At 34.4% G+C, this 144,179-nt stretch overlaps 9 protein-coding genes, 2 long non-coding RNA genes and 1 pseudogene across 12 annotated transcripts in view; 2 read left to right on the top strand and 10 right to left on the bottom strand.

Annotated features, from left to right (window-relative positions):
* Positions 1-6, top strand: part of LOC116127113 (pentatricopeptide repeat-containing protein At1g63400-like) — a 576-nt gene extending 570 nt beyond the window's left edge. Inside the window, exon 2 of the mRNA XM_031412781.1 lies at positions 1-6. This exon is cut by the window's left edge and continues 129 nt beyond it. Coding sequence (XP_031268641.1) covers positions 1-6 — 6 coding nt within the window.
* A 21,915-nt stretch (positions 7-21,921) lies between these two features.
* On the bottom strand, positions 21,922-39,510 carry LOC116127111 (putative pentatricopeptide repeat-containing protein At3g16710, mitochondrial). Its single transcript, XM_031412780.1, has 2 exons — positions 39,206-39,510; positions 21,922-22,252 (listed from the first exon to the last, which is right to left on the bottom strand). The coding sequence occupies exons 1-2, from the start codon at positions 39,508-39,510 to the stop codon at positions 21,922-21,924; spliced, it is 636 nt and encodes a 211-aa protein (XP_031268640.1).
* A 36,167-nt stretch (positions 39,511-75,677) lies between these two features.
* Positions 75,678-79,217, bottom strand: LOC116127164 (annotated as a pseudogene).
* A 1,231-nt stretch (positions 79,218-80,448) lies between these two features.
* LOC116127158 (putative MO25-like protein At5g47540) lies at positions 80,449-86,429 on the bottom strand. Of its 2 annotated transcripts, XM_031412814.1 has the most exons (12): positions 85,917-86,168; positions 85,058-85,219; positions 84,710-84,828; positions 84,543-84,617; positions 83,966-84,059; positions 83,768-83,827; positions 83,264-83,332; positions 82,728-82,826; positions 82,560-82,604; positions 82,401-82,455; positions 80,818-80,865; positions 80,449-80,733 (listed from the first exon to the last, which is right to left on the bottom strand). In XM_031412814.1, exons 1-12 carry the CDS (start codon positions 86,034-86,036, stop codon positions 80,660-80,662), a joined length of 1,020 nt encoding a protein of 339 aa, XP_031268674.1. In that variant the 5' UTR covers positions 86,037-86,168; the 3' UTR covers positions 80,449-80,659. The 2 variants fall into 2 exon arrangements, with proteins under 2 accessions (XP_031268674.1, XP_031268675.1); XM_031412815.1 differs by lacking the exons at positions 80,449-80,733; positions 80,818-80,865 and adding an exon at positions 81,886-82,268 and having other exon boundaries at positions 82,353-82,455; positions 85,917-86,429.
* Positions 86,430-89,794: 3,365 nt separating this feature from the next.
* On the bottom strand, positions 89,795-90,157 carry LOC116127110 (cysteine proteinase inhibitor 1-like). Its single transcript, XM_031412779.1, has one exon. The coding sequence runs from the start codon at positions 90,155-90,157 to the stop codon at positions 89,795-89,797; it is 363 nt and encodes a 120-aa protein (XP_031268639.1).
* Positions 90,158-94,341: 4,184 nt separating this feature from the next.
* LOC116127161 (cysteine proteinase inhibitor 5-like) lies at positions 94,342-94,839 on the bottom strand. Its single transcript, XM_031412819.1, has one exon. The coding sequence runs from the start codon at positions 94,802-94,804 to the stop codon at positions 94,451-94,453; it is 354 nt and encodes a 117-aa protein (XP_031268679.1). The 5' UTR covers positions 94,805-94,839; the 3' UTR covers positions 94,342-94,450.
* Positions 94,840-96,541: 1,702 nt separating this feature from the next.
* LOC116127109 (disease resistance RPP13-like protein 4) lies at positions 96,542-99,136 on the bottom strand. Its single transcript, XM_031412778.1, has one exon. It carries the CDS (start codon positions 99,134-99,136, stop codon positions 96,542-96,544), a length of 2,595 nt encoding a protein of 864 aa, XP_031268638.1.
* A 5,611-nt stretch (positions 99,137-104,747) lies between these two features.
* On the bottom strand, positions 104,748-109,027 carry LOC116127108 (probable LRR receptor-like serine/threonine-protein kinase At1g53430). The gene is made up of 11 exons (XM_031412777.1): positions 108,959-109,027; positions 108,732-108,745; positions 108,102-108,151; positions 106,998-107,365; positions 106,741-106,918; positions 106,497-106,634; positions 106,276-106,379; positions 105,922-106,138; positions 105,309-105,552; positions 105,017-105,164; positions 104,748-104,932 (listed from the first exon to the last, which is right to left on the bottom strand). The coding sequence occupies exons 1-11, from the start codon at positions 109,025-109,027 to the stop codon at positions 104,759-104,761; spliced, it is 1,704 nt and encodes a 567-aa protein (XP_031268637.1). The 3' UTR covers positions 104,748-104,758.
* A 2,504-nt stretch (positions 109,028-111,531) lies between these two features.
* LOC116127075 lies at positions 111,532-112,204 on the bottom strand. Its single transcript, XR_004127572.1, has 3 exons — positions 112,090-112,204; positions 111,842-111,916; positions 111,532-111,568 (listed from the first exon to the last, which is right to left on the bottom strand). It is a non-coding gene; the product is annotated as an uncharacterized LOC116127075 (long non-coding RNA).
* A 3,913-nt stretch (positions 112,205-116,117) lies between these two features.
* On the bottom strand, positions 116,118-117,282 carry LOC116127107 (probable LRR receptor-like protein kinase At1g51890). The gene is made up of 4 exons (XM_031412776.1): positions 117,219-117,282; positions 116,680-116,833; positions 116,495-116,566; positions 116,118-116,193 (listed from the first exon to the last, which is right to left on the bottom strand). Exons 1-4 carry the CDS (start codon positions 117,280-117,282, stop codon positions 116,118-116,120), a joined length of 366 nt encoding a protein of 121 aa, XP_031268636.1.
* Positions 117,283-121,590: 4,308 nt separating this feature from the next.
* On the bottom strand, positions 121,591-131,486 carry LOC116127074. The gene is made up of 3 exons (XR_004127571.1): positions 131,359-131,486; positions 121,771-121,842; positions 121,591-121,674 (listed from the first exon to the last, which is right to left on the bottom strand). It is a non-coding gene; the product is annotated as an uncharacterized LOC116127074 (long non-coding RNA).
* Positions 131,487-134,737: 3,251 nt separating this feature from the next.
* LOC116127106 (proteasome subunit alpha type-1-B-like) lies at positions 134,738-135,118 on the top strand. Its single transcript, XM_031412775.1, has one exon. The coding sequence runs from the start codon at positions 134,738-134,740 to the stop codon at positions 135,116-135,118; it is 381 nt and encodes a 126-aa protein (XP_031268635.1).
* Positions 135,119-144,179: the final 9,061 nt, after the last annotated feature.

Genomic DNA, 144,179 nt, shown 5'->3' with positions numbered 1-144,179 from the left:
GGTTAATGGAATTGATGATTCAAAGAGGTTTGTAGCCTAATGTGATGACTTTTAATTCAATGATAGATGGGCTTTGCAAGGAGGGGAAGATGGAGGAAGCTAATAGTTTTTTGGAATTAATGAGTCAAAGAGGTTTGTAGCCTAATGTGGTGACTTTTAATACAATGATAAATGGGCTTTGTAAGGAGTGGAAGATGGAGGAAGCTAATGGGATGATGGAATTTAATATTCAAAGAGGATTGCAGCCTAATGTGTTGACTTTTAATTCAATGATAAATGGGTTTTGCAAGGAGGGGGAGATGGAGGAAGCTAATGGGATGATGGAATTGATGATTCAAAGATGGTTTGCAGCCTGATATGGTGACGTTTAATACAATGATAAATGGGCTTTGCAAGGAGGGGAAGATTGGGGAAGCTATGGGTTGTTTGAATTGATGAGTCAGAGAGGTTTGTGGCTTGATGTGGTGATACTTACTACAATGATAGAGGGCTTTGCAAGGAGGGGAAGACGGAGAAGGCTAATACATACTTGAAATTGATGATCCAAAGGGGTTGCAGCCTAATGTTTTGACTTTTACTACAATGATAAGTAGGTGTTTCAAGGAGGGGAAGATGGAGGAAGCTAATGGGTTGTTGGAATTGATGAGTCAAGAGGTTTGGAACCTAATGTGGTGGTTTTACTACAATATAAATGGGCTTTGCAAGGAGGGCAGATGGAGGAACTAATGGGTTGTTGGAATTGATGAGTCAAAGATGTTGCAGCCTATGATCTGATCTTCTAGTCTTGACCTTTACAGGGCCCATAGGCTGATTTGGTATCTTTATATGTTGCATCCTTCATCATATGTCTTGACTATACCCCTTTAATTATTTTTTGTTTTATTTTTTGCTTATTTCATTTGTTGTTGCTCACCTGAATCTCACCTTAATTGTTTTAACTTTTCTTTTTGCAATGAGTTCTGGATATCTGAAAGTATATACCATGAGCAAAGATGGCACTTGATACTTTTGCAAATATCTGCCACTTGGTGTCTGACCGTGAAGGAAAATTTTAAGATAGCCATTGAGGAAATAGACTTTTTTTTTTTTTCCCTTTTTTTAAATGCTATTTTACCAAAGTTCTCTCAAAGCATGAAGCTAGAAGTCTAACATCCAATGATTTTTTGCCTTTATGGACGTTGTCCAACTTTTTGTCTACTCAAATACTATTGTATCATTTTTTCTTCCAGTGCATGGCTTGACAGTTAGATATATCTGTGACATACTCTGTTTACTTAAGTTCTTTAATGGTAAATGTATACTTCCGTAGTATGATTTTCCTTTCCCAAACGAAGTTGTATTTCAGTTTTTCATTATCAAGATGTAAATTTGCACATATCATGTATTTTAGGATTCGTTCCTCACTTTGTTGATAAGGTAGTATAGGAATCTCATCGCGTCTTGTTTTATATAAGGAGAATTCTTCTCTTGTATACTTTCAGTATCTTGGATATGTGATAATTTTTATATATTTTAGAGCTACTATCGTTTTAATCCTTTTCCATTTTTCAAAGTCGATTGCTGATTTTGTACCAAGCATTCAGAGCCTTTAAGATTTCTGATGCCATAAAATTATAGTTCTGCAACGAAGATATCTGAAGCAGTATGGTAGGATAATTTGATAATGACATGCCAAAGATCTCAAAGCATTGAAATTTTCTTGATCCAACCAAAGGTAAATGTGTTTTGATCAGTTATACATTGACCAAGGGTTATCAAGAACTCCATCAATCAAAGAAAGCAACTTAGAACTAATTACTAATTATTGTTCCAAGAGTTGATTTCTAAAGATTTATCTCAATTTCACTAAAGCTTTGCTTTATGATTCCGGTGTGAACATCTAAGCATGGTGTTTTAGTTGATGAAGGCAGAGGCTAGAGATATATATTGAAGAGAAGAACATTTTAGGCGAAGTGAGCACTGATACAATTTGGAAAATCTTTTAGAGAACCAGGCTGCAAATTTTTGGTTGAAATTGGCATGTCTAGTGTGGAAGAAGCATCTGAGCAGGTGTTTTTAGTGATGAAAGAGCGGTTGCCGTGAAGAGACTAGGAGATATATTTTGAGGAGAAGAAACATTTTAGGCTGAAGTGAGTACAATTTGGAAACTCTTTTACATGAACCAGTCTGTTGTGGTGGAAGATAGAAACATGAGATTGGCAATGGATTCAATAGTCAGGGCACTTTTAGAATCATAAGCTAAACTAAAATCAATTGTGTGGAAAATTGTACCTGCAATATTTGAGCTATAAATTTATTTTCTGTTTTTGGTTTGTTTTTGTTGAAGGATTCCCAGGATACAGTTTGATCATATAAGATTAATCATAGTTACTTTTTGCTTTGTTAATCACAATTAAGAGTTCCTAAACCTTATGGATTTGCTTTTAAGCTTTACATGAACATCCTTCGCTCGAACACGTTTACTTAGTTCAATGATTCAAGTTTATAAACTAGTTCAACACTCAGTTGCCAATATGCAGGTATGTCAATTTAAGGAGCTACATATTTCATGCAAATTCCATGAACAATTTGATGCTTGGCCTACAACATTAAAAAAAAACACAAAATAGTTTTTGTTGTTCTTCATCATATCATAATCATATGATCTATCCAAAGCTGCAGAAATAGCTATCCATGTCAAGTACAATACCCCCTCTAAATTATTTCAGAAAAAATGTAATCCCCAAAGTTAAAAACAACAAAATCCACCCAAAAGTAGAAAGTTGAAAGTACAAACGTATCATAAATAATTTCTCTTGTTTCGAAATCTGATGGCGTTTACTTTAACCATCAAATCCATAAGTCTCCACAAATAACTATCCATGGATAGCAAAAACTCTCACACTTATCTCAAAATACATAGTGGGTTTTATACTGTAGAAAGAAGCAAACTAGTTATATCACAATCATATGATCTTATGATCGGTAAATACATAAACACTCTACAGTTATCCAAAAATCAATAAATCCCTTAAAGTTCAAAACTAACACTAAATGAACCTAGAGCACAAATATTTACCCACCACCGGAGCCATTGATTTTCTTAAAACAATTTGATCAAGCCTCGATTGAGACATGAGCAAACATAAAGAAATGGCAAAGTGGTCTCATTACATTAAAGAGAGAAATGAGAGAAGGACTGAAAGGCCCAATTTTATTAATTTTGCTTCTTTTGACAGACCACCGTTGCCTGGATAATTACATGTGTACCCTACAGGTTTCACATAAATACATTTCATCCCGTTCTCATTTTCCGTGAGATTGTATTATTTAAACCACAAAAGACTTAGCCAGTTTGAACACTAGATAATCCGCAAACGACGCTACTCAAATGAGTTCAAACCCTTTCTTCGTTGCGGTTCTTCTTCTTCTTAAACCAAAATCTCATCTTGTTCACAAATACATGTAAAGTGACTACAACTATATCACCAGATTCAGTACATAACGTTGAAAGAGTAGCAGGCTTGATAACTTCATTCAAAAGGATTGTAAACAAGGTAATATCACTCTTGATGAAGCACCTATTTCTTTTGTTTAATGTTCATTGCAACCCAAACCACCGATTTCATCATTCAACTGATTGTTTGGAGCTCTTGCTAAGAAAAGTTTTATGAAGACTTTATTTTGCTTTACAAAAGAGCGGATTCAATGGGGTTGATTCCAGATCTTTTTACATTAAATGTTTTGTTAATGTCTTTTTCTAGCGTGGGTTGAGTTTGTGTGGTTTTGTTCTTTTCGGGGGATTTGAATCGAGGTTTTATCCCAGATTTTGTGACTTTGACTTCTTTGATTAAAGGTTTGTGTTTGGAGAATAGGGGCACGAGGCTAGAGTTGTTCGAATTATGAGACAGAAGGTTTGCACGTAATTTGTGACTTTTAATACATGATAAATGGGCTTTGCAAGAAGGGAAGACGAAGGAAGCTAATGGATTGTTGGAATTGATGAATCAAGGGTTTGCAGCCTAATTTGGTACTTTAATACAATGATAAATGGGCGGTGCAAGGTGGGGAAGACGGAGGCAGCTAATGGGTTTTTGGAATTGATGGGTAAACATGTTTGCAGCCTTATGTGGTGACATTTACTACAATGATAAGTGGGCTTTGCCAAGAGGGAAGTTGGAGGAACTAATGGGTTGATGGAATTGATGAGCCAAAGAGGTTTGCAGCTTGATGTGGTGACATTTAATTCAATGATTAGGGGCTTTGCAAAGAGGGAGATGGAGGAAGCTAATGGGTTGATGGAATTGATGAGTCAAGGTTTGCAGCCTGAGTGTGTGACTTTTAATTCAATGATTAATGGGCTTTGCAAAGAGGGGAAGATGGAGGAATCAATGGTTTGAGATTGATGAGTCAATGAGGTTGCAGCCTGATGTGGTGACGTTTAATTCAATGATAAATTGGCTTTGCAAAGGGGAGATGGAGGAAGCTAATGGGTTGATGGAATTGATGAGTCAAAGAGGTTTGCAGCCTAATGTGTGACTTTTAATACAATTATAATGGGCTTTGCAAGATAGGGAAGATGGAGGAAGCTAATGGGTTGTTTGAATTGATGATTCAAGAGGTTTGCGCCTGATATGGTGACTTTTATTCAATGATAGATGGGCTTCGCAAGAAGGAAATGGAGGAAGCTAATGGGTTGATGGAATTGATGAGTGAAGAGGTTTGCAGCCTGATGTGGTGACGTTTAATTCAATGATTTGGCTTTGCAAAGAGGGAGATGAGGAAGCTAAGGGTTGATGGAATTGATGAGTCAAGAGGTTTGCAGCCTGATGTGGTGACTTTTAATACAATGATAAATGGCTTTGCAAGATGGGAAGATGGAGGAAGCTAATGGTTTTTTGAATTGATGAATCAAAGGGTTTGCAGCCTAATATGGTGACGTTCACTATAATGATAAGTGGGCTTTGCGAGGTGGGGAAGATGGAGGAAGCTAATTGGTTGTTGGAATTGATGAGTCAAAGGGGTTTATCAAGAATATACATCAATCAAAAGAAAAATGAAACACGAAACTCATACTAATTACATTCCAGAGTTGATTTCTAAGGATTTGATCTCAATTTTACTGAAGCTTTGCTTATACAATTTCCGTGTGCAGCATCTAAGCAGGGTGTTTTAGTTGCTGAAATGACTGTCGTTGTGAAGAGACTAGAGATATATATTGAGAGAAGAAGCATTTTAGGCTGAAGTGAGTACAATTTGCAAACTCTTTCACATGAACCAGGTTGCAAAATTGTTGTTGAAATTTGCATGTCTAGTGTGAAGAAGATAGAAACATGAGACCAGCATGATTCAAAAGCCAATGCTCTTTTAGAATGACTGAAACTGAAGTCAACTGTGTGGAAAATTAATAGTTGCAATATTTGAGGTATAAATTTGTTTTCTGTTTTTGGTATGTTTTTGTTTTAAGGATTTCTAAGATGAACATTTTGTTATATAAGGATTAACTCATGGGATTGGCAAATGTCTCATAGGAAGAGTGTATGTTTATGCATATTTGTAACACCTGCTCTCTACTACTATCATATAATGCATACTATGCAAATTATAGATATACATAGCGTATGGAATAGTGGGTTCAAACTTTTCTTTACTCATAAAATATAATTCGTTACATATACAAAATATCATAACTGGTGGACAGTAGTGCCAATACTCTCTGCTTCTCGACGTCCATCCGACCGCTGCTCCTAATTCCTGCAAAACAAGGAAGAACAGTGGGGTGAGCACAACAATGCTCAGTAAGTAAATCCTCTACTATGTGTCCCCACCTCACTCTTTAGTTCTTTCCTTACTCTACCGTTCTTCTATTTCTAATTCTCACTGTTTTTTCTCTTTCTTGCTAATACTTTTATTCTCCTTTAACTATATTCTGCTCTTTTTTATTCTTTCTTTCTCTCTATTCTCATTCTCTTTCTTCTTCTCTTATGCTTACTCACCAGAAGGAAAATCATGCTCATCATCACTCACCATGAAGGAAATACTGGTTCTCTCTTATGCTCTCATACTCTCACTACCATGGAAGAAATCAGGTGTTGCATGTATGAGATGTATATGCAATTAATGCAAAAGAACTGCATGTTTCTTTCTTCTACTCTCTATTCTTACTAGCTCAAAACCTCTCATTCCATCTCATTCTTTCTCATTCTTAATTCTCTTTATTATCTCTTTCTCATTTCTCATAATCTTTTCTACTAGCTCTTTCTTTAAATGTCACAGTCCCATCTACTGGAGGCATGGCTGGAACCTCATATTCCACTCTTCGTGACAGTCACGGCCCTATCTTACCGAGGCACGGTCGGGACTTCTCCCGCTCTACGTGACTTCTACTGATTCTCTTTTTGTCTCTCTTTCTCATGCTCTTTGCTATACACTCTCTGGTGTATGTCACGGCCTCACCTTACCGGAGCACGGCTGGGGACTCATCCACTCTTCGTGACTCTACTCATTTTCTCTTTCTATTCTTTCTATTTCTCTGTTTTCTCATTCTTACTCATTTGAATGTCACGGCCTCATCTGACCGAGGCACGGCTGGGCGCTACCACTGTACGTGACTTTTACTCATTTCTTTACCGTCGGACTCGGTTATGCATGGATTCGGAACCCTTGACCATGTGAGTGTATATTCTTTCTCTCTATCTCTCGAATGTCACGACCCTTCTTACCGGGGCACTGTTGGGGATCACAAAGCACCCACTCTCGTGATGGTCACGGCCCTATCTTACGGAGGCACAGCTGGGGATCACAAAGCACCCACTCTCGTGATTTTACTCATTACTCACGGGTTCCCCATCGCACAACCTACTATATCTCTTCTTTGTTTTTCTCTTTACTTTTAGAGTGTTCATTCACAAAGTTCCCTACTCTTTCTCAAGCTATACTCTTAGAGTATTTTATTCACAAAGTTCTCCACTCTATCTCAAGCTATTACTCATAATGTAGCTCATACTCAACATTCTCTACTCTTTCTCAAGCTACTTCTCAATGCCAATTAATGCATATGAATGGTTCATGCTCATAATGCACTTTGAAATGCCAATGCAATATTGCATCAAAACAGTCATTTGTGCGCAGATCACACTCAAGAAGGCATAACTTGAGTTATACACCTAATATTGCTACAATTTTGGTCCCGTTTTAAAGCTTAGAGACGGGATACAACTTTGATGTTTTGGTCTAACCCAGTTCAATCCGTAGAATGCCCAAAAATCACTCAGAAGGTTACAGCTGTGACAGGGCATTTTCTCACTTAGGCATTTCCTCAAACAACTCATGTGCATACCAAGCTCTACTTATCTATAACTCTACTCTTCTCTTTAACCATCCAAAATGGGAGAAAACTCCCTCATGTAGTCATAATTCCTGCCAAGGAAAACACTCCCAAAAAATATTCATACAAACTCCTCCAACTTCAACTCAATTTCAATCTCTCTTCACACATCAAACCTCTCATAATTAAAGTATATCCAACAACACTAGAATAAATTCTCATCTCACTCAATTTCTCAGCAAGCATACATACTCATGCATATTAAAATCTCTACTAAATCTCTACTCAAAATTTTCTCAATCTCACTTGGTTGGTTTTACTTACCTTGTGCTTGGTAGTCTCTCCTAAGCTCTCTACTCTTTTTGGATTCTAATCTTCTCTTAACCCTAATACAAACTTCATAAGAACTCAACCTTTACACAAATAAATCATAGATAAAGAGCTTGAATCCTTACCTTTTGATGCCTTGAATCAAAACCCTATGAAATCTACTCAAAAGCCCTCAATTCCTTGGAGAGTGAATGAAAATTTGAGAGAAAAAAGGAGGAGGAGTGTGGGGGGTGGAATGAACAAAATAAGGGTTTCAAACCCTTAATACTTAATTTATAACACACCTTTCCCATTTTGCCCTTGCACTTTCGCTAAAATTCCATCTATGTGCCTTAGTCAATTACCATAATGCCCTCATTTTTATTGCATTCTCCATGAAATTCTATCTCTTTTCACTCCCCACAATTTCAACTAATTTTGAGTGAAAAGACCATTTTACCCCTAATGCAATTTTAAGGGATTTTCCTTCACATTTTTCTCAAATAACTTCAAAGTCAATTAAGGGCCAACCAACCAATATCAACAATATACAAGCTCAATTGAGAATAAATCAATAAACATTCCAGCAATGCAACAATAATTTAACTACGTACCTCAAGTGGGGCGTTACAAATATATTTGTGTAAGGTTTAGAAAAATGATTTTGTGTTTTCTATTATTTTGTGAAGGACAATATACCTTCCTAAATGAAGAAGAAGGTGTTTAAGGGTTGTTTTGTATTTGCATAAAATAGTTTGTGTTAGTAATCAGAACCATCAAAGTCAGCTAAATTTGGGGATGAATTTCTTAATGTAAGAAAGTTTAATGAATTGTTAGCGGTAGTAAACATTATATCCAAGTACATAAAAAATTATTAAGAAGAAACTGAAAAGATCACAATGATGACTAATGGATTTGATACAACACAATTTAGATTATGAAATGATGACTAATGGATTTGATATAACATTATGGCAAGATTCTTTCTCTTATTTTTCAGTCTTAATAATGAATAACACTGGCAAAGTTGAATTATCAAACATTTCAGATTGACACATGCTCAAATACAAAACCAGATTCAGCTTAATTTGTCTATAAGTTACAATAAAGATCAAATGTTAGAGAGATTAGTATCTTCAGAAAACTCATCTAAAAGTTGGAGACGATTCAAGTATTATCTCTAAATAATGTAAGCTAAATATAATACCCATAGTTTTAAAAATAACAAAATCCACCCTAGAAATTTGAAAGTACAAACATATTGTAAGAGTAATTTCTCTTGTTTCTGAAACTGATGACGTTTATTTAAGGATCCATAACCACCATCAAATCATATGATTAAAATCCAAAAGACTCCACAACTAAAAAATCCGTCAAATTATCTCAAAAACCAATAAAACCCTTAAAAGTTAAAAAATAACACAAACCACCCCAAAAAGTACAAATATTTCACATTTCATTCACCTAACACCAAGGCGACGGAATTCAGTTAAATAACTGGTTCAACACACACAAGTGGGTTTATGCAGTAGAAAGAAGCAAACTAGTTATATCACAATCATATGATCTTAATTCAAAAGGTAAATAAATAAATAAATACTCTGCAGTTATCCAAAAATCAATAAAACCCCTAAAGTTTAAAAACTACCATAAAATACACCCATAATACAAATGTTTTAGAGGTCCATTCTAAACATTTCACCCATCACCAGAGCCATTGAGTTTACTTAAACAACTAGATCAAGTCACACACAAGTGGGTTTATGTTAATGCAGCAGAAGAAACTTGAAAAGAAAAGAGAAGAAAAATGTACCTTTAAGCTATTAGAGGAAGGATCCATTCAGACTTTACTAATCCTTGAAATTTCATATCACTAATAAACGAATACTTAAAGAAAATCATTAAAATGTTACCAAATACAACAATACTTATATGCAAATTATACTTGAATTGGAGCCTATTGTATACATATTCTTGCAAATTACGTAATAATTAGTTTACAATCAAGCGTCCTTTTATAGCGTGGGTTGAGTTTGTGTGGTTTTGTTCTTTTCGGGAGGATTTTGAATCGAGGTTTTATCCCAGATTTGTGACTTGACTTCTTTGATTAAAGGTTTGTGTTGGAGAATAGGGGCACGGAGGCTAATGAGTTGTTCGAATAATGAGCAGAGAGGTTTGCAGCGTAATTTGTGACTTTTAATACATTGATAAATGGGCTTTGCAGGAAGGGAAGACGAAGGAAGCTAATGGATGTTGGAATTGATGAATCAAAGAGGTTTGCAGCCTAATTTGGTGACTTTTAATACAATGATAAATGGGCGGTGCAAGGTGGGGAAGACGGAGGCAGCTAATGGGTTTTTGGAATTGATGGGTAAAACATGTTTGCAGCCTTGTGGTGACATTTACTACAATGATAAGTGGGCTTTGCCAAGAGGGGAAGTGGAGGAAGCTAATGGGTTGATTGAATTGAGAGCCAAAGAGGTTTGCAGCTTGATGTGGTGACATTTAATTCAATGATTAAGGGGCTTTGCAAAGAGGGGAAGAGGAGGAAGCTAATGGGTTGATGGAATTGATGAGTCAAAGAGGTTTGCAGCCTGATGTGGTGACGTTTAATTCAATGATTAATGGGCTTTGCAAAGAGGGGAAGATGGAGGAAGCTAATGGGTTGGGAATTGATGAGTCATGAGGTTTGCAGCCTGAGTGGTGACGTTTAATTCAATGATAAATTGGTTTGCAAGGGGAAGATGGAGGAAGTAATGGTTGATGGAATTGATGAGTCAAAGAGGTTGCAGCCTAATGTGGTGACTTTTAATACAATTATAATGGGCTTTGCAAGATAGGAAGATGGAGGAAGCTAATGGGTGTGTGAATTGATGATTCAGAGGTTTGCAGCCTGATATGGTGACTTTTAATTCAATGATAGAGGGCTTCGCAAGGAGAGGAGATGGAGGAAGTAATGGGTTGATGGAATTGATGAGTGAAAGAGGTTTGCAGCCTGATGTGGTGACGTTTAATTCAATGATTAATGGGCTTTGCAAAGAGGGAAGATGGAGGAAGCTAATGGGTTGATGGAATTGATGAGTCAAAGAGGTTTGCAGTCGATGTGGTGACTTTTAATACAATGATAAATGGGCTTTGCAAGATGGGGAGATGGAGGAAGCTAATGGGTTTTTTGAATGATGATCAAAGAGGTTTGCAGCCTAATATGGTGACGTTCACTATAATGTAAGTGGGCTTTGCGAGGTGGGAAGATGGAGGAAGCTAATTGGTTGTTGGAATGATGAGTCAAAGGGGTTTATCAAGAATATACATCAATCAAAAGAAAAATGAAACACTAGAACTCATACTAATTACTATTCCAAGAGTTGATTCTAAGGATTTGATCTCAATTTTACTGAAGCTTTGTTATACAATTTCCAGTGTGCAGCACAAGCAGGGTGTTTTAGTTGCTGAAATGACTGTCGTTGTGAAGAGACTAGGAGATATATATGAGGAGAGGAAGCATTTTAGGCTGAAGGAGTACAATTTGCAAACTCTTTCACATGAACCGGTTGCAAAATTGTTGTTGAAATTTGCATGTCTAGTGTGGAAGAAGATAGAAACATGAGACAGCAATGGATTCAAAAGCCAATGCTTTTAGAATGAGAAGCTGAAACTGAAGTCAAGTGTGGAAAATTAAGTTGCAATATTTGAGGTATAAATTTGTTTTCTGTTTTTGGTATGTTTTTGTTTTAAGGATTTCTAAGATGAACATTTTGATATATGAAGGATAACTCATGGGATTGGCAAATGTCTCATAGGAAGAGTGTAATGTTTATGCAATATGTAACACCTGCTCTCTACTACTATCTAATAATGTCATACTATGCAAATTATAGATATACATAGCGTATGGAAGATGTGGGTTCAAACTTTTCTTTACTCATAAAATATAATTCGTTACATATACAAAATATCATAACGGTGGACAGTAGTGCCAATACTCTCTGCTTCTCGACGTCCATCCGACCGCTGCTCCTAATTCCTGCAAAACAAGGAAGAACAGTGGGGTAGCACAACAATGCTCAGTAAGTAAATCCTCTACTATGTGTCCCACAACTCACTCTTTAGTTCTTTCTTACTCTACCGTTCTTCTATTTCTAATTCTCACTGTTTTCTCTTTCTTGCTAATACTTTTATTCTCCTTTAACTATATTCTGCTCTTTTTATTCTTTCTTTCTCTCTATCTCATTCTCTTTCTTCTTCTCTATGCTTACTCACCATGAAGGAAAATCATGCATCATACTCACCATGAAGGAAATCATGGTTCTCTCTTATGCTCATCAACTCTACTAACCATGGAAGAAATCATGGTGTATGCATGTATGAGATGTATATGCAATTAATGCAAAAGAACTGCATGTTTCTTTCTCTACTCTCTATTCTTACTAGCTCAAAACCTCTCATTCCATCTCATTCTTTCTCATTCTTAATTCTCTTATTATCTCTTTCTCATTTCTCAAATCTTTTCTACTAGCTCTTTCTTAAATGTCACAGTCCCATCTTACTGGAGGCATGGCTGGAACCTCATATTCCACTCTTCGTGACAGTCACGGCCCTATCTTACCGGAGGCACGGTCGGGACTTCTCCCGCTCTACGTGACTTCTACTGATTCTCTTTTTGTCTCTCTTTCTCATGCTCTTTGCTATACACTCTCTGGTGTATGTCACGGCCTCACTTACCGGAGGCACGGCTGGGGACTCATCCCACTCTTCGGACTCTACTCATTTTCTCTTTCTATTCTTCTATTTCTCTGTTTTCTCATTCTTACTCATTGAATGTCACGGCCTCATCTGACCGGAGGCACGGCTGGGCGCTACCACTGTACGTGACTTTTACTCATTTCTTTACCGATCGGACTCGGTTATGCATGGATTCGGAACCTTGACCATGTGAGTGTATATTCTTTCTCTCTATCTCTCGAATGTCACGACCCTTCTCGGGGGCACTGTTGGGGATCACAAAGCACCCACTCTCGTGATGGTACGGCCCTATCTTACGGAGGCACAGCTGGGGATCACAAAGCACCCACTCTCGTGATTTTACATTACTCAGGGTTCCCCATCGCACAACCTACTATATTCTCTTCTTTTGTTTTTTTCTTTTTAGAGTAGTTCATTCACAAAGTCCCTACTCTTTCTCAAGCTATACTCTTAGAGTATTTTATTCACAAAGTTCTCCACTCTATCTCAAGCTATTACTCATAATGTAGCTCATACTCAACATTCTCTACTCTTTCTCAAGCTACTTCTCAATGCCAATTAATGCATATGAATGGTTCATGCTCATTATGCACTATGAAATGCCAATGCAATATTGCATCAAAACAGTCATTTTGCGCAGATCACACTCAAGAAGGCATAACTTGAGTTATACACCTAATATTGCTACAATTTTGGTCTCGTTTTAAAGCTTAGAGACAGGATAACAACTTTGATGTTTTGGTCTAAACCAGTTCAATCCGTAGAATGCCCAAAAATCACTAGAAGGTTACAGCTGTGACAGGGCAGTTTCTCACTTAGGCATTTCCTCAAACAACTCATGTGCATACCAAAGCTCTACATCTATAACTCTATCTTCTCTTTAACATCCAAATGGGAGGAAAACTCCCTCATGTAGTCATAATTCCTGCCAAGGAAAACACTCCCAAAATATTCATACAAAACTCCTCCAACTTCAACTCAATTTCAATCTCTCTTCAACATCAACACTTCTCATAATTAAAGTTATCCAACAACACTAGAATAAATTCTCATCTAACTCAATTTCTCAGCAAGCATAACATACTCATGCATATATAAATATCTACTAAATCTCTACTCAAAAGATTTCTCAAATCTCAACTTGGTTGGTTTTTACTTACCTTGTGCTTGAGTAGTCTCTCCTAAGCTCTCTACTCTTGTTGGATTCTATACTTCTCTTAACCCTAATCATAAACTTCATAAGAACTCAACCTTTACACAATAAATCATAGATAAAGAGCTTGAATCCTTACCTTTTGATGCCTTGATACAAAACCCTATGAAAATCTACTCAAAAGCCCTCAATTCCTTGGAGAAGTGAATGAAAATTTGAGAGAAAAAAGGAGGAGGAGTGTGGGGGGTGGAATGAACGAAAATAAGGGTTTCAAACCCTTAATACTTTAATTTATAACACACTTCCCATTTTGCCCTTGCACTTTCGCTAAAATTCCATCTATGTGCCTTAGTCAATTACCATAATGCCCTCATTTTTATGCATTCTCCATGAAATCTATCTCTTTTCACTCCCCACAATTTCAACTAATTTTGAGTGAAAAGCCATTTTACCCCTAATGCAAGTTTAAGGGATTTTCTTCACATTTTTCTCAAAAAAAATTAAAAAATCCCCAAAGTTTTAAAAACAACAAAATCCACCCTAGAAAAGTAGAAAGTTGAAAGTACAAACGTATCATAAGAGTAATTTCTCTTGTTTCGAAATCTGATGGCGTTTACTTTAACCATCAAATCCATAAGTCTCCACAAATAACTATCCATGGATAGCTAAAAAACTCTCACACTTATCTCAAAATACATAAGTGGGTTTATACTGTAGAAAGAAGCAAACTAGTTATATCACAATCATATGATCTTATGGATCGGTAAATACATAAACACTCTACAGTTATCCAAAAATCAATAAATCCCTTAAAGTTCAAAACTAACACTAAATGAACCTAGAGCACAAATATTTTACCCACCACCGGAGCCATTGATTTTACTTAAAACAATTTGATCAAGCCATCGATTGAGACATGAGCAAATAACATAAAGAAATGGCAAAGTGGTCTCATTACATTAAAGAGAGAAATGAGAGAAGGACTGAAAGGCTCCAATTTTATTAAAATTTTGCTTCTTTTGACAGACCACCGTTGCCTGGATAATTACATGTGTACCCTACAGGTTTCACATAAATACATTTCATCCCGTTCTCATTTTCCGTGAGATTGTATTATTTAAACCACAAAAGACTTAGCCAGTTTGAACACTAGATAATCCGCAAACGACGCTACTCAAATGACGTTCAAACCCTTTCTTCGTTGCTGTTCTTCTTCTTCTTAAACCAAAATCTCATCTTTGTTCACAAATACATGTAAAGTGACTACAACTATATCACCAGATTCAGTACATAACGTTGAAGAGGTAGCAAGGCTTGATAACTTCATTCAAAAGGATTGTAAACAAGGTAATATCACTCTTGATGAAGCACGCTATTTCTTTTGTTTAATGATTCATATGCAACCCAAACCACCGATTTCATCATTCAACTGATTGTTTGGAGCTCTTGCTAAGAAGAAGTTTTATGAAGACGTTATTTTGCTTTACAAAAGAGCGGATTCAATGGGGTTGATTCCAGATCTTTTTACATTAAATGTTTTGATTAATGTCCTTTTATAGCGTGGGTTGAGTTTGTGTGGTTTTGTTCTTTTCGGGAGGATTTTGAATCGAGGTTTTATCCCAGATTTGTGACTTGACTTCTTTGATTAAAGGTTTGTGTTGGAGAATAGGGGCACGGAGGCTAATGAGTTGTTCGAATAATGAGCAGAGAGGTTTGCAGCGTAATTTGTGACTTTTAATACATTGATAAATGGGCTTTGCAGGAAGGGAAGACGAAGGAAGCTAATGGATGTTGGAATTGATGAATCAAAGAGGTTTGCAGCCTAATTTGGTGACTTTTAATACAATGATAAATGGGCGGTGCAAGGTGGGGAAGACGGAGGCAGCTAATGGGTTTTTGGAATTGATGGGTAAAACATGTTTGCAGCCTTGTGGTGACATTTACTACAATGATAAGTGGGCTTTGCCAAGAGGGGAAGTGGAGGAAGCTAATGGGTTGATTGAATTGAGAGCCAAAGAGGTTTGCAGCTTGATGTGGTGACATTTAATTCAATGATTAAGGGCTTTGCAAAGAGGGGAAGAGGAGGAAGCTAATGGGTTGATGGAATTGATGAGTCAAAGAGTTTGCAGCCTGATGTGGTGACGTTTAATTCAATGATTAATGGGCTTTGCAAAGAGGGGAAGATGGAGGAAGCTAATGGGTTGGGAATTGATGAGTCATGAGGTTTGCAGCCTGAGTGGTGACGTTTAATTCAATGATAAATTGGTTTGCAAGGGGAAGATGGAGGAAGCTAATGGTTGATGGAATTGATGAGTCAAAGAGGTTTGCAGCCTAATGTGGTGACTTTTAATACAATTATAATGGGCTTTGCAAGATAGGAAGATGGAGGAAGCTAATGGGTTGTGAATTGATGATTCAGAGGTTTGCAGCCTGAATGGTGACTTTTAATTCAATGATAGAGGGCTTCGCAAGGAGAGGAGATGGAGGAAGCTAATGGGTTGATGGAATTGATGAGTGAAAGAGGTTTGCAGCCTGATGTGGTGACGTTTAATTCAATGATTAATGGGCTTTGCAAAGAGGGAAGATGGAGGAAGCTAATGGGTTGATGGAATTGATGAGTCAAAGAGGTTTGCAGCGATGTGGTGACTTTTAATACAATGATAAAGGGCTTTGCAAGATGGGGAGATGGAGGAAGCTAATGGGTTTTTTGAATGATGATCAAAGAGGTTTGCAGCCTAATATGGTGACGTTCACTATAATGTAAGTGGGCTTTGCGAGGTGGGAAGATGGAGGAAGCTAATTGGTTGTTGGAATTGATGAGTCAAAGGGGTTTATCAAGAATATACATCAATCAAAGAAAAATGAAACACTAGAACTCATACTAATTACTATTCCAAGAGTTGATTCTAAGGATTTGATCTCAATTTTACTGAAGCTTTGTTATACAATTTCCAGTGTGCAGCATCAAGCAGGGTGTTTTAGTTGCTGAAATGACTGTCGTTGTGAAGAGACTAGGAGATATATATTGAGGAGAGGAAGCATTTTAGGCTGAAGGAGTACAATTTGCAAACTCTTTCACATGAACCGGTTGCAAAATTGTTGTTGAAATTTGCATGTCTAGTGTGGAAGAAGATAGAAACATGAGACAGCAATGGATTCAAAAGCCAATGCTTTTTAGATGAGAAGCTGAAACTGAAGTCAATGTGTGGAAAATTATAGTTGCAATATTTGAGGTATAAATTTGTTTTCTGTTTTTGGTATGTTTTTGTTTTAAGGATTTCTAAGATGAACATTTTGATTATATGAAGGATAACTCATGGGATTGGCAAATGTCTCATAGGAAGAGTGTAATGTTTATGCAATATTGTAACACCTGCTCTCTACTACTATCTAATAATGTCATACTATGCAAATTATAGATATACATAGCGTATGGAAGATGTGGGTTCAAACTTTTCTTTACTCATAAAATATAATTCGTTACATATACAAAATATCATAACGGTGGACAGTAGTGCCAATACTCTCTGCTTCTCGACGTCCATCCGACCGCTGCTCCTAATTCCTGCAAAACAAGGAAGAACAGTGGGGTAGCACAACAATGCTCAGTAAGTAAATCCTCTACTATGTGTCCCACAACTCACTCTTTAGTTCTTTCTTACTCTACCGTTCTTCTATTTCTAATTCTCACTGTTTTCTCTTTCTTGCTAATACTTTTATTCTCCTTTAACTATATTCTGCTCTTTTTATTCTTTCTTTCTCTCTATCTCATTCTCTTTCTTCTTCTCTATGCTTACTCACCATGAAGGAAAATCATGCATCATACTCACCATGAAGGAAATCATGGTTCTCTCTTATGCTCATCAACTCTACTAACCATGGAAGAAATCATGGTGTATGCATGTATGAGATGTATATGCAATTAATGCAAAAGAACTGCATGTTTCTTTCTCTACTCTCTATTCTTACTAGCTCAAAACCTCTCATTCCATCTCATTCTTTCTCATTCTTAATTCTCTTATTATCTCTTTCTCATTTCTCAAATCTTTTCTACTAGCTCTTTCTTAAATGTCACAGTCCCATCTTACTGGAGGCATGGCTGGAACCTCATATTCCACTCTTCGTGACAGTCACGGCCCTATCTTACCGGAGGCACGGTCGGGACTTCTCCCGCTCTACGTGACTTCTACTGATTCTCTTTTTGTCTCTCTTTCTCATGCTCTTTGCTATACACTCTCTGGTGTATGTCACGGCCTCACCTTACCGGAGGCACGGCTGGGGACTCATCCCACTCTTCGGACTCTACTCATTTTCTCTTTCTATTCTTCTATTTCTCTGTTTTCTCATTCTTACTCATTGAATGTCACGGCCTCATCTGACCGGAGGCACGGCTGGGCGCTACCACTGTACGTGACTTTTACTCATTTCTTTACCGATCGGACTCGGTTATGCATGGATTCGGAACCTTGACCATGTGAGTGTATATTCTTTCTCTCTATCTCTCGAATGTCACGACCCTTCTCGGGGGCACTGTTGGGGATCACAAAGCACCCACTCTCGTGATGGTACGGCCCTATCTTACGGAGGCACAGCTGGGGATCACAAAGCACCCACTCTCGTGATTTTACATTACTCAGGGTTCCCCATCGCACAACCTACTATATTCTCTTCTTTTGTTTTTTTCTTTTTAGAGTAGTTCATTCACAAAGTCCCTACTCTTTCTCAAGCTATACTCTTAGAGTATTTTATTCACAAAGTTCTCCACTCTATCTCAAGCTATTACTCATAATGTAGCTCATACTCAACATTCTCTACTCTTTCTCAAGCTACTTCTCAATGCCAATTAATGCATATGAATGGTTCATGCTCATTATGCACTATGAAATGCCAATGCAATATTGCATCAAAACAGTCATTTTGCGCAGATCACACTCAAGAAGGCATAACTTGAGTTATACACCTAATATTGCTACAATTTTGGTCTCGTTTTAAAGCTTAGAGACAGGATAACAACTTTGATGTTTTGGTCTAAACCAGTTCAATCCGTAGAATGCCCAAAAATCACTAGAAGGTTACAGCTGTGACAGGGCAGTTTCTCACTTAGGCATTTCCTCAAACAACTCATGTGCATACCAAAGCTCTACATCTATAACTCTATCTTCTCTTTAACATCCAAATGGGAGGAAAACTCCCTCATGTAGTCATAATTCCTGCCAAGGAAAACACTCCCAAAATATTCATACAAAACTCCTCCAACTTCAACTCAATTTCAATCTCTCTTCAACATCAACACTTCTCATAATTAAAGTTATCCAACAACACTAGAATAAATTCTCATCTAACTCAATTTCTCAGCAAGCATAAATACTCATGCATATATAAATATCTACTAAATCTCTACTCAAAAGATTTCTCAAATCTCAACTTGGTTGGTTTTTACTTACCTTGTGCTTGAGTAGTCTCTCCTAAGCTCTCTACTCTTGTTGGATTCTATACTTCTCTTAACCCTAATCATAAACTTCATAAGAACTCAACCTTTACACAATAAATCATAGATAAAGAGCTTGAATCCTTACCTTTTGATGCCTTGATACAAAACCCTATGAAAATCTACTCAAAAGCCCTCAAATTCCTTGGAGAAGTGAATGAAAATTTGAGAGAAAAAAGGAGGAGGAGTGTGGGGGGTGGAATGAACGAAAATAAGGGTTTCAAACCCTTAATACTTTAATTTATAACACACTTCCCATTTTGCCCTTGCACTTTCGCTAAAATTCCATCTATGTGCCTTAGTCAATTACCATAATGCCCTCATTTTTATTGCATTCTCCATGAAATCTATCTCTTTTCACTCCCCACAATTTAACTAATTTTGAGTGAAAAGCCATTTACCCCTAATGAAGTTTAAGGGATTTTCTTCACATTTTTCTCAAAATAACTTAAAATTAATTAAGGGCCAACCCAACCAATCAAAATACAAGCTCAATTGAGAATAAATCAATAAAATTCCAGCAATGCAACAATAATTTAACTACGTACCTCAAGTGGGGCGTTACAAATATATTGTGTAAGGTTTAGAAAAATGATTTTGTGTTTCTATTATTTTGTGAAGGACAATATACCTTCCTAAATGAAGAAGAAGGTGTTTAAGGGTTGTTTTGTATTTGCATAAAATAGTTTGTGGTTAGTAATCAGAACCATCAAAGTCAGCTATTTGGGGATGAATTTCTTAATGTAAGAAAGTTTAATGAATTGTTAGCGGTAGTAAACATTATATCCAAGTACAAAAATTATTAAGAAGAAACTGAAAAGATCACAATGTGATAATGGATTGATACAAACAATTTAGATTATGAAATGATGACTAATGTGAATTTGATAACATTATGGCAAGATTCTTCTCTTATTTTTCAGTTAATAATGAATAACAGGCAAAGTTGAATTATCAAACATTTCAGATTGACACATGCTCAAATACAAAACCAGATTCAGCTAATTTGTCTATAAGTTACAATAAAGATCAAATGTTAGAGATTAGTATCTTCAGAAAACTCATCTAAAATTGGAGACGATTCAAGTATTATCTCTAAATAATGTAAGCTAAATATAATACCATAGTTTTAAAAATAACAAAATCCACCCTAGAAATTGAAAGTACAAACTATTGTAGAGTAATTTCTCTTGTTTCTGAAACTGATGACGTTATTTAAGGATCCATAACCACATCAAATCATATGATAAAATCCAAAAGACTCCACAACTAAAAAATCCGTCAAATTATCTAAAACCAATAAAACCCTTAAAAGTTAAAAATAACACAAACCACCCCAAAAGTACAAATATTTCACATTTCATTCACCTAACACCAGGCGAAGGAATTCAGTTAAATAACTGGTTCAACACACACAAGGGGTTTATGCAGTAGAAGAAGAAACTAGTATTATATCACAATCATATGACTTAATTCAAGGTAAATAATAAATAAAATACTCTGCAGTTATCCAAAATCAATAAAACCCCTAAAGTTTAAAAACTACCATAAAATACACCCCTAATACAAATGTTTAGAGGTCCATTCTAAACTTTCACCCATCACCAGAGCATTGAGTTTACTAAACAACTAGATCAAGTCACAACAAGTGGGTTTATGTTAATGCAGCAGAAGAAACTTGAAAAGAAAAGAGAAGAAAAATGTACCTTTAAGCTATTAGAGGAAGGATCCATTCAGACTTTAATCCTTGAAATTTCATACATAATAACGAATACTTAAAGAAAATCATAAAATGTTACAAATACAACAATACTATATGCAAATTATACTTGAATTGGAGCTATTGTATACATATTCTTGCAAATTACGTAATAATTAGTTTACAATCAAGCAGATCAAATAATATTACTAAAGAATAAGTTATCTCAACTCTATGTAAAGGCTGAGAAACTTGAGAAAAAAAAATATGTATTTCAGTACAATATATTCCTTGAGCTGTTCTCAAATTTCTCGACGACAAAACTTATTTCGCAAAACTGAAACCTCATATCTTTCAACCGCCATATCAACATTGCTTAAAAAACGGAAGGAAAAATAACATAAAACTCCAAGTTCCATTTTTCTTTCCTTGGTAGTCAATTTCTCTGAGATCAAACGTCACTAGTTAGGCTGCAAACCCTTGACTCATCAATTCACCAAACGTTAGATTCCTCACCTTCCCTCCTTGCAAAGCCTATTTATCATTGATTAAACGTCACCACATAGACTGCAAACCTCTTTGACATCAATTCCATCAACCCATAGCTTCCAACATTTTCCCCTCATTGCAAAGCCACTTGTCATAGTATTAAAAGATCACCACGTTAGGCTGCAAACCTCGTTGGCTTTTAATTCCAACAAACCATTAGCTTCTCCATCTTCCCTTCTTGCAAAACCAATTTATCATTGTATAAATGTCACCACATGCTCCAAACCTCTTTGACTCATCAATTCCACAACCCATTAGCTTCCCCCATCTTCCCCTCCTTGCAAACCGATTTATCATTGTATTAAAGTCACCACATTGGTTGCAAGTCCTCTGCATCTCATTAATTCTAACAACTCATTAGCTTCCTCCGTTTCCCCTTCTAGCAAAGCCCATTTATCATTGTTGTAAACGTAACCACATTAGGCTGCAAACCTCTTTGAATCATTAATTCCAAAAACCCATTAGCTTCCTCATCTTCCCGTCCTTGCAAAGCACACTTAACATTGTAGAAAGTAAACCACATTAGGATGGAAACCTCTTTGAATCATCAATTCCAACAACCATTAGCTTCCTCGTCTTCCCCTCCTTGCAAAGCCCATTTATCATGAATTAAAAGTCACCCACATTAGGTTGCAAACCTCTTTGAATCATCCATGCTTCCACTCAACGCCGATCTACGCTGTCTCTATCTTCCCCTCCTTGCAAAACCCACTTATCATTGTATTATACGTCAATAAATTAGGCTGCAAACCTTGATCCAGCATCTCAAAAAACAAGACTTTAGCCCCCTCCAAATTTCTCACAAAACAACAACCATAAATTAGAGTGGTACAAACAACCACATTTGGCTTAATTCCTCCACTCTTCATTTCCAAAAACAATTCTTTCGTCTTATCTACCAACCCATCTTTGCAAAGACCATTGACAATACTACCATAAGAAACGATATCAGGCCTAACCCCAAACACAACCATTTTCTTGAACAACTCCATAGCCTCCAAACTCCTATTCTCCAAACACAAACCTTTAATCAAAGAATTAAAAGTCACAACGTCTGGGTTAAAACCCCACCTCAAAATCCTCCAAAAAATAGCAAAACCATCACAAACTTGACCCACATTACAAAAACAATTAATCAAAATATTCAAAGTAATTAAATCAGGTAGCAACCCCATCGTACTCAGTCGTTTGTACAGGAAAATAACGTCTTTATAAAACTTCTTCCTAGCAAGAGCTCCAAACAACCGATTGAATGATGAAATCAGTGGTTTGGGTTGCATATGAGTCATTAAACAAAAGAAATAGCCTGCTTCACCAAGAGTGATGTTACCTTCTTTGCAATCTTTTTGAAGGAAATTCTGAAGTTGGGTTACTTTAAGTACTAAATCTTGTAGTATAGTTGTAGTCACTTTACCTGCTTTTGCGAATGAAGACGGAGAAGAAGAAAAATGACGAATCAAGCTTTTGAGCATCATTTTAATAGCGTCGTTTGTGGATTATCGATCGAGGGTTCAAACTGGCTTAAGCTTTTGGGTGTTAAGGGTTAAATAATACATCTCACTGGAAAAGAGAGTGGGATAAAACGTATTTATTTGAAACCTGTAGGGTTCTGATGTTGTAATGACTCTCTTTCTAGCTAGTATACTCATAAAATAACAGTAAAACTCATTAAATATATATACGAAAATATATACATATAAACAAGTATAAAAGTATGGACCCATATTTCATTTTCTTTATACACAAAACTTTACATAATATATAAAGTCTCGAAATATTAACTTGATAGTTTTGCCCAACCCTTCCGCTGTGTGATGTTCCAAGTGACCACATTTCACCTGTTACTTGCAAAAACATTGAAAACAATGGGGTGAGCACTAATTGCTCAATAAGTAAACCCGCTATGCTACCCTTTTCTTTCCGTTGCTTAAATTCTGAATTTCTTTCCCTACTTTACATTTCCCCATTCTTCTTTATTCTTTCTCTACTCTTACTCTGTTTTTCTCTCTGTTCTTTCTCTATTCTAATTTCCCACTACTCAAATAATAGGCATGGTATTATGCATATATATAATGCAAATGCACAGATGTATAAAATATGCATTTTCTTTTCTATTCTTCTTTCTTTTCTGTTTCTTTTCTCTGTATTTCTTTCTTTGCTTCCTTTTCTAGTCTTTCTTTTCTTTCTTTCTATTCTTTCTTTTCTTTCTTATTCTTTTCTTTTCTTTCTCATTCTTTTCTTTTCTTATTCTTTTGCCGATCAGACTCGGTTGAGGCATGGATTTGGAACCTTGGCCGTGTGAGTGTATTCTTCTTTCTTGGGTACAGCCCTCATCCACATGCACTCTTACAGACTGTACCAATTCTTCTTTCTTTTTCTTATGCTGCTCACTAAAGGCGGCGTGCATGTGGGGAAAATTCTTCTTGTCACTCACGATTCCCCATCGCAACAACCTTTTCTTCTTTTTATCTTTTTACACTTCTTTAAATAAAATTTAGATTTGAACTTCTTTAATATTCTCATTTCTTTTTATTTACTCTTTAGTGCTTTTTCATGCTCTTATGAATATGTATGCATGTAGATGGTTTCATGCTTATAATTCTTTCTAAATTCACATGTTTAAATGCAATTATGCAATATGGAATGCAAACATGTCATTCTCTACCATCTACAAACTCATCTCATTCTAACACATAATCATACTCATATAAACACTTCTCTTTGACATTTCATCAAACAACTTATGTGCATAAAGCAACTCTATTTTGGCTATACTTCTATCTCTTTTCTAAGCCACCAAAAATTGGGAATAAAACCCTCCATATTTAATGCCAATTCTGCCCAAAATATACACTCCAAAATTTCCACTCCAATTCTTCCAAATTTCATCCAAACATTCATCAAACATCAAATACAGCAACACAACTTCTCATTTCCAATCCAATTCTTCCAAATTTCATCCAAACATTCATCAAACTTCAAATGCACTAACACAACTTCTCATGGATAAGTTATAATCATCATTCAACACCAAATCCATCAACAATTCTACATATAAAACATATATATGCATAAAAGAAATTCTCTGCACAACATAACTTAAATCATACTTAGGGTAGGATTTACTTACCTTATGTGTGAGCAATCCAACACCCTAATAATCTTCTTTGATCCAACTCTCTTTCTCTTAACTCCTATGAATACAAATCATCAAAATTCAACACTTTAAAAATTAAAACTTACTTCTTGGTGCAAGGATCTTACCTAAAGATGCTTGGGATTGAAAATTCACTTAGAAGTACCTAAAATCTATGAATTTCCTTTGAAGAAGAATTGAAGAAATTAAGAGAATATGGAGGTGAAGGTGGCGTGAAAATGGGTGAAGAGTGGCTAGGGTTTCACTCTTCAATCCTTGATATAACATAATATTATATGTAGTTTCCCATTTTGCCCTTGCACATTCTTTAAAATTTCATCTATGTCCCTTAGTCAATTACTATAATGCCCTAATTTTTATTGCATTCTCCATGAAATTCTATCTGTCTTCACTCCCCACAATTTCAACTAATTTTGAGTGAAAAGACCATTTTACCCTTAATGAAATTTTAAGGCATTTTCTTCACAATTTCTCAAAATAACTTTAACAAAAAACAACTTAAGGTATAAGAACATAAATTAAATTATGTACCTCCATGTGGGCGTTACAATGTAATCATATTTTTGCTAAAATTATTCAGAGGGTGTATTGTTTTTAACATGGAGGATAGCTATTTTCTGCAGAATAGTGGATAGATCATATGATTATGATATGTTGCAGACCTGGCTTCAAAGTTTGTTCATGTAGCTATTTGAATTGACATATCTTGGATTACTGGCAGAGAGTGCTCGAACTACTCACGAGCGGCTGGCCTCGCCTTGCCTGACAGCTTCAAATAGATAAATTGTATTAAATGCAATCCAACCTAATTATGGATTAGGTCAAATTCAATATTGAACTCAAATCTGCCTTCACTCAAAAGGCAAAAACATTCATGATTTCAAATGATATAGTATTTTATATATCTATTTATGAATTCATAATCCAAATCCAAATTATGTAAGTACTTTTGCTTAAATGCGTTTAACGAGGTTTTTCATTCTTTTTTGAAGAAATTTTGAAATTAAAAAAGAATATACATGATACAATTAATCAGACAATACTACATTTACAACTCAATCTCACAGACTTTCTCTCACAATCCTAACGTGATAGCTCGTAATTGGTCTGCTTGTAAATGGGTCCCGCTTGCTTGTAGTGGATCTCGCCTACCCAATTATGAGCTGATCAATTACAAACTACTACATCGGGGTTGTGAGAGAAAGTTTGTAAGTATGAGTTGTGAGCTGGTCTTTACTAAATTAATCAACTTTGCTTCTAAAAGAATATCTAGAGTGTGTTTGTTTTATTATTTTGAGTAGTATTTTTGAAAAAATTAAGTTGAGTTATTATTACGAGGATAAGATTTGAATTTGAAAATGTGTTTGGTAAGATTATTTTTTAATCCCCTATATTTGTTAATTTAGTTAAACATCCCATACAATAAAAGTTTTAAAATTAAGAAAAACACACCCACCCACCCATTAAATGCTAGCGGTGGTGGCCGACTCTGTCAGGAATATGTGGGTGAGTGGAGGTGTTTTTGTCAATTTATAATTTTTTATTGTTGGGGGTGTTTAGTTAAATTAACAAACCTAAGAGGTTAAAAAATTCAAATATTTTGAGTTGAATAGAATAGGATTGGATTTTGGGAACAGTGAAACAAACATGCATTTTGAATAGGATATGATAGGAATAAGGAAACAAACTGTAATGCCCCACTTGAGGTACGTTGCTAATTCGCTCTTATTTGAGTCGGTTTTTATGAATAGTGGTTGGTTGGTCTTTGGTGTGTTGATATGTTGAGTAATTGCCTTGAATTGAGTCAAATTAGAAGGTTTTTGCTGTTACAGGGCTCGTCGGGGCGAAGGATAGTCTTCGCCGCGACGAAGAGGTGTTGAAGCCACGAGGAAGCTACTGGACAGTTTCGCCGCGGCGAAGGAAGCTTCTTCGCCGCGGTGACGTGCCGGTTGAAAAGTTTATTGAGTTTTAGATTTTTTTTCCCTTGGGTACTATTTGACCATTTTACCCCTAATTAGTAGGAAAAGTGGGGAGTAAAATGTAAGGAAATTTCATGGAGAATATGTTAGTATGGGGGTGTGTTTGTAAGGAATCAAAGGATATGGATGGAATTTCCAAGAAAGAGCAAGGGCAAAATGGGAAGAATGAGTTTGTTAGGAGATATTTAAGGGGGTTTAGTCTTTGAGAACTTTTCATTTTTCCATTCCACCGCCATATTCATTCTCCAAATTCTCTCAAATTCCTTCAATCTTCAAGGATTTCCAAGAGTTTTGAGTAACTTTAGTAGGGTTTTAATCTAAAGCATCCTAAGGTAAGGATTCTTGCTTTAGATGAGAGTTTTATTATGTTTTGATTAGAGTCTATGTGTTGGTTGTTGTTGGTTAAAGTTGTAGAGAAAAGGCAAGCTCCCTAGGAAAGGAGAAGTGTTGAAGAAGCTATTTCCTCATAAGGTAGTAAATTCACCTAAGTTGAGATTTAAGAACTCTTTTGAGTAGAGTATATAATATATGTGTATTCATTGGTTTGTTGAAATGAGATGAATGAGATTAGTAGTTGAATGAGTAATACATAAATTGAGTTTGAGAAGTGTTTATTTGCTTGATGTTGGGTGAGTTTGATTGAAGTTGGAGGAAGTTTTGAGCAAGCTATGGAAGTGTCTTTCTTTGACAGGAAATTTAGAGTTTATGAGGGAGTTTCCTCCATTTGGATGATATAAAGAAAAGAAAAAAAGTTAGAGTTAGAGTAGAGTTTTATATGCACATGAGTTGTATAATGAAATGCTCAAGAGAAGCAAAGTAAGAGTAGAAAGCCTAATTGTTGCTACATGTCATAGTTTTTCATAAATGCATTAATGAGTATGAGTCATTATGTGCATTAACTATGCTTATTTATGCACTAGAAAAGAGAGTAGAGAAAAAGTAGAGACTTTTGAGTTTAGACTACTAAGAGTAAAGAGAAAGAGAGAATAAGCACTTTAGAGTAAAAGCTAGAGTAGTGTAAACAAAGAGAAAAAGTAGGTGTGCAATGGGGAACCTGTGATACGGGTAGAGTATTCCCGCATGTACCCGCATAGAGAGAGCGGCATGAGTATCAGAGAGAGAAGTGGTGTAGCCCGTAGAGCACATGCAGATGAGGGTATGCCCGAGTTTACCGAGAGTTTTATGCACTCACATGGCCAAAGGTTCCGAATCCATGCATAACCAAGCGATCGGCTAGAATGAGTAGAAGTCAAAGGGAGTGGGAGCGAGTCCCAGCCGTGCCTCCGGTCAGATGGGGCCGTGACTTACTAGAAAGAGAGTAGTAGAAAAGAGTTAGGAAGAGAAAACAGGAGTGTGTATAGAGAAAGAGTCAATAAAAATGGTAGGGAAAGAATTAGAGAGAAGTTTCGAGGATATTTGAGTAGAGGGTTTACTTACTGAGCATTGTTTTGTGCTCATCCCGTTGTTCCCTATGTTTTTGCAGGTTCTAGATGAGGACACAGTCGGATGGACATCGGCACACGAAGAGAAATGGCTACACTGTCCACCCTATTTTGATAGTTTTGCATATGAAACAAATCTTGTATATAGTTGTATAAAGAATACATATGTTTAATAAAAGAAAATTTTTGGGCCCAACTTTTTATGTTATTTTACATGTACTTTTACTATGCATATTTTATTAGAACGGAGTCGTTACACAAACACAACTATATTTATATGTCAAACTAACAATAAGTTTGAGCATACGTAACATGACACCTTGAAAATATATATACATTTTTGCAACGTTTATCCATCCAATCGAAAACGTCAACATTAACACATGTGACATATAGACTCTCAATAATTAGTTGAATGAACGTACATCACACAAAATAGTTTGTTACATTTTTTTTAATATTATTCTATTCTATTCTAAGTAGGATAGGATATAATTTAGTTAAATAAGATATGATTATGATTATATTTGTTAATTTAGCTAAACACCTCTACAATAAAAGTTTATAAATTAACAGAAACACCCCCACTCACCCAACTGATTGTTGGCAACTAGCGCCACTGCCGAACGATGGTCGGAAGTTGCCGGAATGGCGTATGACCAACTGAATTTGGTGGATCTTGCACTGATTTTGTCGTTTTCGATTAAATCTATAGCCAAAGATCTAGCAGTTGACGACGATCATATCTTGGCCATCGTTGACCAATAAGTCTCAGCCGAATTGAAATAAAGATGAAATGATATGTCACCAAATTAACCCCATAAATTGAATTCCTCAAAGATCAATATAATTCTTAAAAGATGGGGGATTGGTGGGCCTTATCTTTGGGCTTATTGAAGCTAATACGTGGGGGTGATTAACGATCGTACAGCAAAGATACACATTCAGCCGTATAGTCTTGACATAATCTACATTGAATGTAGTAGTACCAGTAGTAGATTTGCAATAATGCATGACCCCCCATTGCCCACATTTAAACTTGGAAACCACGTAAAACAACAGAGAACAGGCCCAGTACAAATACAAAGCTATTCGTGCAGACGAGCTGTTTGAGTAAATTAAGTTAATTAAATATATATGTAGTGATGAGTGCCCTCTGGCTCTTAGACTGCAAATATATGGAAGCTTTGATTGATTCTTTGAAGATTAAGTTATCCAGCTTGCTAACAACAAGCCACCAATACAGTTCCCCTAACCAATCAAACAATGCTACACGGCCACACATGTAGCTTGTCAACACTATCGTCAAACCCCCACATAGAGAAAATTTCAACAAAAATGTTGTAGCTTATTTCATGTAAAAAAGTTTGAAAATTGTACTCACTTCAGTCTAAAATGCTTCTTCTCTTCAATATATATCTCCTAGACTATGCATAGCGACTGCCTTTTCATCAACTAAAACACCCTGCTCTTTCATCAACTAAAACACCCTGCTTAGCTGCTTCACACTAGAATCATATAAGCAAAGCTTTAGTGAAATTGAGATCATATCATTATAAATCTACTCTTGGAATAGTGTTTAGTAATTGATTAGAACATAAACCAGTAATGGACTATGAGAAATGGGAAAAAGATTAAAAAGATAGAAGTTCCAAAATTATATAAAAAATTCTAATGTAGTCAAAGATACTGAAAGTATATTTCCTCAAACAAGAAAGAAGAATTCTCCTGATGTACAACAACACTGTAATGAGATTCTGATACTACCTTATAAAACAAAGCGAGGAATGAATCCTTGAAATACATGATACGTGAAAATTTACATTCTTGAAAACTGAAATACATCTATGTATGAGAAAGGAAAATCATAGTTCATATGTCACCAACAACATGAATTTAATTTGGGCGAATACAGATTGTGTGAGCTGGTATGGGTTGAAACTTTTAAGGCTATGATTGCCATGGGTGCTTCAGAGCCTCAGATGCAGAAAGGCATGTCCTAATATTCACTTCAAGCAAATGAGCAATGAAGTCAATGAAGCCTAGGTCCCCCATCAGCAATTAGTGAAATAATGAACTCAACGCCTCTATTCTTAAACAACTCAGAGACTAGCCTTCCTTTCACACTATTATGGATACAAAATTAATAGGAAAAATTGGATTCATTTGTCAACTGCTCCTATAAATAGGATTGACTACAGATTCGAACCATAGCACATGCTTTCATAAAACTATAGGATTCTCCCAATCTAAATCAAGCAGGTTTTACATGAAGAAGTTCTATTTAATACGGTTAGGAGAAGTAGTATACTTAAAAAAATAGAGAAAGAAGAACCAAGTCATGATAATAAAATAGTATTTGAGCAAACACAAGGTTGGACAAGTTCCATAAAAGCAAAAATAACCATTGGATTTTGGAGTTCTAGCTTCATGCTTTTAGAGAACTTTGGTAAACGAGCATTTAAACAAATAAAAAATGTCTATTTACTAAATGGATATCTTAAAATTTTCCTTCACAGTTAAACACCTAGCGGTAGATATTTGAAAAAACGATCAAGTGCTATCTTTCCTTCATGGCATTATACTCTCAGAATATTCAGAACTCGTTGCAAAAATAAGAGTCAAAATAATTAGAGGAGTCAGAATTCAGGTGAGCAATATCAAATTGAAATAAGCAAAAACTTAAAAAATAATATAAACGGTTATATATGTCAAGACTTATGATCGAAGGTTGCAACATATAAAGATACAAAATCAGCCTATGGGTACTTATAAGGTCAAGACTAGAAGATCAGATTATAGGCTGCAAACCTCTTTGACTCATCAATTCCAACAACCCATTAGCTTCCGCCATCTTCCCGTCCTTGTGAAACCCACTTATCATTGTATTAAATGTCCCCACATCAGGCTGCAAACCTCTCTGACTCATCAATTCCAACAACCCATAGGCTTCCTCCATCTTCCCCTTCTTGGAAAGCCCATTTATCATTGTATTAAAAGTCACCAAATTAGGCTGCAAACCTCTTTGATTCATCAATTCGAACAACCTATAAGCTTCCTCCATCTTCCCCTCCCTACAAAGCCCATTTATCATTGTATTAAATGTCACCACATTAGCCTGCAAACCTCTTTGAATCATCAATCCCATCAACCCATTAGCTTCCTCTACCTTCCCTGTCTGACACAACTCGTTAATCAAAGTCACATACATAATCATGTTAGGCATAACCCCAAACATAGCCATTTTCTTGTACAACCTCGTAGCCTCCGAACTCTTATTCTCCAAACACAATCCTTTAATCAAAGAAGTCAAAGGTCACAACATTTGGGTTAAAACCCCACCTCAAAATCCTCCCAAAAATATAAAAACCATCACATACTTTACCCACATTACAAAAACAATTAATTAAAATATTCAAAGCAATCAAATCCGGTAACAACCCAATTGAACCCGCTCTCTTGTACAACAAAATAATGTCTTTATAAAACTTTTTCTTAGCAAGAGCTCCAAACAACTGGTTGAATGAAGAAATCGATGGTTTGGGTTGCATATGAGTCATTAAACAAAAGAAATAACGTGCTTCATCAAGAGTGATAATACCTTCTTTACAATCTTTTTGAAGGAATTTATCAAGCCTCGCTACCCCTTCAACGTTATGTACTGAATCTTTTGGTATAGTTGTAGTCACTTTTCATGAATTTGTCAATAAAGATGAGATTTTGGTTTCATTAACCCTTTCAGAAGAAGAATAACAACGACAAAGAAAGGTTTTGGAGGCCATTTGAGTAGCAGCGTTTGTGGATTATCAAGGGTTCAAACTGCCTTAGTCTTTTGTGGATTTACATTTAAATAATAAAATCTCACTGGAAATGAAAGTTTGCAAGTATTTATCTGAAACCTATCACTCCCTCTCATTGTATCTTTAATCTAATGATACGTGTTCATCTTTACTCTTCATCTTATTTTTAAACCATATTTGCTATATTATATTAAACATTGCCATTTTCTCCCTTTTCTTTAGGAAAATGATAGAGTTATCGAAAGTTATACACCGAATTCATGCACCGAATGACGTGGCAAAATACTGACCATTGATTAATATTAACTTATAATGAATCAACGGTTAAGATTTTGTCACGTCATTCGGTGCGTACCCTTCGGTAACTGTAGCATTACTCATTTTCTTTATGCTATTTGCTCATGTTTTCAACATACAATATTTGTTTTTAGTTTTTAGTTTTCAATTTTTATTATTTATTAATTATATATTTGGTTTCTTCGGTTGTATAAACTGTCTATCAAGAAAAAAGTTAAATAAAATTTATTGATGATTGTATGTACAATCAATTATGAATAAATTTTGTTTTCTTTCGATTGGTTTGCTGTATGTACAATTGAAATTACAAAGTTTTTTTTCTTCTTCTGGTTTACCCCTATATATCTATGACAGTCTGATTCATAAAGTTGTAAACTAGCACCCAAGCTTTGACGTGACATCTTTTGATTAGTCGATTGTTTATACAACCATTATAAGGTAGAGTAATGCTACGCCAATAACTTTTTTCTCACAAACTTTTCTTACAACCCAATTAGGTGGCAACTGAGTTAGCATTGTTACGTCAAAATAACTTTAACTAGACCAAAGAAACGGTTGTTTCTTCATAAGTAACAACTGTTCTTTATGAAGGAATGGTCGTTCCTCATGGAAGGAATAGCCGTTCCTTATGAAGGAACAAACTAAATGAATGGTCATTCATAAATAAGGAACAGTCATTTGTAACTAAATTTACATTTCACACACTTATTTTGCTTTAAGTTTGTAGACATAATATTTAAAATTCTACATATGTCCATTATCAACATGCTTACATAGGTACGGTGCAAACAAGCCTTATTTCTAAATTCTAACACCAAATTTTTAAAACTAAACAAAAGAGTGGGTTATTTGTAACTAAATTTACATTTTACACACTTATTTTGTTTTAAGTTGATACACATAATATTTAAAATTATGCATATTTGTCCATTATCAACATGCTTGCATAGGTACAACGCAGACAACTTGAATGCTGAAACAATGTTTTTTAATCAATTTTCAACAAAGTTTATGATTTTTATTATGTATCCCATCAACTTATCCCCCAACAAGTCAAGCCAAAATCAGAAATTTGCTCAAAAATGGACAAACCATGTAATACCCGGCAACCTAAAATTAGGCCATGTGATATGAATTGTGATCCATGACAAAAGCTGTAAAGAGAGAACTGGCAAATAAATTTATTTGTTGTTGTTTTTTTTTTTTTTTTTGGTGATTGGAGTGTCAGGGCCAGCTTGCGCACATCTCAACTAATCACTTGGGCCCCTGAAGTTGACAATAAGATAAATCCTCTCAGTGGTCACCCCTATTAGCAACACATAAATTACTACCTTATTTGGCCGATAGTTTTGTCTCTCGAGTTCGAGTCTCTAAGGTTGTTAATACTGGTGGCTACTAAAACTCTTATTCGATCGATAATTTTCAAAATACATAAACAATAGTTGAGATATGCACAAATTGTCGAAACGCTCCAATCATTAGAAAAAAAATCAATACTGATATGGATATAAATTCCAAACCCACAAATGCCATGTTCATCCCACGTGAATGGGATTAATTTATAACTTACTAATGACCAATTATTTTCTGAACGATCAAATCAAATAATAATTCCCATTAAGTAAAATTTAATTATCAATTTCTACAGTCTATATATCTATATAATCCTAAAGCTCACCCTCTCTATTGATCGCTATTTGGAATCCACATAGGATGCCACATAGGATCTTAGGAGCTCTATTAATATATGATTGCTATGTAGGAAAATTCATGTTAGTCCCTTCACATTCACCTAAATATTAATAAAAATTAAATAATGGTATCCCAAAAGTCTCAAGAAAACTTTGTTTATATGTAAATTGCTATTTATTAGTATTAATAGCACATATTTGGCATCCAAATGTCTAAATAAAAGATATATAGATTCATGTTAGTCCCTTCACATTCACCTAAATATTAATAACAATTAAATAGTGGCATTCCAAAGGTCTCAAAAAAACTTTGTTCATATGAAATTGTTTTTTATTAGTAATAATAGCACACATTAGTCCCTTCACATTCACCTTGCGCTGGAATCATGCCAAGAAGTTGTTTACTTTTTATGGTTGTGTTTAGTTTTTTTTGTATAATGGTTTGTATGTTCCTAATGGGTTTATTTTTAGTTTCTACTATTGATTTCACATTTGGTCTTTGATGGGTTGTCTTTAATTTTTGTAAAGGCATAGATTTATCAATTTTGAGACCACTGGTGGGGACTTGGTACCCTTATAAGGTCAGTTATAATATAAAAATAGTAGCTTTATTCAACCAGGCATTGTCTTTATGATTTGTTAATTTATGTGTGATTGCTTTATTTGCGGGTACTGGAACCTAGGAAGAGTTTAGTGAAGAAGGATGGATCAATTGGGCTGGAGAAACTATTAGCGACAAGGATCACTGCACAACGTGTAAGGATGAGAAGGTTGTTCAAGAGAAGAAGGAATTGGAATCAGTAGTTGAGAAGGGTATGCAAAATGGATAGAAGATTACATTCCCTAGAGAAACTGATGAAGCTAAAAGTGAATAATTCATTTTAGTTTTTTTCGATTCTGTTTGATCTCAGAGAAAATCGACTACCAAGGAAAGAAAAATGGAACTTGGAGTTTTATGTTATTTTTCCTTCCGTTTTTTAAGCAATGTTGATATGGTGGTTGAAAGATATGTGGTTTTAGTTTTGCGAAATATGTTTTTGTCGTTGAGAAATTTGAGGAATACAGCTCAAGGAATATATATGTACTGAAAATACATATTTTTTTTTTCTCAAGTTTCTCAGCCTCCACATAGAGTTGAGAATTAACTTTTTCAGTAATTAATTATTTGATCTGCCTGATTGTAAACTAATTATTACGTAATTTGCAGGAATATATATACAATAGGCTCCAATTCAGGTATAATTTGCATATAAGTACTGTTGTATTTGGTAACATTTTAATGATTTTCTTTAAGTATTTGTTAATTAGTGATATGAAATTTCAAGGATTAGTAAAGTCTCAATGAATCCTCCTCTTAGCCCCAACACCTCCTCTAACAACTTAAAGGTACATTTTTCTTCTATTTTCTTTTCAAGTTTCTTTTGCTGTATTAACATAAACCCACTTGTGTGTGACTTGATCCAGTTGTTTAAGTAAACTCAGTGGCTTTGGTGATGGGTGAAATGTTTAGAATGGACCTCTAAAACATTTGTACTCTAGGTGTATTTTATGATAGTTTTTAAACTTTAGGGGTTTTATTGATTTTTGGATAACTATAGAGTGTTTATTTATTTACCTTTTGGGTTAAGATCATATGATTGTGATATAACTAGTTTGCTTCTTTCTACTGCATAAACCCACTTGTGTGTGTTGAACCTATTATTTAATTGAATTCCTTCGCCTTGGTGTTAGCTGAATGAAATGTGAAATATTTGTACTTTTTGGGGTGGTTTGTGTTATTTTTTAACTTTTAAGGGTTTTATTGGTTTTTGAGATAATTTGAGGGATTTATTAGTTGTGGAGTCTTTTGGATTTTAATCATATGATTTGATGGTGGTTATGGATCGTTAAATAAACCTCATCAGTTTCAGAAACAAGAGAAATTACTCTTATGATATGTTTGTACTTTCAACTTTCTAGGGTGGATTTTGTTATTTTTAAAACTACGGGGATTATATTTAGCTTAAATTATTTAGAGATAATACTTGAATCTTCTCCAACTTTTAGATGAGTTTTCTGAAGATACTAATCTCTCTAACATTTTATCTTTATTGTAACTTATAGACAAATTAAGTTGAGTCTGGTTTTGTATTTGAGCATATGTCAATCTGAAATGTTTGATAATTCAACTTTGCCAGTGTTATTCATTATTGAGACTGAAAAATAAGAGAAAGAATCTTGCCATAATGTTATATCAAATCTATTAGTCATCATTTCATAATCTAAACTGTGTTGTATCTTGTGATCTTTTCAGTTTCTTCTTAATAATTTTTTATGCACTTGGATATAATATTTACTACCTTTGTAATAATATAATGTTTAAGGGTCTGCTAACAATTTATTAAACTTTTTTACATTAAGAAATTTATCCTCAAATTTAGCTGACTTCGATGGTTCTGATTACTAACATAAACTATTTTATGCAAATACAAAACAACCCTTAAACACCTTCTTCTTCATTTAGGAAGGTCTATTGTCCTCTCACAAACTAATAGAAAACACAAAATCTTTTTTCTAAACCTTATACAAATATATTGCATAAACATTACACTCTTCCTATGATACATTTGCAAATCCCATGAGTTAATCCTTCATATAATCAAAATGTTCATCTTGGAAATCCTTAAAACAAAAACATACCAAAAATAGAAAACAAATTTATACCTCAACTATTACAGCTATCAATTTTCCACACAGTTGACTTCAGTTTCAGCTTCTCATTCTGAAAGAGCCTTGACTTTTGAATCCATTACTGCTCTCATGTTTCTATCTTCTTCCACACAAGACATGCAAATTTCAACAACAATTTTGCAGCCTGGGTCATGTGAAAGAGTTTGCAAATTGTACTCACTTCAACCTAAAATGCTTCATCTCCTCAATATGTATCTCCTAGTCGTCACAACGACCGTCATTTCAGCAACTAAAACACCCTGCTTAGATGCTGCACACTGGAAATTGTATAAGCAAAGCTTTAGTAAAATTGAGATCAAATCCTTAGAAATCAACTCTTGGAACAATAATCAGTAATTAGTTCTAGTGTTGCATTTTTCTTTTGATTGATGGATATTCTTGATAAACCTCTTTGACTCATCAATTCCAACAACCAATTAGCTTCCTCCATCTTTCCCACCTCAGAAAGCCCACTTATCATTATAGTGAACGTCACCACATTAGGCTGCAAACCTCTTTGATTCATCAATTCAAAACACCCATTAGCTTCCTCCATCTTCCCCATCTTGCAAAGCCCATTTATCATTGTATTAAAAGTCACCACATTAGGCTAAAACCCTTTTTGACTCATCAATTCCATCAACCCATTAGCTTCCTCCATCTTCCCCTCTTTGCAAAGCCCATTGATCATTGAATTAAATGTCACCACATCAGGCTGCAAACTTCTTTGACTCATCAATTCCATCAACCCATTAGCTTCCTCCATCTTTGTAATATCCCACTTGAGGTACGTACTTAAGATTTGCTGTATTAGTTAAAAGTTTACTGTTTCAGTTTCAATTGAATTTGTTTGTTGCCATGTTGAGTTGGTTGAATGGTTGCCTTGAATTGATTGAATTTTGGTGAAGTTTGGAAATCCAATCTTCGCTGAGGCGAAGAAGAAGCTTCGCCGCGGTGAAGAGGAGGAGTTGCACCCACGGGTAGGTTCTGCCCTGTTTCGCCGAGGCGACGGAAAGTGCTTTGCTGCGGCGACGAGCCTAATACAAAGTTTCTTGAGTTTTCTAGAGAATTCTTCTTTTGGGGCATAATGACCATTCTACCCCTAATTAGTAGGAAAAGTGTGGAGTAAAATGTAAGGAAATTTAGTAGAGATTTGGTTTCGATGGGGGTGTAGTTGAAAATAATCAAAGGATATAGATGGAATTTCTAAGGAAGAGCAAGGGCAAAATGGGAAATGATGGATATTTTATGAGCTAAAAAGAGTTAAGTGTAGAGAAACCCTTTAGTCCATCCATTCTACCGGCTCTTCCATTTGTCTAATTTCTCTCAATTTCTTCATCCAATCTTCCAAGATTTCTAAGGGATTTAAGGGAGCTTTTGAATAATTTTGAGTAGAGATTACATCTAAAGCATCCTAAGGTAAGGATTCATGCTTTAGATGTGAGTTTTCTTATAGTTGTAGTGAAGTCTTATTTGGTTGTTATTGTTCTTGTTGTTGTTTTGAGTTGTAGAGAAGAGACAAGACAACAAAGGAAAGGAAAAGTGCTAAAGAAGTCACCTTTTCACAAGGTAAGTAAATCCAACCAAGTTGAGTTTTGAATAAGCTTTTGAGTAGAGAATTAGAGATTGAGTAGAGATGTATACTTGTATAAGTATGTTATGTTGTTGAGAATTGAGTTGAGTTGAATATGAGAAGTGCTTTGGATGTGTGATGAGGAATGGAAATTGAGTTGAAGTTGGAAGAGTTGTGTATGATTATTTTGGGAGTATTTTCTTTGGCAGGAACTATGATTGTATGAGGGAGTTTTCCTCCCATTTTAGATGATTAAAGAGTAGAGTAGAGTTATAGATAAGTAGAGCTTGGGTATACACATGAGTTGTTTGAAGAAATGCCTAGGTGAATCTGCCCTGTCACAGCCGTGACTTTCTAAGTAATTTTTGGACATCTTACGGATTTAAATGGGCTGAGACCAAAACATAGAAGTTATAGCCCTGTTTCTAAGCTTTAAAACGAGACCAAAACCGTAGCAATCCGAGGTGTATAACGCAAGTTATGGCCTTTTTAGTGTGGCCTGTGCGGAATGACTGCTTTGAGGAAATCTTGTATTTGGCATTCCATAGGTGCATTAGTGAGTATGAGCTACCCACATGTATTTTTATGCACTTAAGTAGCAGCTTGAGACATAGTGGAGAATTTTGAGTATAAGCTATTTTAAGAGCTAAGAAAAAGAGAGAATAGAGTAGGTTGTGCGATGGGGAACCCGTGAGTTATGGGTAGAGTATTCCCACATGTACGCCGCATTGAGAGAGCGGCATGAGTATGAGATAGAGAAGTGGTGCAGCCCGTGAGAGTGCATGCGGATGAGGGCTATACCTGAGTACCCGAGAGAGAGAGATTATACACTCACATGGCCAAGGGTTCCGAATCCATGCATAACTGAGTCCGATCGGCTAGAATGAGTANTTGATATAAACAAAATGTCAGCAACAAAAATAAACCAAAACAACTAATAAACAAAATATCAGCAACAAAAAATTACGACTGTGGTCGGTTAAGCGATTTCAGATCACTTAAGAGATCTTGACTCTGCCTCGTGCAAGATCGCTTAAGCGATTTCAAATCGCTTAATTGACCAAGAGTAAACTGAAAGAATCTCTTAAGCGACACAAACGATCACTTAAGCGATCTTACATCTATGATTCTGCCTCAAAAAGATCGCTTAAGCGATCTGAAATCACTTAAGCGACCAAGAGTCAACTTAATCAATCGCTTAAGCGATATAAAGGATCGCTTAAACGATCTTAGATCTGGGTAGATGGAGTAAAAGAGGTTAATCGCTTAAGCGATACAAATGATAACTTCAGTGACAGTTCAAGACATACCCTTGCTTCGGCGGCCTGCTCGTTATCGTCGGCCTCCTCCTTGTCGCCTGAATCCTCGGAAGATTCCTCTTGCCCTGAATTCTCGTCGAAATCCTCCTCCTAGCCTGAATTATCACCTGACTCCTTGTCTTTAGAACCGTTTGATGATTCTTCCTCTGTTCTTGTGCCGCCGACGTCTCCTCTCCTTGTCGATCACATTCACTGATCGGATGATCCACCAGAGCAGCCATTGAATTGCTTGTGCCACTGGAATCTAGGATTTGAAGTGGCATTGGGTTGTTGTCATCATTGTGAGTGTCAGCCATGGTTTTGGATTGAATTTGGTGTGAAAATTTGTAGTTTGGATTGGAAATGTGGGCTGTATCATCGAAAATCGCGCAGATTCCGTTTAGGGTTCAAGAAATCGATTTTAGGGCTCAAGAAATCGATAGAAAATTATGACTTATCACCGGAAATCGTGACTATATTCCGTTTAGGGTTCAAGAAATTGAGTTTACGATTGAATATGGTATGAAAATTTACGGGTTGGATCGGAAACGCCTGTCTCCCTTTGGTTCAAGAAATCAATTTTTGCCCTAATGAATTTCGATTAAGTGAGGTGAATAGTTAGTGGGGCTTGTTTTGAGAAATTTCAAATTTTAAAAAATTTTATTATGTCTATTCGGCCCAAATATGTTTTAATCCTTTTATTTTAATCCATTTTACGTGTTTAGTTAGTAGGACTTGGTCGGTTAAGCGATCTCTTCCAAGGAAGAATAAAATTTGCCCAGATAGATGATCGCTTAAGTGATCCTCTAGTATCGCTTAAGCGATTTCTCGCTTTTACTCTTAGTCGCTTAAGCGATTTAAGATCGTTTAAGCGATCTCTTCCGAGGAGAGTAAAATCTGCCCAGATCTATGATCGCTTAAGTGATCCTCTTGTATCGCTTAAGCGATTCCTCGCTTTTACTCTTGGTTGCTTAAGCGATCTCTTCCGAGGCCGAATAAAATCTGCCTAGGTTTATGATCGCTTAAGCGATCCTCTTGTATCGCTTAAGCAATTCCTCGCTTTTACTCTTGGTCGCTTAAGTGATTTTTGATCGCTTAAGCAATCTCTTCCGAGGTAGAATAAAATCTGCCCAGATAGATGATCGCTTAAGCGATCCTGTGGTATCGCTTAAGCGATTCTTCGCTTTTACTCTTGGTCGCTTTAGCGATTTAAGATCGCTTAGGCAATCTCTTCCGAGGTAGAATAAAATCTGCCCAGATCTATGATCGCTTAAGCGATCCTCTGGTATCTCTTATGCAATTCTTCGCTTTCACTCTTGGTGGCTTAAGCGATTTCAGATCGCTTAAGTGATCATTTGAGAAAAAATCTTGGTCGCTTAAGAGATATATGTGGTCGCTCATATATCGCTTAGGCGATCATGACGACAAAAAGAGAAGAATCCTACATTTCTCCTGTATTATGTAATAATCTGTCATTTATAACTCATTTTCCTACCAAATACAAAAAGAATAAGCAGTAAAATGAAGTCATTTATATCAATCTAATCCATCACAGATAAAAATATAAGAGACATCAATGTAATTGAAAGTTTAAACTTAAAATCATTCATAATAGTGCCAAAAATGAATAAATCCTAAGTCACTTTGACAAGTTTTGGAATTCAGTATAATCATTGTCTGAGATCATTCTTTGGTACCATGCCTTGCCAGCAGCCTTGATTGCAGATGCTACAACTTTGAGAAGTTTTCAAATTTGGTATAATCACTATCTGAGATCATTTCATGGTACCATGGCTTACCAGCAGCCTTGATTGCATATGCCTCCTCCTGGCCACCAGCCTTGATTGCAGATGCCTTGCCGACAGCCAACTCTGATAGCCCAAGCCAGTTTGAGGAGTTTCCTCTCATTGTTTGCCAGTAACCTGCAAAATTATTCGGCACACCTATAGCCACGTCAGCTTTTCTAAATAAAACACAAAAAAACAAAAAGTTTTTCAGGGCCAATTTGTTAAATGGAAAGTTGGAATGTCCGGGGAGTAAAATTTTCTCTCTTCACGAACCCAAGGTATAGAGTGCAAGATTGAAAAGTTCACTGAGTCAGATATTTTAGTAAAGCTGTGTATCAGCATGACACCTGTAGCATCAGCACCATAACCCAAGTATCAACATCAACATCACATAAACTACAAAAAATTAAAAGTACAAGTTCCAAACCTTTTCATTGGGTTGTGGTCACTCAAAACAGATCCATTTCCCCATGGAAGCACTCAACAGCCCAGCGCTCCCAAAAAATGGTCATTGTTTCGTCATTCAATCCGTCCATCGGGTTGTTGGTCATGTCGAACTGAATAAATTTCAGGGCATATGCCCCACAATCAGCACTATAATTGGAAGATGACATTAGCATTAGAATCAGCTTATAGAACAATTTTATTATGTAAGTTAGTTTTATACAAAATTTACCTTGACTCATTTGTTGGGATGGGAACGCGCTTAAGTGGCCACTTTCCCGTCAATGCTTCATCACCGAGGTGCTCAAACATCCCGCTCTCGCATAACAGCCGTGGGAACAACACGGACAGTGGCTCCAACTCGGCCTCCAACTGCTTGTCTTGACAAATTATTGGGTTGCAGTTAGACCTGGCAAAACGGGTATGGACCCGCGGGTCGGTCCGTACCCGGGTAAAAAATATAGGGTATGGGTTCAATAAATTAAACCCATTTTTGTTTGACCCGTACCCGTACCCGGTCCAATAAATTACGGGTCATATGGGTGAACCCGTGGGCACCCGCGGGCACCCGTATAAGCCTTCTATTCTGTTTTGAACTGAATGAATCCCTAAAACTAAAAGTCTTTTATTTTTTATCACAGATTCACAGTTCACGCCTGACGCCTCCCTCTCACGCCTGACGCCTCCCTCTCACGGAGTCACAGTCATCACGAATCCATCTCATCTCTGATCTCTCGACTCTCAGTCTCAGATCGCGGCCGCATCGTCACTTCGTCATCAGTCTCTCATCAGTCATCGCCTCATCAGTCTTCTTCGATTAATATTCGTCACTTCGTCACTTCGGTAACGAAATAGAGGCTCAGTCGCTCAGAGAGAGATCAGAAGCGAAGTTCGGCAAAAACAGGTTTCTTCAAAAACAAATCCTTTTCGATTATTTTTTTTTTTATTTTTTTTTTTTGGGAAGTGAATGAATTTTTATTTGAATGAAGAGTTTTTAGGAAGAATTGTTTGAGTTTCTTTCATAGTTGCTTATGTTTGGTTTGGTACAGTTTGATGGACCCTTATGGTTTGGAAAATTGACAAATAGGTCCCTTTGTGAGAGAGGTTTATGGTTAATTTGATGAGATTTAAAGAGGTTTGGGGTGATCTTAGGGGAATTTATGATGATTATCATAGTTTAAGAGAAGTTTTTGATGGTTTTGGAAACCAATGGGATCTTTTTTAAATTCGTACTTTAGTGATAATGAATTTTTTTTTGGAATGAATTTTGCTTGGTTTTCTTTTTTGTGGTTGGTATAGTTTTATGTTTCAGTTTGTGCTTGGTTTTAAATTTTGTTGTTTGGTTACTTAGAAAGTGGAGGAAAGTTATGGAAATGAATTGGAAAGAGTAGAATAGCAATGGATCTTGTTTATGTGTTCTCTTTATGGGTTTGTGATGATTGAAATGAACAGAAAAAAAAAAAAATGACACTAATCGAAAGTGAGCGAAATTCTTGAGCAGATGAACTTTAATTGTAGTTTTGTGATTAAGATGATCATTTATAGGTCCTTGGAGCGCAGACTTGTTTGGTGCTTGGAAAAGTGGAACGTGAAACACCATGAAGTTGTAGATACCAATGTGTTCTGCTGATATTTGAATAGAATGCAAACTCATTCAGCAGAAGGGTTGTGTTAGGCTTAGTTTAGTAGTGTGGGTTTAGTTATCTTTAGTTTCATAAGGTGAAAAATCTGGGATTTCAAGTTCATGTTATCGTAATTAGGTGGACTATTTATAATTTAACTAATCAATCTATAATAACTCACTTGCATAATTGCTACATAGAATCTATTATGAAATAGATCAATTTTATACAAAGAAGAAATATATATTAATCATCAATTAATATACACACACTCAAACATAGTTTGAATAAAACTGAATGACAATGTCGGGAAATTCCTTCGAAATTAATTGTCTTTCTTGCATTAAATTGACACCTTAAAGCTTAAGCTACAAGTTACAATTGATACAGTTTCTGAGCTGACCTGATCTGCTAAAAGTGTTTGACATTGTAGTGCAAGTAGATTTACTGAATAATTTTCGATTGACTTTATATGAAGCCAAAAATGGGGCTGACTTGGTTCAATCCGATAATGTCAAGAAGGAAAAGTTGCAGAAGAAATTTATAATAAAATTGAAGTAGTTTCCATAAAATGGGTTCACTATATGCCAAGTGAGTGCATGCCAGATGGGAAACAATGAAAACTAAATAACAAAACATGTGTTCAGTCGTTGAGCTGATCTTTAATTTTAATACTAGTTATGTACCCATGTTTCTTCATATAATTTAATTATATCAATTCAAAATTATTAATAATTATAGTATCCGATTCGTAACGGTATCAATTTTTATAATCTAGTAGATGGGTATTAGTTTAGGAGAGTAAAACAAGTTAGTAGCCGTATTCGTGTCGTGTCAAATAAGTTTCAATCCAAACAAATAAATTATAATTATGAATAAATTAAAACCCATAATTATATTAAAAAAAAAAAAAAAACAGTATAGAATAAAGTAGCATGCATGCCTGTACAAATAGTATAAAATGACAGAGAGGATATGAATCATAGAATAATACAACTATACAATTAAACAAAGAAGAGACATGTTTATCGGGGATCCCAAAAAACCCGGTTGCAGCCGATCAAACAATTAATTTGTGAATAATTGCAGAACTTCAATTATACATGTCTTTTTCTATCTTGTAAATAAATATTACAAATGTACTATGAGTACTTTCTATATATAAACAGACAGAAACATGTTGGTAGTTTGTAATTTAATAATACTGTTATGTTATGATAAACTGAGGGTTACTGACATCTAAAAAGACCCCTCAACACCCTCATAATACAAATATAATGAGTAGAGATGCATGTGCCACATGATCCTTACTAGATAAGGGTTTCATTTTATATATCAGACTATAAATGTAAGATCTATATAGGATAATAAGATCTACAATGTGTTAATTGGTGAAAAGATCCTGAAATTATGAAACATGTTTATTAATAAACAACAATAACTTCAACTACCATCCCTCCCTGCAAAATCCGGAAATAAGCCATAATTAAACAAAAATGAAAGATAAATGTTTATAAGTACAGTGATTAATGAATATGATATCAGCACTAAATTCTTGATGTTTGTTCTTTATTTTATTGTATATCCTGAGTGTGTGTGAGAGACATATATATATATATTTTGTAGTCTTAAGCATTGACATGGCGGATTCAGAAACTATAGATACAGATATGGTTAACGTGAGAGCAAGTGACGATGTTTCTAGGGTAATTGACCTCCTTCTAGTTCTAGTATTCTACAACTAGTTCTAGAAATAAACGTAAAACATCAGAATTTGGATTATTTGATTGATATGTGTGAGAATAACACTGAAAGGATAGGTGTAAGGCATGCAGTAAATCTTATGCATATGGTAGTGCCACACATGGGACTAAAATATTGAGCGTATATACAGAATTGTCCAAAACGTGCAAGCATGATGTAGGGCAATTATTGATGATCAAAATCATAGATTGCAAAGTAGAAAGATAGTCAAGAGACTTTTCGTGAATATAGGCCTTATCAATATAACATAACTATCCATATTCATATGTGGAGAATCAAGAACTAGGAGGTCTTTCATATGTGTGTAATGAGCTTGTGCATTATTCTAGGAACACGCTAAGGCGGATTGCTTAAAAATATTTTAAAGGATGAAGAAAAAAACTAAGCTTGAATTAGGGAGGCTGACAAGTAGAATTGCTTAACTTCTGATGTTTGGACTTCTAGTACAACTGAGGGATATATTTCTTTGAAAGCTCATATATAGATGAGGATTGGGAGTTACAGAATAAAATATTGAACTTTTGTCATATTCCTCCTCCACACTCAGGGGTTGTTTTGGCAGAAAATACATGAATTTCTTGCAAGAGTGGGGTATTGAAAAGAAAATTTTCTCAATTACTTTGGATAATGCAAGTAGTAATGATAGGATGGAGGAATCTTGAGGAACCAGCTTTGTATGCAGAATGCTTGTTATGTAAAGGTGAATTTTCCATGTGCGATGTTCTGCACATATCTGAATCTTATTGTCAAGAAGGGTTAAGAGCTGCGTGCTGCTTTGAATAAGATTCAAGATAGTGTGAAATATATTAAAGCAACTGAGGCTAGGAGAATCAAGTTTGGAGAACTTGCTGTACAAATGGGAGTGAAAAGCTCAAAGGGTTGAGATTGGATGTTTCCACTAGATGGAATTCGACATTTTTAATGCTTGATACAGCGTTAATATTTCGTCCCGTGTTTGTGGCTTTGTCAACAATAGATCCTAGTTATAATTTGTCCCTCAAAGAAGAATGGGATAGGGGGGAGAGGATATGCAAGTTCTTGGAACCATTTAATGTATTACGACTTATTCTCAGGTTCTAAATATCCTACAGCAAACTTGTACTTGAAAGTGTGTGGGAAATTCAATTGCGTTTAATTGAAGAGAGTACGAGTGAGGATGAAGTTGTTAAGAGCATGGCAAAACAAATGATCCAAAATTTACAAAATATGGGGTCTTATAGTTTTGTGTTGACGATTGCAATATTCTTGACCCACGTCTCAAGTTTCATTTGTGGAGTATGCTTTCAACAAAGTTATGATTCAAATACTGCCGTACTAAAGTTGGAGACTGTTAAGAATAACTTGCCAAAGCTTTTTCAAGCTTACAAGGCTAAATGTTGTAAAGAAGGTCCTGCTCCACCTTCAGTTGTTTCTCCTGCGAGTATCTACTTCTAGTAGGCGGGTAGATCATTCTTCTGTAAGTCACTATACTTTTTAGTTTTTATATTTATGATAATAAAGTGATTGTTATTGTTTAATTTAACTTTTGACACTTAATTGTTTAAATGATGTAGGATTTTGACAGCTATGAGAGTGTTTATTTCCACTAAGAAATCCGAGTTAGATCTTATTTGGAAGAGATGAGGTTTGATCGCGTCAAATATCAGAATTGGATATCCCGATCATTGGAAGATAATCGTGATCGTTATCCGGTACTTAATGGTGGCTCGTGATATCATGGCAATACCAAAACATCGTTGCCTCAGAGTCCGCTTTTAGTATTGGTAGTAAAGTGCTCAACAAATATGGAAGCTCACTCGACCAAAAAATGCAGAATCTTTGATATGCACTCGAACTTGGCTATATGGATATGAGTTTGAAGGTAACATGTTACATAATATTTATTTTATTTACATTTATTAATATTGTAGTTGATCATGTGTTTGTAGATAATGGGTGAAAGTGATTCGGATGATGATCTGATGTGCCATGAATGATCTCGAGACCGTGGATCAAGAGACTCTATCACGCCCACTGTGGAATGAACATTTGCTGTCTTAAGAATTTTTTTGTGAATATTGGATTATGTATTTGTTTATTTTAATTGGTATTTATAGTTATTGACTTATTGGTTTGTTATGTAATTGTGTATTAGTGATTTTGTATTTGTTTGTTTTGGTTGGTATTTGTAGTTTTGTATTATATGTTATTGTTTGTTTATGTGTTATTTGTTTTTTTGGTTCATATTTGTTTATATTCTAATTGAATTGAATTTAGAGTAGTTGATTTAGGGGGGGTAAATGTAAAAAATTAAAACTGCAGGAATTTTGGGGGTGTAATTGTCATAATTGAAAACTGTTAGGGGTTAAACTGTCAAAAATGAAAGCTGGAGAGAGGAAAAACGGTCCACCCGCAGGTCCACCCGTACCGTATATGGGTAGGGCACGGGTCCAAAATATTGGACCCGTATAATCCACTCGTATAAGACCCGTACCCGTTTACCCATACCCGTTACCCGGCCCGTACCCGGCCCACCCACCCGTTTTGCCAGGTCTAGTTGCAGTCAAGGATCTTCAGTAACCTCTCCTCTAAGAGTGCGAAAACTGCTATCCAGTGCATTTCCTTGACCAGGAGATGCAATAGACACTTTTACACTTTGCCCAACTGTGGCCATATTTGGGCCTGTCCCCCATTACATACTAACTCATCCTGTCATCAAACTTAAAACATTAGGGATGTCAATCAAGTTTCTGTGGCTGATCGTTTTCGCTTGGCTCCTTTTGCTATAGATGACCAGTGGCCTTTTCAATAATTGCGATATGTCGATACCAGGTGTTAGCCAAGGCCACATCAGTGATGGCATAATTAGGATACAGTAGATCACCATTGCTAGTTTGTCGCAGCCTCATCAGTGCCAATAACTCATCGATATGCTGTATAAAATAAAAACAACATAATAAGTATACAATACTCATGGAAACATAAGCAAAAATAAGGAAAATTAAGCGAAAATAACTTACCGAGTCGTGAAGCAGCTGCCATCGTCCAAATCTTTTCAAACCAATCCCGAGAATAATCCCCGGTCACACTTTCAAGGGCATCACTTCCCGATTCATTGTAATAGGGATAGAAGGGTTTTTTTCTTTTCCTCCTCTATTGGCTATACAAATCGACAGTGGACTCCATTTTGCTTGCCCACTTCCTCCCGTTCCTCCATTTGTACATCCGGCTTCCTTCGCCTCCCGCCTCAACTTCCTCCATTATAATTACCCCACTTCCTCTAGAAACCTCTTTAACCCCCTCAATTTTGGCTTCTTCCTCAATTTGTTTCTTGTTTTCCTCTTAATTCCACGTGTTGTACGGTGTAAGGTGATTTCACAAACCTGCACTTTCGGCTCTCTCTTTCAGCCCAGGTTGCACTTTAACTGCCTTCAATACTCCACCGACTTCTTCGCACCCTACCAACTTCTCCCTCCACCCTAACAACTTTCTCTGCCACTTATCCACTTTCTCCCCACCCTTTTCAACTACTCTTCCAAATTATCAAACAAAAATTTATGAGGTCAAACCCTCACTCTCCCGACCCCGACGCTGGCAAAGCGGTACTTGTTGTACCAATTTGCGAGGCATACGAACCTCTCTTCCCTCCTCTCCCTCCTCCCTCCCACGATTACGGCTTCATCTCTCCGGCGTTACAACATTCCAAGCAGTGGCCATGCAACTGCCCTCACATGTGTGACCCCTTGTAGGTCCCGTGTGGGCGGTCTATCCCTTCATCCCTTTGATCCTTACTGCTCGGAAAGATGTGACATAGTGCTGTTGCACTACCCCCAGTAGCGGTGAGGAAGAGACGGGCAACCCCTGCAATAAGAAACAAAATCAATCAGATTTAATCGATATTTTAAAGCAAGTGCATGTTCAAGCTTAATCCTTAATCTTACCTGAGCTGACTGAATTTCAATCTCTATTTGCCATAATCCGAATGGGTACACTTTTGGTCGTGCCACCACAACATCCTAGGAAATGTCTATTGCACAACCAAAGCCCTATCCTCCCCTGCCTTAGCCAGGACAGGGATGGCTCATACATCCAAGCACATTGTAAAAAAAACAGTCCATATCATAATTCAAACACAATATTAAAAAAAATATAACAAAAGCTATTAATATTTACCTGCATTGCCCATGGGAAGCCAAACAAATTGTACATCGCGGTCTATTCTTCTTGGTCCATTGGGAGTGCTTTAACGCTAGGTCTTTTGCTTGCAGGGACTCCATGGTTCGCTTAAATGATACCCGTCCCACGGATAAGCATTAAAGAAGTCAAGGTGTTTACAAACTCCACCAATCAATATCAATGGCTTTTGTTGAGTCACTAGCCATTAGGATCGAATGTAAGAAACAATACCAAGCACAGTTTGAACGTCTCTGAATTGTTAAACTCACTATCTTTTAACCTGTCCTTTAATTCTTGTGCCTTAATAGACTTGTTCCCACTAAAACTTGTTAGCCAACCTTTTGGCTCCCGTCTGTCCATTATTCTTTTTCCTCAACCTCACCTGGCAATTCCCCACATCTTAAGCCAGTCACCAACGCATATTCATCATCCGAAACGTAGGCTTTCCATCACCAGAACCACATTTTGTGCTTTTGTTGTTTTATTGAGTGCAGCAACATATAAAAACACTCCCACCCTAGATGTCTTTTTCCATTTTGTGTCCATATCCCAAAAATGATTGAAACAAGTCTCTTTGAATCTCCTTTCACCATTCCTCACTGTCCCTAAAATCCCCGTTATTCTCGTTAAAACATCCCAACTTGACCTCACTGCCACCCTCACAAGGAAGTACGGTACCGTATCGTTTACAACCTCCAATCTGTACTCTCTATAGTTTACGCTCCAGAAAATCTGCACAATCGATATAAACAAAATATTAGCAAAAAAATTAAACCAAATCAAATATAAACAAAATACGCTCTGGAAGAATCGCTTAAGCGATGGGCAGATGATTCTGCCTCATACAAGATCTCTTAAGCGATCTGAAATCGCTTAAGCGATACAAAAGGATCGCTTAAGAGATTATAGATCTGGGCAGATTTGGTTCTGCCTCAGAAGAGATCGCTTAAGCGATTACAGAGATCTTGTATGAGGCAGAATTAACATCTGCCAGATCTAAGATCGCTTAAGCGATCGTTTATATCGCTTAAGCGATTCATCGCTTTTACTCTTAAGCAATCCAAAATAGCTTAAGAGACCAAGAGGAAAAGCCATCAATCGCTTAAGCGACACAAAGGATTGCTTAAGTGATCTTAGGTCTTGGCAAGTACAAATACCTTTTCTTCGGTGGCCTCCTCCTCTTTGGCGGCCTCCTCCTCCTCCTCTGAACTCTCGCTGGACTCCCCTTCCTAGCCTGAATTCTGCCCGGCCTTCTCTTCCTCTTCAGAACAGTTTTGCTCCTGTTCTCTCTCTTGTTGTGCCACCGTCGTCTTCGCTGCTGGAACACTTTCACTGATCGGAGGATCAACCGGAGCAGCCATTGAACTGCTTGCGCGGCCGGACTCTACGATTCGAAGAGGCGTTGGGTTTTCCTCCTCATTGTTAATGTCATCCATAGTTTTAAGAAAGGAAGAAGTTTTAGGATTGAATTTAGGTGTGAAAATTTGCCGGAATGTGGATTGTTATCATCGGAAATTGCACAGATGCATTTAGAGATTGGAGATATCGATTTTTGCCTTAATTGTTTTCGATTAAGCGATTTGAATATTTGGGGCTCTTTTTCAATTTTCAAATTTTAAAAACTTTCATTAATTATATTTTGACCTTATATGTTTTAATCTTTTTATTTTAATCCATTTTACATGTTTAATGGATCCTAACTGTGCCACATCAGCTTCTCTAAATAGATAAAAAAAAAAAAAAATGGTAAACAGTTTCAAGGCCATTTTTTTAAATCCAAACTTGGGATGGCCGGTCAGCTAAATTTTCTCGGGAAATGAGAGTGGGATAAAATGTATTTATTTGAAACCTGTTGGGTTCTCATGTAATTATCCAAACACTGAGGGCTTGTTAAACGAAGCAAAATTATTGAGTCTTTCACTCCCTTTCTCATTCTCTCTATGTAATGGCACGTATTCATTATCCAACTACTAACAAATTAGATTAGTACATATTTGGTTAGTGTAAATAATATTATTCTATTTTTAAACCATATTTGCTATATTATATTACAACATTGCCATTTTCTCTCTTTCCTTTATGTTATTTGCGCATGTTTCAACCAATCAATATACAGTATTTGTTTTTTAGTTATCAATTTTTATTATTTATTAATTGTATATTTGGTTCCTTTGGTTGTATAAACTGCCAATCAAGAAAAAAGTTAAATAAAATTTTATTGATGATTCTATGTACAATCAATTATGAGTAGATTTTTTTTTTTTGATTGGTTGATTGTATGTACAATTGAAATAACAAAGTTTTTCTTATTCTCCTAGTTTACTAGTATATATCTATGACACGGTTTGATTCATAAAGTTGTAAACTAACACCCGAGATTTGACGTGACATCTTTTGATTAGTCAATTGTTTGTACAACCATTACATGGAATCTTTTTCCTTCTTTTAATAGTAATGTTAGGTCCACTACCCATTCTCACAACCTTCTCTCACAACCTTTTACATAAAAGTTCGTAATTAGTCAGCTCGCAAATGGATAGACAGAACCCATAATAAGCAGGTGAGACCTATTTACGAGCTGACAAGTTGCGAGCTATCGGGGATTGTGAGAAGGTTGTGAGATTAGGTTTTATACCTCTTCTTTTAAAGGTTTGCAGGTACATATGCATGATCTACTCTAATTCATAAAGCCATAAATCTAGTTGCTTCTTGAAGTTTTTTCTTTCAATCACTTGGCTGTCAAATTTGTTAGATGTTAATTTTATACCCTTATTTCTAACACCGAATTTTCAAGGTAGAACAAAAAAGTGGGGTTATTTGTAACTAAATCTACATTTTGCACACTTATTTTGTTTTAAGTTTATATGTATAATATTTAAAATTATGCATATTTATCCATTATAAACATGTTTGCATAAGTACCGCGCAAACAACCTTGAATCAATTTTCAATAAAGTTTATGATTTTTATTATATATCCCGTCAACTTATCCCCAACAAGTCAAGCCAAAATTCAAAATTTGCTCAAAAATGGACAAACCATGTAATATCGGACAACCTAAAATCAGGCCATGTGATATGAATTGTGATCCATGACAAATACTGTAAAGGGAGAACTGGCACATAAATTTATTTAATATGTTTTTTGGTGATTGGACTGTCTGGGCTAGCTTACGCGCTCCTCAACTAATCACTCGATGCCCTGAAGTTGACAATCAGATAGATCCCCTCAGTGGTCACCTCTATTAGGAACACATAAATTACTACCTTATTTGGCCGATAGTTTTGTCTCTCGAGTTCGAGTCTCTAAGATTTTTAATATTGGTGGCTACTAAAACTCTTATTCGGTTGATAATTTTCAAAATCTCTAAAAAATAGTTGAGATGTGCACAAATTTTCCGAACACTCCAATCATTTTAAAAAAAAAAAAAAAATCAATATTGATATGGATCTATATTCCGAACCCGCAAATGCAATGTTCATCCCCACATGAAAGGAATAATTTATAATTTACTAGTGACCATCTATTTTCTAGAAGATCACAATCAAATAATAATTCTGATTAAATAAAATTTAATTATCAATTTCTACAGTCTATATATCTATATAATCTTGAAGCCCACCCTCTCTATTGATCGCCATTTGGACTCCACATAGGATGCCACATAAGATCTTAGGAGCTCTGTTAATATACGATCGCTATGTAGAAAAATCATGTTAATCCCTTCACATTCAGCAAAATATTAATAATAATTAAATAGTGACATCCCAAAGGTCTCAAGAAAACTTTATTTATATGTAAAATGTTTTTTATTAGTAATAATAGCACACACTAGTCCCTTCACATTCACCTTGTGTCGGAATCATGCCAAGAAGTTGTTTATTTTTTATGGTTGTGTTTAGTTTTTTTGTATAATGATTTGTATCGTCCTAATCGGTTTATCTTTAGTTTCTGCTATTGATTTCACATTTGGTCTTTGATGGGTTTTTTTTAAATTTTTGTAAAGGCATAGATCACTTTTGAGACCAATAGTGAGGACTTGGTACCGTTACTGGGTCAGTTATAATGTAAAGATAGTAGCTTTATTCAACGAGGCATTGTCTTTATTATTTGTTAATTTATGTGTGATGGCTTTATTTGTAGGTACTAGAACCTAGGAATAGGTTAGTGAAGAAGAATGGATCAATTGGGTTGGAGAAACTCCTAGCGACAAGGATCGTTGCACAGTGTGTAAGGATGAGAAGGTTGTTCAAGAGAAGCAAGTATTGAAATCAATAGTTGAGAAGGGTAAGCATAATAGGATGAAGATTACATTCCCTAGAGAAATTGATGAAGTTGTAAGTGAATAATTCATTTTTAGTTTTATTAGATTCTATTTGATCTCAAAGAAAATTGACAACCAAGGAAAGCAAAATGGAACTTGGAGTTTTATGTTATTTTTCCTTCCGTTTTTTAAACAATATTGATATAGCAATTGAAAGATATGAGGTTTCAGTTTTGTGAAAGATGTATTTGTTGTCGAGAAATTTGAGGAATACAACTCAGGGAAAAGATATGTACTGAAAGTATTTTTTTTTTTTTTTTTTTCTCAAGTTTCTCAGCCTCCAAATAGAGTTGAGAATTAACTTTTTTAGTAGCTAATTATTTGATCTACTTGATTGTAAACTGATTATTACATAATTTTCAGGAATATGTATACAACAGGCTCCAATTCAGGTATAATTTGCATATAAGTATTGTTGTATTTGGTAACATTTTAATGATTTTCTTTAAGTATTCGTTAATTAGTGATCTGAAATTTTAAGGATTAGTTTGCAAATTTTGATCAATGGACACCTTTTATTTTCCCATTTACAGTTGGTACTTCACATTTGTTCAAAGATTTGTCTATATCGTTCTCATTTATCTTCAAGGTTTCACCACTAAACAGATGGTGAATCCATGGAAGACTTATGTGAAGCTTTTTGCGGTCTTAATGGGTTCTCATGGACTTACCAAAGGGTCTTTGTCTTTCTTAACTATCTAGCACAACTTACATTCAAACCCACAAAGGCAAATATTTAACTCCACTACTTTTTTTAATTTCATGTTTAAAAAATAATAATTTTCCTTACTATACGTTTTAATAACTTCAGTTTTTGTTTGATAGTCAAATTGGGTCTCTTAATCTGTAATGGTGTAAATGACTCAATTTAAGCTCATTGACTCTTGCTATGTAAATCAAGTAAATAGGATCAATTTGGCTATAACTGGAAATTTATTTTGTCATCTCAGGTTTTCCTATAATGGTCATGGGCGCATTCATACAAGGCCTTAGACAAAAATACCCAGTTCATGAATATGTATCAGTGGGGTTGATTCTTTTTACCTTAGCAGATGCACAAACTTCACCAAATTTCAGTATGATTGGCATTATAATAGTATCGAGTGCTCTAATCATGGATTTGATTCTCGGTAATTTGAAAGAAGCAATCTTTACTAAGAATTCTGAAACCACCTAGGTGACTATCCTATGCTATGCTTTTGTGTTGTTTCTTAAATTGAAAAATTGTGACTTTATCTAGACATCATGTTACTCTGTGACTGATGTTAGTTTCAATCGCAATTGTTCTATTTCATTTATTTATTGTTCAATTGGTGACTCTAAAGAAGAGATCTATGTTTTTACAACTATATATATAGAACTGGATTTCTCAAGTTTCTAACTTTTGTGATTTTAAATTTCATAATTAGATTAATTTGAGCTAGAAAGGCCTGGATTTCAATCCATAGACTCATCAAATTCACTTCCAAGTCTTGCACATATCACAGGTTAGGAGTGTTAAAATCCCATATAACTTGAATTTGATCTTTAAGGTTACTGGATCATTGGAAACTAATTATGTGTTTGGTGTGCACAAATATAGTTGGAGTGTACTAAATAATTTAAGTCTGAGATTTTGTGAAATTTGGTTGTTGAAAGATGAAAATTGCAAATAACTTACCGAAAGAGAAGAAATCCAAGAGGAGCCAACAAAGTTTTATTGTAAAACAAATTTTGTTGGGATGGTGTATAAACTTTACAGATATTAAGATTAATTTTGGTATTACATGACATTGGAGAGAATAGTATAACAATGTTGCAGTTACTTTGATTGAAATCAAGAATTAGTGTATTGCCATGACACATTTTCCTTGGTCTCTACACATATGGGTTGACAATGGCGACTACAAAAACAAGTCTTCTAGAAAAACTGACATTTTTACAAAGAAGACATGTATCTAAACGATATCCAAAATCCATGGTTGATAATTGTTTAGGATTGGGGTTAGCCATGCTCAATGGTATTATAATATTCGCGGCTATTTCACCCAAGTACCATGTTCAACAGCCTAAACTCAAGTACTCAAATTCCAGGGATTCTATTCTTAATAAAGAAGAGAAAATGATAGATCAAGATAATAAGATTGAATTGTATTAGTTAGACTGATTTACATTATGTTTTATGTGTTAAAGTAGGAAAGTTGTTCATTTATTTTTGGATAGTTAAGTTGATAGATATATAGTTTAAATATTTTTGTACTAGTAATTTTACTACAAAAATTTCAATGATCTTTTGGTGTAATTCAATATGACAAGACTTGCCTAGGAACTTCAATTTATTACTATTATTTTCATAAAGAAAAAGATAAAAAAAGAAGGTCAAGAACGAGGAATTTGTTTATGTGTTAAATGGGTGAAGATACAACTAGTAGAACCTATCTAGTATCTTTACACCAACATTACATATATATTTAAATTTAATACTCATTATTTGGTATATAATATTTTTATTATTTATTTCTTTAATTATCAATTTAATATAAAATTAACTTCAATACAAATAATTTAATGTCAGACAAACAATTAATAATAATGTAAAAAAAAATTCTATAAACATACCCGTGCAATATGCGGGCTTTCTATCTAGTTTTTTAATAGATCATAGCCATCCGTCTCTATCAAATCAATCCAGCTTTCCCTCTCTTCCACCATTGCTTCAAAAGAATTACCCAGTATCAACAGCATAAACTTCCCACTTTGTTATTTTTTTTCTAATTTAAAAAAAAAATTATTTTTCATAGAATTCATCGCTAATCAGTGTCCTTTCTTCATATAACATTCATTCATTTTTTGCCCTTCTACTTGTAAAGTCTCTCAGCCCAACACCTTCTCTAACAGCTTAAAGGTAGATTTTTCTTCTCTTTTCTTTTCAGGTTTCTTCTGCTGCATTAACATAAACCCACTTGTGTGTGAATTAAATCATATGATTGATTTTTCCAACAACCCATTAGCTTCCTCCATCTTTCCTTCCTTGCAAAACCACATATCTGAAGGCTGTAGCGTTCACATGTAATTCTTCAGACACCGAGGGTATGTTAAAAGATACAAAATTATAATAAAATTTGAGTCTTTGACTCCCTTGCTCCTTCTCTCTTTACACATTTGCTATTATATTAAAATAAAAATAATTTTCAATTTTCAATAGGTCCTGGCTGTCCATCCCTATCACAATCAGTCCAGCTTTCCCTCTCTTCAACTGTTGCTTCAAATAAACTACCAAGAAGTAAAACCAGTCAAGACACAACACAATATAACTTCCCACTTAGCTATTTTTTCTGATTTTTTTTCTATAGATTTCATCGCTACTGAGTGTCCTTTCTGTTTGTAAAGTCTCAATGGATCCTTCACTCAGCCCCAACACCTTCTCAAGGTACAATTTTTCTTCTCTTTTGTTATCTAGTTTCTTCTGTTGCATTAACATAAACTCACTTGTGTGTGACTTGATCCAGTTGCTTAAGTAAAAATAATGGCTCTGGTGGTGGGTGAAATGTTTAGAATGGACCTCTGAAACATTTGTACTCTAGTTGTAGTTTGTGTTAGTCCTCTAGGGGTTTTATTGATTTTTGGATACAGATCATATGATTGTGATATAACAAGTTTGCTTCTTTCAAATGCATAAACCCACTTGTGTGTGTTGAACTAGTTATTTAACCGAATTCCATGGCTTTGGTTGTAACCGAGTGAAATGTGAAATATTTTCTTTTAGGGGTGGTTTGTGTTAGTTTTTAACTTTTAAGGGTTTTATTCGAATTTGAGATAATTATGGGGGTTTTTTTGGTATGGTTTAATGGTAGTTAAGGATCATATGATTTAATGGTAGACAAATTAAGCTGAATCTGGTTTTGTGTTTGAGCATATGTCAATCTGAAATGTTTGATAATCAACTTCGCCAGTGTTATTTATTATTAAGACTAAAAAATAAGAGAAAGAATTTTGCCATAATGTTATATCAAATCTATTTTTAACGCTCAAATCCTACATATGTCATGTGCCGCTCATTTGTTTTTGCTTCATTTGATCCATTTGGTCTATGTTACGCAAGAAATGGCCTGTTAGTAGGCTTAAATACTAATGTTAGAACTGACATGCATAATTGTAGTTCAAAATACCATTATGTGAATTTGTTTGAACTTTTTAATGTACTTGGATATAATGTTTACTACCTTTGTAATAATATAATGTTTAAGGGTAACAGTTCATTAAACTTTTTTTACATTAAGAAATTCATCCTCAAATTTAGCTGACTTTGATGGTTATGATTACTAACACAAACTATTTTATGCAGAAAATACAAAACAACCCTTAAACACCTTCTTCTTCATTTAGGAAGGTCTATTGTCCTCTCGCAAACTAATAGAAAACACAAAATCATTTTTCTAAACCTTACACAAATATATTGCATAAACATTACACTTTTCCAATGATACATTTGCAAATCCCATGAGTTAATCCTTCATATAATCAAAATGCTCACCTTGGAAATCCTTAAAACAAAAACATACCAAAAACAGAAAACAAATTTATACCTCAAATATTGCAGCAATTAATTTTCCACACAGTTGACTTCAGTTTCAGCTTCTTGTTCTGAAAGAGCCACGCAAATTTTGAATCCATTGCTGATCTCATGTTTCTATCTTCTTCCACACCAGACATGCAAATTTCAACAACAATTTTGCAGCCTGGATCATGTGAAAGAGTTCGCAAATTGTACTCACTTCAGCCTAAAACGCTTCTCCTCAATATATATCTCTTAGTCTCTTCACGACAACCGTCATTTCATCAACTAAAACAACCTGCTTAAATGCTGCACACCAGAAATCGTATAACCAAAGCTTCAGTAAAATTGAGATCAAATCTTTAGAAATCAACTCTTGGAACAGTAACTAGTAATTAGTTCTAGTGTTGCATTTTTCGTTTGATTGATGGTTGTTCTCCATAAACCTCTTTCACTTATCAATTCCAACAACCCATAAGCTTCCTCCATCTTCCCCACCTCGCAAAGCCCACTTATCAATTTAGTGAACGTCATCACATCAGGCTGCAAACCTCTTTGATTCATCAATTCAAACAACCCATTAGCTTCCTCCATCTTCCCCACCTTGCAAAGCCCACTTATCATTGTAGTGAACGTCACCACATTAGGCTGCAAACCTCTTTGACTCATCAATTCCATCAACCCATTAGCTTCCTCCATCTTCCCCTCCTTGCAAAGCCCACTTATCATTGTAGTAAACGTCACCACATCAGGCTGCAACCCTCTTTGATTCATCAATTCAAACAACCCATTAGCTTCCTCCATCTTCCCCACCTTGCAAAGCCCACTTATCATTGTAGTGAACGTCACCACATTAGGCTGCAAACCTCTTTGACTCATCAATTCCATCAACCCATTAGCTTCCTCCATCTTCCCCTCCTTGCAAAGCCCACTTATCATTGTATTAAACGTCACCACATCAGGGTGCAAACCTCTTTGACTCATCAATTCCAGCAACCTGTAAGCTTCCTCCATCTTCCCCTCCCTGCAAAGCCCATTTATCATTATATTAAATGTCACCACATTAGGCTGCAAACCTCTTTGAATCATCAATCCCATCAACCCATTAGCTTCCTCTACCTTTCTTGTCTGACACAACCCGTTAATCAAAGTCACGTACGTAATCACGTTAGGCATAACCCCAAACACAGCCATTTTCTTGTACAACCTCGTAGCCTCCGAACTCCTATTCTCCAAACACAACCCTTTAATCAAAGAAGTCAAAGTCACAACATTTGGGCTAAAACCCCAGCTCAAAATCCTCCCAAAAACAACAAAACCATCACATACTCTACCCACATTACAAAAACAATTAATTAAAATATTCAAAGTAATCAAATCCGGCAACAACCCAATTGAACCCACTCTCTTGTACAGCAAAATAACGTCTTCATAAAACTTTTTCTTAGCAAGAGCTCCAAACAACTGGTTGAATGAAGAAATCGGTGGTTTGGGTTGCATATGAGTCATTAAACAAAAGAAATAGCGTGCTTCATCCAGAGTGATATTACCTTCTTTACAGTCTTTTTGAAGGAATTTATCAAGCCTCGCTACCTCTTCAACGTTATGTACTGAATCTTTTGGTATAGTTGTAGTCACTTTACATGAATTTGTCAATAGAGATGAGATTTTGGTTTCAGTAACCCTTTCACAAGAAGAATAGCAACGACGAAGAAAGGTTTTGGAGGCCATTTGAGTAGTGGCGTTTGTGGATTATCTAGGGTTCAAACTGGCTTAGTCTTTTGTGGGTTTACATTTAAATAATACTACCTCACCGAGTCACCGGAAATGAGAGTGGGATAAAATGTGTTTATCTAAAACCTGTAGGATTCGCATGTAATTATACAGACACATGAGCCTACCACTGCCTCTCATTGTATCTTTAATGTAATGACACGTGTTTGTCTTTACTCATAATCTTATTTTAAACCATATTTGCTATATTATATTACAACATTGCCATTTTCTCTCTTTTCTTTAATCTTTATGAGTGCGTTTGGTTTATTATTTTGGATAAGATTTTGGAGATAGTATTAGGTTGTTGGATAGGAGAGTATTACGAGATAAACTTTAAAAATTTATGAAAAAACCCTTAGGTTTACTAATTTAATTAAAGACCCTAATATATAAAATGACAAAAACACCCCCACCACTTATAGTGCTAGATTTTGTTACGACACAAACCGATCGGATCTATGTTGTAACGCGTCGTTATGGCTTTTTCCGGCCAGATCCACCACGGATCTGGCTGAAAAAGGCCAGATCTACGAACTCATGTGGCTGCGTGACTATTGTGATAGATTCCGACTACCACCGCCGGTGGTTGTTGGAATCTGACAGGTATTGGTGGGTGGGGGTGTTTTTGTTAGTTTTTAAACTTTTTTCTGGGGGGGTATTTAATGAAGTTAATAAACTTATAGGGTCTCAATGTAATTAAAAAAATAGACTAATATTTTGGGAATAATGTGTCAAACAACATTTGAAAAATAGAATTGAGAATATGGATAAAAACAATAAGCCAAACGCACCCTATGCTATTTGCTCATGTTTTCAACCTACAGTATTTGTTTTTAGTTTTCAACTTTTATTATTTATTAATTGTAAATTTGGTTTCTTCGGTGGTATAAACTGTCAATCAAGAAAAAAGTTTAATAAAATTTNTGATTATGATGATGGGTTTGTGTCCTTCTGAGCTTTCACGTAGCTGAGCCAACAGAAGAAGACCATACACGAGTTTCTATACAAGATTTTGGTGACATAACTGCCCTTCCTTCCATTTCATCAGATTCACTTTTACTACTGTTCTAACTTCTAAGTGAATCATGTCTCAGCAAACGGTGTCGTTTGCTCTCTCTTTTTCCTTAGCTAAGTGGGTAGAGCCGTAGATATATCTTATAAATATATACGAATGTATATACATCTCATAAATATATATGAATCATGTCTCAGAGAATATATATATATATACACGAATGTATATATATATCTCATAAATATATGTAATTTTCAATTAATTGGTCGAATGTATATATAATCGTTATAATCAATGATTTCTCTTATAATGAATTAGAGAAGGATATGATTGCAAGAACAATAGATAACAAGGTTAGAATGGCCCAATCATAAATGGTAGGTGGATGATGCATGGAATATACTAATATGCTGAATTTTCATTCGACTATGTTCATTCGTGACTGCCACTTTTCAATCTTAAATTGACAGCTTCCTTCATGAACCTTCCTGCTTCTTGTGCGCATATACCGGACCACCAACCCAAAACAACTTTATTCTCACCTCCACTTCCTCAATTCCCCTTCTCTTCCAAGGTTTTGGCCTCCGGTTGATGCCATAGATATACCCACCCACATACTTCAGCACCCACAATCACTTCATAAAATGCATTCTCTACTTAAAATGTTTTTACTATAATGCCTTTTTTATTGGAGTTGTCGACTATTTAAACATTAATAGATTACGCAGATGCAATTGGGGGTCTCGTCGCTAGGTCAACGGGCGGGGGTCGTGGGGGCAGTGCCCCTAGGCCTATAGGCAGTTTGAGCATTTTTCATAGATAACCACTGTAGGATTTCTTAAAGTTATTAATTCCTAATTGGGTTGGGCTTAGGAATAGAAATCCTTGTAAAATTAGATTTTGTCACTTAAACTTGGTATATAAACATATTTTTCTCTTGTTATGAGTGTGACACTAAATCATAGAACAATTCATTCATTGTAAACGAAAGAGGAGAGGAAGTATTACAATAATATTGACTCGGCTGGACGTAACCCATATTAGGTGAACCAATATAAATTACGCGTGTTATTTTCTCTATGTTTATTATCTGTGATTTGCTTTATTATTGATTTGTTCTTGTCGTTGTCTCTTTTTCATTCACCTTCGACATTCTTGTTCTACTACAAGCTTTTCGTCGGCCGTAAAGAAAAATATATTGTTGATAAAAGTTCCAAGAGTTTGTTATAAAGGTGTTTGGCCACCAAGTGATGCATGAGCATAAAACCAAGTCTGCCACTTAAAATAATTCCGTATACAGTTTTATTCATGTATGCAAATGCCGCCAATGGACCCTCTACTGCTTTGGTTGTTTTGATTGTTTTATTCCTCCTCCTCAAATATACAAACACAACAAGGCATAAGAGTGTTGGAATAAGGAATATATTAAATAAATTGAATGAAATGAAATGTGGTGGTATAAGTTAAGAATTTGAAAGATGAAAGGTTAGTGAATTAATGGAGAAGGTTTTAAAGTAAATAAGGGTGGAATTCAATGTTAATCCCACCTTAAGTAGTATAAAAAGGTGTTTTCCCTCTCATTTTAAACACACACAAAAATTAAGAGCTCTTTCAATCTTTTATTCTCTCTAGTTTTTAAAGATTTCAGTGGTGTTTCTCTTTCTATTCATCTGTCATTGTATTTTAGAAAACAGACGCTACTTAAATCCTTATGCACCCGAGTGAAGGAGGTGAATCTGTTTTAAGGAAATTGTGTGTTACACAAGCCTCGGCATTCATCCTAATATTATATTCTTTATCGGATATCGTCATGTTATTTTGAAGGATCTCCTACACGTGATCACTAGGGATGGGCACGAGGTCTTCGGGCCCGAAAGCCTAAGGGGATTCCCCGATCCTGACCTGTAGCCTATTCAAGATATTCAGGGAATCCCCGAATAAAGCAACTGAGAATTCAAGGGTTTTGTACTTTTGTGTCTTTATTACCATTTTCTCTAAATTATAATATACTATCCAAAAAGAAATTAAATCTATTTCCAGAATTCCCCATTTGGGGGTTTTGTACTTTTGTGTCTTTTTGTATCCTTATTACCATTTTCTTCAAATTGTAATACACCATCAAAAAAGAAATTAAATCTATAATGTACATATTAAACATAAAGACTATACCATCCAAAAAGAAATTAAATTTATAATTGGCTCCATGTGACACAAATATTACATTTATTTAGTTGGCACATTCAATTCTCCCATATTGAATCCAAAGTGGTAATTACGTAATGGAAATATGGAATCGAAAATTTGAAAATCATTTAAAATGAAGGACAAGGTCCACACCAATGTTTCGAAAACCGAACCGGACTATGACCCGTTCAAAGGTCCAGTTTTCGGTTTGACCGGTTGGATCGGTCGGTTGGACCGTATTTTGTAAAATTATTTTTAGTCCTTGAATATTTGAAATTCATCAAAAACACTCCTAAATACTCCCTTAAGGTTTGAAATATGTCCAAAACACATTTGTCGCGCGAAGAGATTGGTGATAGTAGCAGCAACGACGATCGATGGCCGATCGAGGTTTGAAATCATGGGGCTTTTGATTTATAGGTGCCGGCGAATCTGATGGTGGTGCTAGGGAGTTCAATCGGCGCCAGAATTCGCCGGAATCAACAAAAGAATTCCAACGGTCATGTGAACTTTAGATGGACGACAAGTGACGAAGGCTAGACGATGGCGACTGAAAGTGGTTGGGTTTTGTCATGGAGATACCGTCAAGTCTAATGGTGGTGTTTTCTCCCTCAAACAATACCGGAATCCGGTGGGATTGAGCTGCAATTGGACCGCAATTCGACACTATTCCGATGGTCCAACCGCGGTCCAATTTGGTTTGAATGAAATTAATGGTTTTTTAATGATACCGGACCGAATATGCCGTCGGTTACCGGTTGAACCGGTCCGATTGGACGGTCCGGTCCGATTTTCAGAACATTGGTCCACACTCCACAAGGTGTCAAGCACTTTATATATAATGATTAAAAAAAATTATAATGATTTATGCATTTATTATAATCAATAGCAGGTCCAGAAATTTCTGTTAGGGTGGATCAAAATAAAAACTAATTGTACATATATTTTTTTTCAATTAATAATTTTGTTAGGGTCGGCCAAAATCCAAAAATTATATATATTAGTATTTTTTTGTTAAAATGCCTACCCTCAACAAGTGTTGAATCCGCCTCTAGTTAATGATTATAATGAATCCAAATATTAAAATGATAATTATGATACATTATACATATATATAAATATATTATATATTAACAGTATAATATTATGTAATATTATATTAAATAATAAGTAACATATGATATTATGATTACGGATAATAACATATTATGTATAATGTATAATTTCTATTTTATAACATATTTTGTATAATGTATAATATATAATGTATTATAATAAATTATATATAAATATTACCAAATATATTATAATGTCTCATTAATATTCTAAATAATACATAACATTATATATATATCATAATGTATGCTAATACATAATACATAATGTGTTATAATAAATTCTAAATAAATAACTACCATATATATTATAATAAATTCTAAATAAATAGCTATCATAATGTAACAAGGGTAATTAGGTAATAGAATTGAAATAATGATTCAATGAGGGACAAAAAAATTAAAATTATAATGATTTATTGATTTATGATAACCAATCAAAACACCAAATGATATATTACACACACACACACACACACACACACACACACACACACACATATATATATATATATATATATTATGTATTAATATATGATTATAGATGATAACATATTATATATAATGTATAATGTACAATGTATAATCTATAACCTATAACTTTTGTTTCATAGCACTAACATATTTTATATATATATATACAAAATTTATAATGTTTATCATATTTAATCTAATTTATTTATTATCTATTTGTATATGGTTTAGAAAAATCTTAAACAATTATAAATGTCATTGTATAATATATGATTAATTTTCAAATATTAAATTTAATATATATATGGAGATATGCAGAGTTATTTAAACAAACTAAAATAAAACTTAAAATTTAAATAGACATTAATTTAAATAATTTACAACTTAATAAGACAACGGCGGCAGAGCTGCACTGAAATCATATAAGAAGTGAGATTAACACTTAACTAGGTAACGGCGGCAGTGCCACACTGGAACCAGATTAAGTGATGAACAAAAATTTAAAGAAACAAAGAACACAAATAAAAACTTTAATAAATTACAATAAAAACTTAAATGAAGCCTGATGAATGATGAAGAGATGATAAAAGAACTAGAACTTGAAAGATTAAAAGAGAATAATCAAAGAACTTGAAAGATTAAACATGAATGATTATTGAAAGATTAAACATTGAATGATTATTGAAAGAAATTGAACTTACAATGAAAGCTCTTTTTGGGGACTTTTGGAAGTTTACATAAAAGAGAATGAAAGAGAAAGTTTTAGAATTGGCTGGTAAAGCTTGGTTCACATTACACACGAATCCTTCTAATTTATAGAAAACCTTATCTCACTATAGCATCACATGAATATTATTGAGTGAATATTTTAATATTTTAATATTTTAAAGAGCAATAAATGTCTTTTTTGCAGGGTTGACTCTTCAATATTATGCTAGATATTCTCTGAAGCTGATGTCGATTTTTGGCCAGTTTCTTTTTGAGAGAAGCGGTAATTTCGAACTGTTTGGAATAAGTTAGATGATTCCATAACAGTATCTTCATTGCTCTGGGCGAGGTTGACCGAGGCACAAGAGCTCTGGTAAGATTCTTCTCGTCTTCTTCTTTGCTTCCTTTTCTTCATCTTGGAGTTGTGAAAGAATAGTCTTGAGGTGGTCTTGAGTTCTTGTTTTGTCTTGGTTCCTGCTAAGGATACTGATGCCACAGTCTTTTCTGTAAAAATTGGCAATTTCAGGGGTAATTGCCTGAGTTTGATGAAGTGAACTTGAGAGACAAAGTTGAATTTTTCTTGGACACGTGGGATGCATCAAATTTATCCCACCACTTGACTTTAATTTCCGGATCAAATTAGGGAGATTGCTAATATTTTGGACATTTCATATTCCCATTGTGAAATCCACGAGAGGTGGAAATTTGCGAGAAATGAAGTGATGGAGGGAAGTTGAATCTACTTCGGAAAAATTTGAACTTGAGTTTGAACTCATTGAATCCTTCATGGACGTTGGGGGTAGGATTTCGAGAATTAATCCAAAATGATCCCACCATTGGGAAAACCAATTGGGAAATTTGAATAAAGTGTTCCTTTGAAGTAAATCATCCAGGGTGCCTGTGATGACTATTTTGGAGAAGAGTGATTGTTCAGGCTCTTTGATAGTCCCAGTAATTATATCAGGAGGGTCAAAATTTTGGGAAAATTTTCTGAATTGGTTTGGGTTGGATCCCCAATTAGAGGACTAAGGATTTTTAATATGAAAGGTTGAATGAGTGATAAATCCCGGTTGGTTTTATCCTCATAGTGTTTAAACTCACAAGAGTCAGAATCAACAGAAAGAAATTCATAAAATTTTTGAGTTTTCCTTAAATCTTCGGGGATAAAATGAAAGTTTTTGAAAAAATTTGTTGAACTAATTGTTTAGGGTTTTCAAAATATATCCTTTTTCGAAAACCAAAAGATTAGTTGCAATCCTTTTTGAATATATTTTTGTCCTGGTTTAAGGGCTTTTAATGGTGTAGCCGAGGAACAAGTTCTTTGTTTTTTGAAAGAGCAATTTGAGCTGCCTTTTGCAATGTGCTTAGTGAAATTTTTTCACATTGGGAAAATTCTTGGGAATTTTTTGGAAGAGTTTGAAGTTCTTTAAATTTCAAAATCTCATTTTTTGATAAATTTGGTGTTAACCCACATAGCTAGGGCTGCTTCTGGACTTTGCTGAAAGAGCTGATTCATTCTGGATTTGCTCTGTATTTGTTGGGCTCTGAGAAGAGCTTGTTGAGGCTATGCCTTTTCCTTTTGATTGGTGGGCCTTTTCTTGGGCTTCTTCTTCACATACGAGTTCATACCATGATTTGGTGTTTGTGGGCTTTTGGGCTAAGAAGCCTTTGATTGTGTTTTGAGTGATTGGAGGGTGGTCTTTTTGGGAGCAGATGGTTATCTCCCTGAAGGAATTCCTTGGTGAGGAAGTCAGGCAGGGAATTAACTTTCCTTTGATGTATTCAATGTCAAAATCAAACACCATAAAATTGATTGCCACCCGTGCAAAAAATTGTTTGATGCAATATTTTGAACATCCTTTTGTAAAACCTGTTAGCAGTTTGACATTAATACGAAGTAAAAATTTTGATTGAGTAAATCACTTTGAAATTTGAAATGCATAGGACAATGGAAAAATCTTTTTTGATAGTGGAGTATTTTTGTTGAGTTTCATTCCAAAATTGGAAGTAAATTGGACACTTGTTCTTTGTTTCTGTACTTGTTTGAGAATACCTCCATACCCTAAATCTGAGGCATCAGTTTCAACTATTTTGAAGGCTATAAGGGTCTGCTAAAGCAAACATGGTAAATGGGTGATTGGGCTTTAATCTTTCGGATTGTATTAGTGTGTTGGTTTGCCCACCGTGCTGGATTCTTCTCAACCTTTCATATAAAGGTTTGCAAATTTGACTAAGTTTAGGATAAAAGTCCATTACAAATTAAGACTTCCTAAGAATCTTTGTAACTGAGTTTATCAGTGATAACATCAGGGAATTTTTTACAAATTCAATGGATCTTTGAATATGTATAATTGTACCATTTGAGATTATTTGTCCTAAAAATCGGATCCTTGTTTGAAAAGGTTTATTTGTTTTTGAAACAACTAAATAATTTGTTTGACAATATGAATAAATGTCTTTAAATGTTTAAAGTGTTGATCTATAATAGATGAAAATATAAGAACATCATCGATATAGACAATAAGGAATTGGGAGTATGGATTGAAAATTTCATTCATTATTCTTTGGAATTCAGTGGGGCATTTTAACCCAAAGGGCATTACTTCATTTTTATTGACACAAATGGTACAGTAAATGCGGTTTATACCTATTTCTGGCTTAATTTGGATTTGCCAAAACCCAGATTTCATGTGAATTTGGAAAAGATTCTTGAATTGGAAGTTTTTGTAATAAATTTTTTTGTTTGGGATTGGATATCTTACCATCTTAAGGCTGTATTAAGAGGTTTTAATTTATGACAAGTCTTGGAACTCCTCTTTCAAGTTCAGCATTTTTCTGAACATAGAAGGCTGAGCAACTCCAAGGAGACTTGCTTTTCCTAATTAATTTTTTCTATAGAAGATCATCGATTCCTTTTTACATGTTCCTCTAATTCTTTATGCATTTGTATTGGTTTGGCTTTGTAGGTATTTCTTTTCATCAAAATCTTTTTCAAGGTAGATTGACCATATGTTTTTTTCTATCCCAAAAGGCATTAGGTAGGTAAGAGCAATTGAGTTTCAATAGTTTTGTATTGTTTTATCTTTTGTGGATATCATTATGTTGAAGTTGGGATTCGATTCTTTTAGTTTTAACTTCCTTGGAGGAAGTATATATGTTTTGTTTTTGTAGGATAAGGTGTGAATTTCGTTCTTTGACGTGAGTATTTTTGGAGATATTAAGGTCTTTGGCTGGGTTTGTGTATAAAGTTGAAGATAAGAACTTCTCCCATTATTTGTGTGGATATCCCGAATCATCACACAAAGGTTGTATTAAACTAATGAAGGGTGTTCCTAGTATCATACTTCTTCTCAAATTTTTACTAAAGAATGAGGTGTTTAAACAAATTTGAATACAAACTTTAACATCTGATAATTTGTAATTGATAAAAAGTGTTGAGCCATTTGCTGATTTAGCAAATTCTAGTGTTTTTTCATAGTATTTTGTAGGAACAAACCTTCTTGGATACAAGAAGTCTGTCCAGTATCAAATAGAGCAATTGTTTCTATGATAAATTCATCATTGATTAAGAGTTTTACTTAAATGCCATTTTGATAAGTTATCTGGGTTAGCATATTTATGAAATCTTCATTATGATCTTCATCATCTTAGATTTATCTTTTTCTTTAGCAACAAGTATTTCGAATGTTGTTTTTGTTGTTCTTTAATCTTAACTTCAATTTTTAGTTGTTGGATTTCTTTTGTTAAATCTTCGAGTGTTAATTTCCTTTTTCTGTGTTTTCAAATTTGTCAATAATATTTTGAAAGTTATAAGCCTTATGGGTTTCTATTTTCCTATCAGTTTTTCGAAGCTATTTTAGTCTCTCTAGATACTCTTTCCTCAAAGAGATCATCAATTTTATTAACGGCTTTTAAGAGGAATTCTTGGTCTTTGGTTAAGACATTTATTTCATTTTCATAGAGGTTTCAATTTCATCAATTTGGTTGTCATCAGACATTTTCACTTGAATCAGAATCAGAGGACTGTATCAGATCATTTCAATTTTGTATGAGCTCATATCAAGGCTTAATTCTCTAATTCCTTTACTAATTTACAATATCTAGCATATGACCTGTTTACTGCATCTAAAGCACGGAATTGTTTGTGGGTTTGTCTGTTTTAGAAAATGCTTTGTTGGAAAGGTTTTTTCCTAAATGTGGGTGTGATGTATGGTTCTTATGATTTTCTATGGTTTTATGACGATTATTCATGTTTGTCACATGACCATTACAGGTTATTGTTCTTGGTTTTCTTTCCTTTAAAAGAATCTGTGATGATTGTCAAATTGTTGACAAAATTTCCTAATTCTTTTCCTAACTATTTCTCTCTTTTTGCCTTTGGTAGGCGAGTTTTTCATCTTTGCAAATTTTCATTCCAACTTCTGGACAAAACTATGTATTGTCCATAAGTTAGATTGTCGTATGGTATAGTACCATCATATTGTTTTCAATTTTTCTCTAACCTTTTCAGCTAGGATGTTGGGTAAACCGGCCAAAAATTTAACCTTCCAATGGCTTTGTTACTACAGGCATTTGCATAACCCTAACAAAAAATGTTTCTTTATACCATCTAATCATGAAGGATTTTGCATTTTAAGTTCATTAGGCAGCTTGACTCTTGTCTTTACGTTTGGGGGGTCTCCTACAAAGTGGAGAGTTATCACAAAAATAAGGTATTCACCGATCTTGAATTTCATTACCATCTTCATCCAAAATATTCCATTATCATTAATTTTGATTGTGGTAAGAATTTCACTTTGGTTTGTTCTTGTAGGTGGCTATCCCACCAGGATTTGAGAGAGCAGTGAAGCCAGCTACCAATAAGTTGGCTATGGCTTGGTCTGTTGAACTATGTTTAGTCCTATAGGCATTACTGACCATAGGATTTGTTGTAAGACCATAATAATGAAATTAGACATGCCATCTATGTTCCATTCATAGATAGAATTGGCATTGTATTTTCTTTGTTGTATTTGAGAGGATTCTTCCGAAACTAAATCTGGGGCTGAAGCTCTTGGATAATACATTTTCGGAGGTTTTTTCCAATTCATGTTGTTGTTGAATAGAATGATCACTTGAGGAAGTATTTTGATCATCAGTTTCTGATGATTCTGATGAATCTGTTTTACCAATAAAATTTATATGTTTAGAAGTTTGGGGAGTGTCTGGTGCGAGAACACTAGAGACTTTCTTTTATCTGGTTGAGGTTCTATTTATTTCTTGCATAAATTCTTCTTTGTCGGTTAAAGTTTTAGTGTGTTTGGAGGGATTTCATGTGGAATAAATAAAGGTTTGTATCAACAATTTTTAGTGGTTTTGACCTTCGTCAATAGGTTGAGATGGGTTTTGCAACAACATCTTCAATTCTATTTAACTGTTCGCTAATAGTATTCAAACATTGGTTTGCATAATTATTTTGTTGATAAATATTTTTTATATCATTTCCTGATATTTCATTTAAATTTTCTTTGACTTAAAAGGCGAAGCCTTAATTTCTACTCCTTTAGGGAATCATTACTTCTGTTAAAGGTGGATGAATTGACTATTTCTTCACATCTTTTTCCTTGTGATTTTCCATGGTTTTGTTTTTGTTTGGACATTGTTGTTTTTTCACTATCAAACCATTGGAGAAAGGTAAAAGAATTTGGTTTGTTTTCATAAAGTGATAATTTTGTTGAATTAGATCTCTTTCTTTTATTAAAGTTTTGAAGAATGTTTCTATTAATTTTTGATATCTTGAATAAAATAATTTTTAAGAAGGTTTTTCAATATCAAATTTTCAATAATGTTTAACTTGGCAAAACTGTCATTTGGGAATAGGTTGGAGACATTCTTTGTGATGTCTCTTCCCCATCTTGTTGGGAGGGTGTTTGAAAGAATAATAAGGTTGTGGTATGGTTGAGGAATTATCAATTCCTTGAATATTTGTTTTAACTTGGCTAGGTCTAGGGGGGGATCTTATGAAAAAGGAAAATCTTCTTTGTTCAAGAGGTTTTTTGGGATTTAATCTGGATGAGGATAAGTGTAAGTCATCAAAACTTATTATTGGAGGCCTACTAAACCTAATCCGAACACTTCCATCAGAATTTTCAGTTATGTTTTCGATTTCTGTATTTTGGATTGGTTGGGTTAAAGGTTTAGGAATTCTCATTTCTAAAGGAACTGCGTTAGTTAATCCCCAATCCTCTGGTAAAGTTATTTGATCCCAATTGATCTTTTTAGGAACTGTTATGTTTGATCTTGTTAAATCAGTTTGAAATAACACTTTGTGGCCTTTTTGGTCATGATTAATGGCTCTAGTTTCAAAAGCTGATTGCATTACTTTATATTGAATCCTATAAATGGCTGCTATAGGGATGGTTCCTGGTTTGAAGTCATAATTAAACGTTTTAATATTTAAAGTTAAAATGTCTAGTATATTTTGGTCATCTAAGCAGACTGTGAAATCAGGATAACAATTGAAATAAATTGGTCCATTGGACAGGCTGGATTCTATTGTTCCTAATAGAGAATCTCTAAATCTTAGCCATCTATAATCTCTCAAACTGGCAAAGATTGTAGTGTCCAAGCCTTCAATGTTGATAGGTTTGATTCCTATTTGGACAAGTCCTATATGAAGATAATTATAACTCTTTTTGTATTTTTTAACCATTTCTTTAGATAATAATTGAGTTATTTGAGTAGAATTGTTTATCTTAAGAGTTTTTTCTTCTGTTTTAATAATGTATTTTGATTTGTTTAAAGGGTTAACTCTATTGTAAAGTGATATAGAAATTTTGGGAATGTTCCATTTATCAAAATGTTTTTGTAAATCTTGAGGTCTTATGACCTGTTTATCTTTTTGTGTACAATCATGACTTGTTTCAATTATGTTGTCATTTTGATTTATACAAATCTCTTCTTGATGAACAATCTGTTCATCTCTAGTATTAGAACTGGAAGTAGACATTGATCTAGAAATGTTTTCTATTTTGTGAATCACTTATTTCTTTCCCTACAGTGGTTGGTCAACGGGACTTACAACGGTTAGATCCTACAGCCCTACACAACCCAAAAAGACTCGGTACTCAAAATAATTAATAAACAAAATTTAAACAATCCTAAATCCCTGCCTCCTCATTGGCTCTGATACCAGAAGGGTATATATATATATATTTGGGCCGGGCCAAGGATTTCAGGGCGGGGACAAAACAAGCTGGGCCGGGGCAAGACCTATCCCAGCCCTGATCTATCCGCGAAATTCGGTGCTGATTTTGGGCCCAATCCTAGCCCAAATCTTGAATGATTCGGGGAAATCCTGTCCTATTCGGGCCGGGTCGGGGCGGGGTTTTATGCCCATCCCTAGTGATCACATTGTTGATATTATTAATTTTATTGTATTATCATTTTATTTATTGATATTTAGTTATATTGTTTTTACATTCAATGTATTTCTTATTTGCGTTACTAATATAATAATTTATTATTTTTATTAACAAAGAGAACTACAAGTGCCATAGAGCCCTCGACACCTCCAATAACTGTTCCTTTTAACTTTTGGGACTTGAAAACTCCGAAGCTGCAAGCTTGATATAAAGAGTTTTTCCATCTGAGACGCCTACCTTTATACCAGTAGATTACTAAACCAAATGGAACAATGATTGTGTTCATAGGCATAGGCAGTGCAAGAATAATTATTCAAGCAGGTTGTTTCACATTCAACGCCACTTCCCATTGACACAGATTGTGGATTTTTGGGCAATGCCATGCTCGAATTTGGTAAAAGATTATCCTTCCAATTCAGCTCTCATTTTCATTGGCAGAATAGTTGAAATCGTAGATATAATTTTCTCTCATTTCAGGAACACCGTCGAACAACTTTGGATTCTGGTTCGAAGGTCCACTGGACCAGTACCTTTGAGATTGAGAGGTTGAGACCCATTCGACGAAATAAAATAAGAATTTGATCCATTCGGGTCTAGTTCAAGAGAGAATAATCCCGGTGCAGGATCTTCTATATTCTTCCATGAGATACAACGTAGCTTACATTGGTCTGCTTGTCCAGTCTCATCCTCCTACCGGGGATCCATGTATGAGTTGGATGCAATGTTTTAAAACCCAACCCGGGGTAAAAACCGGCAAAGTTTTTTGGTCCTGAGTTGACTGGTTTAACCGGTTTGACCACTGATCAAACCGATTGACAAAACTTTTAAAATTAAGCAAATATGATGCGACTAAATCAACCTTAGCAAGTGCACTAGTCGTGTTCAAGTAATAAAGTGATGAGTTCGCGTATCGTCCCACAGAGATCAAAGTAAATATTTGTAATTACTTAAAACTATCTACACGTTATTTGAGAAAATGAAATCTTAGAGTGTAAAAGTAATGGATTAAAAATAACTAAATTAAACAAATAAACAATGTGATGAACTTTGCAATACTAATGAAGTTAGGGTACAGATTTTCCCCTAATTATGCTTGACAACCACTCTTAATACCTGTTTGTGCTATGAATTGGTAGGATTCTTCTAAGGCCAATTATCCTTATTCAGGCATAATATTCAACTTAATACAAATCCCTATTCGGTTACTTTGAAATTAAGAAGCATAAATTCATCAATCTCTTACGACTAATTTGCCCTATTCGGTTATGAATTAGATGGACCACAAATTAATCCTAGAATCTCTATTCGATTACTTCTATTTTTAGTATGTTATGCAATGTTATTCCCATAGAACAATTATGAATATGAATTCAGCAATAAACCCTAACTTCTCTATTCGAAACATCATCAAGGTAATTGAATTAATCCAACATTCATAAAGCATTAAACCTAAACTCTTGCACAAATTCATAAACATAAATCTGGTATTAAGAATAAAAATTGTTCAAAACATAATTAGGGTTTTATCCTCCCCTAACAAAAGAGATTTACTCCATCCTAAGAACAAAGAAATAAATAAAGAAGAAGGAAAACATATTCAGACTTGGAAAGAAATAAAAATCAAACTCTTAAATCTGATCTTCAGTCTTCAAGCCTCAAGAATGCGTCTTCTCCTCTCAAAAATATGTAAAATTCATCCCCTGACAACTTATCCCAATTATACTTAAATACCCAAAAGAGTCCTAAGTGAAAAAGGAAAGAAAAACTGATAAAAACGCACTAATAGTTTTCGCCACAACCCTGGCCGTGGCCAAATTTAAGTCACCACAGCCTAGGTCGTGGTGTTTCCTGGTCTCTTCGTTTTCTCGTTGTTCCACCACCATGGTCACGGTGAACCACCAAGGCATGGCCGTGGCCTTCAAGAATGTTAGGTAATCTCAACTTCTTCAAGCTTTAAGTCCCAATTTCATTCCAATACTCCAATCTACTCAATCAAAGCCTAAAGAAAACACAAAAGTTATCCAAATCAATAGGTAACCATTCATATCTCAAACTTAACAAAAACAAACATCAAAACAAAGGAAACAATTAAACAAATGAGAAGTTAACTAAACTAACATCAAAACAACCCTAAAAACACTCAAATTATGCAACTTATCAAAATACATTCCTGAAAATTACAGTAAGTCCCTATAAGTTTGAAATTTATCAAACACACCTCAAATGCAAATCGACCGGTGACTGATTGGCGGCAACAACACCCCAGATACAACCGCAATCGTCCCTTGAGCCCATTTCCATTAAAGTATACCCAAGATCTGACCGAAATAGGTTCAATTTCAACTAGATCTCACCGACATCGGCGTCCACATTCTAGGCCAGATATCATCGACGCTGGCGTCGACAACCCTACCTATCACCTAGGAATTACTCCCCTCTTCCTCTCGACCAAAACCCACCTCCCCCCACCCCCGTTAGCCTCGCCAATTGTCGGCAAAATCCCATTGTTGCCATGACCAGTTTTGTTTGATTTTTGGTTGATTTACTCACCAAAAATCAATGCCGTCACCACCATTATATTCATCGGCACTTTCTCTTTAAAAGCCCCAACATTTCAGCCATCAATTGTTCGCCGATCATCCTCCCAAATCCTAGGGTTTTGGGTGAATAGGAAAAATATAAATCCGACCCGTTGAAGCTTTCGGGTCCTGGTTGAGCCGGTTCAATTAGCCGGGTTGGGCTGGGTTTTAAAACATTGGCTAGATGATCAAAACTTTCCCATAATGATGTTGATGAATTACCATACCACATGCCTGAATAGCAGTTTGAAGGCTTACCTGGCTTGAAGAAACCTAATACAAAGTCTCCACCGGCAGAGACAATAGTTTCGTCACCGGAGAGAGTTTGGTTTGCAGAGATGGTGTCAATGTCAAAAGAGACATAAGTTTTCGGAGAGAAGCACATGAAAAGAAGAGAAACCGCAAACCATGAATTGTTCATGGTATGCATGGCTGCAACAAATTTCAAGTAGAAAAATCAAATGAAAGTTCAACTATATTAAGAATCATTGTGTTGAATTTATACGTTGTGACTCCCCACCACAAATACAAATCAATCATGTTTCACCGTGTACAGGAGGCTGGTTAATGGAGACTTTATGGTTATGGTCGGACTGAAGAAGGTTGTATAATTTCAGACATATAATATCTACACACATGTAACCATACATACAACTTGTTAGCACAGACAAAGTTGGCACATACATCTAAGAAGAAATAAAGATAGCACTCGACTATACTTTTAAAATTGATAAACTAGTCTCCATTACATAAACTTAGGTTATAAAGTTTGAGGTAAAAACTGAATAATTATTCCATAATATCCAAAAGGTGACAAGCAACCTTAACAAAACACCCAATATAGAAGGAAATAAAATCTAAATTATTGAAAAAAGATCATAAAATAAAATAGGAAATGCACGCAGAAAAGTTAAACGGCCTCGAAACACGGCAAAACAATGAATTTTGGGCCCGAAAACATCCTCCAATTTGGGAGGCCTGGTTACCATGTCTTAGGGTCGAAACAAGCTTTCCATTGATATATTATGGACCTCGTAACTCCTCATCTTAGATCAAAAGTTATGATTGTTTAAAGTTGATTTTCCCGTGTTTGAGCTTCTAATGCTCGGCCCTATCTGAGAATTCATCGGCTAGATGTTCTATGTCAAAAAACCTATCCTCAAATCAGAAATTAAATGGATTGTCTTCATAAACATTTAGGAATTTGTGGATGATGTGTTGCTCTTAGTCTGAGATGAAGCAGCTCAAGTATTAGTCCGTCGCTGTGAACTCTGGCTGGAAGACGATTCGGTGAAGAAAATTATTTGTTCCGGATTATCCGCAAATACTTGGAGAGTTCTTGGAATTGGAGAACGGCTCACATTCAAGACCCCCTCAAGTATCTGAACTACTTGACCCATTGTTGGCCTGTGAGTTTCATCATCTTGGATGCACCATACAGCCACTTTACAAATTCTTGAAAGCTCCTCCACATCAGCATTCTCCTCCAGCCTTGGATCTAGTAGGCTGAGGACATCACCCCCTTCCGCAATTACGCTTGCAGCCCAAGTTGGGAAGAACTTCATTTTTCCATTTTCTGAATGCTCTGAGTTTCTTTTTCCTGATATAATTTCAAAAAGCATCATCCCATAACTATAAACATCTGCTTTGGCTGTTATGGCCACTCCTGAAATCCATTCTGGAGCAAGATAACCTCTTGTTCTTCTCATGGTTGTTAGGACTCGGCTGAATTCTCTTCCCATCAACTTTGCCAGCCCAAAATCTGCCACTTTTGGACAAAATTCAGCATCTAATAGAATGTTCTCGGGCTTTATGTCACAGTGAATGATGCGATCTCTGCATTTTTCATGGAGATAAGTTAAGCCTCTGGCTATCCCCAGTGCAATTTCATATCTTCTTTTCCAATCCAGAACCTCTGAAGTCTTTTCAGGGAAGAGAGTGGAATTCAAAGAACCATTTGGCATGAAATCATAGACCAACAGCCTTTTAGTACCTTCAGAACAGAATCCAATAAGCCGAACTAGATTGACATGTTGGATATTACCTATTGTGCTGACTTCTGTTCGGAATTGCTTCTCTCCTTGGCTCAAGCTTTCAAGCTTCTTCACTGCTATGACACTTGAATTGGGTAAAACCCCTTTGAAAACAGAACCAAAACCTCCCCCACCCAATTTTTCCGAGAAATTCTGTGTCGCATTTTGCAAATCTTTGTATGCAAATGCCATTAGTGAACCCTCAACTGCGTTGGTTGTTTTGATTGTTTCCTTTCTTCTTCTTAAATATAGAAACACAACAAGGCCTAAGACAACTACAAGTGCCACTGAGCCCACAACACCACCAATAACTCTTCCCCTTTTGGGACTTGATAACTCCGAAGCAGCAAGCTTGATATAGAGAGTTACTCCATCTGAGACGACTTCTGGCACACCCAACAGATTTCCAAACCAAATCCAACACTGATTATCTTCATAGGCATAAGCAGTACAAAAGCAATTATTCAAGCAGGTTGTTTCACACTCGTCTACACTCCGTACTGCCACAGATTGTGGATTTTCGGGAAATGCCATTTTCGAATTTGTTGAAAATTTAGTCCTCTTTCCATTGGCTACACTATTATTTTGACACTGCAGTTGGGTTTTCCTCTCACAACCACCAGAATAATCCTGCAAGCTCCAATCATGCTCTGATTTTCGCTGAAAACCTTGCAAACAATCGCAGGACTTCAGAGTTTGCGCAGAGCAGCGCCCAAATGCACCACAATTTCCGTAGCTTCCGCATTCTTGATTGGGTTTGGTCCAAAACAGCATCCAAGATTCGGTACTGTCTAACCAATTCGTTTGCTTAATCTGCCCTGAAATATCGATAAAACATCGAGAAATAATGGTGCTGGTATTTTTCATTGAATATGTAAAATAGCTCTCTGTTTCATTGGAAAAGTAGCCAAAATCGAAGATATAATTTTGTGTCATTTCAGGAACCCACTCGAAAAAAATTTTTTATTCTCGTCCCAAGGTCCACTGAACCAGTACAGTTGAGACTTATTCCACATTATAAAAAAAGAATTGGATCCTAGCTCAATAGAGAAGAGACCCGGTGCAGGATCTTCTACATTCTTCCATGAAATGAGACGTTGGCTTACTTTGGTTCGCTTGTCAAGTCTCATCTTCATTCCAGGGATCAGTGTATGGGTTGGATGATCAAAACTTTCCCATAATGATGTTGATGAATTACCAGACAACTCTCTCAAAACAAGATTTCCTTCATCCAGAAGAATTGCTTCGAGAGAACTTGTGGCGGTAGAGGTGATACTTGTGGACCAAACTGGCACTTTGGACTCGTCAAAAAGGACTAAATTACCGTCTGAGATTCTTAAAACCGAGGAATATTTATCAGAAACTGGTTTCTCTCTATTTGCCACCCAAACGACAGTTTGTACAGATATTTTATCGTACCACATGCCAATATAGTAGTTTGAAGATTTACCTGGCTTGAAGAAGCCTAATTTAAAGACCCCACCTGCAGAAAGAATAGTTTGATCACCGGAGAGAGATTGGTTTGCAGAGATGGTGTCAGCTCCAGAAGAGACATGAAATTTAAGGGAGAAGCACATGAAAAGAAAGGAAATCATCAACCATGGTCTGTACTTGGTATCCATGGCTGCAATAAATTCTGTGCGGTGAAAAATAGAGATTCAAGAATAAAAGAAACTATCTATTATGTTTGCATACATGTGAAATTAGATGAGATTTCAGTTTTTGCGACTAGAGATCCCAGAAACAACTACCCTTCCTCTTGCGCACTCCATAAAAGAAAAGTCAAAGGAAATACTTTTTGATTTGTGGCGGCTTTTTTGTTGAGTTGTCCTTATGCTACTTGGTTGATGGTCCTGGCTTTTGTTCTTCTGACTTCCTAGTAATTTACAATGAACAAGTAATTTCTCCTGATTCAAGTGTCCTGTTGGCGTGTCACAGCTGCTGTGTTAGGAGGCCGCTGCTGCTGCAATTTTTTCTACACTTGTTGCCATTGCTCTTTTTGTATAGTCACCCCAACCCAAGACGTTCTTGGCTGTTTTTGGGTTGTGGTGGGTGTGTAAAGGATTGTACATTCTATGCTGTTTTTGCTCTTTTTGTTTTGTGCCGTCCCGTTGATTTTGTTTAGGGACGTGTTGCTTTGGGTACTCCTAGTTTAGGTGTATTTTTTTTATTCTTTATAAAATTCTTGGTTACCCAGAAAATTGAAGAAATAATAATAATGTTGATTATAGTGATGGGTTTCAGCCTTTCTGAGCTTTCACGTAGCTGAGCCAACAGAAGAGACCATACATAAGTTTATATACAAGATTCACTTTTACGTTAAGTTTAACTTCTGTTCCAAGTGAATCACGTCTCAGGAAAAGTTGTCGTTTGCTCTCTCTTTTCCTTTGATTAGGTTTAGGGGGGTAGAGCCGTAGAGGGCTTAGAGGCTGCTTATTTTACTAGTCTAGGTGACGTGATTATTGAGCTCCTGCCAGTAGGGGTGTTAAAAAAAAATGCAAAAAACCAAACCAAACCACTAATCAAACTGATAATCGAACAAAAAAACTGGTTAACCGAAAAAACGGTTTGATTACGGTTTGAAAAATTCAAAAAACCGAATTTTCGGTTCGGTTACCGGTTTGAGAAAAATTAGAAACGGTTAACTGAAAATCGTTTTTCTAAACCGGTTTTTCAAATATATATATTAAATAAATAAATAATAACCTAAATTAAAATAAATCCCTAATTCACTCAATCTAAAATCCCAACCCAATTTTTTTTTCTTAGTTCCCAATGTATTGTCTATATTTACAATTTAGTTTATGACAAAAAAAAAAAATGTTTTATAAAAAAAAAAAAAAAAAACCGGTTCAAAACCGGTTAACCGCTTTTTTTAAAACGGTTAACCAGTTTTTCAGTTAACCGAAAAACCGGTTTTCCCTGAAACCGGTTCGATTTCGGTTCGAGAATTTTCTCGAACCGAAAATCCGGTTCTGTTTAGAAAAGAGGTTAACCAAACCCGGTTAACCGCTTTTGAACACCCCTACCTGCTAGACCAACTCTGCTTTATAATTTGACCACAAGTGCTCTTTAGAATTACTCTGCTTCTGGTGCTCATATACCGCCACCACCAACACAAAACTACTTATATTCTCACCACCACTTATTCAATTCCCCTTCTCTTTCAAGGTTTTGGCCTCCGCTTGATGCCATAGATATGCCATAGATATACCCACCCAGATACTTCAGCGCCCACAATCACTTCATCATAAACATGCATTCTCTTCTTATAGTTTTTATTACAATTACCTTCGACATTCTTTTCTATTACAAGTTTCTCGCTTGTAAGACATCGATTACAACAAAAACATAACTCGTAGACAGTTTTATTCTTTTTCTCTACAAAAAGTACATGTCATAGAAACTACAAGGGAGAGCATAATAGTACAAAGACCAATTATTTGAAGTGTCATATTGAGAACTATGCGAGCTATATAATTCACATCTAAATGATGAAGACGACATCATGAGATTGCACATACATGTGATACAAACAAAGCTCATTCATCAGCGATCTCTAGGCTCGAGCGCAACAATTTCCCTGACAACCTGAGTTTTGTCAGCCTCAAACTGTTCATCCTCTGCAACAGAACATACATAAAATGTGAACACAATCCTAAGCATATATGATGCTTAGTGTTGACAGAAACTCGTTACTTTTCTACCTTTATCAGTTTTGAGATCAGCAAACAAGCGGAGAAGCTTGCTTCTATTTGCGACAAGTATGCTTACNTCAGCCTTTCTGAGCTTTCACGTAGCTGAGCCAACAGAAGAGACCATACATAAGTTTATATACAAGATTCACTTTTACGTTAAGTTTAACTTCTGTTCCAAGTGAATCACGTCTCAGGAAAAGTTGTCGTTTGCTCTCTCTTTTCCTTTGATTAGGTTTAGGGGGGTAGAGCCGTAGAGGGCTTAGAGGCTGCTTATTTTACTAGTCTAGGTGACGTGATTATTGAGCTCCTGCCAGTAGGGGTGTTAAAAAAAAATGCAAAAAACCAAACCAAACCACTAATCAAACTGATAATCGAACAAAAAAACTGGTTAACCGAAAAAACGGTTTGATTACGGTTTGAAAAATTCAAAAAACCGAATTTTCGGTTCGGTTACCGGTTTGAGAAAAATTAGAAACGGTTAACTGAAAATCGTTTTTCTAAACCGGTTTTTCAAATATATATATTAAATAAATAAATAATAACCTAAATTAAAATAAATCCCTAATTCACTCAATCTAAAATCCCAACCCAATTTTTTTTTCTTAGTTCCCAATGTATTGTCTATATTTACAATTTAGTTTATGACAAAAAAAAAAAATGTTTTATAAAAAAAAAAAAAAAAAACCGGTTCAAAACCGGTTAACCGCTTTTTTTAAAACGGTTAACCAGTTTTTCAGTTAACCGAAAAACCGGTTTTCCCTGAAACCGGTTCGATTTCGGTTCGAGAATTTTCTCGAACCGAAAATCCGGTTCTGTTTAGAAAAGAGGTTAACCAAACCCGGTTAACCGCTTTTGAACACCCCTACCTGCTAGACCAACTCTGCTTTATAATTTGACCACAAGTGCTCTTTAGAATTACTCTGCTTCTGGTGCTCATATACCGCCACCACCAACACAAAACTACTTATATTCTCACCACCACTTATTCAATTCCCCTTCTCTTTCAAGGTTTTGGCCTCCGCTTGATGCCATAGATATGCCATAGATATACCCACCCAGATACTTCAGCGCCCACAATCACTTCATCATAAACATGCATTCTCTTCTTATAGTTTTTATTACAATTACCTTCGACATTCTTTTCTATTACAAGTTTCTCGCTTGTAAGACATCGATTACAACAAAAACATAACTCGTAGACAGTTTTATTCTTTTTCTCTACAAAAAGTACATGTCATAGAAACTACAAGGGAGATCATAATAGTACAAAGACCAATTATTTGAAGTGTCATATTGAGAACTATGCGAGCTATATAATTCACATCTAAATGATGAAGACGACATCATGAGATTGCACATACATGTGATACAAACAAAGCTCATTCATCAGCGATCTCTAGGCTCGAGCGCAACAATTTCCCTGACAACCTGAGTTTTGTCAGCCTCAAACTGTTCATCCTCTGCAACAGAACATACATAAAATGTGAACACAATCCGAAGCATATATGATGCTTAGTGTTGACAGAAACTCGTTACTTTTCTACCTTTATCAGTTTTGAGATCAGCAAACAAGCGGAGAAGCTTGCTTCTATTTGCGACAAGTATGCTTACGATATCTGGAGGTTTATTTTGATTAGCTGCGAACAACTGTAAAATGCACACAGTTACACAAATGAGCATATGGTACCTAAAAACATCTTCTGAATTGTGAATTTACAATCTACACCTACAGTCTCACCAAAACACAATACCTTGAAAACATGAAATGCTTCTATCTGAATACTCTTGCTAGACTCCTGCAAAAGAGAACCATTTAACACATCAAAGTTTAATTCATTATAAAAAATTTCATAGTCAGGTTATTTTTCATCCAAGGCTAGCAGATATGTTCCACATGCAATCTGGGAACCGTGTCTTACTCTCAGAAGATTCATAAGTATCCTCAAGTTGTCCCTTGAGCTCACATATTTTGTCATCACAACGGAATTAGAGCGATCCAGTAATATATCCACCAACAGCTGTAAGAAATAAAGACATTCAGTAGACAGTATAACTCTCAAAACCACCGACCAGAAGTTCCACAACTGCTAATATCTTCTCCTGAAACTCAAAGCTTCCCTTAAATCTTCTGGAAATCTTTATATATGGCTAAATATCCATGATACCATCCATAGTATTAGACAAGAACTACTCTACTCTCTCCAAAATTAATTTTGGCATGAGCAAGGCATTGGCATAGTTTAAATACATTTTATTATTCATAAGTAAGCACAGAAACACTGATTGCTCCAGCTACTAAATCGATATCCAACATGAAAACACCAAAAGCAAGTTTTCATGCCAGATGCCACAAGTTCCAGAAACAATAAGGAATTCCAAACATTCAGAGATCTGCAAATATAAATCATTTAAGGCTTCTTTATCATACGTGGAAGATCTCATAAATTAGTCATACCTTGATAGCTTGTCGTCTTGTGATGTAATTGGAAGATTCCAACAGTTTTGAGTTATAATCCGCAAAAAACTGAAACCAGCAAAGAATTTGGACATGTTAAATTCTTCTGAAACCGGGAAGAGCAGAATTTTAAAAGCCTAAGGTTGAACTTTTAGACTATAAAGAACCATGAAAAATATTAATTAAAAACATGATCATGAATTCTAATTCTGATATTATTAACATAACAAAAATTCAATGCAGACTAATTCACATGCAAACAATAGGTATGGAAATTAAATTGGAAAGGGAACAGAAATAATCTTCTACTGGAGTTATACAAGGCATTTCCCAATTTATATTCCTGTTTTCCTCACTGAGTTACCTTATCTACTTTTGGTATTCTTGCAAAGTACACCAAAAGATGCAAAGCATGCTTTTCCTCTGGTGCCCATGTGGGCATAGACATACACATACATGTATGCATAGAAGATTCATTTAAAATCTTATGGAAGCAACACTTACCCAGTCATAATTCTTAGAAAGAAATTCGGCCACAGTAGATTTATGCCTTACCAGCAATTCCTGAAATGAAGGATATTAATATCATCATATCTAAGTATTGCAACTGCAAGTGTATTACTAGGAAGTATAATGGCTGCAAATTTGCATAGTCAGACTACGACAATATCCTAGTTAATGAAGTTTGCTAAATTATTCAACCTTAAAAGTTGCAGCAGCATCTGCAGCAATATCGAAATTTGGAAGCTGTATATAGTCAAAGAACTTCTTCATGTGCTGTGATTCCAACACATACCTGTAAATCAAACCAAAGATACTAAAGCACTCAGGAAACCTATTTATCAAAAATAATAATAATAAATAAATAAAGCAATTTGAAGATCTAGATCAAAACACCTATATGATTGTCCTGCAACAACAATAAGGGAGCATATGCGTCATTCAGAAAAACCTCAACAAGTGCAATCGGTCATTAGCTTGAATATGATATACATGTGGTACACAGATTTTATCTTAAGAAACCAACTTCAATCAGGATAAACAATTATATCTTTACCAAAACTTTAAAACAGAGTGTCGTGCTAAGGGATTCTTTTAGATTAGCATCAGGCATTGAAGGAAAATTAGGCTGCAATGTGCCTTTTACTCTTCCGACATTTCAGTTTGCACATATTTCTCAGCATATGATGTTAAATTTCACTTGACAATAGAAGATGACGATTTACATTAACTGCCAGGTGAACAAATGAAATAGTGCAATCCGGTTCACTTTGCTAACCTTGCGATAGTCTGATGACGAATGCACTCCCGCAGCATAGCACCATAATGTAAAGCCATATCTGTGTTCTCATAACTAGAGAAACAGCTTCCAACAATTAGAAAACACTATAAACAATGAAATTGACATATATGACTTTGCTGAAATATCTTCCTTTGTCAGCTTACCCTGATATCAAAATGTCCAAAAGATCCATATTTGCTTCCAAGTAATCAGATGCAATCAACTTTGATTGAACTTGTTGCCTTTGTAAATTAGCAATAATCTGAGTGGCATCTTTTCGGGCCTGCAAAATGTGATCCCTGTCATTATAAATGAGATAGGAAAATTTTGCGATATATTTACAAGTCTTGCTGCTTTGAATTTTACACTTTAACTTGAGCAATGAAATTTTTAGTAAGTCATAGAAGATGCAAACGTATTAACAAATGAATGAATTAACTACACACACCAAATTAAAGAAAAAAGAGCAAGGAAATTGGAGAGTTGGTTCAACTTTGCTATATAATGGTTACCTCTAAGTTCAATTTTGGGAGACATGTGATCAAAAGCCGCATTGTGTTTTGCCTGAAGAACTCCTGAGTCAATTGTGCACAAGCCTCTGAAACTGGCTCAGATTCACTATTGCCATAAAGTATTTGTTTCATCTCTCTTATGTTTTTACATAACTCTGCCATCTGCATAAAACAAAATGCAATATAGAAAATGTTATTACTTTCACACTCCAGACTTGCAATGATGGAGATCTTTCTCAAATAAATAAACTGAAACATAAACCTAATTCAAAAGCATATTTTGAATCAAGAAAAACAGGTAGGAGCAATTCACATCAAGAGGAAAACTCTTAAACACTACACAATGACTTTTCACAGAATGGACAGTTTGGAAAACCACTTATAGAGCAATTGCGAAGCTAGCCAAATAGCGAATATTAAATTCTCATTTTCCAGCAATTTATCAGAGAGATATCTCGTAATCTTTAATGAAACCAGAAGGCAATTAAAAATCTGAAATCCAATGCAGATTAACAAAAATACAAAACTTAAAAAGGGGTAAACTGAAAAAAACTTTCCAAGGTACACAAAGAAATGTAGAGATACTACAACCCAATGCCATTACATTCAATTAGGGTCAAATTCTATACCATTTTGTTCCTCAATCCATAGTGACATTAAATATCATAATAAAGGAAAAAGATCCAAACTTTAACCAAAACCCAGCTTTTTCCAGCCACCCAAAAGCACAACACCGCAGATTAAACTTTGAAAACACTCATCCTCAGCTAATTCAACTTATTAAAAAGGAAAAAACAAAATTAATACAATCCAATTGAAATCAAAACAAATTAACAAAAAAAAAAAAAAAAAACCAAACCTTCTCTTCGCGCTTGGATTCACGAATATCAGAACCGCTGCTAGCGTAAATAAGAAGATCGCGAGTTTGTCTGACGACGTCGACGGGGGTACGTGGCTTAGATTTGAAAAGGCCTTTCATTTCTTTGTTAATTTTTGTCGTTCTAAGTTTTCGTTTAGATTCGGGGTAAATGGAAGTAGAAGAAGAAGTCGGAGGTGCTGGCGGTGGAAGTCGTGCTGGTGGTGGTGGTAGGGCTGGGTTCGAGAGCCTCTGAATCAGCTCGGCTGAAGAGGCTCTGCGTGCCGCAGCTGTGGGCTTCGACACACAGATGCCTATGCTTTCCGTAGGAACCACCGAACCGTGTTGGAGGGATATTTTATAGGTAAATTGGATTTGATTGAGTGTTATTACAAAAGAACGGTGAAGAAGATGATGACGATGAAGGAGAAGAGAGGTGGTCTGGATTAGATTAATTTTAGGAGATGTGTCGTGGAGACTCAAAACGGCTTTGCCTTTGGGCTTTACGTTCCCTGCTGCTTTCTACTTGGTAGTTACTCTGTGGACCATCCCTTTTATATTTTTATATATATTGAACAAAAAATTTAACTTATTAATTATTAAAAAATTATAATTATATATTTTGTAATTTTCTAGGAGATATATATCGAAATAAGTAAATCTTTTGTTTTTGTAATATTCTTAACATGTGCCCTCAATCCACGTGTTAAAGCCAATGTTGTAAGACTCGAGGTCGATTTCAAGGCCGGATGGTCTGACCAGCAGGTTGGACCAGTGACATCAACATGACATAACAAAATTTTAAAATTCTAATAAACTTTTAAAATAATCTCATCTAAATCTAAAATCTAAATAACAATATAATATAAATAAAATAAATTGAAGAACTGAAGACTGAAATTGAAGAATAGAATTTAGGGATTTTAATTTTAGGAAGTAGGATTGCGGTTTAGCCATCGGTTCTCTGACTCCACGGTTAAACTGGTGATTCGACATTGTTTTGCCGATTCAACTCTTGGTTAACCTGGTCCAACTGTTATAATCAGGTTCAAGATGTACCAGAACAAATAAGAGTCCAATCAAATCGGTTGACCGACCAGTTCGCTTGGGATTTTAGAACAATGGTTAAAATAACACTTTTTCTATAAATGTATATTTCATTTTCCATTTTCAGAAAATAATTTTGAAAACTTTTTCTATTCATTTAAAAAACAAAGCATTAAATACAATTTTAAATTGGACTTTATTTTATTTCTATAGATTCTTGTATATATATATATATATATATATAGAAAAGTTTATCTTAAAAGAGGATACTAAATTCATCAAACTATTAAAATAAACAAACAAGAAGTTTGACATTCTCGAAACCTCTATCTATTACAGAGTGTTTGTGCTCGACACACGCTAAAAAACTTGTCTTAATTAAAAGCTAGACAATGCTATATTTTAACCTTTGACATTAATAGTAAACATAACCCATAAATTATTTTAGTTTTTATAGGATCAATTTGTCCTTCATATATATATATTTTATTGATAATGAATATTACGTTAGACATTTTCCTCTATAACCGAATGACAAACTTTTAGCTATTGACGTTATCTATGTTTAGGAGGTCTTGTCTTCGAGTCGCAGGAGAGACAATTACCAGGTTTATCAAAAAAAAAAAAAATTATTATGTAAGGTTTATTGGAAAATAGAAAGAGACAGGCGTCATGTATATATGTGGTAACCAATTAGGCAGCTAGCATTGATTTTGCAATCCACCCAATAGATAAAGAAGTTCTCTTTAATTTCCAACTTCACAATCACATGCCTTCCCCACTCCTTCAATTCTTTACCAACTTTCAATCTTCTCTCATTCCTCTGCCGAATTCTCCATCTCAATATCAACTCACATTAATCATTAAATTGTTCATAATATGAGAAAAATAATCACAATAATCCTTTGTTTATCAAGGGCAATATTGTTCATAATATGATTTTTATTGTGTTGTAATTTACTAACATGTTGTGACGCTGTATTTTCATGTTGAGAAACATTTTTATGAACCCATTCGTGTGTAATCCAGATAATTAGAACGAATTGGAGATAATATGGATAAACACAAAGTCTTAGGTTCGGTTCCTCAACTGAACATCTACAATTTAAGTGGAGAGGAGGGTTGTTGCGCTGCTCTGCTTCTTCATCAAAAGAGAACTAACAACACACCTTTGCTTCTTCGTAGTAACATATATTTTTACAGTAAAACATAATGTTAACTTCCTTTTATAGTAGAAATAGTGTTATATATAATTATTTAGGGATCGAAGACCGTGTGCAATTCTAATAATTAAAACATGAAAAAAGAGGGGATAGTAGTTTTGTTTGGAGTGTAAATTACTGTGATTCGTAAATTCAGGAAGTTTGCTATAACTTCCTTTCTGTAGATGATTTCATAGTGTGTATATAAAGGAACCCAGTTCTTATTCTTCATTAATCTTAGAAGAATAGAGTTACAAAATTCATTTACTGTTCATTGTCTTCAACCTCGATCCAGCTTAATTAACTTATAAACTTCCCACATTCCACACTGTGATTATTAGGTTTTACGTATGTAAGTTATTCGTTCCCTAGAAACAAAATGTACATTATGTTTGGTTTATTAAAAGATAGATAAAGAGGTAACCATACATGTGTATACATATATATATATATATGGTGGCCAACCAGCTAAATAGCTTTAATTTTGCAGTCCACCCAACCCAAGAGATAAGAGCTTTCCTTTAGTTTCCAACTTCACAATCACATGCCTTCTCCAGTCTCCACTCATTCAATATTGCTTTACCAACCCACTATGTTTTAGACTTTAATTCATTAATCTTCTTTCATTCCTCCCAAAATTCCTCCATCTCAAAATCCTCTCATATCAATCACTAAATTGTTGATAATATGATAAAATAATCGAAATGATGTCAATCACGAGAATCCTTTATTTGGAATAGGCACTGAGGCTGCTGTCCCGGTGTTGTTGGCCTTTCTGACATTGAGGTGCTTTGAGATAACATCGGTGCGTTTGGTTTCATAATATTATCTATATTCTCAATTCTATTCCCCAAATATTGTTTGACACATTATTTGAGAAATATTATTGTATTTTTTAATTACTTTTAGACCCTTTTAAGTTTATTAATTTCATAAATATCCCCAGAAAAAAGTTTAAAAATTAGCAAAAACACCCCCACCCACCCATACTTGCCAGATTCCGGCAACCACCGTCGGTGGTAGTCGAAATCTGTCACAACGGCTTACACCACGACCGTAACTGGCCGGTAATTCACCGATCTGGCCGTCAGCACGGCCAACGATAGACTTTTGCGGCCGTCGACGGCTACATCTGGCTGTAGAGACGCGTTACGACACAGATCTGACCGGTTTGTGTTATAACGCAATTTTTTGATCAGATTCCGGTGGTGGTGGCCGGAATCTGGCACTGAAATTTTATATATTAGGGTATTTAATTAAATTAGAAAACCTGTGAGGTTTTTTAGAAATTTTTAAATTTTACCTTGTAATACTCCCTTATCCAACTACCCAATATTATTCTCAAAATCCTATCCAAAATAATAAACCGAACGCACCTGATCATTTTTTTATTTATTTTATGATAATAGATGTCAAGTCAGTTTACACGTATCTCGACTAATCCTTCGCGCTGAGATAACATGTTACAACAAGCATTTTCAACAAATTAACCTGTTACGAGACAATGCTTGCGTCGAAAAGAAACATATTCTGGTGGTGCCTAGGATTATCAAATTTCCAATAGAACTTTTATTATATTATAATTCTCCATATCATAACAATACTACAGATAACAGGCTTAAATCTCAGCTCTTAATTATCTATAACATGATTAAAAGAAACAAGGTGCGTGACTTGCTGTGGATCCTCCCAAACAACGGCCTCATAATTGGTGGTGACGGAGCCACTTTCTGCAGCCAAGACAAGCTTGTAACTATACCCAGCCACCGCCTGCTCTTCGCCGTTCAACACCTTCACAAACTTCAACTCACCCTTTGATTCTCTGTTGTACTCCTTCACTGCAAACTGCCCCACCTCTTGCAAGTAGGGATCTTTGATGTTCGTTATTGGGAAATAGCTGCCTGTCTGTGCTCGGACGACACAGTCTGTGGCCAAGAGGAGGAGGAGGAGCCTGGCAGAGATCAAAAGAGGATCGGCACAACTTTGTTTCTTCATCGTAAGATATATGTTTTCTCAGTAGAAACAAATAAATATTAACTTCTAAATTGCTTCTAATAACCAGGCATTCAAAGGGGCATTTTATAGTAGAAATATTGTTATATATGTTTTTAAAGAAGTAAATTTTGTATTCGTAAAAGAGAGTTTCGTATGGAATTCTAATCGTTTAAACATTAAAAGAGAGAGGATAATTTTGTTTGGAGTGTAAATTACAGTGAGTCGTAAACTCAGTAACTTAGCTATAGCTTCCTTCTGTAGACGATTCCATAGTGTGTATATAAAGGAAATTAACCAGTTCTTATTCTTCATTAATGAAAATAGAGTTGCAGAATGCACTATTCATTGTCTTCAACCTCCAGCTTAGCTTAGCTTCCTGTTGTTCTTAATTATAGCTCATTTTTCATTATATTTCTCCGGGGATAAGGTTCACTACATGATGTTACTCTAAACAGAAGTGTGATAGGAGCTCTTTAATATGCTGCTGTATATTATCCCAGGCTAGAAATCTCATATGCAGAGAAATCAGTTTCTACAAGAACCAAATGGTTTTCATTGACAAGCTGTAAACACATGGCTTAGATAGCTTAAAAGACGCGTTTGGTTCAGGGAATGTTGGATTACTGGAATCTTATATTACCTTGAAGATTATTGGAAATCTTTAAGAAAATGTGTTTGATTAGTTTGTAGATATGTTATATTAATATGTTTGGTCAAGGGAAATAAATTGGTAAGTATCTTATTTAAATCACTAAATTGTCCCCTTTTTAAATATTAATATAATATTATTTTTATTATTTATTTTTGAATAATTTCTTTTAACCCCCAATATTTCAGATTTAGTTAAAACACTCCACTTATATAAAACTTAAATTTATGTCGAAATCATTCCCACCCCCTGCCGCCACCACAAACCACTACCGGAAGTCTCCAAAAGTCACTGTGACCACGAGGCTTTGATATGGCTGTTTTCGGCCATCAATATGGTTGAAAACAGCCATGTCGAAACCTCCCACCGAATCTCTATTTTTTTTTGGGACTCCGACGACTTTCCGACAACGGTACGTGGTGGTTGGCCCACTGTCGACAGTGGTGGTTTGTAATTTTTTTAAATATAAGGGCATTACTGTTCAAAAATTTAATTAAATAAGGGTAAAATTAAAATGGTATATTACCGTAAATTTATTTTAAAATAGGGGCATTATTGTTTAAATTTTTTATTAATAAGAGATAGAATTGTACCAAAAATAAGATTACCTTGGTAATCTTATAATATATAAGAAAATGAAAGTAATCAGATTATCTCCAATATTACCAATAGTAACAACTATTAATAATACAAGATTATCATAATCTTATATTACTTGACAACCAAATATGATAGTTAAGTAATATAAAATGACATAATTCTGATAATCTTTCATTACCTCCGACCAAATACTCCGAACGGATATTTCACCGTGGCTTAAAGTTCAACATAAGAAACAGATTTAGGATTATGCAGATGCATATTGGACATGTGAATTAACAGAAGAGAAAGTCAATGATATTGGAAATGAAATATTTGAGATATGCATGTGAGATGTGACCAAGTTGTGTATATAGGTGATGGCCAGCTAGCTTCAGTTTTGCAGTCCATCCAAGGGATAAGAGCTTACCTTTAATGTCACATGCCTTGCCCACAGTATTTAGACTTTCGGTCTATTCTTTCGTTCCTCACCAACTTTTAGATTTCCAATTATCAAAAACAGTACTCTACAGCTAGACGTTTTAATCATAACATTAATGACTAAAATAATAAATCAATTTGGCTGCCGGCTAGCTGGATTGAACAATAAGTGGGCGATCAGAAATGAAAATGATGGATGGCCTCTTACGTATTGATCATGTTAAGTATTTGTCTCTTGGAACCTCAAATCCAACTAGCATTGCTAGTGACACGTCCAACCCAAATTAAGAGGTATATTTGCCAATCTATGATGAGAGGCTTATTTCTAACTAATTAAAACTCTTAGATGTATTACTTAAGAGATTTTGAGTTTAATTTCTCTCGATTGTTGATAAAAGTGACTACTAAATAGTTATCCAGTTGTTAACTTCAGAACCCTAAGCCTAAAAACCTCCCGTTAAAAAAAAAAGGCTTAATTTAAAGAGTATCCAGATAATATGCTAACAAATAGCAGAATAAGATTATGATTCTAATTCTGATATGATAAACCTTGATTGTCCAATCTATTGGATTTGTATATGAAGTTGGACCGCTAGATTTACTTATAAACTCTTATATAAAGTTAGTTAATGTTAGGTTATTTTCGTTTCAAGCATTGTATTATTTTGAGAGCAAGAGAGTTTTCTGTCCGTCTCTTTCTTTCGGTGTTCGTTAGATTTTCTTGAGTTATATGCGATTCTCTGAACCATCTCTAAATTTGTATGTTTGAGAGTGGATTGATATGCAGGATGAGAAAATTTGCAAAACCTATCCCATCTTCTGATATTCCTCTCAACAGTGTAGATGCAAGACCATCAATTGGCTACCATTATTGTTAAATTGAATTATTCCGAATATTAAAAATTGATAATCACGGGTGAATATCCACAATAGTCATAGTCTAAAATAATCACGGGACCAAGGATTGACTATAGTCGTTGGAAAAGTTTATTTCTCATTAAGTATTTATCAAGCCAATAATCTTTAACTTATTTGTCAGGCTAGTCTTGTCCATATATATATATATATGTATATATATATATATATAACCTTTTATACAAATTTGCACTTATAAAATTTTGATGGCAAAAAATAATTGGGTAAAAGTTTATTTTAAATTAAAAATCACTAAATATTTTTTATCACATAAATTTACAAGGGATAATATATATAAAAAAGTTATAGATATAATATTATCCTATATATAATTAACAAATAATATTATGTTTAAACTTAATTAAATAAATGTTGCGGACATAAATTTTGTATGTACCTGTCGTCATCATTAATATGCATAATCAATGTACCTAATCACATGATTAGACGAGTTTGACAACTCATATTACCAAGGGTGAGTGACCATTTCCCACCCAAAGTTTGCTGTATTATTTTTCACCCCATAAACTTTGAAAAAAAACAATTTTTCACCCATAGTCAATCTCTGTCAATGGATTCTGGTACCTGACAGGGGTAAAAGTATGAGAAGACTATTATACCCTTTACTATTTTACTTTAAAATTTTAACAAAGCTGTATAACTTTTCTCATCCAAACTTTATTAAATATATTTTTCACCCCTAGTTTGGTTTATATTATTTTTAGGATTAATAAATTTAAAAAATAAAGTACGTTATTAAAATAAAATAATCAAAAAAAATTTATAAAATTTGAAAAAAAATTAAAAAACTGAGAACAAAATAGTTGGCCGAAATCTAATTCCCACTTAGCCAAGTGCAAATAAGTCAGAATCGCACCCAGCCGGAGTAGCTAGGTGCAATTCTGGCCAACTATTTTTTCCCAAATTTTCATAATATTTTATTTTTAGATTTTTCTTCTTTTTTACAATATTTCAGTTTCCTTCTTTTAAAAAAAAAAATTATTTTTATATAATTTCATAAAATATTTGCAATTTTAATGCAATTTTGTTTTGTTGTTTTATACAAATTTAATTGACATATATTATTATAGTTTTAAAAAATATATAAAATTTTAAATTTTTTTAGAAACACGCATACTTTAAAAATGAAACCTGGATTGTAATTACAAGAATTGAAGATATGAGTTAAAAGGAATAATTTCTAAGTTGGTGAAAGTAATTTTATGTGTTTTTAATGTAGGGGTGTAAGTAAAATTAACCCTATAATATATATTATAAGAAACGACAAAAATGCCTTTTACTGTTAAAAATAATGTTCAACGATGGTTGAGAATTATTTTTTTCAAAGTTTATGGGTGGCAAAATAAATGTGATTCACTCTCACCAATAACGTGAAACTTTGTCCAGTCATAATATCAGTTAACCACCGCCGACCGTCCTTCTTCCTTCTTAATGACCAACCCCACCAATTCTGTGTTTAATACTTGTCAGTCTCACCAACTCTCTCACGTTCGTGAAAATTCCAGAAGCAATCTTATCAACAACAGTAATAGTAATAAAAAAATGAACAGATAAAAGAAAATGAAAGATCTTTTATCTCTATCTCTTAATACTTTTAAATAATCTTTATTCTCATTATCATATCAATAAAACTTTGATTACAGGAACCGGTTTTTCTTTCTTACATTACATGCAGACATCAAAACGCATTAATTAACAGGCTTAAACGAAGTGAGGTTCTTGAAGTGCTCCCATGGCTTCTCCCACACGAGGGCCTCGTAATTCTTCGCCGTAGTTCCATCTTTCGCTGCCAGTACAAGCCGGTAATTGGTGCCGGAAACCACCTGCGTCTCCCCCTTCACCACCTGCTGGAACTTCAAGTGGGTCTTCGACTGACTGTTGTACTTGCTCACCGCGAACTGCCCGATCTCCACCACGTGCTGGTCTTTGGTGTCCTTTATGGGGCTCCACCCGCCCACCAGAGGGCCTGGACGGAGGGCGGCGGCCGCCATGAGAGGGAGGAGCAGTACGGAGAGGAGAAGATAAGGACAATATTGTTTCATATTGTAACCGTTGAGACTTTTGAGTTGTGTTTGTGTTGAAAACTTGAAATGTGTGTTGAGAATTTGGAGGCATTGTATAATTTATAGAGGAGGATTTTGGGTGATGACGTGTCGTGGGCTAGACGCGGCGGGATTTAATGCTGAGACACCGACATGGTGGGGCCCGTGGCGTATGGTTTGTAACCGTTTGATTTGAAGATGGTTTTACGTTTTGTATGTTTTATAGCCGTTGGATTTGGAGAGCGGAGAAAATAAGGAATGGCTGGTTTACCTTTGAGCATTGCAAATATAATGTGACAAAGGTAGGTAAGGGAAAAACCTCAGGGGGAGGTTTATAGTTTCTAAAACCTGTGGGGAGTAGCAAATATATGATGAAACCTAGGGGAGGTCTCAGAAATTTATAAAGGAAAAAAATTTAAACTTATTTATTAATGGAATAAATATTTAGGTTTCTCCATGAAATTCTTAGATTTCCTTACCTTATTGATGGCTTTACTACATTAACTTCCATATAAGTTAAGCAAGACATAAATCTGTTTCCATTCATAAAAAAACATTTATAATCTTGTTGTACACTATTAATTAAAAACAAGGGTTTATAACAAAAATCCCCCTTAAATTTAAGTAAATTACAAAAAATTCTCTGAAAATCCCCTTGCCGTCAAGTTTTTGGTGTTAAAATAAACTATAATGAGATAATTTCGTGAAGATTTATTAATTTATTATGCTATAAAGTCTAACAGTGAGGAGATTTATATTATTTCTGAAATATTAGGGGAGCATTTGTTATTTGATTAAACTTTAGGGTAGAGAAACCCTTAACCCCTAAAGTCCCTCATATTTGTTGAAAATAAACTTAATTTCCATATTTCTTAAAAAGCAGTTCTTCAGAAAATACTTATAAGTTTTTCTCAAAAGCTTTTTTCTCCCAATGCCTTGCATTGATTCAACAATATAATACTCATCCAAGTATTGATAATTGGTGCATATAGTTTAATCCCTTGTACATCCACTCACAACTCACACACTCAATTTTTGAGACGGGAATCATATTTTTCTCCCAGTAAAAATTAACTCACAATTCAATCTCACAAACTTTCTCTCATAACCTCGACGTAATAGTTTATAATTTATAAGGTCGTAATTGGACAAACGAGACTCGTTACGAGCTGATCAATTATTAACTGTCACAGTTATGAGATTGAGTTGTAAGTCTAATATTACCATTTTTTTCTCGCTTTCTTTTTCTCTTACTCTTTGACCTCTCTCTTGCACTCCATCACCCTTGGAACACCGAGAGATTTTTTTTTTTTTTTTTTTTTTTTGGATGTGTAGTGTACAAATCTCTCAAATTTCTGTCTCCACCAAAATATAAACTACCGAGCAACCTTACAACATCGACAGAGAAACTATAAAAGACACTCATGAAAGACACCCATGAAGGGAGGAGAACAAACCAAAGTGTCCATTATATATGCCTTTTCAAAGTTTGAACAAGCCAAGCAAACTGAAAATTTTAAATATATGTAAACCAGCAAACCAACAACATCACACTACATGCATTCGCTCAGCTCAATAAACAACAATACACATAACAAGTTTTTCTCTCTATTTCCTACATTTTATATATAACAAGTTTTTCTCCCTATTTCCTACATTTTATAATTATCCCACCACAAAATGTAGGAAATAGAGAGAAAAGTGTCTTTCAACTCACAATTTCTTGTGAACTTACCATCACTGAGTTCTCACTAATCGACCTTGATTCTTCCTCCAAATTATAGGTAGTAATTTGTCAGATTCGGGTAAGTTGTTCAGATTGTAACAGCAACTGACCTCAACATAATTTAGGAAAGGCAAATCCTGCTCTAAGCTCTTCAAGTCCAGTTGTAAATATGCCATGTACTTTAAACGTAGACCTTCAAGCTTCCATTTGGAGGTGCTGATACCCTCAGATTCACTTGTAGTACTCATCTGGATCTGGACAGCGTCTACATGTTCAAGACAGAGATATAGCAAACTTGAAAGCTGCTTAGGATTGATCCATTTTGGTAGAGTTTCATGTCGGTAGCGCTTAAGATAAAGCTCCTTAAGACTTGGAGGAGGGGAAAGTCGATCGAGATTCTCAAAAACGCTCTTATCTTTACAATTATCTGCATTAATAACTAAAACCTTAAGTTTCTCAAGCTTTGACAAGACATTGCATTCATATTCCGAGATTTCACTCTTATCATTTATATTCATTCGTAGAACTCTTAATTGCTTTAGGCTCTGGAGCTCAAGAAGTCGACAGCTTTGTCTGTTGGTCTGATTCACTATCTGAAATCCAGAAAGTTCCTGCAGATTTACTAGCTTCTCTAGTCCAAAAGGTAGGTATTGCAGACGACAACAAAATCCTACATCCAGGAGAATCAGCTTCTTCAAATTAGTAGTTGCTGGATCTAGTTTGGCTAAATTATTGCATTCGCTCAAAACCAAAGTTCGGAGATTGCGAAGCTTTCCTATTAAGCACGGCACTTCTTTTAGGTCTACAACTCCACTTAAGTTGAGATATGTTAGGCGTTTAAGTGAACAGATCCATTTAAAGAGATCTTCAAGCGGACTTCTTGTATGTAGATGGGAGAAATCTAGCACCCGTAGCGACCTAAGCAACTTCAAAGTCCTATCAAAGGAAACAGAATCCGAACTCGTATCAGGGGAAGCAGAGTGGCTTGACATCAGTAACAATGCCCTCAACTTTGAACTATTTTTCAATGATTTTGGATCCATGTCACTGGTGAAACCCAACCATCTTGAATCCTCAGTAAATTTCTGGTTGCATTGCTCATCAAAGCTGCCAAACGCCTCATCCTTCGCGATGTCAATGGTCATATCTCGAACCAGATCGTGCATCTTGCAACTATAGATCATCCCATCATAGGCTCGTCGATTCTCAACCTCAATTAGGCATCTACTGGCTAGTTGTGAAAGATATTCATATCCCAATTCAATAGCTGTCTTTCTCTCATCACCCAGAATGAGACCCTCTCCCACCCACCAAAGTACTATTTGTTCAGCATGTATTGTAATGTCTTCAGGGAAAATGGAGAAACACAATAGACATGACTTTAGATGAGCAGGGAGTTCATCGTAGCTCAGTTTAAGAGAAGATGTCACCGAAGCAGTGTCGTCTCCTTTGGTTGCCAATTGGTGAAAATCTTGACAAATCTCTTTCCACTGTCTTGGGGAATCAGCTTTTGGGGCAAGTAAAGCTCCAATTGTCTTGATTGCTAGCGGAAGTCCCCCACATTTCTCCAAGATTTCTCTTCCTTCCTTTTCTAACCCTTCATCGTAGCATCGTCCCCTGCTTCTGGAAAATGCATACTTGCAAAGTAATGACCAACTTTCCTCTTTGTTTAAAGGTCTGGGTTGATGGATCCTTGAGTCCTCGACTCCCATTCTCTTTATAACATCTTCCCTCCTAGATGTGATGATGAAGATACTGCTTTGACAGCATAACCTGCCCCACAAATCTAAATCCACTTTCCAGACATCATCCATGACAATAAGACATTTGTTATCGCTAAGCATTTTTTTAATTTGGGGCAACAGTTCGCGTTTCTCAAATCCAGAGCATTTCATTCCTAACTGTTCCAACATCCCCCTCATAATACGTTGTTCAGTGAAATTTTTAGTCACAGTCACCCAAATCGTCTTATGAAAGTGATGAATTACGTCTTTATCATTGAATAATTTCCGGGCAATGGTAGTTTTGCCCAAACCCCCCATCCCCACAATGCCAACATGGCGAAGTTCCTCATTACTGCTAAGCATCCATCCTTTTATCTTCTCAATATCATTCTCCAACCCAATTATCTCAGATGGGTCATAATATTCCTGCGAGATATTTCTTTTTCCTTGATTGTCTGCTTTATAATCGAGTTTGGCTTCTGCTACCAAATATGTCTGTAAATTAGCCTCCATTTTCTTAATCCGCTCGTTAATATTTTTCAGTTTCTTGCCTGTTTCATACATAAATTTCAATCCACGAGGCGAGAAATTCCTGCTGAAGGCTGATGATCCATGTTTCCGATATTCATCTCTAAGTTGGCAATCTGTAAGTATGTCATCAGCTTCATAAATTAGGTTTCTCATATTACACAGCACCGGCCGGAGAAAATCTCCATGATTCCTGAGGTTGTAAGTTGACAGGAAGGCCTTCATAGGATCAAGCTTTGTCTTCATTTCCTCCAACTGAGCTTTAAAGTCAAGTGCAAACTGGGCTTCATTTTGCAAAGCTTTGAGTACTAGATTTGACGTGCCATTTAGCACAGGCACCATTGCCAAAGCCATGCTTGTATCTGATCTGTGGATTGATGTTCACAAATCATGATAAGCAAATTATATACTCACCCGACAGAAGGAGATATTAAGGAGTTTCTTGCATATAATATTTCTGTCATTGAATTTTAGCAGCTTTTACCTTTCCATCTTCCTATTTATTTTTTTATAAAAAGGAGAATTTGTTTAGTTATATTGCTGAAAAATAACTTGTCTGTAGACTGTAGTAGTATTGAATTCACTATTGTCTCTAATATTATTCAGACCTAACCGCCCTGGTGTTATCATGCATATGATAGATCATATAGATGAACTGATCATAGTTATTCTCCTGAGTTATGGCCCATCATAGAAGTGACTCCTTATAAACTATATGAAAGATTTAAAATGTAGAGAGTTAATAGACTTACCTGAAAATAGCCACCCCTATATTTTAAATCACTAATGGATCTGGATCCGGCAGGAATGGCCAGATTTTTTTGGCCAGATCTATATATATATATAAGTTCTGTTTAGCTAAAATATCTTTTCAACACATAAATAATGATATTTTAGTAGCTTCGGCCATACAGATTTTACCCTCTAAATAATATTTTCCCATTTCAAAGTTCCTCTTTTTTCCCATTCTTCTACCTCTCGAATCAAGTTTATTATCTTTAAGACCATCTCCAATCCATTGCACCAAATTGGTGCAAATTTTGGTGCAAAACATTATTCCATCTCCAACCTACAACACCAAATATTACACCAAAAAGAATATTCTTTTTTTATTTTATTGTAATAATCAACAATTAATCTATTTCACTCATTATTTTTGTATATATTAATTAAATATTGGGAATGATATTTTAATTAAATAATAATTATTTTGAAAATTATACTAATTTAATAACTCTAGTTCTTTTCAATATTTTGATGATCTTACTGGATCTAGAACTAATCTATCGGAATACTAAATTGTTATTTTAATTTATGTTGTATTTTCTTTTAATTTTAATGTTTTTAAATTAGTGTTAATTTTTATTTTGAGTTATTGTAATTTAACATTTGCATTGAATAAAGTTATATTTTTAATTTTTCATCATTTTTTTAATTATATCATTATTATGAATTTATTATTATAAATAATAATCAAATTAAATTAAATACAAATAATCAAATTTGGTGCGATTTTTGATGTAAAATTTAATATTCAAATTAACTTAACAAAATTTAAAAAAACAAAAAAAAGCAAAATCAAAAAAAAGAAAAAACATTTATTAGTGCTACAGTACCACGCCAAAATGGCGTGGCGTTTGGCGTGGGTTGTAGCAACAACCCACGCCATTTTGGTGTTTTTCACGACAAAATGGCGTGAGTTGGAGATGTCCTCAAATTATATATACACACACAAGAACTTAATTAGCAACATAAACTTTGAGAAATACATACCTAAATTTTGCAAGTAGGCCTTGATATAGAGTATGCGAGATTTTCAATCCTGGAAAAATGAAAAAAAGAAAAAGTCTAGAGCGGATGTGGTGAAAACAGAAAACTTGTGCTTGGTTTAGTTCAGGCAAATAGAATACAGAGATCTTAAAAAGGAGAAGAGAGAGATTTACGTTGACTCGGAGAAGTGCAGCTACCTGGAGTTTGTGTGGATCTCTGTTACAGAGAGCAAGCAGTGCCTTGGTAGAATTGTTTGGATCTGTGTAACCGTATGGGTAACGGCCAATGGGTCTAATCCGCTGACAAATTTTTGGAATTGGTCAAAACTTAGAGTGAATAACTTTTTCCGCCTAAAGTTTTCCGCACTTACATTTTCCTACCCATAAACTTTGAAAAAAACATTTTCTCCCATCGCTAAATTCAGACGTTAGTTTTAACAGTAAAAAGGTAATATTGTCAGTTCGCATGTTACATATTTGGAATGCTGCTCCAATGTAGCGCCATTTGTTATACCAATTTGGCGTGAATGAACAGTATTATCCCAAATTTGGTATATCACTATTTATCAGCACTAAATTGGTGTGATATTGTTCATTCAGCCGAATTATTTTTTGTTATAATAATAAATTTATAATAATGATATAATTCAAAAAATGATGAAAAATTGAAAACAAAACTTTATTCAATGTAAATATTAAATTACAATAACTCAAAATAAAAATTAACACTAATTTTCTTACTTGATATAAACAAATCAAGGATATAGAGACTCACCATGTTCTTCGAAATGCATTAATTGATCATTTGTGGGAAGAACATACTAATTCAGAAAATTAAATTACTATCGATATGAAATTTTACTTTTGTATTGTTGTTGTTTTTTTTTTTTTTTTTTTTTTTGATATCATTTTATATTAGATGTAATATTTTTCTATATTAAATGTAATGTTTATTTGATTAAATAAATGCTTGATTTTATTAAATTAGTATAATTTTTAAAGTAATTAGTATTTAATAAAAATATCATTCATGATATTTAATTAATATATATATAAATAATAAGTGAAATAGATTAATTGTTGATTATTGCAATAAAAGAAAAAGAAAGAGAATATTTTAAGAAATATTCTTTTTGGTGTAATATTTGGTCCAGTGGATTGGAGATGCAATAATATTTTACACAAAAAAATTACACTGATTTGGTGCAATGGGTTGGAGATGGTCTTAATGTTACTTACACTCCTAAATTACAAACATATGAAATTACTTAACCAACTTGGAAATTAGCCATTTGAACCTCTATCTTCAATTTCTATAATTACAGATGAGGTTTCACTTTTAAAGTATGTGTTTTTCTAAAAAAATTAAAATTATATATATTATTTTTTAAACTTATAATAATATCTATAAATAAATATTTATAAAACTACAAAACAATGTTTCATTAAAATTGTATATATTTTTTAAAATTATACAAAAAAATAATTTCCAAAAAAAAGATAAGAAAAATCCAAAAATAAAAAATAATGAAAATAAGAAAAAAATAAAAAAAATAATAATAATATCTGTCAGTTAAATATTTATAAAACTAAAAAATAATATTTTATTAAAATTGTGATTATTTTATGAAATTATATATAAATATAATTTTTTTTTTTAAAAACAAAAAATTATGAAAATAAGAAAAAAATTTTAAAAAAATTATAATAATATCTGTCAGTTAAATATTTTAAAACTAAAAAATAATATTTTATTAAAATGTATTTATTTTATGATATTATATACAAAATATAATTTTTTTAAAATAAGAAAACAAATAAAAAGTTTAAAAAAAAACTGACATAAACGAGTTTTGTACTATGTACCCATCACTTCACACCCACTTCATGTACTGTATATTAAAGTAATACTCTCTCTTCCAGGAACATCCATGAGTTTTATTAAGAGAAATATGGCCCAACTTACACATACATAAGGTTTGTCGAAACGATAGTCGGTATTCAGAAGATTCTGAAATGATAAATAGGATCTTTTGTTATGTTTGTTAGTGATTTTCGTTTGATAATAGTGAAAAGACTAGAATACCCTTGAAAGTTTGATATTATAGTTTTTTAAAATTTAAAATTTTTTAAAAAACCCCCTAGGTTTGCTAATTAACTAAATATCCTATATATAAAATTTTAAAAAATAACAAAAACACCCATTGGATCTGTGTTAGAATATTGCGTTACGATACAAACCCGTCGGATCTGTGTCGTAGGAAGTCGATCTGGCATTTTCCAAGGCATCTCCACTCCTGCGTTATTTTGGTGTAAATTTCAACCCCAATAGTGCTTGCTACACCAATTTGGTGCCTGTTACAGTGCTCTGTCAAATGCACCAATTTGGCGTGGCACTGTAGTGGAAGCAAAATTTTTTTAATTTAAATTTTATCATTTAATTTAATTAATTTGATTATTATTTATATTAATATTTATAATAATAATTCATAATATTATATAATTCAAAAAGTGATAAAAAATTAAAAACAAAACTTTATTCAATACAAATATTAAACTACAATAACTCAAATAAAAATTAACACTAATTTAAAAACATTAAAATTAAAAGAAAATACAAACTAAACTAAAATAACAATTTAGTATTTCGGTATATTAGTTCTGGATCCTCTAAGATGGAAGCGCCAACTCCCAAAGTTGAAATTATCATAGATGAAAATATCCGATTTCAAAATTTTCTTGCTTGACATAGACAAATTAAGATACGAAGTTCACCATGCTCTTTGAAATGCATTAATTGATCATTTGTAAGAGAATATACAATTCGGAAAATTAAATTACTATTAATATAGAATTTTACTTTTGTGTTGTTGTTTCTTTTTTTTTTAATATCATTTTATATAGATGTAATGTTTTTCTATATTAAATGTAATGTTTATTTGATTAAATAAATGCTTAATTTTATTAAATTAGTATAATTTTCAAAGTAATTATTATTTAATGAAAATATCATTCCCAATTTAATTAATATATAAAAAAAAATAAATGAAATAGATTAATGTTGATTATTACAATAAAAGAAAAAGAAGAGAATATTATAAGAAATATTTTTTTTGGTGTAATATTAGTGCAGTGGGTTAGAGATGCAGTAGTGTTTCACACAAAAAATCATACCAATTTGGTATGAAACTTGCACCAATAAGGGAATCTTTTCTGTTTCTGATTTTTTGAGTTTCTAATGTTACCAGTTACCTCATATTTTGATGTCGTAATTCAATGGTCATTTGAACCCTTGGATGATGTTCGGGAAGTGATGTGGCATTTTGATGATGTGGCAATTGAGGTGGCATATGCCACGTAGGATGCCATGTCATGAAGTAAAAAAAAAAAATGGTAACTTAAAGTCTTAAACTTTCAGCGTCATTTCGCAATAAATTCAGCCAATTAATCTTATTCTTTCCATAACATTGTCACATCAACTTTTCTTGAAAAAAAAAAAAAAAAAAAACCCAACAGAATTATAAAATACCCATAAAATATGGGATATTATAAGATGGTTATTTTAAATTCATTCATGGGAGGGTGAAATAAGTATTTATAAAAGAATGATCAATTATATTGATGTAAGAAAATCATTGACCTACACGAAATTTATAAATAAGTGATTATCTTATAATGAGCAAGGAATATCCGTTTTTCGGTATATAAGTACATATTTCATACAATTGAGTTTTATTTTAAATTCTTTTTTTTTAATTTAAAAAATAAGAGAAATTAATGAAGATATTAATACTTACGTAATAATGAGATAAGAGCTAATTCTAAACGAATTCATGATTTTTAAATAGTACTGTAGAATCCCCTATCATCACTCTGCTGACAATACAATAAAAAGATGATAGAGAAGTGGAAGAGAGAAGAGAATCTCCAGAAATCGAGAGGAAAGTATGTAAGGAAGAAAAAGAGAAAGAAAGAAAGAAAGAGTCGTTGAACTCAAATGATACATAAGCATAATCATCTATATGACCAAAGGGCCATATGTTTTTAATCTCCTTGCAATAAACAAAAACAAAGCTCTGAAATGAAAAAGATAAACGATACAATATTTCTCATGGATGAGACCGAAACAACCGGAAAGCAGAGAAACCAAGAACCAGATAAATCGAAAAGAGAGAGACAAAGCGGGGAAATGCAATGGGTAAACCGCTTAGATCTTCTCTAGTTCACTCACAACTTCAGACATTTTTGGCCTGAGAGCAGGAGTCTGATCAACGCACCTCATTGCCAAATCAAAGATTGCAACGACTTGCCGCATGTCATAACTTGTTAACTTTTGATCCACCAACCCGGAATAACTTCCTCTATTATGTAACACAGCAGCCTGCATAAACGCAACTATGTCACCCTCAAATGCATATTCATATCTGAAAATTTAATCGGTTGATGTTGACTAAAATGCTATTACCCTTTGTAAAAGAGATTCAGTCTCTTTGTTCCCTTCATCCTTTGAATTACTCTGCCCACTAATTATTTCAATCAGAACAATCCCGTAACTGTAAACATCAGCTTTGTCTGTTATGGATTCCCTCCTTAGCACCTCAGGTGCCATGTATCTGAAACAATAAAAAAGTGATCATAAAGTTTTGAACATCGGCACATACAAATTGTACAATCATTTTATTTGTTCAGTAAGAAACAAAAAATAAATAAATAAAATTATTAAAAAAATGACGCTATGTACTTAATGTGTTACTTACGTAAACCCTGCAGCTATTTTGTGGAGAAAATCATACGGCTCATCCTCGCCATAAAGCATTGCTAGTCCTAAGTCTGATAGCTTAGCGTTAAAATTTTCATCAAGAAGAACTTTACTGGCTTTTATATTTCTATGAAGAATTTTGCCAGTTGCAAGTTCATGTAGATACTCCAGACCCTTTGCTATTCCACGGCAGATCTCAACTCTCCTTTGCCAATCAAGTTGCCGTTGAACATTTGAGTCATCTGCACAGCTTACAACATTTTTATTCTTAATTAAGGGTTACATTTATCAATAAAAATGGCAATATATATCCTTCGACTTCGCTAGTTTTCTTTTTCCTTGCAATGAAATACTTTTCAATCACAATGGGCATGCACCAGATCAATTAGTGGGGCGGCGACACTGACAGACATGGTAAAAGCAGTGATATGTGTTGCAATGGTAATATATTTAACAGATCAATTAGAACACTAACAACTTTATAATTTTTTTTGGATAAATAATGTAAAAAATTCTGAAAATTAGAACACTAAAATCGACAAGTATTTCAGAACCCCAGAAAGCACACATGGTAAACTATTTTGTAACCCAGTGTAAACCAAGAAACTTACCAAACAGGGCTTGTTGAAGCGAGCCGTTTTCCATATATTCGTAGATAATCAAGTAAATTTTCTTTTTTTTGTTAGAACAGACAGCCAATAGCTCCACAAGATTGTCATGTTTCAGCTTTTGGCCCGCATACACTTCATTTGTTATTTGATCAAACTGCTTTGTGTATGGAGGTAACTTCTTTACAGCAACAAGTTTCTCCTGATCCCGGAGTGTAGCCTGCACCAAAACAAAAGACTTGTAATGCTTGTTCATGAACTCAAATAATACAGATGCCCTCTATTTATTATTTATAAATTATCCTGAAAGATTAATTATTCTCCCATCACAAAAAGTACTGAAGAAGTATAATTTACCTTGTAAACCATCTGGCTAATCTCATTCTGAGGGCCGAAATTTCCAGTAGCAACAATCACTTCTTTGAGGGAATATTCTTTGTCTCGGATTTTCACAATGGTGTCTGTAGATATATAGAGAAAAATAAAAACAAATGAATAACTGAATTTGGCACATAAGTCTTCATCAGCTAAAATTCTTCAATGAGAGAGCTATTTGGATTTATTGCGTATAGACTTACTGTTCAACTCTCTGTCTCCCACCCATCCCATTCTCCACATGAAAGCCCATAAAAGAAGCGAAGCTAATGCAAGAGTGGATACAACAGCAATAACAATCACTACTATCCACTTTGTAGATAATACTCCAATTTTGAAGTCTGAATATATAGTGGTAGATAGCAACAAGAACCAAACTGTCAGTATAATAGAAAAAGGAAAATTTGAACAAATTAATGACAGAAGTGCAAGTGTACAATTTTTTACCAGGGGTTACAGATATAGCTGACATCAGAGGTCCATTAAGATTAGGTGGATTATACAGAGATCCTTTGCCAGCCCAGAATAAGCGGATTTCGAGTAGATGATTATCTACTGCAGCTGGGAAATATAAAGGATTCTTGGGATCTTTTTTTATGTTAAAATCCTCCTTTACTCTTGTACCCTGCAACAAAGAGTTCCTTAGCGGATGGCGTTTCTGAAATGTGGCATTTCCAGAAAAAAAAAAAAAAAAAGCACATTACCTGAATATATACATCAAACACACGCTTCCCATTGCTACTGTAGTCTTCATCTTTTGAATATACAATTTCAGCGAATCGGAGTTCCACAGTGTAATTGCCTTTTTGTAAGCAGAAACCATAATATGTCAGAGACTGAGGGCAAATTCGAGCATTTGTATATAAAATTGCCTCAGGAAAAGAAAATCCACATGTTGAGTTCCTTATGTAATCACTGGAATTGGCTGTTTTTGCTAAGAAATTTCCCGAACAAACATAAGCCCAACGCTTTGTTGGATCTACATAGAAAGCTTTTGATGATATATCTGCATCATAATGCTTTCCTTCAATATTTACATCCTCACCACCAGCATTTATAAACAAGGAATGGTCTGCAAAAGCAAGATTGTACGTATAAAATGATTGTTGTAATTCCAATTTTACCCTTTAAAAACAATGTACAGTTCTTTTATATGATCTTTCAAAGTTGATTTGATTTTGAGGGAATTATATTAGAAGGTGGTTTTTGAATAATTTATAAAATTCTAGGGGCGCTTTAAATATTACTCTTGAACTTAGCAACAAATATTTTTTTTCCAAAATGTAGGGGTGGTTTGAGAAATTAACCCCTATAAGACTTATCATCACTCAATAAAATGGATAATTCATTAAACCTCCCAAGGTTTCCCGAATACTAAAACCCTCTCAGTTACCAATAATGACGCAAAGCCCCCCGCTGTCTGTCAAATGTTAACAAAATTCTGTTATAGACTTATAGTTGCTAAAGGAGGGATAAAACAGTTATAACACATACTTGAGGGGGGTTTTAATGTTTGGACGAGCCACGGGGGTTTAAATTATTCCTCTTTTGTTATAGATCAATATTTAATGTCTCACAGATGGTAAAGGATTCTGCGTCATTACGTATATCTAAGAAGGTTTCTTATATTTGGCCAAACCTACGGGGTTTAAATAATTATCCCCTCAATAAAATACAACCTGATTTCTTAAAATTCTATTTTCTTGTTTTTCATATGAAGATATAAACCAAAGTTATTTCAAAATCAAATTAATTCAAGCTTCTTTATATTACAATATTAATTCATGATAGCTGGAGAAGGAACATACATTGGGAATTCGTGCCATTAAAATGGTCATCCAAGACCTTAGGGGGAGTCCTACAGAACACAAGTATACATATTGGTAAGAAAAATAATTTGGAGCTCTTCTAATTGCATAGTATAGAAGAGATGAACGTACATATCATTTGTACTTGGCTTTCTGGTCGTAGCAGCACATGAATAGACAAGTCAAACAATCCAGAAGTTAAATTTGTAGCACATAACAAAATGAATAAGGAGAAAGAGCAGTAAAAACAAGAGAAAAATTCAATATCCTTACCTATTTATCTGTGGACCTCTGCAAGATAACAAATTAAAGAAACTTTGAATTATTTTCCTTATTTTTAATGAATAAGCGAAATATTACAAACTTTTTAAAAATATTGGATACACATGTATCTTTGAAACTTTCGTAAGTGAAGTTTCAAATGCAAGAAGAATTTTTATGCAAGGAAGAGAAACAGGGAAAAAGAGAACGATTGATGCTATTTCCTTACACATTCTTTCCTTGTTCTTCAAAATCGTTATATGAAAAATCCCTGCAAGATAATTATTCATAATGAATGTGAAAATATCTCTTTATATAGTTAACATATAAAATTTCAAAAAAAATTAAGAGTGTGTGAGCATGACATACCTTTCTATGTTTTTCTACAAGGAAAAATTTAGAATACTATAAATTTATTTCACTTTAGAATTTTTTTCTCTCATTTATCTTTACATTAGATATGATTTATAGTTACCACATCAACAATACTAGAGTGATATCATAGACTATCCCAATTCTACTAACTTGGGGGTCAAAGGATTTACGTCAACCAACCCTTATCTTGTATCAACTTCATGAGCTGTCCTATCTGTTACCATGAAGGTTTTCAAAGAAGCTAAGCACTTTCCAGGGAAGTTTGTCAAACTCCGTAAAGGCTGTTGCATATCAGTTCTGTAGAAACATACCAAAAAATCATTGGCATGTTGTCTATCAGAAGGTATATTTACCTCCTTGAATTGGCTTTTACTTTTCTTACACTGTTAGTTTACTTTCCACATTAAAAAAAAAAAAAAAAAAAAATATATATATCAGATATGATAATTATATATATATATCAAATCCTATATGTTTTCCTAAATATAAATGCACTTAACCGGTCGCAAATCTAGCATTTTTGTATAGGGGGGCCTCCACAACTCTGTCATTATTTACTAAACAACTAGTAAAAACTTTAAAAAATCATCAAACCTTAAGCAAAAAATAAATACAATATCAAGAATCTGAGAGAAAAGAATGCAATAACACAATACTTTTCTACTTGAATAAATCCATGGAAAGCAAAATTTTGAGTAAATGTGTTAAGTAAACCTTGAGCAAAACTTTCTTTCAAATTTTTTTTTTTTTTGGCTTCCAAAGATTATAATATAAATTTTCTTACTTTGACCAGATCTAACCTAAGCTAAAGTCAACAAAAACTTAAATCAAGTCAACGTTGCGTTGACTTTTAATATGAATTAATAAAAAAAAAAAAGGATTTTTCTTGATATAAAATAGATAGTAACTCAATTTTCTTTAATTATTTTGAGTAACAGAACGGTGACGTTTGAAATGTAGGAAAATAGTGGGTGAAAGGTGAAAAATAACATCCTTTAAAATATAGTTAAGGTTTTAATTTGGGAAAGCAAGTTCATTCTTAGACACAAAATAAACTCACAAAATCCATGTCTTTTTCTCTCAAATTAGAATAAAAAGCCTTAAAAAAAAAAAATGATTCAACCCTAAAATAAACTAAATTGAAATGAAACAATACATATACCTAATATTGATAAAATAAAAAACAGAGCTAATTGTGACACCTTGAGCTGTGAAAGCTTCAACAATTCTAGTTTTCAAAAGTTTTAAGATCAAATAGTATGACGAAGAGAAAAAGAGAATGAGAGCTTGAAATATATATATTAATAAGATGTGAGCTTGGAATATATATATTAATAATAAGTTTTTTATGTTGGAGTTGTCGACTACTTCAGCATTAATGGGTAACGGAGATGCACTCGGGGGTCCCGCTGCCCGGACAGCGGGCGGGTGCCCCGCTCCCCGGTGAGCGGGCGGGGGTCGCGGGGGCAGCGCCCCCGAGCCCGTAGGCGGTTTTGGGCTTTTCCATGTATAACCGCTGTAGGATTCCTTTTAAGTTATTAATTCCTTTTTGGGTTGGGCTTAGGAATAGGAATTCTTGTAAAACTAGGTTTAATCTCTTAAACCTAGTATATAAACATTCTTTTCTCTTGTTATGGGCGTGAGAACAATTCATTCATTGTAAACGAGAGAGGTGAGGCATATTGCAATAATATTGACTCAGCTGGACGTAGCCTACATTGGGTGAACCAGGGTAAATCGCGCGTATTACATTCTTTGTTTACTGTTTGTTTTGTTTAACTATTATTATTTTGTTCCTGTTGCTTCTCTATTTCGTTCATTTTATAGGCCTAGATACATGTATAATAATTTTCATTTTTAAAAAAATATAAGAGTGAGTCTAGTATATATATTAATAGCAATTTTTGTGGGTTTATATATTGACAATTAAAAAAAAAAAAAAAAAAAAAATTGAGGGTAGGCCCTAGATCTGCCCCTGCACTTAACTATTACAGTTAGTATTGCAAACTTTGATATATACTTAGGAAAAATATCATTATTCAATGCATGCATCTATATGAATTATGAATATTAAGCAACCATTTGTAACCACAGTTATTTAAGTAACAAAGCTGTAAGTAATAATGAGTTAGTCGTAATAACCACCAATGAAGTTTCGGAAAGTGTGTTAGATACTCAATTTAAAAGTACTATACTAAACCACCCTGAAGCTAATATTGTTAAACCTTTTGTAATATAGTAATATGAAATAACTTTTCTGGCCCTAAAATTTATACTTTGGTCTTTAGATAATCTTTCCCATTTTTGGGACGTTGACTATATTTTGGATATATTTTCACTTTCACCCGTTTAATTTATTTTCATGGCGTCAAAGACCCGGGCTGGTATATATAATACCTCAAACTAAGCATCTAATTATCAGTTTATGAAAGGATAATTGTTACAATTAGTCCAATTGATAATTAACGTCCCAAAAATGGGAAAGATTATCTAAGTTGAAGTAAATAAATAGTATGTCATCATATTTCCTGAATAGTATAGAAACGTACCCCATACGTGTTATCGTGCCATTAATCCAGTCAGGGATCTTTCCATTGAGCTTATTTCCTGTAAGTAACCTACGAAGGCAGAAATTCCAACGTAGAGTAGCAAAGCCAATTTATAATATGAACAGGAATAAAATATTTCTGCTCTTCAATGTTTTGGCAAAAAACTGATAAGAAGAGATATAGAATGACGGTCTAAAGAAAGTAATTACATACATTGTTGCTATAGTCAGATTTTCAAAAGAATCTGGGATCCTACCAGTTAAGTTGTTGAAGCTCAAGTCACTGCAATGCACACAAACTTGTTGAGGACGGGCAACGTTAAATAACATTGTAATGAAGATAATTTAGTGAAAATTCATAATAAATTTTAGTTTATCATTAATATTTTGCTGTGGATGTTAAATTTATTTTGCTTTGGTAAGGCGCCAATTATCATAAAATGACATGAATATTTTAAAAACTGAAACGAACCTACTTCTTAGCTATTAGGTTTAAAAAAATATGTATAAATATAAATAAGAGAAGAAAGAAACAGCTTGGAAACAGAGAACAAACAGGTTTTTTAATGATGAATTCCAATTGCCAATATATGATGGGATTTCACCGATAATATTGCAGTTCCTTAGTACTCTGCAGAAAATTGTATCAGATCAAATCGAGTTAAACATTAGCAAATGATAAATATCCAAATGTAATATCAAAATAACCAAGAACAAAATTGATTTCCAGCAATGAAATTAAAGTTTCTAGACCTACATAGACTAAAATTATTATGGACAACATGAAATGAAATGTACACTTACAGAGTTTCTATTCTTGTCAAGTTAGAGGAGATTGGAAAAGCAAAACCGGTGCTTTTAAGATCACTAACTCGTCTGGAATAAACAAAGGCAATCGATAGTATTGAACGTAAGTATAAAGAGTTCGTTTCGCAAATAAGAAATAGTGGAGATAGGATAGTTCTTACAGAATCTCAAGACTTGTCATTTGAAAAATTGTTGAAGGCAGTACTGTAAAATTGTTTCCTAACAAGATCCTGTGACAGTCAGAGAACAGTCCGTCAAAGCAATCCATCCCTCCTAGCAACTTTGATAAGGTGGACTATATGCACCGAAATAAAATATTTCACACCTATTTTAAAGTACAAACTCTAATTTAATTATAGTTTGACTTTTCTCATCAATTCTCTACAAATTCTTTTTGGTTAATTTGCATTGTATTCTCTATTTATTAATACTGATTTTGTGCTAATATTATGAAGGTACGTGATGTGAAAAATCAAAATTTATAAATATTAATTCTAAGGATAATGTTGGCTATCAGGGGGCAGAACCATGTTGTGCCTGGCTAAGCGCGTGCGCACACGCACACACACACACTCAGGGGACAGAACCATGTTGTGGCCTGGCTAAGTTCGCGCGCCCACACACACACACATATAAATTCACCAATTTCATCACACACACACACACACACACATATATATAAATTCATTAATTTCATCACACACACTTATATATATAAATTCATCAATTTCATCCCTACAGATTCATTTTCTCCCCCTCAATTTTGAATTTAACTCTTTAGCCCCCCATAAATTTATTAAATTATCCTTTAATTTTAAAGTAGCCATAGCCCTCTCATTCATTGAAAGTTACTTTTTGCCCCCTCAAGAATAAATTTCCTACACGCCTCCACACAAGTTTTGAGAAAAGGAAGAGAAGCATGTAAAGCTTTGAGAGTCCAAAGTACAAACTTTATGTTAATACACCATTCTTTTAGTATATTAGTTCTAGTTTGTTTTGAAATTATTGTTTAACGTATTTAAGTTAGCATAAAAATGCTAGAAATAGCTTGTTTCTCTGTGTAAGCACGGTTGCTTTTTATAAGGTTCAAACCCTAATTCGAGTAATTATTGGATAACAAAATCCTTTTGAGATTTTTTGAATAATAAAAACCCTTTCAGATTTTTGAAATAAAAAACACAGCAAAAAAACAACTCAGTAAATATACATTAATTCATAATAGTGTAAGTTTAACAACACATTTATGGTTTATTAACAGTAGAGGGAATTTTGTTAATTTATAAACCTTAAGGGGATTTGAAGTATTCCATCAAACTTCAGGGATCGATATCTTTTAACTCTTTTAATTATTATAAAAAGATGAAAATGCACATAGGCAATTAGTTTTAACGGCTTCTTATAAACCTTAGGTATCATTGACGAACTCTAGAATTACATGTACCAATACTAATTTATTAAGAAATGCATATTATACAGCTTACAGTCTCGTGAGATTAGTCCAGCTCGCGATGAAGTGGGGAATCAGCCCACTCATATAATTCCCACCTACCCCGCTGCATTGACAATCAAGTTTCTAAGTTGTTAATAGACTTCAAAACATGGCTATAACTTACAAGACTACAACACGAATAGGAAAAATAAAACTTGTTAAAATTAATTAAATGGATGGGGCACTTACAACTCCTCCAAACTCGCAAGTTGTTCATACTCCTTCGGCACTTCCCCAGTTAAATAGTTGGATGTCACCGAACTGCAATCACAAAGCAATTGCTTCTAATAGAAAGTCATCTCTTATTTTATTCACTAATCATTATACTAGATTCAAAACAGAAAAAAAAAAGATTTCACTTAATTAACATTCCTCTTTCTTTCTGTCGGTCTTGTTCAACTAGATATATACTTACAGATCTTGAAGATTACTCATCTTTCCAAGTTCTTTTGGAAGTGTACCGTTCAGTTCATTATCATCCAAATACCTATTTTTATTTTTAGAACAAATAGCTGGAGTTATTTCATTTGGAGAAAGAATCATTTAAGATTTGAAGCAGAGTGATCGAAGAAAGATTACATACAAAATCTCAAGTCGAGAAAGCTCTCCAAGTTCGGGAGGAATTGCACCTGATAACTTGTTAGACGATAAATCTCTGCAAAACACCAGAAAAATAAGGTTACGCAAAAGAAATGATGCATATGTCATCTTATTCGTTACATTAACTGAAGAAGTTACATAGATTGTGAAGACACTTACAGGTATTGAAGAGAACTTAGATTACCCAAAGATGGTGGTATGATGCCGGTCAAAAAGTTTTGATCGAGGTCGCTGTAAGGGGAAAATAGAGACAGTTCGAAGTACGAAGAAAGAAACAAAGAAACAAAATTGACATTGTACATATTATCAACCAATTAGGAGTTAAGTGTTTCAATGTATATAAAATTAAACTGCAGTAAAAATAAAATTAAAAAATTTTGTATTGGCAAAGATGAATCTCGTAAAATAATACCATACTGACTCATCATTTACACATTAATACGACATAAACGATGTCGTGTTTTAAGTTGAAAAAAAATTTAAAATATTACTTAGAATAAAAAAAAAAAAAGGTTCTGAAATATTAATTAATCACACAATTATCTATATATTATTTATTGATGGATATAATGTGACACACACATAAGCGGTTAGTATATCAAAAAGGAAAATTCAAAAAAAAAGAAAAAAAAGAAAAATATATATATATATATAATCAAAGAAAAAATGGAATAAAATAATGAAAGCGTGTTTACATAATCTAATTAAAAAAGAAATTAACAATTTAAAGGATTAATGTGATTTAAATAAAAAAGCACTTAATTTATATATGAAACTAGATAATTACAAAATAGTCAATTTTTCTTTAAAGAGGTTAAAATCTATTGTAATTTTGATATGAATTAATTTTATCATTATACAAGATATGATAATGATTTTCTGGGAAACTATTAAACTGGATATTTAATATTCTTAATTTAAGGTTATATTAATATATTCATATAAGGACATTAGAATAGTTAAGGGACAAAGAAGATTGTATATATCTATAGGCTATGTGAGTTTTGCTTTTGACTTATTTACAAGTCTACAGCTAAATTCCGTTGCAGCGTATAAGAAACGCGGTTTCGCTACACGCAAAGTGGACCGTACATTCAACTTTCAACAATATTTTTTCTCCTCATTTTCAATAATAAAAAATTAAATATTTTGGGATTTTAAGTTGTGATGAATATATTTGGTATTTAATGTGGAACGTTTTTCATTAAAAGAAACAAAAGTATGAATATCATGCGAGTAGTTTAATAAATGAAAAAGGTTATAATTGATTTATATATTATATAAATTCATCATACAAGGAACTTAACATTACTGGATTTTTTGTTATTTTAATCAGAAGGAATAGAAAATGTTTATTTTATTAAAAATGCAAAAAATGAAATTAGTGAATTATTAGACGCGTGTGCACGCGCGGAGAAAGCAGTTAATAGTTTGGGCTTTTGGATAAATTGGGTGTGTGAAACAACGGCGGTTAAAGTAAAATAAAAGGATTAAATCCCCCCCACCACCACCACCACCACCCCCCCCCCCCCCAACCTACAGTCTTCAATGCTACTAAAACCCGAGAAACTGAGATAGAATTTCATTTTATTATTTTAATTTTAAATTAAATGAAAGTGGAGGTGATGCACTCTGTGGCATGAATAATCCATTATAAATTTTTTGCCTGTGTGAAATAAATGAGCTAGATTTCAAAGTCATATTCGTTATATATACACATGAGTAATGTTACAGCCACCGAAGGTTGCGTACCGAATCTGTACACCGAATGACGTAGTAAAATCTTGACCGTTGATTCATTATCAATTAATATTAATCAACGGTCATGATTTTGTCACTTCATTCGGTACATAGATTCGGTGCGCAACCTTCGGTGACTCTATCATTTTCGATATACACATATATACCATAGATATAGCTACTCATTAAAAGATACTTACAGTTCAGTTAGGTTCTTCAAATTCCCCAAGCTCAAAGGTATAGTCCCGATCAACTGATTGCTTGATAGGTCTCTGATCATTACACATATATAACATAGATATAGCTATTCATCATTATATTGGAACTTAAAATTATAATATACCATTAAGAAAATAACAATAAGAATTATTGAACTTAATTGTGTAGCAAGATTCTAGACTTGCAGTGTGATAAGATCTGATAAATCCCCCAAGTTAGAAGGAATGGAACCATAAAGTAGGTTATTGGATAGATCGCTGTTAAGTTTTTGACAACAATCAAACCGCTAAATATTCGAGCAGAATGATGACATTGTTGACCTTGTAACATGATTAAATGCAACGATATACTTACAGTGTCTGTAGGTATGTAAGCTTAGTGATATCTGGATGGATAAATCCATCTAAAGATGCACTCGCCATGGTTCTGTTCACCAAATACGGTGAAAATTAACATAAAAAACTTTCTTTATGGTAAGATGGTAAGGTTCATTGTCAATTCGAAATTTTGATTGTACTACAAATATAGTTGAAACTTACATTTCAATGATGTGCCACTCATTATCTGGACCAATAGTATTCGAACAAGTGATGTTGATAGAATTAAGAGACGGTTGACGGTCGCAGAACGAAGATAAGATAGTTGGTGGTGACGTTAAACCAAAGTAATATACGACATTGTCAAGAGCATCCGCTGCCCACATTTGGAAAATAAATCCTCTGTTAGAATAAGAAGCCTAACCATGGGAAAGCATGCATACCAAATGACTGTAATAGCATGTTATAACAGTGTTTTTCTTTTTCTTTTTTTAATCATGCTCCCTCATCCGCGCAAATTCAAATTAATTTAATCTCTAGACCTTTTGCTTCTCGCTATAGTTAACTAAGCTAATTAAAATAATTAATTAAACTGCAAACGTCCGACCTCTTTACATTTTGTTAAGCTGTCTTTTCTGTTTTCATGGTGTAAGCATAACACGAACGAAATCCAATCTTAAAACTGATGTAGATACTCAAAAACTGTTAGGACAGGAAGAAGTAAAAAAGTTTGCACTACATCTGGTGATCAAATTAAATACCTTCAGAAAACTTAGATGAAGACTGAGGGGCAGGTGAAGGTGAAGGTGCATAGTCGTCAGTCATCTGGGCTGAACATCGAGATCTAGATCCAGAGTCAAGTGGACAAAGAACAAATAAAACAAGGAAGAAACTAAACTTAGTAAGAAACATTACAGAATGTTCATCCATATTTTTTCTTTCTGCTCACGCAATGACGGTCACTGCTGTGCTCTTTGCTAATGAGCGCACTCATCTCGATTCCAATATTATTATTTAAAACAAAAAAAATTCGAAATTTTTGATCGCATAATTTCATGGTCCCCCCCAGTGCCCCCACCCCCTCCCCTTCCCTTCCCCGTACTTCAGAAAATGATGGCGCAGGATAACTATCGTTACTTACCCCCATTCAATCCGGAGAGTAGCAAGTTCCTCCCCAGCCATGAAACGCCATCAATGAGCCGTTACATGGTAAAGGACAATATCGACCTTTCTGTTTTTTAGGTTAAACAAAAGACAAAAGTTTGTCACTAACCTGTAATAGTTACCCGTTATTTCCTGGGAACTCTTTTTTTCTGCTTTATTGAATAAATTAGATATTCCATGGGGTCATTTCAGATTTCAAGGAGGGATTAGGACAAGGCCAATCTCCTAACACTCTTAAATAAATGATAATATGCCATGATTGATGGTGGTATTACCGTTTTACAGGTCCATTGTTAAATAAAATTTGTAAGTTTATCTTTATGGTATTATTAAGTTAATGCGTTGGTTAATATAGATGTTGTTATTATGTAAACATTTTACAGACTGCATTTTCTTAGTTCAAAAGAGACCATTAATTTGCTACCATTAAATTGTGGGATATAAAGAGGGTGAGCAAAAGACAATTAATTCTTGAATTACATACAATATAGGGTTCATGCCACTTTAATAAATCTTTGAATATTAATTTTTTACATTTGTAAAACCATCCAAGCAAATTAACATAGTGTATGGGCTAAAAATCGTATTACATCTGACAAGGTCTAATAACATCATAAAAACGTCATGACCCAAGGCCTTGGCCTGATTCTGATCAAGCCCATGCTTAAACTACCTTATGAATTACTTGCTCAATGAGTTGGGTTACTTTACGAGTTAAGCTAAACTGATTAGGCCCATTCGCCCACAGCAGTCCATAATAGGGACCACAATCCTAACCAATTTCCTCTTCTGACAAGATCTTAGATCCTACCTAAAGAGGAAAGCCTGAACCAATAAATCTAACCTCCTTTCAAATGAAGAACTCTCCTACTAAGTAGGACTAGAAGTCCTACTAGAATTCAGACCCCTCGGGCTCACTATATAAACAAAGGCAAACCCTCACATTAGAGATTGAGAAATCACTCATAAGTTCTAGTATTCTCACTCCCAAGCTCTGAGCATATTCCAATGACATCCAGATGTTACTAAAGCCCCCTCAACCGCAAGGGAATACTCGACATGTCCATCAAGATTGTCAATGGTTTACACCACAAGATCATGTCTTTACAAGTTTAATTGTAAATTTTATCGTTTACATAGAAAACAGATATATATCTCAAGTAATTGATAAAACAACATTACAAGAACACACACAACTCAAGCAACACCAATCCATAGCAATAACATCGTTCCCACACATGTAGGGCTTGGATAAAATTAACTAGCGATAGAATTGTCTTCAACTCATAGTGTCTATAGAGTTGGTGTTGCTCCATCTGTCTTGTCGTTTACATTAGCATTACAGTCATACATATTACAAGGAGAATAATGTTGTTCATTTATTTCATTTTGTATGGGGCAAATCGAAAAATTGGTCTTTTCACACTTCAAATTTTAAACCGTTTTTTCTTAATTTAAAGCTTAATACAATGGTATTTAGGTCATTTAACTTCTTCACTTTTGAAAAACGACAAAACAGAGGTAAATTTCTCTTTAATTCTATATTGTCCTTTAATATGCAATGGCTCATTGACGGCGTCTCATGGTTGGGGAGGAACTTGATACATTTCAGATTCAACGGGGGTAAATAAATTAAAAATTGCATATTTTCTGAAACAGCCAGGGGCCAAAGTGATAATTTAATCTGAAATAAAGTTGGAATATTCCTTGGGGTCATCTTAGATTTTTAGGAGGGATTAGGACAAAGCTTATCACCTCATAGGACAAGGAAAAACATCTATTGTGAATTATCGGTGCTTTGCAATTATGACAGTCCCTCAGTACTCCACAGAAAATGTATAAGGTCAAATTGAGTTGAACATTAGCACATGATGAACATCCATATGTAATAACAAAATAACAAAATGGTTTAGTAAGAAGTAAATTGTATGGTAGATTCTTGCGACAATGATTTGATATTCCAAAGAAGAATGATTTGAAACCGAGTTTTGTCTACATGGGACTGTGGAGAATAGTCTGTCCCCACCAAGCATAGACAAGTGGTTGAACTTACCCATTTTAATTATCAATCATCATCACCAGTGTGGTCCTAAATTATTTTGGCAGAGAGGAGGCTCCAGTTGTGAAGTTTCAATTTTCAAACTGTCATTTTGCTATAAGTTAGGAATAGAGGGGGCCCTTTTGGAATAAGTTAAAGCAGGGAATTATGAATAGCTTTTGGTATAAGTATACTCCACTTACGTCTCTATTTATGGTTGATAACAAGGAATATGGACTACTTAGATCTTCATTATCCTGCAGCCTTCATAGTTGATCTTGAAAAGATTATTAATGGCTAATATCTTTGATGGGAAAAGAAACGTAGCACTTTTAACGTGGAGTTCTAGGCTTCAATTTCTATCGGAATTTCGGTCTCTGAGTTTTCATTGTCAAGGGATTCTCTTTTTTTTAAAAAAAAAAAAAAAAAAAAAAAAAAAAAAACTGATAACATTAGTTTGAACTTAAGAAGCAATTGATTGCAAGAGCTACCCTACTTCCTGTATGGTAACCAGACGGCCGCATGCTCTTGTCAGGTAGACTTTGGAAAAAATAGGCATAGCTTGTTTGGCACGGCGGGATTATTAAATTCACATGACTTTTTAATCCCAATAGAGGCAACCCACGAAACTTCCTTGAAATTTCCTCAGCTTAACCCAAGTCAGTTAATGGGACACCTTTGTCCACTGTGATGGGTCACTTTCCGTCCCCATTTGGGTACATGAGGTTATTTGTCCTGTAGTAATTTTTGCTCCATTTTTTATTTTTTATATATACAAATTGAATAAGGGTAACTTGACAACTTCTCGCAATTTTTTTCACACCTGCTAATGTGTCAGTTTGTAATTGATCACTCATAATTGATTAATTTGTATTTAATTAGATATAACTCTATTATGTCCAAAAAATATAGGACTGAAGTAAAATCCAGTCAGCCTATAAAAGTCATAGCATGGATACACCCGCAGCCTGCTTCTGTCAGAATAGTGGACGCGCGTCAGGCCAACCAGAAGCTGTGATGATCCCACATGTCTAATTCCTACTCCAAATCACGCAGATCACTATAGAAGGTGGGCAATGTGACATAAAGAAGGATTTTGCATGGATAATCTCACCAACCTATAGATTCAGTGATAATTGCCTCAATCCATTCCGCTATAAATTGAGAGCTCCTCTCTCATTAAAGGGGATTCGCATATTTTTACTTTTGATTAGCTACCATCTCTCTAGAATATACAGCATTTGATACCTTGTATTATCATTGTAAAGTTAGTCAGCTAAAGCGACCTTACCCTTATCATTAATATAAACATTAGTGGACGTATGATTTGCTTCCTTAGCATCTGAACTACTTTAAAACTCATTTTTTACTGCATTTACTCTCGATTCTTTCTCTTTCACATGGGTCTTCTAGGCCAACTCAGCTTATAAACCTTAGGTATCATTGACGAACTCTAGAATTAAATGTACCAATACTAATTGATTAAGAAATGCATATAAATATATAATACAGCTTACAGTGTATTGAGATTGGCCCACTTCGTGATGATGGGGGAATCGGCCCACTCATATTATTCCCGCCTACCTCTCTGCATTGACAATCAAGTTAATAGACTTCAAAACATGGCTACAAGCCTACAACTTACAAGAATGCAAGTTACCAAGAGGTAAACACGATTACACGAATAGGAAAAATAAAACTTGTTAAAACTAATTAAATGGATGTGGCACTTACAACTCCTCCAAACTCACAAGTTGTTCATACTCTTTCGGCACTTCCCCAGTTAAATAGTTGGATGTCACCCAACTGCAATCACAAAGCAATTGCTTCTAATAGAAAGTCATCTCTTATGTTATTCACTAATCATTATACCAAAAAGATTTCACTTAATTAACCATTCTTCTTTCTTTCTGTCGTTCTTTTTCAACTAGATATATACTTACAGTGCTCGAAGATTTCTCAAATTCCCAAGTTCTTTTGGAAGTGTACCGTTCAGTTCATTATCATCCAAATACCTATTTTTATTTTTAGAACAAATAGCTGGAGTTATTTCATTTGGAGGAAGAATCATTAAAGATTTGAAGCAGAGTGATCGAGGAAAGATTACATACAATATCTGGAGTTGAGAAAGTTTTCCAAGTTCGTGAGGAATTGCACCTGATAACTTATTAAAAAATAAAGATCTGCAAAACACCAGAAAAATAAGGTTACGCAAAAGAAATGATGGTGGTATGATGCCAGTCAAAAAGTTCTTCGTTACATTAACTGAAGAAGTTACATAGATTGTGAAGATACTTACAATGTGTTGAGAGAATTTAGATTGCCTAAAGATGGTGGTATGATGCCAGTTAGAAAGTTCTTCCAGAGATAGCTGTAAGGGGAAAATAGAGACAGTTTGAAGTACCAGAAGAAAGAAAAAAAAAAAAAAATTAGCTTTGTACATACAATAAACCAATTACAAGGTACTGTTTCAATGTATGTAATATGCACTCTGTGGCATGAATAATCGATTATACATATATTCGTAGTATAGAAGATTTTCTGAAGAAGAGGGATGGACCCAAAATTTTTGTCCGTGTGAAATAAATGAGTTAGATTTCGAAGTCATGAAGCATTAATTTTATATTACAATTTTTTTTTCTATTATTTTATCGTCCATGTGATGGTAAAACCCTTTATTAATTTTTCTTCTTGTAAAGAACCACAACTTCAAATATGGGATGAGACACAAAAATATTATTAAAAACGCTCAAAGAAATTACTTTAGTAAAAAGATGCTTACAGTTCTGTTACGTTCTTCAAATTCCCCAAGCTCAGAGGTATAATCCCGATCAACTGATTGCTTGATAGGTCTCTGATTATTACACATATTCGTTATATATAATTATATACACATATATACCATAGATATAGCTACTCATCATTACATTGGAACTTAAAATTATAATATACAACTAAAAAAATAAAAAATAAGAATTATTGAACTTAATTGTGTAGCAAGATTCAAGACTTACAGTGTGGTAAGATGAGATAAATTCCCCAAGTTAGAAGGAATGGAATCATGAAGTTGGTTATTGGATAGATCACTGTTAAATTTTTGACAACAATCAAACTGCTAAACATTTGAGCAAAATGATGACATTGTTGACCTTGTAACATGATTAAATTGAACGATATACTTACAGTGTCTATAGGTATGTAAGCTTAGTGATATCTGGATGGATATATCCATCTAAAAGTTCAGTCCCCCCGGTTCTGTTCACCAAATACGGTGAAAATTAACATAAAAAACTTTCTTTATGGTAAGATGGTAAGGGTTATCAACACAATTAGGAGTTAAGTGTTTCCATGATATAAAATTAAACTGCAGATAAATAAAAATTAAAAATTTTGTATTGGCAAAGATGAATCTCGTAAAATAATACCCATACTGACCTCATTTACACATTTACGACATAAACGATGTCGTGTTTTAAGTTGAAAAAAAATTTAAAATATTACTTAGAATAAAAAAAAAAAGGTTCTGAAATATTAATTAATCACACAATTATCTATATATTATTTATTGATGGATATAATGTGACACCACACATAAGCGGTTAGTATATCAAAAAGGAAAATTCAAAAAAAAAAAAAAAAAAAAAAATATAATATATATATATTATATAATCAAAGAAAAAATGGAATAAAATAAGAAAGCGTGTTTACATAATCTAATTAAAAAAAGAATTAACAATTTAAAGGATAATGTGATTTAAAAAAAAAGCACTTAATTTAAATGAAACTAGATAATTACAAACAGTCAATTTTCTTTAAAGAGGTGAAAATCTATTGTAATTTTGATGAATTAATTTTATCATTATACAAGATATGATAATGATTTTCTGGGAAACTATTAAACTGGATATTTATTTCTTAATTAAGGTTATATTAATATGTTCATATAAGGACACTAGAATAGTTAAGGAACAAAGAAGATTGTATAGCAATTGGCTATGTGGGTTTGTTTTTGACTTATTTACAAGTTTACAGCTAAATTCTGTTGCAGCGTATAAGAATCACTACACGCAAAGTGGACCGTACAATCAAACTTAACAATATTTTTTCCCTCGTTTTCAATAATAAAAAATAAATATTTTGGGATTTTAAGTTGTGATGAATATATTGGTATTTAATGTGGAACGTTTTTCATTAAAAGAAACAAAAGTATGAATATCATGCGAGTAGTTTAATAAATGAAAAGGTTATAATTGATTTATATATTATAAAATTCATCATACAAGGAACTTAACATTACTGGATTTTTGTTATTTTAATCAGAAGGAATAGAAAATGTTTATTTATTAAAAATGCAAAAATGAAATTAGTGATTATTTGACGCGGTGTGCACGCGCGGAGAAAGCAGTTTATAGTTTGGCTTTTGAAAATTGGGTGTGTGAAACACGGCGGTTAAAGTAAAATAAAAGGATTAAATCCCCACCACCACCACACCACCACCCCCCCCCCCCCCAACCTACAGTCTTCAATGCTACTAAAACCCGAGAAACTGAGATAGAATTTCATTTTATTATTTAATTTTAAATTAAATGAAAGTGGAGGTGATGCACCTCTGTGGCATGAATAATCATTTAAATTTTTTGCTGTGTGAAATAAATGAGCTAGATTTCAAAGTCATATTCGTTATATATACACATGGTAGTTACAGCCACCGAAGGTTGCGTACCGAATCGTACACCGAATGACGTAGTAAAATCTTGACCGTTGATTCATTATCAATTAATATTAATCAACGGTCATGATTTTGTCACTTCATTCGGTACAAGATTCGGTGGCAACCTTCGGTGACTCTATCATTTTCGATATACACATATATACCATAGATATACTACTCATTAAAAGATACTTACAGTTCAGTTAGGTTCTTCAAATTCCCCAAGCTCAAAGGTATAGTCCCGATCAACTGATGCTTGATAGGTCTCTGATCATTACACATATATAACAATATGATATCAGTATATATTGGAACTAAAATTAAATATACCATTAAGAAAATAACAATAGAATTATTGAACTTAATTGTGTAGCAAGATTCTAGACTTGCAGTGTGATAAGATCTGATAAATCCCCCAAGTTAGAAGGAATGGAACCTAAAGTAGGTTATTGGATAGATCGCTGTTAAGTTTTTGCAACAATCAAACCGCTAAATATTCGAGCAGAATGATGACATTGTTGACCTTGTAACATGATTAAATGCAACGATATACTTACAGTGTCTGTAGGTATGTAAGCTAGTGATATCTGGATGGATAATCCATCTAAAGATGCACTCGCCATGGTTCTGTTCACCAAATACGGTGAAAATTAACATAAAAAACTTTCTTTATGGTAAGATGGTAAGGTCATTGTCAATTCGAAATTTTGATGTACTACAAATATAGTTGAAACTTACATTTCAATGATGTGCCACTCATTATCTGGACCAATAGTATTCGAACAAGTGATGTTGATAGAATTAAGAGACGGTTGACGGTCGCAGAACGAAGGTGAGATGGTTGGTGGTGACGTTAAACCAGAGTAATATACGACATTGTAAAGGCATCCGCTGCCCAACATTTGAAAAAAATCCTGTTAGAAAAGAAGCCTAACCATGGGAAAGCATGCATACCAAATGACTGTAATAGCATGTTATAACAGCGTTTTTCTTTTTCTTTTTTAATCATGCTCCTCATCCGCGCAAATTCAAATTAATTTAATCTCTAGACCTTTGCTTCTCGCTATAGTTAACTAAGCTAATTAAAATAATTAATAAACTGCAAACGTCCGACCTCTTTACATTTGTTAAGCTGTCTTCTGTTTTTCATGGTGAAGCATAACACGAACGAAATCCAATCTTAAAACTGATGTAGATACTCAAAAACTGTTAGGACAGGAGAAGTAAAAAAGTTTGCACTACATCTGGTGATGAAATTAATACCTTCAGAAAACTTAGATGAAGACTGGGGGCAGGTGAAGGTGAAGGTGCATAGTCGTCAGTCATCGGGCTGAACCCGAGTCAGATCCAGAGTCAAGTGGACAAAGAACAAATAAAACAAGGAAGAAACTAAACTTAGTAAGAAACATTACAGAATGTTCATCCATAATTTTTCTTTCTGCTCACGCAATGACGGTCACTGCTGTGCTCTTTGCTAATGAGCGCACTCATCTCGATTCCAATATTATTATTAAAAAAAAAAATTCGAAATTTTTCTTACCAGTCACTTCAATATAGCTGTAAGCCGACGTTTTCACCCAATAACCTCACAGTTACGTTATCTATTATGTTTTTTTTTTTTTTTTTTTTTTTTTTTTTTGAAAAAAGAAACATAAATCTCTACTGTTTTAATGTAAGTAAATTTAGGTTCAAGGATTTAAAATAAGTAACATAACAACTCACAGGTTTAGTATTGTAACAATTTTAATCAAATAAAATAATAGCCTGATTAAACTCTGATTTAAAATAAGGTTATTTTCTCTGATTTAAACTCTGATTTAAAATAATTTATAATAAAAAATAACCTATCTACTCTCAGTCTCATTTATTATTATTATTTTTATAGTTTTTTCACTTTCTTCCTTGGTGCCTCCCAATTAATGTTGACTTTACGTGGTATATGGGATGTAAATATTGAATCAGTGTCACATGGAATGCAATTTAACAATTACAACACAATTGGTAATAATAATATTAGGCTATGATAACGGTGATGGGTCTTCAATATTCCTCGAATTTGGAGGTCTTTGGGGTCTTCTATTTCTATCCAACCAAGCTAGAGGAAGCATGAATAAATCGTGGATGTGGTCCGAAGTTTCAACCTCCTTTGAAGCTTGGGTTTATATTTCTGGGGGCTACTTTTTAAGGATTGTAAAATTATAGGCTTACAATATAGTTACTACAAGTAAGGGGTCACTAGAAATAGTATGGTATTATTGAAGTTTATGACGTGGTAATGGGTTAGGTCTTAGAAAATTTTTGATCGCATACTTTCAGGTATCCCCCAGTGCCCAACTACAAGTAAGGGGTCGCTTAGAAAATAGTCATGATATTATTGAAGTTTATGACGTCGGTAATGGGTTAGACTTAGAAAATTTTTGATCGCATACTTTCAGGTCCCCAGTGCCCCCAACTACAAGTTAGGGGGCGCTTAGAAAATAGTCATGATATTATTGAAGTTTATGACGTCGGTAATGGGTTAGGATCTTAGAAAATTTTTGATCGCATACTTTCATGGTCCCCCAGTGCCCCCACCCCCTCCCCTCTCCTTCCCGTACTTCAGCAAATGATGGCGCAGGATAACCATCGTTACTTACCCCCATTCAATCTGAAGAGTAGCAAGTTCCTCCCCAACCTGAAACGCCATCAATGAGCCGTTACATGGTAAAGGACAATATCGACCTTTCTCTTTTTAGGTTAAACAAAAGACAAAAGTTTGTCACTAACCTGTAATAGTTACCCGTTATTTCCTGGGAACTCTTTTTTTTGCTTTATTGAATAAATTAGATATTCCATGGGATCAATTTCAGATTTCAAGGAGGGATTAGGACAAGGCCAATCTCCTCATCAGGCTAGGAAAAACATCTATTAGAAATATTGATGCTTTGCCATTATGATCGATCAAAATTCAAGATATATGTGAAAGAAAATGTGATGTTTGCATCCCACATCTCTTTGCACTCAAAATTCACTTTTCATTATCATGTGTGTAAAGATACAAGAAAATGTGAAAAGAGAAAATCATTTATTTTTCTATTTTTGTCTCTATACAGTATAATGAGAGTAAAACAGTCATAAAAAGTATGTTCCTAACACTCTTAAATAATGATAATATGCCATGATTGATGGTGGTATTACCGTTTTACAGGTCCATTGTTAAATAAATTGTAAGTTTATCTTTATGGTATTATAAGTTAATGGGTGTAATATGATGTTGTTATTATGTAAACATTTTACAGACTGCATTTTCTTAGATCAAAAGAGACCATTAATTTGCTACCATAAATTGTGGGATATAAAAAGGGTGAGCAAAAGACAATTAATTCTTGAATTACATACAATATAGGGTTCATGCCACTTTAATAAATCTTTGAATATTAATTTTTTACATTTGTAAAACCATCCAAGCAAATTAAACATAGTGTATGGGCTAAAAATCGTATTACATCGACAAGGTCTAATAACATCATAAAAACGTCATGACCCAAGGCCTTGGCCTGATTCTGATCTAGCCCATGCTTAAACTACCTTATGAATTATTGCTCAAGAGTTGGGCTACTTACGAGTTAAGCAAACTGATAGGCCCATTCGCCACACGCAGTCCATAATAGGGACCACAATCTAGCCAATTTCCTCTTCTGACAAGATTTAGATCCTACATAAGGGAAAGCCTGAACCAATAAATCTAACTCCTTTCAAATGAGAAATCTCCTACTAAGTAGGATAGAAGTCTACTAGATTAGACCCCTCGGGCTCACATATAAACAAAGGCAAACCCTCACATTAGAGATTGAGAAATCACTCATAAGTTCTAGTATTCTCACTCCCAAGCTCTGAGCATATTCCAATGACATCCAGATGTTACTAAAGCCCCCTCAACCGCAAGGGAATACTCGACATGTCCATCAAGATTGTCAATGGTTACACCACAAGATCATGTCTTTACAAGTTTAATTGTAAATTTTACGTTTACATAGAAAACAGAATATATCTCAAGTAATTGATTAAAACAACTATACAAGAACACACACAACTCAAGCAACACAATCCAAGCAAAACATCGTTCCCACACATGTAGGGCTTGGATAAAATTAGTACGATAGAATTGTCTTCAACTCATAGTGTCTATAGAGTTAGTGTTGATCCATCTGTCTTGTCGTTTACATTAGCCTTACAGTCACATATTACAAGAGAATAATGTTGTTCATTATTTCATTTTGTAAGGGGCAAATCGAAAAATTGGTCTTTTCACACTTCAAATTTAAACCGTCTTTTCGTAATTTAAAGTTATACAATGGTATTTAGATCATTTAACTTCTTCACTTTTGAAAAACGACAAAAAAGAGGTAAATTTCTTTTAATTCTATTGTCCTTTAATATGCAATGGCTCATTGACGGCGTCTCCTGGTTGGGGAGGAACTTGATACATTTCAGATTCAACGGGGGTAAATTAATTAAAAGTCATATTTTCTGAAAAAGCCAGGGGCCAAAGTGATAATTTAATCTGAAATAAAGTTGGAATATTCCTTGGGGTCAACTTAGATTTTTAGGAGGGATTGGACAAAGCTTACACCTCATAGGACAAGGAAAAACATCTATTGTGAATTATCGGTGCTTTGCAATTATGACAGTCCCTCAGTACTCCACAGAAAATGTATAAGGTCAAATTGAGTTGAACATTAGCACATGATGAACATCCATATGTAATAACAAAATAACAAAATGGTTTAGTAAAGAGTAAATTGTATGGTAGATTCTTGCGACAATGTTTGATATTCCAAAGAAGAATGATTTGAAACCGAGTTTTGTCTACATGGGACTGTGGAGAATAGTCTGTCCCCACCAAGCATAGACAAGTGGTTGAATTACCATTTTAATTATCAATCATCATCACCAGTGTGGTCCTAAATTATTTTGGCAGAGAGGAGGCTCCAGTTGTGAAGTTTTAATTTTCAAACTGTCATTTTGCTATAAGTTAGGAATAGAGGGGGCCCTTTTGGAATAAGTTAAAGCAGGGAATATGAATAGCTTTTGGTATAAGTATACTCCACTTACGTCTCTATTTATGGTGATAACAAGGAATATGGACTACTTAGATCTTCATTATCCTGCAGCCTTCATAGTTGATCTTGAAAAGATATTAATGGCTAATATCTTTGATGGGAAAAGAAACGTAGCACTTTTAACGTGGAGTTCTAGGCTTCAATTTCTATCGGAATTTCGGGCTCCTGAGTTTTCATTGTCAAGGGATTCTCTTTTTTTTTAAAAAAAAAAAAAAAAAAAAAAAAAAAAAAAAAACTGATAACATTAGTTTGAACTAAGAAGCAATTGATTGCAAGAGCTACCTACTTCTGTATGGTAACCAGACGGCCGCATGCTTGTCAGGTAGACTTTGGAAAAAATAGGCATAGCTTGTTTGGCACGGCGGGATTATAAATTCACATGATTTTTAATCCCAATAGAGGCAACCCACGAAACTTCCTGAATTTCCTCAGCTTAACCCAAGTCAGTAATGGGACACCTTTGTCCACTGTGATGGGTCACTTTCCGTCCCCATTTGGGTACATGAGGTTATTTGTCCTGTAGTAATTTTTGCTCCATTTTTATTTTTTATATATACAAATTGAATAAGGGAACTGACAACTTCTCGCAATTTTTTCACAACTGATAATGTTTGAGAGTCCAAAGTACAAACTTTATGTCAATACACCATTCTTTTAGTATATTAGTTTTAGTTTGTTTTGAAATTATTGTTTAATGTATTTAAGTTAGCATAAAATGCTAGAAATAGCTCGTTTCTCCGTGCAAGCACGGTTGCTTTTTATAAAGTTAAAACCCTAACCCTAGTCATTATTGAATAACAAAATCCTTTTGAGATTTTTGGAATAATAAAAACCCTTCGAGATTTTTGAAATAAAATAAACAGCAAAAACACAATTCAGTAAATATACATTAATTCATAATAGTATAAGTTTAACGACACATTTATGGTTTATTAACAGTAGAGAGAAATTTGTTGATTTATAAACCTTAAGGGGATTTGAAATATTACATCAAACTTCAGGGAACGATATCTTTTAACTCTTTTAATTATTATAAAAAGATGAAAATGCACATAGACAATTAGTTTTAACGGCTTCTTATAAACCTTAGGTGTCATTGACGAACTCTAGAATTACATGTACCAATACTAATTGATTAAGAAATGCATATAACACAGCTTACAGTCTCCCAAGTTTGGTCCAATTCGCGATGAAGTCGGGAATCAGCCCACTCATATAATTCCCACCTACGGCGCTGCATTGACAATCAAGTTTCTAAAGTTGTTAATAGACTTCAAAACATGGCTATAACTTACAAGACTACAACACGAATAGGAAAAATAAAACTTGTTAAAATTAGTTAAATGGATGGGGCACTTACAACGCCTCCAAATTCGTAAGGTTTTTATAATCTTCCGGCACTTCCCCAGTTAAATAGTTGGATGTCACCCCACTGCAATCACAAAGCAATTGCTTCTAATAGAAAGTCATCTCTTATTTTATTCACTAATCATTCTTCTTTCTTTCTTTCTGTCGTTCTTCTTCAACTAGATATATACTTACAGTTCTCGAAGATTTGTCAAATTTCCAAGTTGTTTTGGAAGTATACCGTTCAGTTCATTATCATCCAAATACCTATTTTTATTTTTAGAAAAAATGGATGGAGTTAATTCATTTGCAGAAAGAATCATTTAAGATTTGAAGCAGAATGATCGAGGAAAGATTACATACAATATCTGGAGTTGAGAAAGCTCTCCAAGTTGGTGAGGAATTTCACCTGATAACTTGTTAAAATATAAATATCTGCAAAACACCAGAAAAATAAGGTTACGCAAAAGAAATGATGCATATGTCATCTTATTCATTACATTAACTGAAGAAGTTACATAGATTGTGAAGACACTTACAGGTATTGAAGAGAACTTAGATTACCCAAAGATGGTGGTATGATGCCGGTCAAAAAGTTCCGATGGAGGTCGCTGTAAGGGGAAAATAGAGACAGTTCGAAGTACGAAGAAAGAAACAAAGAAACAAAATTGACATTGTACATATTANTTGAATTTAAGAAGCAATTGATTGCAATTTGCAGGAGCTACCCTACTCTCTGTTTGGCACTGCGGGATTATTAAATTCACATGACTTTTTAATTCCCAATAAAGGCGACCCAAAAAACTTCCTTGAAATTTCCTCAGCTTAACCCAAGTCAGTTAATGCCTAATGGGACACCTTTGGCCACTTTGATAGTGATGGGTCACTTTCAGTCCCATATGGGCACATGAGCGTATTTGTCCTGTTGTAATGTTTGTTCCATTTTTTATTTTTTATATAACAAATTGAATAAAGGTAGGTCATACAACGTTTTTTCATACAATGTTAATATGTTATCTTGTAATTGATCAATTTATATTTAATTAGATATAACTATTGATTATTTATAATTGATTAATTTATATTTAATTAAATATAATTCATTATTAGATAGATAAAATTTATTATAAATCGACCGATTATACATCATGTTAGTGAAAAAAATTAATGAAAAAAGTTTATAAATGTAATATTAGTGATACAAATTTCACTTTCTTGACACGTGCTTATCACCCTTCACTTATTTTAATGGTGCCCGTGTCGTATTTCAACTATGTTGGCTAATGGGATCATTTCAATGGTCTCCTAACCAAACCATTGTTAGAAAATGTTTTGACCATGAGTTATGGAATATGGTGATTATAAATGTATGTGAGAAACTCAAACTTCAAATCAAAATCATAATGCTTCTCACCCACTTTACCATTAATACACGTTCATGTAGGTGAAAAGACAAAATATCCATTTATGATATGCCCATTCTTCCTATTATAAAAAAAGTAAATTCAAGTTAGATAAATATTAAATAAACTGACAAACAATATTAATAATGGGTGTACAACTGTACATGATAGACATAATAATGAATTGATTTGGTGATTAGGAAAACATTAGAAAATAAATAAATTACTAAATGATATTTACAAATAGAATCATCTGCTTTATCTCGCTGTAGAAGAGAATGGTGATTAAGACATGACTTGTTATTGTTGTTTGTAGTAGATTGCACCTTATTGAGTTGTGCTCATGATGAGTTTTTTTGCATATCTTGAGAGATATTATCAGCATGATCACTCTTTTTGTTATTAGACTTAGTTTTTCTTTTGCTTTTAACTAAACTTCCACGCCTACTCATATTGTTGGTATTCTAAAAAGATATTATTTATAATAAAATAAATCATTGAGTTATAAATAAATAAATGAAAGAAAAAGACATTATTTAACCGTGACCATAATATTTCAAACATAGAGGGATTTAGGTATAGCAAAGTTTCTTATTTATATTGTGCTTAAAGTTTGATGTTGATGAATTATTCTTATATTTCTATTACTTATAATCAAGACCAACTAATATTATCTTAAATCCGTATCCCTTAATTAATTTATTTTCAAGAATTTTTCATAAAACGGAAAAGTTTCTTAAACTCCAATGTCAATTCATTCATCCATTTTATAAAAACTTAATTCATTAAGAAGTCAGATTGTGCATAAAAAGCAATCTTAGGATAATTGATTTTTTGGTTGCAAAATACTAATTAAATAATATAAGATGAAAAATGTAAAAGAAAAAAAATAGCAAAGTCTGATAACACTATTTATTGCAGCAGACATGGAAAAAGACAAAGCAAAAGTAGTAAATGGAGTCTCGGGAATCTGCCTTGAGAGGTTTCTTGGTTACAAAATACTAATTAAATAGTATAAGATAGANTTAAAAAAATAGTTTAGTAAGAAGTAAATTGCATGGTTAGATTCTTGCGACAATTATTTGATATTCCAAAGAAGAATGATTTGAAACCGAGTTTTGTTCACATGGGACTGTAGGGATATACTAAACCAGGGAATAGTCTGTCCCCACCAAGCATAGACAAGCGGTTGAACTTACCCATTTTAATTATCAATCATCATCACCAGTGTGGTCCTAAATTAATTATCATGTTATTTTGGTAGAGAGGAGGCTCCAGTTGTGAAGTTTCAATTTTCAAACTGTCATTTTGCTACAAGTTAGGAATAGAGGGGGGCCTTTGGTATAAGTTAAAGCAGGGAATTATGAATAGCTTTTATATACATTTAATATATGTCGGAGAGGATTTGGATGAAACACAACGTCCACACCATATTATTATACACTATTTTGGGTGATTAGGAGGACCCACGAAATTAATAGCTTCTGTCCTTTTCATGGTTTTCCTTATCACTTTCTTCATAATAATATAACGGTTACCATTAATTAAATCAATAACATCAACATCCTTTAACTATATTTCTTCACCATTTCTTTCCTTCAAGTACTCCATCTCAATCTCATAACAGATTTTATGGTTTTCTTTTTCTTTTTCATTGGTATATATATATATATAAAGCAGATGTGATCCAAGGAGAGTAGCTTTTTTGTGAATCAATCAGATCTAAATGCATGAAATATATGGTGAATCTAATAATAATTCTCAAGATCCAAAGCATAAAGCCGAAGCATAAGCTTTTTTTTTTTTCTCTCCTTTAGCGAAGTGACTACCAACTCAGCGTTAACCCCTGACCAAGTTTTTGGAAGTTTTACCTTTTATATGTGTTGCCCATCTAACTTTCAAATCTTGTCTGGTTCGTCCGTTGAGGAAAAACGAAAGTGACATCGAACCAACCATAGGTTAGCATTTACTATACATCATGTGCACATCAACAACACCATTGTCGTTTCATGGGAGCGCCTTTGGTTCTCTGTCTTTTCATGTTTAAATGATTTTATCTTAATATTCTACTTAATGCCTGCACAACACAACGAATGGAAAGATATATTTCCAGGCCCAGCAAGTAGAATTGACATGTTATTCGGCCCAGATAAAGCCCATCCAAAGCAGAGGCCTACTAATTTGTAATATGGCCCAATGGAGCAATGGCAATGTGGCCCAATGAAGTTGTGGAATTATTCATGGGCTAAGAAAGTGGTCCAATTATACTAGCCATAGCCCAGTTCGATCATAACTTACTACTGGGTGTACTGAATTACCCCCTTCTTTCAGTAAGTAGTGAGAAACCACAGTCGAATATACAATGTCTCTGGCTTGAAGAGAAAGAAAACCCTTTTAAATCCCTCCAATTCCTTTCCCTTCTCTCTCAGAAAGAAGAGTGATTTAGCTCAGACTTTCATTCATTGTCTCTCCAAACTTCAAAACGAAGACTTAGATAAAAAAAAAACCCTAAAAAATGTTCAGGAACCAGTACGACACGGACGTTACTACATGGAGCCCTGCTGGCCGATTATTTCAGGTGGAGTACGCGATGGAGGCGGTCAAGCAAGGCTCCGCTGCAATAGGTCTCCGATCCAAGACCCACGTGGTCTTGGGCTGCGTCAACAAGGCTAACTCCGAGCTCTCCTCTCACCAAAAGAAAATCTTTAAGGTCGACGATCACATCGGCGTTGCAATCGCCGGTTTAACCGCTGACGGCCGTGTTCTCTCTCGGTACATGCGATCCGAGTGTATTAACTATGGTTTCACTTACGAATCTCCGCTCCCGGTGGGCCGCCTCGTGGTCCAGCTCGCTGACAAGGCTCAGGTCTCTCATATTCAAGCCCTAACTTTTTAAAGCATATGTGAATTTTTGCTATTTAATTAAATTTTCCTAGTCATTTAGGCCCAATTAGGTATCTGGAGTTGTAGATTAGCTTCATGTTGCCAGGTTTTAGGAATGATATTTTTAACTAGTCATAAAACTTGACATTCAAGGTTTTGAAATCGAAGTGCAGTCTTCGTGGATTAAACTGGTAATTAGTACTAACGTAACGATTGGCGATAGATTATTACCATAAATTAGAAATAACGATGATATATAATGTTTTTGGTGTAAGTTTGTTGAAGGGGTCTGTGTGAAACTGGTGAATAGTACTACTTCATCATTTCTGATATTTACTTCAATAAAATAGAACCTGATTTCTTAAAATTCTATTTTCTTGTTTTTCATATGAAGATCTTAACCGATGTTATTTCTAAATCAAATTAATTCAAGCTTCTTTATATTACAATATTAATTCATGATAGCTGGAGAAGGAACATACACTGGGAATTCTTGCCATTACAATGGTCATCCAAGACCTTAGGGCGAGTCCTACAGAACACAAGTATACATATTGGTAAGAAAAATAATTTGGAGCTCTTCTAATTGCATAGTATAGAAGAGATGAACGTACATATCATTTGTACTTGGCTTTCTGGTCGTAGCAGCACATGAATAGACAAGCCATTGAAAAGATGATTTTAAAAAAAAAAAAAAAAAAAAAAGGAACAAACAATCCAGAAGTTAAATTTGTAGCACATAACAAAATGAATAAGGAGAAAGAGCAGTAAAAACAAGAGAAAAATTCAATATCCTTACCTATTTATCTGTGGACCTCTGCAAGATAACAAATTAAAGAAACTTTGAATTATTTTCCTTATTTTTAATGAATAAGCGAAATATTACAAACTTTTTAAAGATATTGGATACACATGTATCTTTGAAACCTTCTTAAGTGAATTTTCAAATGCAAGAAGAATTTTTATGAAAGGAAGAGAAACAGGGAAAAAGAGAACGATTGATGTTATTTCCTTACACATTCGTTCCTCGTTCTTCAAAATCGTTATATGAAAAATCCCTGCAAGATAATTATTCATAATAAATGTGAAAATATCTCTTTATTGTATATAGTTAAACATATAAAATTTCAAAAAAAATTAAGAGTGTGTGAACATGACATACCTTTCTATGTTTTTCTACAAGGAAAAATTTAGAATACCACAAATTTATTTCACTTCGGAATTTTTTTCTGTCATTTATCTTTACATTAGATATGATTTATAGGTACCACATCAACAATACTAGAGCGATATCGTTGACTATCCCAATTCCACTAACTTGGGGGATTTACGTCAACCAGCCCTTATCTTTTATCATCATCATGAGCAGTCCTACCCGTTATTATGAAGGTTTTCAAAGAAGCTAAGCACTTTCAAGGGAAGTTTTTCAAACTCTGTAAAGGCTACCAGAGTCGCATATCAGTTCTGTAGAAACATACCAAAACCTCATTGGCATGTTGTCTATCAGAAGCTATATTTACGTCCTTGAATTGGCTTTTACTTTCTTACACTGTAAGTTTACTTTCCACACACACACACACACACACACATATATATATATAACCATCAAATTCTACTTGTTTTCCTAAATATAAATGCACTTAACCAGTCACGGGTCTAGGATTTTTGTCCAAGAGTGCCTCCACAGCTCCGTCATTATTTACTAAATAACTAGTAAAAACTTTAAAAAATCATCAAACTTTAAGCAAAAAAAAAAAAAAAATACAATAACAAAAACCTGAGAGAAAAGAATACAATAACACAACACTTTCCTACTTGAATAAATCCATGGAAAGCAAAATTTTGAATAAATGTGTTAAGTAAACCTTGAGCAAAACCTCCTTTAATTTTTTTTTTTTTGTTTTTTGTTTTTTGGCTTCCAAAGATTATAATATAAATTTTCTTGATTTTGACCAGACTTAACTTAAACTGAAGTCAACCAAAACTTAAATCGAGTCAACGTTGCATTGTGTTGACTTTTAATATGAATTAATAAAAAAAAATAGAATTTTCTTGATATAAAATAGATAGTAACTCAAATTTTTTTTTTATTATTTTGAGTAGCAGAACGGTGACGTTTGAAATGTAGAAAGTGGTGGGTGAAAGGTAAAAAATAATGTCTCTTAAAATATAGTTAAAGTTTTAANAAAAAAACCAAAAAAAAAAAAAAAAAAAATTGCACACCAGTAACACTTGAATCAAACCAGAAAAAAAAAAACTGCACACCAGTAACATCAACACTGCACTACACATTCTTTTAACCTTCACCACTTACATTCAAAAATAAATTGCACACCAGAAACACTGCACATCAGTAACACTACACTTACCAGTAACATCAACACTGCACTACACATTCTTTTAACCTTCACCACTTACATTCAAAAGTAAATTGCACACTAGAAACACTGCACATCAGTAACACTGCACTTACGAGTAACATCAACACTGCACTACACATTCTTTTAACTTTTACCACTTACATTCAAAAGTAAATTGCACACCAGAAACACTGCACATCAGTAGCACTGCACATCAGTAACACTGGACATCAGTAACACTGCACTTACCAGTAACATCAACACTGCACTACTCATTCTTTTAACCTGCACCACTTACATTCAAAAGTAAATTGCACACTAGAAACACTGCACACTAGGTTGAAATTTTTTACATGGCTGCACTGATGTAGCCTATTGCCAAGCAGCTTTGTAGACATTGTGACACAGATCAAAAGAACTCTTCAATCAACAGATTTCTTCAGTCAGTTGTTTCAACCTTTGGTATTGAGGGAAACACATTCAACTTTTCCTTAAGAATCAGAAATCTAGCTGTAGCAAGTGCTTTGGTTAAAACATCAGCAATTTGGTACTCTGAGGATACATATTGAACAGATAACCTTTTATCAACTGCTAGTTCCCTCACATAATGCACATCAATTTCGATGTGCTTTGTTCTTGTGTGAAAAACCGGATTTGATGATAATGCACCAGCACTCATGTTATCACACCATAGAATAGGAACATTGTTGACTTGTAAACCAAGTTCTTGAAACAAATTTTGGATCCAAACTAACTCTGTTGCTACTTGACTAAGAGCTCTACACTTTGCCTCGGTGGAGGATAGACCAATTACCTTCTGTTTTCTAGAGCACCATTGAATCTGATTTCCACCCAGAAAATTACAGTACCCTGTTGTAGATCTTCTGTCACCTACATCACTTGCCCAATCGGCATCTGCATACCCTTCTAAAGTAAGCTACTGATTTCTGGTAAACAATAAACCATGCTGCATTGTACCTTTAATATATCTGAGGACTCTTTTGCATGCAGTCTAGTGATTCATAGTAGGATATTGAAGAAACTGACTTAGTCGATTTACAGCGAATGCTAAGTTAGATCTGGACAGTGTTAAATACTGCAGTCCCCCTACAAGACTCCTATAAAGAGAAGGCTGGTCAAAGAAGGCACTGTCTTCTTTCATGAGTCTAGTTCCCGTAGCCATAGGAGTAAAACAGGGTTTACAATCAGAGAGGCCAGCCTCAACAAGTCCTGAGCATATTTGGCTTGAGTAAGTAATAGACCCTCTTCATTTCTATGAACCTCAAATCCCAAGAAATAGTTAAGTGCACGTAGAGTTTTTAGAGCAAACCTATTGTTCAAGTCTGTAACAATCTGATCAATCAAGATAGAGTCATTCCCAGTAATTAGAATATTATCTGCATACACCAGTAGGTAGATTACTTTAGTTCCTTCCTTAAAGAAAAACAAACTTGTATCAGAAATGCTGCCCTGAAAACCCCAATCAATAAGGGCAATTTTTAGTTTGTCAAACCAGGCCCTTGGGGCTTGTTTGAGGCCATAGAGAGCCTTATGAAGTTTACGTACATGTTTAGGGTGAAGCTGATCAGTAAAACCCTCAGGTTGCAACATAAACACTGTCTCTATAAACTCCCCATTTAAAAATGCATTGTTGATGTCTATTAGCTGAATTTCCCAACTGTTATGGACAGCAAGAGAAAGCATGATTCTAATAGTTGTTGGTTTAATAACTGGTGAAAAAGTGTCAAAGTAATCTAATCCAGGGGTCTACTGAAACCCCTTAGCAACTAACCGTGCCTTATACTTTTGAAGGGTACCATCAGGTTTCAATTTGGTCTTAAAAACCCACTTACAACCTACTACATTCATGTCTAAAGTAAGAGGTACCAGTTCCCAGGTTTTGTTCCTTAACAGTGCATCAAACTCCTCATTCATAGCTGTTTTCCATTCAAGGATTATGACTGCTTTAGCAGCAGTTTTTGGTTCTGGTAAAATGGACAGATATGTAATATAAGCCTGACCTATAGAATGTTGAGACTTTGATCTTGTAATCATTGGGTGGTTATTGGTGACAAGCTTTTGCTGTTGAATAGGAAGAACTATTTCTAACTGAATTCCAGAAGATGTAGCCTGATCACTCACTAATGAATCTTTAGCTAAATCAGAAGATGCTGCATGATCACTTACTAATGAACTTTTAGCTAAATCAAATTCTGACACACCTGGAGGTAAACAAGAATCTGAAATATGATCACTCACTAATGAACCTTTTGCTAAATCAAAGTCTGAAACACCTTGAGGTAAACTAGAATCTGAAATGCCTGGAGCTAAAACTATTGTATCAAGAGGATAAACTGGTGAGTCAGAACACACTTTCGTAGTTGTGTGAGTTGTAGGTAAAATATCAGACAGAGGACAAGACCGAAAGGAATCTATATCAGCATCAGAAATCACTCCCCTTCTAATATTGGAGTTCAAACAGTGAGATAAATCCCAGGATGAATGTACACCATCACTGTTAGAATAGAGATTTGATTCTGCATTATCCAGATCTTTGAACAGAAAACACCTAAAACCAGTCTTGTAAGGAAATTCCTCTTCATTGAACCTAGCTTGTTTTACAATGTAAATTTTTCCTGTAAAAGAGAGGCACTTATATCCTTTATGAGCTGAACTATATCCAAGAAAAACACACTGCTTAGTATGGTAGGATAGCTTATGTTTTTGGTAGGGTCTTATAAAGAGATAACAACAACATCCAAACACTTTCAAGGTAGTATACTCAGGTTCCCTATTATACAACTTCTGATAAGGTGAAACATCCTCTAAGACAGACGAAGGCAGTCTGTTTACAATAAAAATTGTTGTACTAAAGGCTTGCCACCAGAGACATAATGGCATACCAGCATGTGCCAATAAAGTGAGACAAAACTCAGTGATGATCTTGTGTCTTCTTTCTACCCTACCATTTTGTTGGTGTAGATAAGGGCAAGGGTGCCTAAAACCAATACCATGCTCCTGTAAATATCCAGTAAATGATCTAAACTCTCCTCCCCAATCAGTTTGCAAAAACTTAAGCTTAGCATCTAGTTGTTTCTCAGCAAACCTATGAAAATAGGTAAAAACTTGAAAGGCTTCTGACTTAAATTTTAAGGGATATATCCACATATGCCTACTATAATCATCTACAAGTAACATGTAATATTTGAAGTCTTCAGAGGAGCTCACAGGTGCAGGACCCCACAGATCAGAATATATCAACTCAAGAGGTTTTGTGGTTGTAGAACTAGACTTGGGAAAAGAGATTTTAGACAACTTACCAAATTGACAGGATTCACAGAAAATGTTATTATAAAAAACACCAGTTACATGAACTTTATTCATCACATTCCTAAGAGTTTTAACTTGTGGATGCCCTAGTCGAGCATGCCACAGTTTTGTCAAACTAAGAGGTACATCAGATTTTTGTGAAACAAAAGTTTTATTTAAACTGCAGCTATCAATAGTAGAGCTGAAAGTAGGATTGAATGCATTTGAACAAGAAATAGAAGCAGCAGGAGACAAAGAAACTTGCTCAACGGTGGGCAAAGAACCTTGCAGCTGATAGAGACCATCCTTTAGGGATCCTTGAAGCAATATCTCATTGGTCCACTTAGCCTTTACAAGACAATGGTCAGAATGAAATTCAACTATCACACCATTGTCTTTTGTAATTTGAGATATGCTTAGCAAATTCTTTGCAATATTAGGAACACACAACATATTCTTCAGAAATAAAACTCTAAAGGTAGTTTTTGAGTTTATAAAAGACACACCTGTGTGTGAAACTGGTACTGTTTGACCATTCCCCACTTGAACAGTGGCTCCACCGTAGTAATTGTCTTGGATCAACATATTCTTTAGATCAGAGGTCATGTGGTTTGTGGCTCCAGAATCCACATACCATGTCTGATCTTTCATAGTCTGAGGAGTAGCCATTGATGTGCCAAAAGAGGATGAATTAAACTGCTGTTGTGAGTTCTGCTGTTCTCCATCAGTAACTGAGGAATGGCCATACTGAGACTGTTGAAGATGCCCAGAATTGTGTACACTTTGTGGAATACAAACATAACCTCCAAAATATCCAACTTGAGAATTAATTGATGGATTTGTCTCTACTGAGTTATATGGGACTGTAGTAAAATTGGTATTAAACTGGCTTGGTACACCTTTTGTTGCTAGTAGGGCTTGTGGTGACTCATGAGATTGACCATCAATCAAGGAAGTTTGTGGACTAATGCTATTATTAAAACGAGTACCCTGTCCAACATTTTGAGCAATCTGTCTAGCATTATTAAAACTTCCAGTACTATATCCAATTCTAGTATTATATCCTGGTCCAGAATTTACAAACCCCTGATATTCATGATCAAACCTGTGGTAACACTGTAATGCTGAATGTCCTCCTTTACCACACACTTGACAAATCAGCCTTGGTCTAAAATAACCTCTGCCTCTGCCTCTACTATGTACCAACTGAGAATTATAAGCCTGATACTGATTATATGGCATAAAACCATCCCCTGGACCTAGCTGTTATGGGTGTTGCATGAGGCTAAACTCAGGTCTAAGCATCCCCAGATTAGTATTAGAAAACTGATGTTGTTGTGAACTAGCTAGCTGATTCTGATGAGTGTAGTGAGGAATATTGGGAAAAGATTGTTGGGACTGTGAGTGTGGGTGAGAGGTTTGTGTATAAGGTCTGGAGTTATTGACATCAAATGTGTGAGGATTAATAACCTGAGGTGCTGAATTTGATTCGTTCAGACCATGTTTTGAAACCACAAGAGCCTCATGAAAGTTGGTAAAAGATGTATGTTGTCTTTCTAACCTAATTTCATGTTTGTGAAGTAAAAATTGTGCTTCCTGTAGTGTGGTTTGCCTACTGGTTGAAACTAAATTGGCCACTACCGCATCATATTCAGGCCCAAGGCCATCCAAGATATACAATAGAAGTTCTTCATCAGATAAATTGACTCCACTAGCAATTAACTCATCTCCTAGTTCTTTCATTCGCAACACATATTCATTTACAGTGCTAGCATCTTTCTTGGTAGTTTGTAACAAATTTCGGAGGTGTAGGGTTCTAGCTTTAGAGGCAGATTGAAAGTGTAGTTCAAGAGTATTCCAAATCTCGTAAGCAGTAACACATTTAGCAACATGACGAAACATTGTCTCAGAAATTGTAGAGTAGAGCCAACTTACCAAAAATTGATCAATCTTCTTCCATGCAAAATAATCTGGATTTGGTTTCTTGATTGTCTGTCCAAGATCATTTGACTTCTCAAGAATAAATATCGGTGGACACATCCTTTCTCCAGTCACGAAAACTTCAATTACATGTGAGGTGAGTGCCGGTAGAATCTGTATCTCCAAAACCAATAATTTCTCTCCAGGAGTTTCACAGAGATAGTGGGTAGAGTAGGAGGAGTACTCGGAATACTGGAATTGGTACTTTCAGTGTTCATTTTCACTGATTTTGAGTGAGAATTTTCTGAGTCACAGCAAGGATTCACTATAGACGTGTGTCTAGGGCTCTAATACCATGAAGAATTTAAGAACAGTTGAAGAAACGAAGAAAATAAAATCAAGAACGAGCTGAAGAGAAAAGAGTAAAGTGAATGTATTCTGGAATTTTACTTTTTCACTAACTGACAAAACTAAAATATGACGGGCTAATTTATACTGCCCTCATTACAAAAACGCAGCGTATTAGCTGCTCTTTTACAACATTACAGAAGGAACACCCTTGTTTGTAAACATTACAAAATACACCAATTTACTAAGAATACAGACTTGTATAGATTACAGATAGATCCCATTATACACATTCTTCTCAACAGTGAGCATNTTGAATGTTGTATAATTTCCAGCCATGAGAAATAGTGCTTGAGTATGTGATGAATTGGTGGAATTATAGAAGAATTAGTGGTAGAATTTTTGAAGTGTTGAGAATTGTTGAAAATGGCCAGGTTTGATGCTATAGTTAGTGAATTTTTGCTCAAATTTTGGTGGATTTAGAGAGATGTAGAAGTGTAGCCAACTTAGTAGTTGCATGTGCATATGAATTGTTTGATGAAAATCCAAAGAGAAAATGCATGCATGAGTTGGCTATACCCTATTGAAGAAAGGGTTAGAGAAAGGTAAGAATTGAAGTAGGAAAATTATGTTGGGTTTAACCAAGTGTAAATGTTAGTATTCAAGAGTGCATTTTGTTATGCCAAAATTTAGAATATCACTTGGTCATGTTAGTTCCATGAGAAAAATGGCCCTTAGTGCTTGGTTCTAGTTACTTGAACCTTTACTACTTCTGGAATAGCAAATGAAAATGTTAGAAAAGAATTGCAAGTTAAAGTGTTACTTTGATATGGCAACTGTGATAGTAGAGAATGGTAGAATATCTCATGACATATCATTATGCCATAATGAGTTTTCAAGTTTGCACATGTGAACTTGAAAAGAATATCAAAGAATGTGCTTGATCATGCATATATTGTGCATATGATTTATATATAGCCTTGTATTGGTAAATGAGAATATTAAAGAATATGTTAACAAAGAATGAGAAAAAGAAAGAAAAGAAAATGGCTTGTAGATTTCTTTTTAGCTAACATGCAAGTATGTATATTTTCTCATTTAGTTAAGAATGCAAGTGTAGAATTTCCATAGCTTGGA

The sequence above is a fragment of the Pistacia vera genome, unplaced genomic scaffold (assembly GCF_008641045.1).
Source record: "Pistacia vera cultivar Batoury unplaced genomic scaffold, PisVer_v2 Contig189, whole genome shotgun sequence".
NCBI classification, from domain to species: domain Eukaryota; kingdom Viridiplantae; phylum Streptophyta; class Magnoliopsida; order Sapindales; family Anacardiaceae; genus Pistacia; species Pistacia vera.
Note: the sequence above shows the minus strand (reverse complement) of the source record. Positions and strands in the feature narration are given on the sequence as shown.

Excerpts from the sequence above, each read along its gene's own strand:
- LOC116127158 (XM_031412815.1), bottom strand. The coding sequence starts at position 86,036 with ATGAAAGGCCTTTTCAAATCTAAGCCACGTACCCCCGTCGACGTCGTC. Across the intron at positions 83,828-83,965 it reads ATGCTGCTGCAACTTTTAAG|GAATTGCTGGTAAGGCATAA; the intron begins GTTGAATAATTT and ends CCTTCATTTCAG. Across the intron at positions 82,456-82,559 it reads AAGCATTTCATGTTTTCAAG|TTGTTCGCAGCTAATCAAAA; the intron begins GTATTGTGTTTT and ends TGCATTTTACAG.
- LOC116127108 (XM_031412777.1), bottom strand. The coding sequence starts at position 109,027 with ATGCAACAGCCTTTACGGAGTTTGACAAACTTCCCTGGAAAGTGCTTA. Across the intron at positions 106,380-106,496 it reads GGGAGACAGAGAGTTGAACA|ACACCATTGTGAAAATCCGA; the intron begins GTAAGTCTATAC and ends ATATATCTACAG. Across the intron at positions 105,553-105,921 it reads GCTTCAACAAGCCCTGTTTG|ATGACTCAAATGTTCAACGG; the intron begins GTAAGTTTCTTG and ends TAAGCTGTGCAG.
- LOC116127109 (XM_031412778.1), bottom strand. The coding sequence starts at position 99,136 with ATGGCTTTGGCAATGGTGCCTGTGCTAAATGGCACGTCAAATCTAGTA.
- LOC116127111 (XM_031412780.1), bottom strand. The coding sequence starts at position 39,510 with ATGGCTGACACTCACAATGATGACAACAACCCAATGCCACTTCAAATC. Across the intron at positions 22,253-39,205 it reads AGCAGGCCGCCGAAGCAAGG|GAGTTTGGAGGCTATGGAGT; the intron begins GTATGTCTTGAA and ends TTTGGAGAATAG.
- LOC116127106 (XM_031412775.1), top strand. The coding sequence starts at position 134,738 with ATGTTCAGGAACCAGTACGACACGGACGTTACTACATGGAGCCCTGCT.
- LOC116127110 (XM_031412779.1), bottom strand. The coding sequence starts at position 90,157 with ATGAAGAAACAAAGTTGTGCCGATCCTCTTTTGATCTCTGCCAGGCTC.
- LOC116127161 (XM_031412819.1), bottom strand. The coding sequence starts at position 94,804 with ATGAAACAATATTGTCCTTATCTTCTCCTCTCCGTACTGCTCCTCCCT.
- LOC116127107 (XM_031412776.1), bottom strand. The coding sequence starts at position 117,282 with ATGACTGACGACTATGCACCTTCACCTTCACCTGCCCCTCAGTCTTCA. Across the intron at positions 116,834-117,218 it reads TTCATCTAAGTTTTCTGAAG|CGGATGCTCTTGACAATGTC; the intron begins GTATTTAATTTG and ends AAATGTGGGCAG. Across the intron at positions 116,567-116,679 it reads GAGTGGCACATCATTGAAAT|AACCATGGCGAGTGCATCTT; the intron begins GTAAGTTTCAAC and ends TTTGGTGAACAG.